This window comes from Coturnix japonica, chromosome 7 (genome assembly GCF_001577835.2).
Source record: "Coturnix japonica isolate 7356 chromosome 7, Coturnix japonica 2.1, whole genome shotgun sequence".
NCBI lineage: Eukaryota > Metazoa > Chordata > Aves > Galliformes > Phasianidae > Coturnix > Coturnix japonica.
In genome coordinates this window covers 25253419-25370015 of record NC_029522.1, presented here as the reverse complement: position 1 = coordinate 25370015, position 116597 = coordinate 25253419, and the positions used below count along the sequence as shown (strand labels likewise).

Here is a 116597-nt window from a genome sequence, read left to right as displayed (position 1 = left end):
ATTCCAATTACACTCAGGTATTATGCTGTAAGACTTTAGGATTTCAGTGAAGTCTCAATTACCGTAGTAACTGGATGAAGTTCCATGACAATTAATCAGAAAAATTAACAAGAAACAAATCTCAACTCTCACGTAATCCATTATGCAACCTTTTCAATGCATTATGCAATATCACAAAACCTCCATAATGCAACCATAACTCCATCTTTTGCATGGTACCATACAGGCCCACTAGCAAGTCCTGATGTGTTTCTCTAGCGTGGATCAATTATTCACCTTGGAAGTGGGAGATACCTCTTCAAGTGCTCTCACAGGTGTTGAAGAGAAACTGCCACTAGATCACTGACACCTTAAAGGTACACTCTGAGGTGAAAAGCAGTTACAATACAGAATGACAGAACTGCAAGGGTTGGAAGGGACCTCAAGAGATCATTGAGTCCAACTCCCCTGCTAAAGCAGATTCCCTTCATAACATTTTTATTGCCTATATTAAAACGTTCCCAAAATAATACATTTTTAAAACATTAGAACAAATAATGGCAGCAATTCCAAGATTGCTCAAGCAATATGATTCCCTTATTTACCATAAAGAATAAGATCTGTGAAATACTCATTATGATTACACAGACTTTTAAGTCTGTCCTATTGATACATTGTGGCTATAGCAATCCATGAGATGCTCCCAAACAAATGGATGCTCCAGAGTGCACCTCTTCATCTAGAAAGTAGTAAATGAGAAAAGAATGGTTTTTGTTGCTGGTGGTTTTTTTTAACATGAAAACCTGTCAGCATAATGCATCCCATTAGATGGATCACAAAGAAAATACAGTTTGAGAACAGAGTCAGTGCTGAAGGGGATGGAAGGTTAAAAGGTGCCTAGAGAAACAAGTATCATTAAGCACTTCACTAACCAAAAGTAAAGCAGACTTTCCCACAAGCATCTTGCCTCTACAAGTTCTTCACTTTTGTACTATGCCCTAAGCAAAGGAGATATAGGTAAGACAAAACAAATACAAATATTATTTAAATGTGTTTGAGCAAAAGTTCAACAGTCAATTTTAACTTTTTTTTGCAGTTAGATTTTTAGATATTTTCCTAAACAGAGATCTATTCTCATAGGTCAGTATAACACCATAAGCATACTGAATTTAACTGTAGCAAGTACCAGATTTTGCACCTGATACAGGGCAACTCTGGATATATGCACAGACTAGAGGAAAAAAGACAGCAGAGAAGCCCTGCAGAAAGGGATCTGGGGGTTCTGGCTGATGATAAGATAAATGTGAGTCAGTTGTGTGTTCTGGCAGCTGGATTCTCAGCTTTGAATGAATCCTGAATTGACCATCAATCAGCTCTATCACACTTAACACATCTCACATCTGCAGTAATACAGTCTTGGTTTAGATAGCTGAAAGTGCACATAGCTGAAGCAGCACAAAACCCAGTGATTAGGATCATGAGTTTCTAAGTTAATTTCAGACTACTGCTGCTGTAGCTGTCAGCTGTCAGGGTTAGAAAACCAATATTGTATAAAACCACATGCACAACTGCACAGTGCTAATCAGCCCCTGATAGTGGGTCATAATGGACAAAGAATGAACCAAAGATGAAAAAAGAAACAAAAATGAAAATCATGATGATGTTAGCATGAGAAAACAGGATGCTATTACACATTTGCATAAGCCATAAAAGTACTACAGAAATACTGATGGATGTGGGAGGAGGTAAGAGATCTCATTTCTTTTAATCTTGGGAAATTTCATTGCTTTCAATCAAGTTACAAGGCACTGTACTTTCCCCCCCCAAAAAAATGGCTTACCAATCAGATATACAAAAACTCTGTGGAAAAATTTATATATCTGAACATTTCATTATTCTAGATCAGATTCAAACCTTGGTTGAATTTTAGATACCCTTCATGATTTTTATGATTTTTTTAAGCATAAACATCTAACCCTAAGGATTAACCCTTAGAATACAACTCAAACTTGGTTTCTCAGCACAATACAATCCAAAACCAATAAATTCCTCAATCCTGATACATAGTATATTTTTAGATTTATTTCTTTGAAATGTTTCAACATAGTATCTAGTCTTACCCAGTCTTACAAGGAAGATGTTTTTAAGTATTTCTTTTCTACATGCATTTGTAGTTTTTATCATAGCTCTTCTGCGTAGTTGTAAATGTCACTTTTAAGTGTTTGCAGTGGTCTAAGTTCAAAACCTGCTTTCATGTCTCTCCTTATTCATCAAAGCATATATGTGATACAATAGATATTGATTCTATGATTCTAATTTTGTGTTCATTTTGTAATGGAGACCAAAAAAAAGCACCACAACTTCAAAAACAACCCATACTGTAACTCCTTGAAGTGCTGCAATATTGTTTTCACATTGCAACAGTCATGTGCCATCATCATCCAGGTAATGAGCTTTCTTTGCTTGCCAAAGCACACAACAAAGATGCAAAGAATGAGCAGAGCAGCAGTAAAGAGACAGACTAGATGTCATTTAGGGCCTGTCAGTTGGGTTAAACATGGCTAGTAGCCAAATGAATCAAGCAAGTAAAATCCAGTGTATTAGTCTGTCATTAATACAATTAAAATGAAAGTACTGGACATCCGTCATCAGCTCCTTCAGTGATTCTCCCTCTCTCAGTGACAGCCTTGTGCCCCTCTTTGAAGTTTATAAATGAATCTGTAAAAGAATGCACAACTACTTGCCCATTGTGAAAACGAAGTACTTTACATGTCCTGCCAAGCTGCATCTTATAAATTGCTTGGCAACACACTTACAGTGAAAAAAAGATCTGTGACCACAGCCAAAGCAATTATATTAACAAAGCTCCAGGGATTCAGCTAAGGAAGGTGTTCTGGGGAAGACAGACATAAGTTCACAAGCCTGTAAAGACATTTAGATGGCTCATTTGCTAGCAAGGAAACATAACTGTATGAATAGAGCAGAATGAAGTTAAATTCCCTTAGTTACTGAATTCAGCAAGAGCGTGGTCAGATAGACCTCTTTGGGCTGATGTTGCCCACTGCTGAAATGGCAAATATTTGATTAGTGCCACACATTTGTTTGGGATCTCTGAATTGCTAATGCCTTTCTCCAGAAATACTCACTTAAATTAAAAATATGTAACTATAACTTAACAGAAAGAAAATAAACTCTTTGCCACAAAATAAATAAATAAAATAAAAATAAATTTTAAAAGGCAGTACATAGGCAACCTCCATTTGTTTTAGATCAACTGCAACCTTAAGTGAGCTCTTCTACAGATGACTAAGTAAACTGCCACTCTGGAGGCCAAAAAGAACTATTATTCTTTCCACAAAAACATCCAAGATATAACCTGTCACTGCCAACCTAACAATACCAAATGCTATTTTATGGGCCCAGGGAAGAAAAGCAAAATCAGAACTGCAGAAATCACAGGTCTTTCTTCTGGTATTCAGTCCCACTTTCTGGTAAGTAGCTGTTTAAAGTTTTCCTAAGCTGATGATTGCATCTGTTGAATTAGGATAATTGAGTTTAATTATCTAATTCCTTTTTAACCTATTTAAACCTATGGCCTTCACGGTATCCTACATGATTTAAAGTCTTGCACTTGAACTCTGCCCACTGTGAGAAAGTGATTCTCTTTCGTTTTTGACTTGCTGATAACTTTATTGAGCATCCCAGATTCTGCTATAATTACATGGTTACAATTCATTTGCTATTCATTTTATTTTTCACATTATCATATTCTGTCTTCTGAATTGCCTGATTTCCAGAATGGCTCTTAATCTACGTAGTTTCAAGAAGCTATTTCAGAAACTATTTCCCCACTAGTAAAGGAATGCTGACATGATTTCAAAGTATGATCCAGACTGTAAACTCCTGAAACTGAAAGCTCAAACAAAACTCAGCCTCAGGATGCCTGCTTTATTTTTATCTTTTAAACAAAAATCTAGAAGGTAGGTGCTTTCTTGGTGTATCTACAAGATAACAAGATTATGACAGAAACATAGAAGTAGGCAATAATGATTTGATACTGAATTTTCTTTTCTCTGTCTTTTTTATTTTTATTTTTAATTTCTTGCTCTCACAAGCAAGAATTTTTTGCTCTCACAATTCACATGCATGTGTTGGATCCCTCATCTTCATATTACACCTGCAAATCTAAGTGTATATCTAGTCCCTTGAAGTCTGGTCATTAGGGAGTGCTATCTCAAAATAAAGCCTGGTTTTAGATAATTCAAAGGAAGTATTACCGATACTAAAACACCAGGCATTACAGGGGACAAAACAAAAACAAATCAAACAAACAAAAAAAAAGGCAAAAAAAAAAAAAAGAAAAAAAAAAAAAAAAAAAGAAAAAAGAAAAGAAAAGAAAAGAAAAAGGCCAGACCCTAATACTTCATTATAATGCTAAAATAAAAGCACACACAATACAAAATATCAATTTTGCTACCCAAAAATGAATTCAAAATACAGGAAATTTCCTCTACATAAACCTTAGAATATGTTTGATACCTTCTATCAACTTTGTCACCAATATGTGGCATCAATATGGAAACCAAAAGTAAATGTATTTAGTCTTAGACACTGAAAACATTCAACTGAATATTTGCCATAAGGCAGTTATTTTTTAAAAGATTCCCACTGAAATTAAATATACTTGTATACTTTTATATTTATGGAAACAAAACCACCATTTCTTATAGCACAAGAAAATTCTGCTGGAAAAAAAAAATACTAAATGTTAGCAGGAAAATAATCAGTTACATTGTGGATCAAATACAAAAATCTCTGAATCACTCCAAATAACTATAAATCAATATTATTTTCTTACATAAAATGTATCCAGCAGAAATAAGCTCAATCTTGCTACTTTGTACATTTCAAGTCATGGGATTTTGACTTGATGCAGAAAACAGTTACATCAGCTCTGCTATATACTCTGATTTGTGCATTCACAGAAGCCCTCTGATCTTTACACAGGATAGACCAACCTTTATCTCAATGGTAGCCTTCAAGCACAGTACTGTTTTCAATGTCATAAAAGGGTGGGCTGGTAAATCTCTTCATAATAAACACATAATAAACATAATAATCACTTGGTTTGTGATTAAAATGTTTTTCCCATCCCTTGCAGTTTACTTCTCTAGAGAATCCATTCCACCTTGCTCAGACTCCTTGAGCTAGTGAGATGCATTACTGAGATTAGCAAGAAAAACGGCTTTACTGATGATGTAAGATATGGCGTGCTAGATTTGTAACAACTGTACTACATCATGTATTCACAGAGGGTTTATACTGGGGCTTTGGACAATGAAGAATATGAAGTGTAAGCCACAAAACCTTCAGAACTCTATCATCACCAAAGCCTAGTACCACAAGCATCAAGAAAGTATTACAAACTCCTTCCACTTCTGAAAGTGAAGCAACTAAAACAGAACAAAGGACTGGTGAGAACAAGTGGCTAAGCTAACTAACCGTTCTGTTTCTAAACACTTCCAGTACGAAGGACAAAGTCTCTACCAAATATACATCTTGGCCACTTGATTGATCTTCTGAGTCTTTCTTCTAGCTTCCTACACTCTTAGGTAAAGTAAACCCAGTAACTCTCTTGACTCACTGCTCTTAACTAAAGCCAGACAGGACGCATGTCCATAAACTCAAGCTTTTAAGTTTAATGTTAGCTGTTTTTCTTCTCAGTAGACAGACTGACTTTATTTGCAAAATGATGTAGCACAGAAGGAGCAAGGAAGACATTTGGATAATGAACAAAATACAAGAACAAAATAATTTAAGCCATTTCTGGTCAGAATGGTTTTTTGCTTACAAGCATCATATGAAGATCATTGCACAGCAGTTACTTTTTCTTCCAACAAAGCCCTGCTGAGCAGCAACTGTTACTAAGGTCATTCATTTGTTTTCACCATGTTATTTTTGTAAGCTTTCCTGAAAAAACTGCAAAGTTCAAGCAGGAATTACCCACGTTAGACATTTGTCTGTTTCTCTGTTGGGAGAATGATCGTTACAAAATACCAACCTCAAAATGTCCACTCTTCTGTGACAAGATACTTAAACAATTTTAAAAGGAAAATGCTCTGTAAACTCTCTTTTTGGAAACTCTTACATATCTATACTTTGGGTATGTGAGGAAAAGAGCTCTTGTGAAGCAAATCCCACATTCATCCACTTTCATCACGTGCATATGTGAACACACATCAAGCAGCAGTCTCAGTCTGCATTTCTTTCAGAGGAAAGCAAACTGGAATAGGCGCTTAAGGAGCACAAGTAATCAGAGCACTGTGACTGCTAATGGGAACACAGTTCTTGGGGGAGAAACTGTCCCTAGGCAAACTTAGGTACATTAGAGATTTGCAGTACTCAAAATCAACCTTTTTTCCTCCACAAACATACTTCCTGTTAATGCACACTCCTTGTCAATGTATGCACAGTCAAGTGCAACTTACAAGGCAGGTACGTTTTCGTTGCTTCTATTATTTTACCCCAGATTTGGCCAATGTGGAAGCACTGGAGTGAAAAGTAAAAAGAATCATAACTCTCAAATGTTCAAATTGTGATTGGGAATTACAAGGTTTTGCACATTTCTTCCTTAAGGTTTACTTCAACAGGTCTTCTCCAACCCAGAGGTTACAGTAAGTTTTAGTTGTTCTGAACAATATTGAATTGCATTTTAAAACCTCTCAGCAACTTTCACTTATGGCTGGGCAAACAAAAAAAGAAATGCATTGTATTCTTTGGCCAAAAGAAATGAGGCACAGTGGATATGAAGTCCAAAGCTTTTAGGCAAGATGAAGTGAAACTAATACAATCAAACTATGCAAACAATAGACAGCTGAAAAATATCACACCTCATCTGAAACAAAATCTGTTTTTTCCTTAAAAGTTAATTTAATAGTCTTTAAACTTTTCTTTCAATGCCTCTTCAGAGCAAAGTCCTGTGAGGTACATGGGGTTTCAGTGAATTAACAGAGAAAGCGAGATGGATGAAAGTAAGAAAAAAATCTCAATTATGTGAAATTGGTGAGGATACACATGAAGATCGTTGTGCAAGTCAGTATTATTTTTGAGAACATGTTAACCTGTTCTGGATTCACCCAAACTCCTCTCAAAATGAGATCTGGAATTCACCTATGACTAGAATTTTCACCGGCAAGGATTCTCAGATGTATCTGAATCTCAGCTTTACAAGTGCCTTTACTATTTGCTGTGTTTAATTTCAAAAGCTAATTATAATATTGTTACAAAAACAAGTGGACACAGCTATGCATTTCACTGTAACATAAACATTAAGAAGAAAAACGGAACTAGGAAGCTTCTTAAAAGAGATGCATAATGTGGTTACAACAAAGATATGAACTGTTTGCACAGAAATCGATTAAGTTCTGAAGATATCTCACAATGTGACAGATTAGGAGAGACTGTATTTGTATTAATGGTGATATTTTTTGGAGTAGTTTGGAGAGTCTCAAAAAGCACATATTAGGCTGCAGGGGCTAGACCAACGTATCTCTTATTCTACAAATTCAGTTAAAACATCAGTCTATAAATTATTCTTTCTCTTTGCTCAATAATGTACTGTTCTAGGACACTGATTCTATTCTGGTACTCCCATAAGTAGGTCACAAAAATGATTAAAAGCTTTTTCAGAAACAATGATATAGGTTATCCCAATTTTCATGAAATCAAAAAGGGAGGAGAACAATCTCCACTCTTCCACAGACACATTGAGATTATCACTTCTCAGTCTTCAGACTACAAAGCATAACAGAGAACATACCTCCTCCTTAGGAATTTTCACAACATGAATTTATAATCTTAACAGTATTGCAACAATATGCTTGAGATACTGTTAGTGAAATCTTACAAAAAATTGCTCTGCATTCTTTGTAGATGATACTAAACTTGTTTGATTCCAGTTTGCACAGAGATAGTGAGAGAAAAAAAAAAAAAAAAAAGGCATTAGTAACAAAACGTGACAAACAAGTCAGTACCAATAAAAAATCCAAAGCAGTTATAATCTGATACACGATCTGTCCACTTTCACCCATTTTTCTTTTTGATTTTTACAACATTATTAAACATACTTAACACCACACAACTACTGCTGAGTTTTCAGTAACTCAGTGGAAGAGGACAGACATGAAATCACATTCTTGCTGATAAATTTCTATATTTCTTAAATAAAACCCTGAAACACTTTCATCTGTTCAAAAAGTTTACATGTAGATAGGATCTTCCTCTCTAGAGCTGACATGGCATTTACTATTGAATTTAATTAAACAGTTTGACTGACTAATTATAGCTTAAGAATCTATTTTCCTTTTTTTGCCAGAATCTGATAGCAGGGTTTGGTTTTTTCCATTTTTACATGAAGTGACTGTGAGTGCCTCATGATAAAAAATAGCACAATTACCAATGACTGATACCTGGAACAATTAGTCAGAATAATTCTTCAGATCACTTCTTAATCTATAGTATTTTGCAGGTTTCCCAGAAAAGTTGAAAAGTAACCCCTTCCTTTTTCCAAAAAGCAAGAAAAATGTACAAGGCTTTCTAGCAACTTTGAGCATAATAGCTACAAGGAGATACCAGCAAAACTAGTCCTGGAAGCTCTTGCAGTCCCACCAATGCAGACAAATTGCCAGGCTCTTTAGAAGGCCAACAGGACTGCATAAAATCTATGTTTATGTTTATTGTTTTGCAAAAAGAAACAAATAAATAATGTAACATTTGCATGATGTAATCACAAAACCACTGACTGTTAGGTAGCCACCTTTTCAATATGCTCTCAATATGTTTATATAAAACATAATTGAAGATTCAGATGGGCTTACCTTATCAACATTTATAGTCTAGATTAACTGCTCCTATCTCCTCAGTTTGCATATAATATAAATCAGTATTTCTAAAAAGACAAGAGTGAACCATTGTCACAGAATGATAGGATTGGTAAAGATCTCACAAGGTCTTCCTGTCCATCACTCAGCCCTAAGGAGGGATAATTGCATGTGCATCTTTCCTGGCTGATATCTGTCTAACTTGTTCTTAGAGCTGAATGACAGAGATTCAGCAAATAATATCAGACAACTTGTAGCTGAAAATTCTACATACAAGAATTGTGTCTTTTTAAATTCTGACTTCATAAAGTCAAATCTTACTTCATATCTTTAGGCTCATCATGGCTCCTGATTTATTCTTCTAACTGCTCTACCATTGCTATTCTTTTCCCAAAGCACTACATGTAGTACTGTAGAAAGCAGTAATAATCTTAGAAGTGCCAAACACTATCTCACACACCTTCTGACTTCATTTCTCCCTAAATATGCTAATATGACTATTTCTTTGCTGCAAGTTCTTGCTGGTTGATTAAAAAGGAGATCTCACAAATCCTGACACATCTTTCATATCTCAGCTGAACTGTAAGATCTACATGTAGTCAGCTTCTCAATGTCCCATAAATAACTACTCATACAAAGTGAAAAGTCTCCAGTGAACAGTCGGGGAAATTATCAGACAGGGAAGAATGAGGATTCACAGACCATTTCCTCACCAACTATATGAAGATATTACCTGATTTTCACAGTGCTGTTCCTCCATTTCCTTTCCTGTGCCATAACAAAATAATTTCCTCTTTATGCAACTTAATTAGCTCCCTCATTTTTTTCATACATCACCTCTCCAATTTTGCACAGATTTCTCCACATTCATTTTTACCCTTCTTTAATGCTCCAGTTCCTCCCACACAAGATACTTCTTCACACCTTTTATAGCAATTGCATCTATTCTCACTTTTATCTTGCCTATCCAAAGCAACAGCTTTGTAGAAGTAGGGTGGACTTCAATCATCTTCAAATATTCTACACTTATGTTTTGTTTCATGAGAATAACTTTTAAACTGAAAATTATGTTCAGTGCATTCAGTCCTCCATTGATTTGCTGGACATAAAAATGGCACCACTAATATAAAGGGACTCCTAATGGCATGATTCAAGTGATTTTCTTGGTTGTTATTTTTGTTGTTGCTGTTCATTTTGTTTTAAATATTGACCTAAAAATGTATGTTGCAGTATGTTACCAAAATGAAAGGAACATCCTGTTTTCTCTTATCACATACATAAGTAATAGTTCAGGACAGTTAACAATGGATTTTGTTTCCTTCACCTGATTAAAACTTCTCATCCACTAAGGTTGTAAACAATACTTAAAAAGCATTAGAAGATGCCAATGGAAGTATTTTGGTTTAGAATTAATTCTGTATTCTTCTAAATGAAAAAGTAGAAAGGGAAGATGTAATTATTAGCAGACAAAATGGAAACGTATATTTAACAAGCAAAAATTGTGTGAATAACTCAAAGCAGGTATAAACACATTAGAGTTATTTCCACAGAGCTTTTCTTTCTTTTGCACAAATGTATATCAGATTGCTAATCATCCTCAGGCAGCAACACAACAGCACATCATATGATTCCAATTTGTTTTTATGATTTTGTTGTGGTTTTTTTTTAAAAAAAAAAAAAAAAAAAAAGAAAAGAAAAAGAAAAAAGAAAAATGAGCACCTCTGATTGACACTTCATTTTCTTCTAGCATCTTCCTGGAGAAAAGATTATTTTTTTCCTTTCCATTCAGAACTTAGAAACAGGCAGTAAGAAAGAAAAATACCCGAAGCCACAGCTCCATCCTAAATTTGTACTTACAATTGGGTTTGGAGGTTCTGTTTTCAAAGGTGACACTATCTCAGTACTCTTGTCATGAAAATGTAACACCATCTCCATTACTTTCCAGAAGAACCACAACATACTATGAACTTGCTTTAACTGTTACTATAATGCTAAATTCTGGGGAAGAGAACTGGGAATTAGTCCTTGGATCAGACTCTGACATCCATTCTTGTAATGAGCAATGCATTTCATCTGCAGCTCTCACAGGAGGTCCCACTCAGCATTAACAAAAGCAGAAGAATTTGGCCTTTTAATGCATGTAGCTTCCCACACTCACCTGCTGCATTAAAAATAGCTGCTACCCAAGATCTTCCTGTACCATTCTCCCACATACGGAGACCTAAGAAGTCATAACTGTGTGTCATTTGCAGCAGTGATAAGAGTAGTGGAAATAAACAACATTTACCTACTACAAGCATAGTACACACACATGTATTATGTGTATCTGTGGACGTATATCAACAATGTCATGCTTTAAGGTCTTAAATCTATCAGATTTAAAATATAAAAAGTAAAATAAAATTTAATTTTAAAAGATTCAAAGAGGAAAATGAGAATATGAACTTAGAAAGGAAAAGAAGGTTTGATTTTAAATACATGGGTATAACTGTTATCACTCTTCAGACAATACAGCAAAGCAACGTGCTATGTATGAACACAATTAACAAAAATCTGCTCACTTCATCTATACATGCTTGTATATGAAAAACAACCAACCTCAGTTGGACAAGAACCTCATTTGAAAAGCCAGTTTCTATTTGCATAGCAAGAGAGACCTGGAAGCAACAGAAACAAACATGCTAAACTCAGCTTTTAAACCGTTTTAAGTGACTATTTGAAAGGCAATTTACATGTGTTGAATTGTACACATATGCAGACAACCAGCAATATCCACTCCTCTGACAAGAAATCATTAACCTTTGAAAAGAAGATCAGCAAATTATTTCTCCCATTCTGTAAACAAATTATGATTTCACTGCAATCTTTCAATTACTCACAACTATTTTAAAGGACTCTGAATAATCACACTGAAAAAGTATGCTTGATGGTTTGTAAAAGTAACATTAGGCATAAAGCATTTTGTTACCAAGCAAACCAAGAAGCCTTACTTCTAACAAAGTTACCACAAACTACTAAGAAAGTGCAGAGGAAAATATATTTCCGCTTTAGTCCTCAAAAGAACAGGGAACAATGTGTCTTATACCTCTACAAATTGTGTTTGTCTGGGTTTTTAATTAGAAGCTTGTATAATAAAATCAGCAACAACATATGACTAACTACAACAAAAATAGTCTCCACTTTGTGCAGACTGTGGGGTTTTGGGTGGGAAATTATATTGATGTTTCACAATTTCTGGGCACTATTAGAAGTTAAAATTAATCGAGGACTGTGTCTTCTACTGTGAAACTACAATAATGGCATCCACTTTACAGCTTCTCTCTCTTGCACACATTGCACAAAATCAGTTAGACTCAGACCTTGAAGGAAACAGAAGTCTTTTAGCTAGGAGTCTCTTTTTCTTCACGCTCTGTGGCCATCAGACTCAGATGAAGCTTGGGAACAGAACTGTAGCTGTTCTGCAGCTGCGTGCCAGTTTCCATTTAATTCCAATCAAGATGAGGTTTGATTCCTAAAACAAAAGCACTCTCAAGGTACTGCTATGTCATATACCGCTATGTCATCCAGGCCAGAAGCACTAAACTAGTACCAGTTCACAAAATCACCAAGGTTGGAAAAGACCTCCAGGACCATCTAGTTCTACTGTCCACCTACTACCACCATTTCCACACTAAAACACATCCCTTAGTACAATATTAAATGTTTCTTGAACATTCCTGCTCCTTAAACTCTGCACTGACCCCAGGCACAAGATTTCTACCATGCAAAGGCCATTCCTGCTTCACCATACACAACGCTAGAGACATCTGCCAGACTGAGGCTGCCAAATCACATTCTGATTCTTCACTGCTTGATGCACAGAAAATATGCCAGCAGGACAGAGCGATCACCAGGACTGAAGGAGTTTTGTCTTTACCATCACTGCTATGAGACAAAAGCAAGGTTGCCATGTTGAACTGCAGAGGCCCTCATGGAAACAGCGAGAGCAAGAGAGAAGGATTGAAAATGAATACATGCAACAACAAATACTATATAAAGTAAAAAAGAGTCCCTTCTCCCATTGACACCTGCACAACAGATGCTGAACTTGCCAGCTGTGCTAAAAGGAGATGGGATCCAGGCCCTAAACCTAACAAGCAGCACTGCCAGGGACCAACAGCTCTGCAGACAGGGAAGGACTCTGCTGCTTAGGACTGCAGATGTAAACAGGGACAATTCTTGCCTAATAGGTACACAACAAATGCTTTCTTCCATGGTCTCCCCAACAACAGCAGCAGCCTTTCTTCCTGTGCTTAGCCATGGAAGAACAAATCTAAAGCCAGACAGCATAAGGTAACCGTGTACACTGCCCCTCCCAAAAGAACTGCCTCTTGTTCCCCAAGCATCTGGTACCACACAAACAGGTGTGATGCACATTCACAAACAGGCTGGCTGCCTAGTAGCACACAGTAAGAGCTTGTCTGCTACCGACTGCAGGCTGTCACGCTGGGGTGAAACACAGAGGGCTAAATCTTCTAGAGTCAGTGATCATGAACACATAGGTGGAAGCTGGACTGTCACTGAATTGCAGCTCAGAGAAAAGGAACTAGACAATTGGCCTGTCAGTGAAAAATACAAGACCTTTTCTTACACCTGTGTCAGAAGCTGCAAGAGCAGCAAATGATGAGAATTAAAGCTATTACTCATTAAAGGTATCCAGAGAGCAAAAAGAAAAGCTTTCCCTGCCACAAGGAAAAAGGAGATGCTGGAGATAAGCTCACACTGTGTAGCAACCTGCCACCTGACTGCAAAATGGACCACATCAACAGATGATGGGAACATACCCTACAAAAATAGGCTTTCCATGAGTGCCTCCTGTCAACCTGCAGCAGCTGAGACTTGGCTCTTTCAAGCTTTGTCAATGCTGTGCAGCTTGTCGTGCTAACACAGAACCATTTTGAGAGCCAGAGAATCCTCCGCAAACCAATGCAGTGTGTTCATGTGGATGTGTACGCATAGGCAGACACTTGTGTATGCACATGAGAGACTTCTCCCTGCCCCAGACAGTCTGATTTCCAGTTTGAGGCAGGAACCTTCATTCACAAACTGAATCTCAGTAAGAGACCAAGACTGACATCCACACTGACACGCTGCGTGCATCTTCAAACCTTATGTTTGGGGGAAGGCAGGCAGTAAAGAGGATCCCCGTTGATTTAACAGGTACCCCGCCAACTGATCCACATCCTACTTGCTGGGAAACAGTGATCCCGTAGTTGTGCAAGCTGTTCTCAGAAGCAAAGGTGCATCGCACACCCCCAGCCAATAACCCCACAGATATGGAACACCAAGAGCACTGAGCAACATCGCAGCACGGATAACAGATCAGGATCCGGTGGGAGACAGACCCTGACGTGCCAGGGCTCGGGTCCGCAGAAACAGCTGCGGTCTGCAAGCGAAGAATGACCAGGGATCTGAAGAGCCAAGGTCCCCGGAGCGCATTGCACAGGTGTTCGCCCCCCAGGGCTGCCGCACAGCCGGGGGAGGACAAGGGAGATTCTCATAAAGATGCTGTCGGAGGCAAGGGGAATCAGAGAGAAAGGGACCCGGGGGAGCTGGTTCGGACACCGCACACGCTCTCTCCATCTCCGACGCGCCGCCGCCGCATCGCTCGGCACAGGAGCGATCCAACCTGCTTCCCCTCGCACAGAGAAGCCCGCTCCGAGCCGCGGCACAATCGGGCAGGAGGTTCCCCCCCCGCCTCGCCCCGCTTCCCAGCTGCCTCCCGCGGGGCGCGCCGCATCTCCCGGAGACCGGGAGCCGCGTTGCGGCAGCCGTACCGTGGGCAGCAGCGGCTCCATCTGCGCCCCCTGGTCCTGGGTCTCCATGCGGCGGCGGCGGGGCCGCGGCAGCGCCCTCCCCGCCGCCCGCCCGCCCGCCGGCCGGCGCGGAGCCGAGCGCTGCGCTCCCCGAGCACCGTGGGAGTCGCCGGACTGCGTTAGGCTCCGCGATCCGCCGCGCTCCGCCGCGGATCAGGTGGCGCGGAGGCAGGAAACGCGGCAGTCACATGGCTCTGCGCCCCGCCGGGCCCTGAGCGGGGGGAGGCAGGAGCCGGATCCACCTGCGGGATGTGGCCGGATCCTGCAGCCGCCCCCCCCCGTTCCCAGCTCTCGCCGACGGCTCCTGGCGGAGTGGTGAGTGCGGGCAAATCGCGCCGCAGCTGCAAAGCGATGCCCGGGCACGGCATCTCTCCTCCTGCTCACCGGTCCCAAGGGGAAATGGAGAGGAGCGGTGGGACCTGACCCCAAGCACAGACCATCGGTAAGCACCGCTGCGAACACTTTGACCCAGTTCGGGAGATCTCTGTTTTACTCTGGACTTCGGCCACAATCCACACAGGACGGTCACTTCAATGCAGAGTGGAGCTTTTGGACCAAAACACATCTGGATGTGACAAGCATCTGAAGAGCACTGAAAACAGTTCTCGGTCCCACCAGGCTCTGACCTTTCACATGGACCTTCAAAATAGGGCTTTGTCCCATTCTTCATTAAAATTGCCCCCACTATCTCCTTTTACCTGAAAGTTATTTAAATGCACCTATTTATCATTCTTCTGCCTACCGTTAACTTAATGGAAGGCTTAAGACCCTTCTTCACCCAATTTTATCATCCAAGCCTGCCACACATCTAGCTGCTCCTGACCCCTGTCTCTGCACCTTAGCACTGATATTTGGCCAGCAAGCACTATAAAAAAAAAAACATTGCAAAGCCTACATCAGGCTTCCCAAGCAAGCCAAAGAACAGATGAGCCCCCCTGTTACAGACACAGGTGCCATATTGCCTACCATGACAGCTGAACCAAACAAGTTCTTGTATTCATTGCTTCACAGCCCATCTATCCCAGAAAACACACCTGTGTGTGAGTCAGGACAAACAGAGACCTGACTAGGAAAAATAAGATAAGAAATAAACCTCTGTCTCCCTGTTAATTTCCTTGCCAAAGCAGCAGGCTGTGCCCTATACTTTGGATATCCTCTGCATTCTAAAAGTAGACTGATGAACAGTTGTGCTAAATCTGATTAAATTTCCTCCACCAAGGGTCATATTCTTCAAGCTTCCTAAAGTTCTTCTTCTGAGTCAGTTTATTCATACGTCAGGTACATATAAAGAATGCAGTGGTCCTCACAAAGAAGGGGGTTGCTTTTCTGAGTGGAAGCCAAGAATTTGGTCTTTGTACAAAGTGACACATACACGTAGCACTGCAGAAAGACAAGAACTACAATCCAGGTTTGGGAAGAGATCTGAGATACATGTTTCCATAACGATTACTGATTTACAGTAATTAACACAGTTGGTCATTCAGGTCACTAGAGGTAAGGCTGTGTCAGCACTTACAAAGTAAAACCCTATTTGCAGGAGCTTATAATTAAGCTATAAACGTCACAATGAAGCTTGAAAAGGAATGTGTTTAAAAGTGATTTTTTTTTCTTTAAACAAAAATAAAATAAAATGAATATACCAATTGTGGTACTGAGAAGGCTAGAAATGAATGTTGGCATAAGCATGCTTAGTCTTCTCTATGTAAATATCTCAAAGGTGTCTCAGAAGATAAAGTACTGCAATCCATCAAGCTCTATGCTATTTCATATGTCCCTGACTTTCCATCAGACTCCCTAAGAATATATTCATTCACCCATAAATATCTAAAAGCAAAGAGCAAGAACAAATCAGATTTCACCATGAGCAGGAGGAGGGGCATCAATTTGCAGCGTACATGATGCTATTCATCCAACACAGTTTTTCACAGTGAGAAACAGTATTGAGACCGTGAGCACCATATACAGTGGCTACAAACAAGTTACTCAATTGGGCAAACAAAAGAGAATAAGGATCATTCAGATCAGTCACATGGTTGATTTTGCAATGGTTCTTTCTCAGGGTGCTTTACAGAGTCAGGTGTTTGCCATTATTAAATGATGGAAATGGAAATATGGAAAAACTGTTAGATAACGAGCCATCTCAAACTGGTCTGTAATGTCTCACTCAAAATCAGAAAAAAAAAAACAACATACAGAAAACTTAAGAGACCTCCGTGTCTATAAAGTTAAAAATTGGGAAAGTCAACATGCAAGCTATTCTTTCAACAGCTACATCAAAGATGTTCTATATGAATGTGCAAAATATTGGATCCTTAAGAAAAGTTACAAAGCCAAAGGCTTTCCAGACTGAGAAACTGAAGAATGTAAAGGACTAGGCTGGAAGCTTTGTTTTCAATCAAACATAACCAAAACACTTTTTGTTTGTTTGCCTTTCCTAAGGAGTCTCAAAATAGCTTATCTCCCCCAAAAATAGAAGCAGGTCTAAGTAGCTGGTTTCTGAACTTTCAGAATACAATCAGGTCGTTTTCATATTTGCAAGCCTTTGTATATGGCAGCTAAGGTAGAAAGTAAGTTCAGGTTCATGAGTCATCAATAATTTGAGAAATTTGACTGGAAGGATGGGAAGTATGAAATCAAAGCATGTAGATAAGCTGAAGTTTTGAAATTTTAATAATACACTGGATATACTAATAAAATAAATACTTCTGTAACATTTCTGTAAGATTAACTGCATCTTTATATACTTTCATAGTGCATTACCTAGATGAGATATGGGCTTCTGTGTTTAAAGCAAACTTCAGTAGGGAAGCAGGAGTTTTTCTTGTGCTGTGAATTTAGGTCAGAAGCTGACCTGAGCCCTGCCTGGTGTCATGTTTCAGAAGAAAATTAAGATGGCAAAAGTTCACTTGTATTCTCTTTCCTAACATTACCTCTCCCCTCTTGGGGCTGCAGTGAGCCAGTTAGTCAAATGCTGTCCTGAATCACTATGCTTTTAAACTCCACTGAATAGAGGTTTTATTCCTTAAAATCATTATCTATATGGGAAAATTGTTCAAAGAGCTCAACTCAACAACTCTTAATATACTTTATAGGTATATGGCATGATTTTGGATGCATATAGCATAGGTACAGCTGCCCATGTTCAACATAGAGATGATCTGGGATGTAAACAATTCCTACTGTCTCTAACAGTCATACACAGCTTTGTACATACAAACATAGATTTGTTTTAAGATACAGCCCCAAAACAAAGACCTAAAAATCACAGGATTTAAGCTCATGAGCTCCTTCTATTGTGTCATTATAAGCTCGGTTTTTTTCAGCCTAAGGTATACTCCTTTATTATCAAGAGTGACTATCTCTCCCAAGAAAGTATTCAGATATAAGTGAGTGATGTTATTTGTGCATTTTAATTTGTTAACATGCATAAGAGCGTTTACAGAAGCCTAGCATCATTTACTGGCCTTGTACCACTCACATTTTTGCTCTCATACCTATCTGTCAATTTTAATTTTATCATCCAGATATAGCTTTTATGTTGTCAAGATACAATTCCTGTTCTAGGAAGATGCCATGGGTATCTTGGCTCTTCTCCCAGTTTAGCCATAAAATATGTCACTCTACTGGAATGAATGAGGGAGAAGCAAATCACTAGTAAGCAAGAGTGAATTCTTTATTTTCATGTAGTTGCAAAATGGAACACTGGAAAGACTTACTTTAAATTGTCCCCACAATAGGTATGTATGAAGTCTACCTAATTCTCTCATTTACACCTATCTGATACTCTCACCATCTTCTTTACTCCAAGAAGAACTTGCACTCTATCAGACCTAATGAGGATGCCAGTAGATTTTAGCAGCATACTGAGCAATTTCATGGAATATTCTAAACCAAAAAGGACCTTCATTAGATTAGTTCACTCTCTTGATTCCCACCTAAGCCCTAGATGCAGTTACACTGGTATAGCAGACACAGAACAGATTAATTTTGAACTCTTGTAATATGTTTATTTATAAATATATTTCTTTAATGAATGGAAACCTTTTTAAAATTGCAGATCATTTTCAGTTTCTTAGAGGTAATTAAATTTCAAGTAAAATAAATTAATTTCTAAGAGTCAGTAACAAAAGCATTACTAAGCAATCAAAATCCCTTTCTTTCTATTTTTGAAATCTGACCCTGCAAGGTAAAAAAAAATGATGGGCAGACCTCTCAAACTACGTTTTGTCCTTAAAAAACTGAACTGTCTTCAGGTAGCAAAAGGAACATCCTATCAATCCATTCTAATACCAGGACATTTTTGTCCTGAAATTTGAGAAACTATTACCTTCTTTAAGAAGGTAACAAAGGGGAGAGAAGGAAAAAAACAAACAAAAAAAAACCTGTCAGTAGTTTTCCCACTCTCTATTATTCCTCTCTATCTGAAAATAAATAACCATCTGCATCATTGTACTGCCTTTGTGACAGGTGGTACTCAGCTATGTTTCTCATTTTACTGGAAAGCAGTAATAGCTCTCTCTTCTGCTAATATACTCTATCTGAAAGAATTTGACTCTAAGTTAATTCATCCAAAATCTGATCCAAAAAGTTTCAGTGTTGATTGGGATGTGTTCTTCGACTGTGACAATTTCTTTCTTCTGTTGGCATCAAAACCAGAAGAAAAAAAAAGTATTCTAATAATTGTCTTACTAATATAACTTCTCACATTCTTGAGCCAAAAAAGTAATGCCAACAAAATATGTCTGTGTCCACAAGCCCAATCACGCAACTCTTGTAAAACAGTGAGACAATCTGTGTTGGTAAAGAGCACCAACTATTTTTCACTTCCATTTTCCCCAGTATGTGTTGTCTATGAAATGTGATGAATTTTAAGGTTTTCAAATTGCAGGATGGGTCTTTGATTTTTACTATTCAGTATCCTAATATTAGAAAATGCTTTTTATAAATGCAAAGTAAAACTAAGAAGCCTGAAGACTTTTTCACTGATAAAGTAGTGTGCAAAATGAATCAATGTATTAGTCGCTGATTATTACAGTAGCTACTATTTCTTAGTGCTATTTTTCAACAAGAACTCTCTCAAGCGAAAGAAATTCCTCAGACATATCATCCATTTAATCCGACTTTCTAAATAAAATATGTTCAACCAGGCCCTGATTAGTCACTGACCTAAATAATCCTTCTGAAGGATTAAGCTAACTTAATTTTGAGCTTGCAACAAAGGGATAACATGCTAGATTTTTGCTCCATTTTTCATATAGCCAACTAGAATTAATGTCATATCTTACAGATGTAACACAACATTTGCTTAGATTGACCTTCTAGCCACTGGATCTTGCTACATGTGTTATTCCTAATCCAAGAGGTCTTGTGCTGCCTTAATTCCCTACCTTTCTAGTGCTTCTAACTCCTTTCTTTAAGTTGGGGCTGTATGCTACTGTCACGTAGCTGCTCCAACCTATTTGAACTCACTCACCAATCTTATTTATTTCAGGAAGACAACAGTATTCCAAAACTTGTCTCAACAAAACAACAGTCAGAAGCCAAATTATAGGCCATTTCCCTGTGGATCATCCTTTTTTCCACATCATGGAGAAGGATAGTTCCATAAACCACTGCAATACATAGGAAAATTCTATCAGAATCTAGTCAGATAACAGTTACTGGGAAAGAAGGATGTGTACAATGTATCATGGAATTGATTGAGCAGGAAGGTGCTTTTAAAGATCATCTAGTCAAACTCCCCAGCAATGAACAGGGATATCCATAGCTAAAGCAAGTCACTCAGAGCCCTGTCCAGCCTGACACTGAATATCTCCAGGGACAGGGAATCCACCACCTCTCTGTTCTGGAATAGTACTTCACCACACATGATAGCAATATTGTGAATGTGTATCTAAGAGACTAAAACTATCTGTGTAAATCTCAGAAACAGAAACACTAAGCCATGAGAACTAGGTTCATCAGCACCCAAACCACATGGGTCTTTAAGGAAGTACAGAATTTACATGCTGTCCTGCCTCAGCTATTGAATTTTAAAAGGAATTTACTCAGATATTTGGCTTTGTCTCGGCCAGATTAAAAGCTAGGGTTGCATATGAAAAGGATACCAAAATGCAATTTGTTTAAGGTGGTAGCATTAACTGATTCTCAGGTACACAACTCTTCACACCCTTGCTACCACATAGCCCTAGGGAAACTTGCTTGCTTTGACTTTGCATGGAAAAATAAAATAACGAAAGAAAATATTTCCAGTTGGCCCAAAGACTAGCAGTCACTGGTTCAAAAATCGCACTGAAACCCATGCCCAGTTGAATTTGGTGCTGATAATACTTAAAGGGTTTAATATTGACAACCCACAAGATAGGACAGAAAAAGTCCTCCTCAGCCTATGGAAAGCACTCCATTGGAACTTGCTGAAATGCTGGCAGATCAACAATTCAAGAATACCTCAATAAAAAGTAGGAGCATGTTGATAGAAATATTACGAAGCTTAACAAAGCGCAAAATCCTTTACCTGAGATGGATCAACCCTATGGACTGAATCAGCAAGATCAGAGCCAGCAGGTACAGAGAATTCATTATTACCCCCTGTTTGGTGTTCATGAGACCACATCTGAAACAATACCTCTAATTTTGGGCCCCTAGTATACAGATAACAATCAGCAAACTGAAGTCCATTCAAATTATACACTTCCATCATTTACCACCCAAACTTCCATGAGTAAATTAGTCTTGTTTTGTATTTTAAAGAGAAGAAGGATTTCTCATCTATAATTCACCTGATCCAAAGGTAAATATTCAAGGTGAATCATGACCTAAGCATGCCTGTTCCTCTCCAATGACTTCAAAGGGATTTCACACAACTGCCAATAGTCACATTTGATTCAACTAACAAACACTATAGGAGAAACCTCCCAAGGTGTCTTGCCTTACACCTGAATAACCTTTTATTCAGAGCATTTACAATCTAAATATCAGTAAAAAACCTGAGCTCCACTTTTGGTTTAATTCTGACTGAGGGTAAACACACCAATGACAGAGCTGAGCTCCAAAGTTTTATCTGGAAACATACTTGAAAATTAAGCCCAAATGCAATTGTACTTTCCTCCTTGAGATGAAAAGACAAAGAATAAAATTCCAAGTATAAGGAGAAAACTGAGAAGTACTAATATACTAATATCAAAAGAATTATTGTTGTTAACATTGCATGTAAAGATATGGGTATTTGTGCAAACTCTTGCCTGAACAGTAGGGAACTCTAGTAAGAGTTCTTGAAAAATCTTACCTGCATGTCTGTGGAATCTCTAAGACAGTAAGTGTGGGGTTTCTGTATCTTATCTATTTATAGGGTCTCTAAGCTCATTAAGAGATTTAAAAAGGGGAAAAAAAAAAGAAAAAGAAAAAAAAAAAAGACAAGCCTTTAGGACATGTAACCTGTTCACCATTTCTACAAATACCACATTATTTCCAGATTTCTAAATGTAAGGACACATGTAAATCCACTCCTGAGCCATTGCACCATCTTCAGCAATGCTGAACATAGTACTCTAGTCTGAGGTATTGCTGTGAGATCCTAAAACAAAAAAATAGCAACATATTCACACTTGCAAAATATGCAACAGGATTCTTCTAGTACTCTTCCTGCACAGATGAAAACTTTAAACTCATTTGAGTAAAAGCATGAGGTTATCAGGATCACCAGAAGCACAAAACACAGCTATCACACTGACTGAATTGCAACTGGAAATGTGCACTGGGACACTGTTGCATACTTGGACCTTAGCATCACATCGTGTATCTTGGTAACTGTGATGGACTGGTTTAAACATTGACCAAAATTGTGTGACGAACTATAAACAGTGCTCAGCATCTTGCACAATTTAGGCTATAGGACACTAATGTCTGAACACTCTAAGCAACTCAGGACTGTTTCTGAGCCCCCACTGTTCTCACTTCAGCATAGTTGGGTTGAAAGGAACCCATTTGTGCCATTCTTCTCCCCCTGTGCTCTGGTTCCCTACAAAAATAAAACAAGGACATGGAGAAGCTGTATGTCACTGCAAGAAAGATAAGTGGGGCACAAGGAATGTAAGGCTCACCCAAACAGACTGGAAGTGCGTAGAGTCCAGGGCCTTCTCATGAGGGCAAATCATTCTGCTTTAATGCAAGAACCAACAATCATCAGGATAAATGACAGCTAAGAATATTTTGTTTTGTGTTTATGTTTTATATTTACCAGTAGAGATACCATGTATTTTATTACATTTCTTGGTGTTGTTTTAGAGAACGTAACTACACTACCATGGTCGCAGCACACGGAGGCATTCCTGCTCTGTCCATAAATAACTCAGCTGTGAATATAGCTGATAGTGGAACTGCAGTAGTGCCAAGAACACTGCAAAGAGGAATCTGCAGTATTTCCATAATGATGATTCTGACAATCTAACAGATACAAGATATACTGAATGTATCAGAAGAGCTTTAAGGACGTTTTATGTTTTAGGATCACTCAAAAGGGGCAAATAAAATTAAGATCACAACAATTAATATTTCTGTAGGCCAACTTCAAAACCTTCAAAAATTTCTGGAAGTGGGTTTAGCAGATTCAGCAAGGAATTTATCCCATTTTCTCATCACAAGAAATATTGTTAGAACATGGCAATATATGACGACTAATGTTGTACTTAATACTAAATTTCAAAAACAAATTTAAACAGAGGTATTCTAATACAGAAAATGGAGGAAGCCTGTATTTCAAAGGGAAGTCTAGGCCAAGATACCCTTGTGAATACTATTGTCATAAGTTCTGTTGTTTCTTTTAGCTCGTGAACAAACCCTCAGGTGAGAGGAGTACGTTTTCACCTTGCCTGATTGCAGCTGTTAGTCCAAATCACAAGGCTACTGTCAGTTAGAAAGAAATGTATTTTCATGCCCAGAGGCAGTAAGAAATAGTTTAATGAAAAGTATTTTTCTCTTTCTTTTGAAGTGTCTGAAATAAATTGCCCATTTTCCAGGCACAACTATTAAGGAATGACAGTGTCTCACAATGCTGGCTTGTATATGAGAAAATCATTCACAGTGAGGAACAGAAAATAACTTTAGAGGGATATTGAATGGTAAAAAAGACTCTCCAGCTCTTAATGAATTTGCAGAACTTGCTGTCAGGAAAGAAAGAACACAGTAAGCAAATACTGAATGTAGAAAGGGCACAAAGAATCTCTGAGGTAGATACTGCCACCATCTATGGTCATTTAAAGCAATCATAATCTACATCACAAATACACCTTGTCCTAACTCACAAAAAATATTTTGCACAATTTCTGCTAACTGTTCAAAGCCATAAGCCTTCATAAAAGAACAGAGTCTTAGAGTCTTAATGAAAGGCAATTCTGCATATCTGGAGTTCAGTATGTTGGTGAATGATCTGAGGCATGACATATACAGCTACAGCTAATACCTCAGTCATGTAACCCTAGACAAAGGCATGACTAGTCCATTACAGCACTGCTAAGGGTCCTTGCAGTAGCTCTCATCTGTTACTGCAAAAGAAGAAATTATGACAAAGTATTCCATATTTTGAACAGGAATCTGATCTCAGTTGTCTTGCAATAAGAATGTATTAATGACTTTCTTCATCACGTACATATGTGATTATATATATATATATATATATACATACATACATACACACACACACATATAATCTGAATATATATAATATATATATATATATATATATGAATGTTATTCAGAAACTTTGTCTAGAAAATGACAGTAGAATACAAATCAGATCTGGCATCCCTTTCAGAGCTAGACTCCCTGTTCAGACATGAACCATGAATTTTATCTTGGCTGTTTGGTCACCTCTCATCCCAGCAAAACACATGTAGTCGGTAGTGTATAATGTGTTTAAATTGCTGTTCTTCCATGGCAATATTATGGGATGTTCTCTACAAAAAAACCCACTGGCTTCTAATACTGCCTAAGATACTTGCTTGTTAGACTTCAGATGTTACAGAATAGATGATTGATTTGCAAAGGCACTTTTTATACTTCTGAACAATGGTCAGATATATAAAATGAGTATAAGTCTTATCAAAGTCCTGAAATATCCCCTTTCCATCTCAGACACAACCAGTGAGAAAGGTAGTGTGTACCAGGGAAATGAAATGCCGTTTGGTAGGTTCAAGTTGATTTGTGCTTTCCTGCTAAAAATCCCACTATAAGGCATAGTAACCTTTTGTAACTACAATTCCACCTTAAACCGTGGTTGGACATGAGGGTATTTTTTCCCCTAGTACAGGCAAGTCATTATGGAAATTGTAGCTTTGCCAGGTGATGCCAGACCTCACACGGCTCTCTCGGTTTCACTTAACTGGAAGAAATTCCTGCCTGTCTCAAAGAAGTGTAAAGAATTGAGACAGTGCCACAGTGTGCAGCTGAAAGGTCACAAAAAGTATTCTGTGCCACTCAGCTCACCTCCACCCACTTTAAAATCCTTCTGTACCTAACAATCACTTTTGTACACCACCTGCTAGCTCTGAAAAAAATAAGGTAGTACTCATATTAGAAATACACATTCTGTTTTGTCCACTCATACTAAGTATGCCATTTGTGTACACATTTCAATGACTGAGGCCAATTTGATTAAAACAGTAAGTGTGCTACCACACATACCTGTATATCCTGTCACACACCAGGAAGCTTCCATGGGAAATTAAGAAACCGATTTAGTGCACAGGGATTAAGTAAGCTTCAATGACTGCGGTGTCACAGGGAAAAGTAGAAAAGGAGAAAAACTGAAGGGATTTTTATAGTTAGCTTCATTCATCTGATGATCTCCCGCATATGTCATACTCTGAAACAGAACCATGGCATTACATCTGAAATTGGTGTTTTTCCCCAGAGTTTCACGCCACAGTTACACTTCCATCATTTCAGGTCAGAGTAGAGAGTGCAGGATTGTCTTCCTTTCAGGGAACAAGGGACATGTGCCAAATCTGGCACAGACTTGAGCTCCTGAAAAAGTGATCTAACACAAAGTGCGGCTATCTAAAGCCAAGTCCTTGGTGATTTGTCCAAGAGAATTCAAAGTATGTTGTGGGCTGGACATGTTTTTTAAGAACAGATCACTTTCAGTATATTGAATCTTCTTGAAACTAAGAATGCAACAGTTTATTAAAAATAAATAAACAAAGAAAGAAAGAAAACAAACAAAAAAGTCGTGATCAGAATTATTCTTGTACAGTAGTATCAGCAGATAAACTTTTCCTCAAAAATAACTGATGTAGCAGCCTCTCAGATACATAACATGTGTTACAAGTTCGCTTATATAAAATCTATTTTCAGCTGTATAAAAAGCCCTCTCACGTGTTGCCTAGTAGTTTATGCTCTTCTGAGCTGCAGACCCTGTTATGGTACCTCATGTTGTCAGTGACATGGGCTTTAGTGCCACTCTGTGTTCAAACGGCACAACTGCAGGGAGCTGCTGCAGCACAGCACTCAGTGTATGCAGTGGAACGGTATCTTAGTAATTCGAGTCAAACGGTAAATTTTAGAAAAGAAGATGATACTGATCCTCCACGCGATCTCATCTTCAGCCCTAGTAATTCTGTTTTGGGAAAGTTATGGAATTCAAAATGGGGTTTTCAAAGAGGACGAGTAGCACAAAATTGCTCATAAACTGGTAAATTGCCACAGATATAGGCAGTAAGGAAGTCTACAGAAGGGGATAGGTTATAACTATCGATTGGCTCATGTAGGAAAAGATACACTGAAATTAAAGATTTAGCCTAAAAGAAGAGAGGTAATCCTATATATTAAGTTCTTCTATTCTCTTTTTCTCCATCCTAATTCTCACTAATTAATTTTTGTTATTTTTCCTGTTTCTTGGTGTTTTAACCTGGAAGCTCTGTCACAGAATATACTTTCTGAAACACCTTGCCAAGAGTTCTGCTGTCTGCTTTGTTTTTGTTGCTGCTGTTCTATTTTTTTTTAATAAATCAAAAATAATGCCTCACAAAGGAAAAATAAATATTAATCTTAATGTATTATTAGTTCTATTGATGGTAATTCACACAAAGAAAAATATCTTCTAAGAGTTTTGCATCATATGAATAGAAGTTACAAGCAAGCCAGACAAGATGCTCTCCCAGGCCAATAACTTTCAGAAAATTAAAAAACAAAAACAGAAAATAAATTGGAGAGGTGGCTTACTCCAAAATAAAAGGTTTTTTCCCCAACCAGGATATGATGAAGTTAAGAAATAAGTATAGTGAGAATCAAGCAGGCCAACAAAATCATAAAATACCAGAGACCATATTTTTTGCAGGATGTCATGCCTGGACACTTCCCCTCCCCTGCCCAGCCACCCTCACCTGACAAACACTACTTCTGTTAAGTCAAGAAACATCAAAGGGCTACATCAGGACAACTGTTATTTAAGATATGTCAAGATATTATCATCACATGCAGTAACTAACACGTAATATTGTAATCAAGACATTTTCTTCAGCAGATAAGACCTCAAAAATTTACCAGTCTCAGAAATACAAAATAGCATTGACAGCCCCCCTAGGCTGGCCTCAGGACAATGCATGTCTAACACAGAAGCTGGGTCACAGAAGCACAGCATCACAAAACAGTGCTGAAGGAACACTGATCGTTTGGGGCATGTATTTTCTTTTCTACTTGAATTTGTGTAAAATTGCTAATGAATAGAAGTTAATTAGCTGCACTTAAAACTGATACTCAACTATAGCCAAAGGGAATAAACAGGTTCACCAGCTGCTGTATTACTCAAGCTACACTGTAATTTGCTGCATGCTATTAACATGCTCTCCTGGCTTCAATAAAGAAAATCTTATTGAAATCAGTAGCACACATTTCCTATTTCAGTGAGACATTGCAAAATTAAAATGATATGTAGTAAAAACAATATGTGTGAGCCACCTGCTTACTGTATGATAGAATAGATTGGCATAGAATGACAGCTGCTGCACAGCCAACATTTCAGATACTGTATTACCTTGCCAACTGGACTTAAATTCACACATGATTTCCTTGACTAGCACTGAATGAATTTTTGCTGCTATAAATATGCATTGGCAATTGTGATGAATCATCCTGGATACTAAGGGTCACTTTATACAAATACATTAAGAGCTGTATCTAGTGCAAAAGCCACCAGAGCAAATACTGGTGAGTCAGCACCATTTTGATGACCTACATGAAAAGGACATGCCTTGGCCCCCAGTAAAGGGTGACAGTAATGAAGATAGCAGCTGTGGAACTTGTTGGATACTCGCAGCACAAAATGCTACATCTTAATACCAGAGAGCTAATTAATGATTGCATGCCATCTCATGCTAGTCTGGAGTCTGGGAGAGTTACCACAGCCAAAATCTTCAAGCATTTTAGGAACCTAGAGCCAAATTCAGATAAATTCCACTTAGTTCTTGCGCTTATCCTAGGATCGTTCTTCACCTGTGTTCACTTTTTAGCAGACAACATGAACCAGATTACTGCTTTGCCCCTTACCTATGCTTTCCAAGTTCCCTCTTCAGGCTCATGCAATACACTGCCCTGCTCAGTTACAGGTTTCAGTGAAATGCCACCTGTGCGACACTGTTTCTAATTCCCTTCAATTTCAGTCAGAGCTATGGATCTAATTATATTTGCAGATCTATTCTTGCTGGTTTTCTACTGAAAGAGGATGCCTAGAAACAGTAAATGTTTTACCTAACTTTCTGTGCTAACAGCTTATGTCTAAAGTCAGTACTGACAGGAGCTCTAACAAGAAATAACTGCTTTGGATTTTCCCAACATTAAAATATTCCTTGCACGTGGAACAACAGATAGTCTAGGTCTTCTACTGGAAATAATTTTTATAAGGATGAGTGATTTACTGCTCTACCACAGGCAACAATACCATAATGTTCATAAGAAGGCAGGTTTGGGGTAAAATCAGTAGTCTATTTTAACCAATTCAAATGCCAATATCCCATCTGCTAAGTCTCTTTATTTTATATCAGTCTGCCATTTTTTCTTAGTGGTAGCATCAATAAACATTGTTGGTAATCATCTGCTTGTGCTCTAATGTGGCATATTCAGTTTCATTGAATAAAGCCAGTCTGAAGATCTTCAAAGAAAACAATAAATATGACTTGTTTAGCTGTGATTCAGACCCATGTCTCTGGTTTAAGAATGACTCAAAGTTGTATCATCACCAAACTTGAACACAAATAGCTTTTTATCATATACAGAGCTAAATGTTAATAGCAGCTATGTTTTATTTATTCCAAAGAAAATTTCAATGTCACTTTTTTTTTTTTTTTTTTTGCTCAGTTTGCCAAGTGTAGTGGAATATCTCAAAAAAAAAGCCATCAAACTGAGGAGTTCACTGAAAACAACATTTGTATCTGCTGATGTGTAATAGAATTTCAGTTGGAGAACACCCCTTGATTTAAGGGAGGATTTGTTTTGCTTTTTCTTCTTTCAGGCAGATTTGAAACATAGACATGAAGGGCTCAGTAATACAGCCTGGACTCAGGCTTCTCTTAATCACCTTTATCAGTATTTGCTGTAAAACTCTCAAGTTCATCTAGCACATCAAGTCTGCCACCAGAGACAACATAGAACACTATGGCAAAGGTAAGATTTGCTTCTGTAACATTCAAAAATTAGAGTTAGAATAACATGCTTGATCTCAGCAAACAAAAGTTAAAACATGACTTGATGAGATAAACTCTGGCTTGACTAGTAATTTCAAAGCCTCACAGTTTTTGTGTTACCTTCAGGTGGCTAGGGCTTCTGAAGGGGACCAAAGCAACATGAAACTCATATCCTTCAGGTATAAGGGTTCTATCAGTGAGACAGGGAATAACTCAAGATCTAAAACTTCCTGGTTGTGAAATCAACCTGATACAGAGATTATCAGAAACACGGAGGCAGATAATACCAAGCTGGCAAAGAACCATCTGGGAACTGGGTATGTTTCTTGGCTTTTCTTGCTTCTTCAATCAAACTAACTCCATTAAAAGTGCATTTTTTCAACAAATCTTCATTTTCTGATGTGAAAACCATTACATTCCATTATAGGTTATAGCTAAGACCTGTCAGGACTGGCAGTCAACCTCATGGGATACTGGCCCCTGAACAGCTCCATGCTTCCAGAGGTTCTCTATGTGGTGCTCAGTATCACTGTGGACCAGGAGTTCCAAGGCCTCAGGAGCGGGCTGTATCCTGCTGACATTGTGATTTAGGCTAATTTGTAACATACTGATTTCCCATACCTGTCAGCATATACTGGACCATGCCCTGGCACTGTAGCAGAAACAGCTGTGTTTTCTTATGTCATGGCCTTTGATGTGAGATACAAAGCCATGCTGGTTTGTTGTTTTAATTTTTGACTTAATGATCTTGTGTTTCAGGAGGAAAGAGTAGCTTCTGCTGACAGATATAGGAAATTTCTTTTGGGAGGTGAAACTTGAAGGTATTCCATTAGAGAAGTTTGGTTTTAATGAAAACTATTATGTTAACAACACTGTTCTCCATAGTGACTAGAGCTCCCTTTCCAAAGAAAAGACTAAAGAAAGGTAAATACATTCATTTACAAATTATATTCTTGTACACTTGAAAAATCTAGGTGGTTACCTACGTACAAAAATATACTGACCACCTAAACAATATACTGCATTTATTCTTTATCATTTTCTATAACGCTTCCATTCAGAAAGAGGCTTATATTTTAGACAATAGCACACATGCAAAAGAAAACAAGTATATTACTGGAAAAAGTAAATCACTGATATTTTGGAGTGGAAACGTTCAAATACAAATGATAAGTAACTGGTTCTATAGGCGTGGCCTGATACTGTTCAGCATAGTACATTTTTTAGAGTAAGGGTTTTGCCAGGACCACTGCATAACCTGGCCTATAGCCGAGGTTACACACTTTGTGCAAGAAATAAATGAATCTCAGATTTACTACTCAGCAACATTGTCTGTGTCGATTTTCACATACAGTAGTGTAGCCCTAACAACATAGCAACAGAAGCAGTGCTTTGGCAGAGAAATTGCTGCAAGCAGCACAGGTCCGCTAGAGGGCTCAGGGCCGTGCCAGGGAGAGCCGCAGGGAGCAGCAGAAGGGAGTTGCAATTAATGCTAGAAAAACAGCAGTAGCAAATTTTACCCATCCCCTCCCTGGTGAAATGAATGTATCATTAGAAGCAAAAAGAAAAAAAAAAAAAAATCTATATTAAGATACTGCTAATGTTCTAACAAAGTGACACAAACAAGTCACACCACTAACAACTCACCTTCTTCCTACTCTAGGTATTTATAGCAGCCTCTAAAATTTTACTGATATGCTATGTCCTATTAATTCTGCAATTCTGCTCCCGCCTCTCTTCCCCCACCAAGAAATAAAAAATAAGGAGGATTAACAAAGGTCAAAGTGAAATCTGTAAAGCAGTCTCCCCACCATTTATGTAAGTTAGAGACTTAGGACTGAGCTGATCAAGGCAATCAGTAGTCATCAGTAGTCATCTCACACACGGCATGGCACCTTGCACTGACTTTCTGCATGTGTTGAATTACAGCGGCTGGTTTTTCAGGAACTGGTGGTACGGTCGCATATTACAGAGCAGGAACAAGATTCTCATTATGAAACTCTTTTAAACAGAAAGGTGTCAATAAACAAGCAATGTTAGAAATCAATTGACCCATTATTAAGTGATGTTAGAATAAAATGTGCCATTGCCTTACTTGAGCAGCACAGCACAAGTAAATATCTCTAGAAGAAAAAGCAAAGTCTTCTGTGACAGAAACCAATTTGATATGGAAATGGGTCAACAGTTGCTTAAGATGTAGCACAGTTTTGATTTGATCTGCTATATTTGGACTCTATATGAGGCGCTTCCAGTAACATTGGTATTGCTTATACATGAGACTTTTGCATAATCACTGTACAAAGCATTAGAATTCTTCAAATCAAGAATGATTTTCAAAGCAACTATACATAACTATGTTAATAATGTGGATACAACAGTATTTGCTGGGGAAAAAGAACAACTGTTTGCTCAATTAGGATTCGTGATAAATTGCTTGGCAGACTATTGTTCAAAAGCCCACACAGTCTTTATCCAAGAGAAGCCCAAATGCATCCATGAGCATCAACTTATGCATAATGCTGAGCTCTGTATTCATACTGATCAAACAAAGAAAAAAATTAAAATAATCAGACATACCAGATAAGTTTATTTTACAAATGAAATCTCGTATCTGTAGCAAACAGGTTGCTTTTCAGAAATGATCACAGTTGGAGTTGTTCTTGCCTTAGGAAAACAACCAGATTCCATTTTAAGATTCTTATTTCAAGGATATGATATAACCATTTACTTCCATATACCCTCTGCTGCTACCCTTCTTGTTCACCTTGCTATTCCTGTGAAGAAAGACCCTAGCAATCTTTTTATCACATTAGAGACTAACCTAATTTCACTCCTGAAAATTATGGAAATAATATCATGAAGCTTACCACCATGTCAGGGAACTTTCTCCAGCCAGTTGTGAAAACTGCTTCCTTTCAGTTGGTTGACCTTTGCTCACGTATGCAATTGATACTATCACACTGTTTTTTCTTTGCATTCGTATTTCATTATCTGACACTGGAAATGAGCACAAGCATGTAATCACTACCTCTAAGTACATGATGACAACAAATATCTGCATTCATACCCTAAAAGCCAAGCACAGACATTAAGGATCAGATACTGACTCCTGCTGTGCAAATATACATGGGAATACAATCTCGCATAAGGCCATGGACAAGGACCTGGTAGCCCTCACTGACTAGAGCCATTATTACCTCCTAAGTATTGTCAACTTTAAAAAATAAAACTGAGTGGTAGCCCATTTTTAATCAGTCTCTGTGTGCTGTCTAGCATTTAGAGGGGACACATTCGAAGCAGAGGTTATAATGCCAACATATAATCTCCACAGTGATATAAGAAATTATTATAGCCATAGGAACCCAGAAGCTTGCTGAGATCTAGTGAAGTGCCAATACTAAATCATCACACAAAAAAGTGAGACAAAAATTCACCAGGTTTGTCAATTACAGATTAATAAGAATGACTCTAAAATCAACATAATTTATGAATACAGAGGCTAATAAGTTTTAGACTCCATGTGAATATCTGTTCTGTTATGCATCCTACACAAAGGTGATATTGTAAGAACAAACATCTCTACAATGCACCCATGTATATCTCTACCAGTGTACAGCCCATTCAATCCAAGCATATTTTAACCTAACAATTGCTATAGCATATTGCAATTATAAGACTAGCTGCTATTAATGAAAACCAAACTACTCAGTCCTATGTCTGGCTCTGTAACAGATGTCATACATAATGTTTAATAAGTAGTTCATGTCTCTTGATACCATTTTACCACTTGTAAAAGAAGAATGCTTTCAGATCACCGAATGGTAGACATTGTAGAAGTAGAAAGCAATGATTATTATTTGTTGTATTATTATTATTTAATGTAACATATGGATGCAAAATTCTGGCTTGTTTGACCAGGAAGACAGCCCTATATGTTTAAAATTAAATTAGCATTAAAAAATTAAGCAAACAGACTATCTCAAATAGGAAATGAAATAAACAGTATGGAGCTCTTTAAATACATAACAAGTAATCAGCAAAAGGGCTGCAAGTGGAACCTGAGTGGGAAGCTTGTGACCAGTGAGGCAGATATTGCTAGAAGCCTGAATGAAAGTTAAAAGGCTCCATGACTAGGCCAGACTATGCAGGCAATTAGAACTGCTGAATGCTGCCAAGGCATCAGGCCAACAAGAATTACAACTCAACAAACTGAATGAAGGAGGAGGGCGGGAGGGGGATGGGGGGATAAAATAAAAAGTAATTCAAAAACATAATAAAATATATTTCTTTAAGAGTCTAATTAAATATTTGAGATCTTGCAAGGGATGGGGAAAGTGCCAGGTAACTGGAAGATGGTTAACTAAATTGAAGGGATCTGTGCTCTCATTAATGCGTGGGGAAATTTACAAGTGTAACTTCTAATATCATTAATCAGAGCTACAATAAAAGAGTGATTCCAATGTACACTGTTGGAGGAAGGCTCCTGTTACCTAGATTGTTCTTACCTGTTAAGGATTTGTTGAAGAGTTACACAGTGATTTTTGGATGTGGATAATAGTGATCATTAAGATGTAACCTCCCAAAATAAGACTTTGTTCTACTTTAAATATGGGGTGATCCCAGAATAAACAGTATTTTCATAAGAACTTAAGAGCATTTTTTTCAGAATTGTGCAAGCATTTACATTTCTCTACCCTGCACCTCATATATCCCAAAATAACCTTGTGGGACATGTGTCAGATTCAGATTGTATGAAGTAGCTGTGCTTCTGCCATTCCGTGTCAGAAGGGTCACCAGCTAAGATAATTTTATTGTGCTTGAGCAGAAATGAGACAGGGAAATGAAGCCAGCAGGTCACTCACCCGCAAAGAAACGGTCAGAGGGAGCAGAACAGAAGTACCTGTGAAAGGACCTAATGTTGGCAAGGGTAGGGGGAGAGCTGCAAGTGTATCATGCCATGGGATCCAATTAGAAACTCTATAGATTTGGTTATGTCACATAAGAATACACATAGCTTTATATAGCTCCAAATTCCACAATTTTGTAACATCTATCACACGTCAAAATTTAAATGCAAGCCAGTTACAATAATAATTTTTCCATCCACTGCTCCTGCATTAACTCAGAAATTTCCTCCAAAACAAAAATGTAAACTTCATCACTCCTGTAGCACTACAATGAATTCAGGGGTCAAAAGATATTTGTATTTTATACTTTCCAGGAGAAAATTTGTGGTATTTAAAATACTCTGTTTTTCTACAATCTATGAATACAAACCTAAAATAACAATGTCAGTACCTCTTTAAGATACATAAAATGAAGAATTTAGGGCCACAAAGATTATGTCAGGGTTCCAAGTGGGAATGAATGCATACCCTGGGATGGGTCACAATAAGGAATCTATTCAAAATTTTAAAAAGAGGAAAAAAATATACCTGAAAAGCTAACAAGCTCGTGAAGAAAAAAATAAAAAGAAAAATGATGTTATGAGGAGTCTAAGACTACATAAAATTGTTTTTAAAATTCAGAATGCTCTTATACACCCCAGAAACTGATCTCTCACATAAGATGTGTCTACATGAGACACAGGTTTTAAAAAGCTGTATTCTCAACCTTTTACTAATTCCTCATCAGAAAGATTATCAGGTGACTACTTCAATGAGTCCAATATATTTGAAACTCATAGATAAGCCTGGACTCTTATTTCATGACAGGAATGTTACTATATACTTTAAAAAGTAAAGGAAAAGATTTCTGACTGAATAAAATTATGACACAACAAATGATATAACCATAAAAATATTTACTGTTCCTGAAGATGCGAATCATTTCATGCTACCACCACAGTATTACCTCATGACAAACAGCAACCAAGAATTATTTTCTTTCTTCTTTTGTCTACTCTCATGAAAATACAGGCACCTGTAAAGGACAGAACAGACTCACATTTGCATTTGCTATGAAAGAAAGCTTTCTTCACAAATACATCCTTGAGGACCATAACAGAATCAAATACAAGACAACAGGCAGTGCAGGTACCATTTTCATATAGAACTCAAATACTGACACAAAAGCAAAAGTCAATTACTACCAACCAAATCTGTTAATTTTCCCAAGATGAAGATGGCAGAAGAAAAAATAATTTTAAAAAAAAAAATTAAAAAAAGAAACTTTTCACATTAAGGTAGTGGCTAAATTGTAGCTTAATATATAATTTCTGTGCATATAAGGCAAGCATAGACAGACCATATGTCTTTTCTTGGCCTTTAAACGCTCCTATTTTCCACTAGACTTGCCTTTTTCTCCATCTATTGGCAGTCATACCATTTGCTGTTCAGGTGATTGGCTGTAATGAGCCAACTCTTGTTTCCGTATGAATAACTGTTTTTTCCCCCAATTACTTAAGCTGCCAGCAAGTTATATTCTTTGATGCAAATCTGACTGTCAGTAAAGGAGAGCATAAAGAGAGTATATGACAATACACTTAGCTTAATATTTTTCTTAAAAGCTTTTCAGTTTAGCTTCCACAAAACATAGGGAAGAAGGCAATGGCCCACAGTAAGAAGCAATAATATCTCTAATTGGCTTTGTGCTCCACATGCCCCCGTAATAAGCTTTTCCATATGGTAGTCTGAAATAAATGTATTAATCTACATTTATGTGTTTATGTCACTTTAAAAGTTCCATTTTAGTTCATATCAAAACCCATAAAAACAAAAAGTCACATTTTATTTTACAATTTTATTTTCAAAATTTGAATATCAAATACATAGTATGATATTTACAGTTTTGGGAAACAAGCGAGCAAACTGAAAAGCGTGGGAGGGGGGGAAGCTTCTGAGGCCTAAGAGCACCAGTTATTAACAATATGAGAACCAAGCATACAATTTTAACTCGCTTTTTTGAAAGGTCATTTTATTAATTAATCTTTCTTAAGTGAGATTGGATAATATTTCACTAAAAAGAAAACATTACTTTAAGCCAGCATACAGCTTATGTTTTTCAAGCCAAAAGAACTATTCTTGGAGTCCACCGTGGTCAGCACAATCATAGACAGGGCAACAGGCAGACTCCTGCCTGGTGTTGGCCACCACCATATATGACAGCAAATGCTTAAAGAACAAAATTATTCTTCACAGAAAATTGCCATATTAAAATTCTAACACAATACAGAAAAAGAAAAGATTTCCAACATTCAAGGCCAAGCCCATGAGTTACATACCTTCAAACCCATGCCATTTCAGGAAACAGCTGTAGCTCACTATCAAGCAGATTTTCCAGGTGTTGCCCATTTCTTCCAGGTGATTCCAATCAGAAGTCACTTTAAACCTTTAAGTGATTCTTAGATGTTTACTTCCACATTAAAAGAGATAGATATCTCTTTAGATAGCTGTTAATGTTAAGAGATCATCCTATCTAAAGAGAAAGGTAATTTCAGTACCTACTAAAAACTGCCATTAGCTTTACAAAACACATATTTGGTTCTGCATACTCCAGTTGTTTTCTGCTAGGATTTTACCTATGAAGTGATTAGACATTGTACAAGGACCTCTTATAACAGCAGGTGTTCTAAACACTACTGCTCTTTTGCTGAAAGGGCTTCTGGGTTGTTTTTTCATTAAAAACAAAATAATAAATTATTGTTTACGTAAGGTTGACAGCACTTTCTCACAGAGCTGAGACAGAACAAGCAGCCAGCAAAGGGAAGACAGGTGAAAAACAAAATTTAACAGCCTGCTAACAATTATATCATCTTTGATTGTACCGATTTACAATCAAAAAAGGTCTTGTCTAATCTTTCTGTAAGGGAAGAGAAAAAAGCTGCTAAACCTGAAATTCATTAGTGAAATGCATTTAATGTCTAAATTAAACAAATCAGTACTGTTAAATTCAGTGTGCTTAATTAGCTTGTGTAGGAATACAAATACAGGTTTTAAGATTATATTTGTGGTTTATTATTATCACTATTTTCTCCCCACATGTTGAAATAGTACATAACTGAAAATAAATATTGTTTTTAAATTCATTAACTTTGATATAGGAGTTAACTAGAGTTTAAACAAATGGTTTTATACGTAGCTTTTTTCACTGATGCATTTTAACAGGTATTTTAAGAGCATTGCCTGTTTGTTTTTCTCCTAGACTCAAAGTCTTGATGTCTGTACTTAAGGAAAACTGGCTTCTACAGACACTGAGGGAGCATTGCTGAGCAGGTTCCCAGTCAAGAAAGGAACAAATAGGTACCTAACTAGGTTTCCAAAAGTTAAAATGCTGCCTAAATGTTTTCAGCTCTCTTCATAAAGACTAATGGATTAATACAAGTCACAAACTAGCTGGAGCCTATATTTGAAATCTGCTCCCAAACCTCATTTGCAGATCGGCCAGATGGTAATTAGTGTGGAGGTGTTCTCCAGACAGAGTTGCTTTCAGGACGGGGTTTTTTAAATTTTACTGGGGTTAGAGAAGGAGAAAAGGAAGTCTTTTGGTTTTTTACTTCCCCCAGCTAAGTTTAGTAACCGCTACGAAAGAGCGAACAAAAGCCAAGCTACAACAGAATCTTCTCTAGTTTGTTACATTTAAGAAAGTGCTTGCAATTTAATCCAAAGAGACCAATAAACAGAAGACTAAAATAAAAAGGCAGAAGGCTGCAGTGTCAAATTGCTGTTAAAGTACACGAGAAAAGCAATCCACTTGGGGTTCATTGTAACACTTCTAATAATGAGCTTCCCATATTTAGACACAAGAGATAGCAAATTCAAACCCCCTGGAAAGGATACAATACAGTTAGACAACAACATAGCAAACTGTATTTGTTTTGTTGTTACTACCTATGCACCCTATGGTTTCTTTAGGGAAGACGATATGATATCTTTATACCACGGTGTGTAAAATAGCCTGAAATCTCTCTTTAACACCACTATCATACCACAATATTTCCCAAATAGTGAGACCTCTGCTTCATGCTAAGCTTGATCTGAAGCATCACGGAAAAATTTATATGTTTTGTTACTGCATTTCTTTCTGAGAGGTTTTCAAAATCCTTCTAGTCAGTACATGAGATAGGATACATATTGTCGGGGATAAGTTGTTAAAGTGAATTTGAAATGTGCTTCTCAAAATATCGTTTACACATTTACCAGATGGTAAAATAAACATGTAAATTGTTATCGAGTATACACCAACTTTATACTACAATTTTACCCACTGTAGAAATGGTGTAAAAATGCTGAATATAGTGTTACTTGTTCATTTAATAGTTTATTAACATTTTAAGTACATTTGGAGAATAGGTTGACTTTCAAAACAAAAAATATATATACTTACAGAAATAGCATTTTAATCCACTGATAAGGTCAAATTAATATCCTTGCTACTAAATTCAACATTCAGCATTTACCCTATCAATAATATGATTAACATAATTATAGTTTGTTTTAAAGTATTTGCCTATGCACAGATGTTACATACATGTGCTTACTGGAAAAAGGTCTTAAAAGACTCATTTAAGTTGTGCTGAGGGCAGAAAAAAAGTAATTTTAATTAGCACAGCTATCAACATCTCAGTGAAAGGTAGCTGCTATTGTACCAACTGGGCACTTAATAACTGAAATTTACCCTTCCATGAGCCACCATACGCATTCAGAAATTTACTAACATGAATAGTAAAATGGAAGAGAGGATGTTTGCTAACAAAACCCCATATCTTAAATAGAGCCTGATGTGCACACCATGTAAAATCACACTGGAATTAAAAACTTCCAGCTCAAAGACTAATGCTTGATCTTCCCTGAAACAAAAGATCTAATTAATGTAACTGGAAGACATCAGATGAAGGACGCTGATGAAAACCTGTTTGCACAGCCTGTTGATTAGCGTGTGCTTTCCTCCAACACAGTTCTACAGTACTACAGGATTTTCTTTACTACCTTTCAGACTATAATAACTTCATTATTTTGAGGTCTTGGGTTTGGGAATTTTCCTTCTCTATGAGGAAATATATTCACTCAGCACAACTTATTTTCAGTCTGTGCATCCAACAGACTCCGAACTGCTCATTAAATATGTTAGCTAGGCTGTGAACTTAGAAATATCTAAGGACATTTTTCATCAGTCCACAGTGGAGTCTTGGATTCCCACCTGAATGTTATTTGAATTATTTTTTAGACTTTTCACAGCATCCAAATTCAATCTTGTCCCAGATATTAAGCTCCTGTTGACTATTACACTGATGCTTGACCTTGGCAACGTGGTGTTATCACACAGATACAAGTAATGACACAGAGTTACATTAAGTGTTTAGTTAATTTTGTTAGTGAGATCTGGAGGAGCTTCTATATCAAATATCCTGTAGTGCCACAATGTAAAACACTGCAAACCAAAACTGACTTTAAAGAATGAGCACTGTACAGAGCACTGTACAGAGAGGTAGAGTAAAGCTATTAGATAAGAAGGTTCTGCAAGCCTGTCCAGTTTCTCTAGCTCCAACAATGGAAACTTATGCTTCATATACTCAGAAGCCCTGCTGAAAAACCAAGTGCATGTTAGCACTCCTAAAACATCATTTGCAATTTGCTGCTTTGGCAACCTACTTTTTTGTTCAGATTCTCTAAATGAGCCATTTTGCATGAAGACACAGGAATATTTGATGGCGTTGAAGAGATTACAATTGTAAGGTTTTTACATGGGAATAACTAACAATGCAATTTAATTAGGTACCCAAATCTCACTAAAGGGCTGGGTTTTTTTTCATTAGGAAGAAGCACAAGTTCAAACTTAAAGAAGTAACCTAAACAGAATAGCAGATGTAGATGGGATGTGTCCAATAGCACACCTGCAATTACCCACATACTTCCACACATGAATCAAAACAGATGTTGGGAATCATAAAAGTCTGACTTCCAAAGAGTATTGGCTTTGGTGTATAAACAAGTGCTACAGACAAAACACTGTACCCAAGAGGAAACTGATAGAAAAGGCACTGCCTTCAGAGTCTGTGCCACGAAGCACCAACCACCTCTGCCAGCTAACTTCTAAGCAGAGCCTGAGCCAACACTTCTACAAAGGCAGGGTGAACACTGCAGCATATGTTGCTATTTACATAACTAATTGTAACATGAACAGATGAAAAACAGCCTCTAGCTTCAGCATGTAGGTGCACAATAAGTGATTGTATTATATATCCAAAACTGGAAACTGTCAGAAACAAAGCCTCTAGTAACAGTGGCTGAAAAAGAATCTAGAGATGCATCTCCCAGATTGCAGAGTCTATTCTTCACACAGCTGTGTGCTTTACAGCTAGAATGCAAATCTAGACAGAACTCAATGAGAGCTGATACCTATGCAAGCTTTCATACAAGTGCACCACACACTCAGATGGTGGAGATGCTCAAGAAAAATTTCCAACCTCTGAGTAGCTGTGGATTGTCACTACAAGCATTGTAATATGACATAAAAATTTGCAAAGGGTACTGTAAGTACAATAACCACGCTGATCTTTCTGCACAGTGCATACACAGCCTTTCACACACACAAAAAAAACCCATCAAAACCAAAAACAAGGAAGAAAAATTCAATGGCTTGGAGTAAAACTCCAACTGACTTGCTCCTAAATAGAAGGATACTCCAATGTGGGAAAATGTGAAATATAAATTAAAGCTGCTTACACAGACTGCTTTTCAGTGAAAAATAGGAAAGAAAAAAAATAGTATAAGATGTATAAAATCCAATATTTCTCAAGCAAAATAGCATGTCTATGTAGCTCTGGGGGGGGAGGGGTTATTATTTGGTTATTATACAAAATAACCAAATTAAAATATATTATTATTAAGGTACCCTCTTAATGACAGTCTTTTAGAAAATGGTGTTAAAAATGCAAAGGTAATAAGTAAGTTCCAAAGAATCAAGCTCAGATCAACTGTGGCCCTATAAATTTTAATGCAACCCCTGTAATACGAAGAGTTAGCCAGTTACTTGCTGCTTAGGAGAAATCTAACAAAGAGACACCCTGTTAACTCAGGTTAAACTCGTATACAGACAGACTCATATAAAAACACACCTTTTATGTAAGTTAAATACTTCACAACCACAAGAAACTTGGTAAATATAAATAAAAGCATTTGGATGCAAAATAAAGCAGCCTTCCACACATCCCTTCCTCTTCACTAATCCTGAGTAAGAAAAGGTCCTTGTTGAAGCATCCCCCACAAAACAAGAGAGCACTCGCCCACATGCTCAAGCTCTGAACAGAACCAGCCATGGAGGAAGCCATCCCCTGTGAGGAAACAGGTGCAGGAGAGCAAGGCAGAGACTGGAGCTCATGGAACCTCTGGAGATCTTCCATGGAAGGAGACCCCAGGCTGCCTGGGAACTACTGGTGTATTTGCATCAGTTCAGGAAGGTCCTATTGCATCAGCCAGGCATTCAACAATGCATGCACTATCCTAAACAACTCTCTGGGGAGAGCTTTACTGCTATGAGTAAACTCATCCCATGCCCACCTGCTTCTGAGGGGGACTGTTGGGTTGCTGCAGCCCTGCGGTCACACTCGCCCACTGGGCTGCCCTTCCCCTGCAGCAGCACCATTCCACACAAGTCATTTCAGAGCACTGAACTGACAGTAAACCCAACGTCAAGGAAAGACTGAGCTACACAGAGCAGATTTAAACTCTCCCGGATCATTATCCAGTGCATCTGTAGGTATCAAAATAATACTGAAACTGAATACACTTGTACCACTTAGCAGGGCACGTATTTAGCACCATCATTGTCCTTGACCATCTATCAGTGGTAAATTTGAACGTGATGATAGAACTGCAGTTTGATTCCTAAGGGGCAAAAATACCCCAGGATCCACAGCAGACAACACTGCCAAAGTAAAACGGACATAGGTGCTCATCCTAAAGACATCTGTGTATGTAACTGCTGAACTTTACACTGTAATAGGACTATCACTTGGGTTGTTTCTCCAGTACAATGTAAAACAAGCTTATTTTCATGCAAAAATGAGCATATGGTGCCAGTGGACCACCGTGGATTTGACCTTTTAAGCTACATCCACCTAACTGGCACATAGTGAAATGAATTCCTGAAGCAATCATACACCCATGTGTCATTGAGGTAAGTTTTTATTGCTACTGTTACACTTTATGTTACTTTAGCTTATGTCTACTTACAAAAATGAATAATAGAAATGCAATTAAAAATTAAAATATTTCAAATAATATCCATTGATATCAATGATCAGACAAAAATTTTAAGTGAACATTGTAGGGAAATACACTGATCGAAACACTGAAGTGCTTAAAACTACAACACAGAAAGTTAACATCGGGGTTTTTCATCCTATTCAGCACAGAAGAAAAAGAGCTACTCTAAATAAGACTCTAAAATGTGTGAAAAGAAAAATGGACATCGCAAAATTTTTGACGTGTGTAAGAGTGAAAATATCTGATTAATTTCTTCCATTTAACTTCTGAACGTTTCTTTAATACTAAAGGGATCCTGTTGGCCTAAATACTGCCCCTAAAAGGGGGATGAATTCTTGCACAGCATACATCAGCCAGACCGGTTTTGATCTAACTATGAAGACAAATAAAGCATTAAAATCAGCTTTGACAATAAGAATAAATGAAGCTTCAGTTATTCCCATAATCTAATCAGATTATTTAAAAAGTAATATATACCAAACATACCAGTCCTCTATTAGTATCTGAAGTAATTGCTCAATAATATGTCCAAGAAGAAGAGCTGTCGAAAGGACGAGCAGGATTTAGAAGCACTTCAAGTTTCTCAGTGAGATTTTCATCATATCTTAACAGAGGCTGCTAAACAATTCAGAACCTTTTGAACAATGCCCCTACCCCTCACGCAGTGTTTTCAATGCCTTGATGCAGGAGCTGTCAATAGAAAGCAAAACCTTCCACCTTTTATTCAGCACCTTACAGCTCATCCAAGCCCTGTGCTCTCTTTTGCTAACACAACAAGCTCAGGGTGCTTTAGAAGTACAGTGACAAAGCAGTGGCAATACTAGGAGGGGGGAAATATTGTAAAGGTTTGATGACAAAGGACATAGTGCAGCAAGCAGTCATTTCTGTGTGATACCGCACTGCAGATTGAATCTAATAAAATGCAGGCACTAATGCCAGAGCAACAGGCAGAAGGGCAGTGAGGTGGGGCTCCCAGAAGATATGGCCACACATGGGCATGAGCCCCGAGGGTCCCAGGCAGACAGCAAGCACAGCCAGCCCTATACTGTGTCAGCACTTCCAACGGGAGAAGCCCACAGGTGCAGATCCCATGGTTGAGCTGTGGTCTATCCCGGATAAATTATATCTGCCCTTACATTAACATTTCCACAAAGGTAAATCGGCTGTAACAAGGTGTTAAGCCATCACCAAAAGCATTCCTTAATTTACATTTGTCATTTCAGTTTAATACTTGGTGGGTGGGTGTCTCCATCTAAACTAGGACATCTTCCTGCAGTCTGAATTTTTCTCTCAGCTGCAGATATTGGTGCTGTACTCTCCCATTCAGCCCCAGACCAATGTTATCAGCTTTGGGATAAACAAAAATGGTCAGTGCTTAACTGAACACGTATCGAGGAAGAAGCCTGCTTACAGAAATCAGTCCTGAAGCATGTACCATGGAAATTAAGATGTGACTTTTAAGAATAAGTTTAAATTCAGTGTCAGTGCCAGGACTAGAAAGTTAAAATTTGTATATATATATGTATGTATGTATATATGTATATAGACCCAAACAAGCCAGAAAATGTATTGCAGATGATTGAAGTGGGAGCTTGTCTGATGTGCTTGGGTAACTCATCAATGCGGTGTTTCTGCTATACTAAAAAAAAATCAGATTATTAAGTGTATTCTAAATTAGCCAGTCACTTCAAGGTACACGAATATCACAATTATCGAAAAAGGCCTTGATCCTGAAAACATTTATGTCTGTGAATTTTTAGACAAGAGAATAGTCTTTGTAGGACTGACCTCTTACTTTACATTATTCACACATATGAACTTGCATGCACGATCAGAGACTAAGGCAGGAATACACATTTACAAGCTATCAACATTTTACCTAAAATGTCTCTTAAAACAGATTCAAAGTCATAACCAGCTGTTTCTTATTTAAAGCTTAAGAAATAAATGCTTCTTAACACAACCTAATAGTGTAGACACTTTTACCCAGAAGGAATGCACCTGACGTTTTTCATTCATTCTGTCTTAAATTTGGGGAGGGAGGGAAAAAAAAAAAAAAAAAAAAAAAAAAAAAAAGAAATTAATTGATCTAAAATAAGTCATATTAAGACCAGGAAGGTCATTCATACTCATATCAGCCCCTTCATGTTAGAAACAGAGCAGCCCTGGGCAACTGCACTGATAGCATGAATAAAACACCACCAATTTTATTGTGCAATATATTTTATCACGCCAAAAGTTGTACCTAATCTGGAGTGGCAGCCTTGGATCTTTGAGAATTAATGGTTATCCTACCTCTATCAGAAGGACAATATTGCCTATGCACGAAACTTCAAGACATACATATATATACATATATACATGTACACATTTCAAAGATACACATTTCAGATGCACAAATCTGAACAAATGGAAAGATTTCGGGTGATGGTGCTCTGAAACAAGCAGTGCTTTACTTGTGCGTTCTCAAATTAATACACGTTCTGATAAGTGCGCAAAATGTTATCATTGAGCTGAGTGGCTCTCTGGACTACTACGAACATATTACATCTATCTAGCTGAGAAGATGGGGCACTGAACGCAAACACTCTGCTGCCTTCCATCTACTTATCACTCTGCTATCTCCATTTTTTACTTTGACTTTGCCCCCCGCTCCCAGCCAGTCACACCTTCCCCAACGGAGACCACATCCATGACAAGTTTTAATACTTAAAATGAAAACTAGGATGCATCTTGCCCAGAAACAGTACCTGGAAAGCATACTTCCATGCAAAATCCCTTTTTTCCCTGCTTTTCCCAGTACAGAGATGTTCTATTTCTGTCTCTCGGTGAATTTAAAATTCTCCTATGCAATTCAAATACGATTTCCAAAGTCAGTAACCTTTCACAGGGACAAACCAGAGCATTTCCAGTTGACAAAGTGATTTGTGGGGGGCACACAAAGCACCTGAAAGCACAGACAGCAAGAAAAACTATCGCAACAGAACTCACTGCATAACATTACAAGGAAAATTTTGCAATTAGGACTCTTATCAGTCTTATAAAGATCCAGATTTATGCCAGCTGGGGGGAAAAAAAATCATTGTTCACCACAGTTCCCTCAAGCACTACCTAGGGGAGGGAAGTGATGACCAGACAGCGAAAATTAAGAAGAACGTGTCCCACCTTACGCCTATTCTGCCAATCTGTCGCGGTTGTTCTTCTAGCTCCATAGGTTTACATGACTTCTTTTTTTTTTTTTTTTTTTTACTTTTTTTTTTTTTTCTTTTTGCTGACAAGTAATACAAGACAGATTCTTGCCTTCTTAGGATCTTGCAATCTAGTTTAGACATAGCACGTCAAGTGGTGATGAAAGAAGGTTAGGGTGGGTTTGAAAAGATGAGGATTCCAACAGTAAACGATGCGGAGACATCAGTTTAGTAATGTACACATGTTTTGCATGATTCATTGGACCAAAATGGCCAAAGGAACTTAAAAAGCTGTCAAAGGCATCTTTACCTCTGACCTACCTAGTCATCCATCTGCTTCCTCATGCTGTCAATCAAAGCCCTCCCATCCTTATCACTATTCTATTACACACATTTTCCACAACCATTTCTCCTCCAGCTCTTAAAAAATATCTTAGCAAACATTTCAATCAGTCATTAAAAACCTTGTTAAAATATGCAATGTGTCATCAAATATGCATAGCGTACTCGTGCAAAATCTGCAGAGCATACATCGCTGTATTGCATTCCACACAGCATTAATGTGAAGCATCGCAGAAAAGTATTAGCAGCAGAACTTCGGATTACTTTCTGTGGATCACCTTGTTTGGAGCTCGACTCGTGTTATTTTCGGATAGCAAAAGAGGGGCATCTGACCAGATTATTTTCCAGAATAATTAATTTCAAAGTCGGCTCGGTGCGGACAGGGTAATATTATACTTCACACGTAATACACGCAATTAGCTGCTGCTCCGACAAATCAGACTCAGGGTTTGCTTCAGCTGCACGGAGCACACCGGGTCAGAGCCGCAGACACCTTCACGTGTCAGCAAACACGGGCGTGGCAGATACACACCCGCACTTACAACGCTAATAATAATCGATTGTAATAATAGCAAGTTGACCTACCGACAGGAAATAGCCCTTCCGCAGCCTTTCTCTCTTCCAGCCTCTCTCAGGGATAGTTACGGGTTTCCAACCTCCTGTCGGAATAGTTACGGAACACCGTTAAGCGCGGAAGCTCGGGGGGGAATTTGGCTCAGATCTATCGCACCCCGAGCGCCCATCCCGGACCCAGCAGGCAGAGCCGCTGCCCGATCCCACCGCCCGTCCTGACGGCGCTGGGGCCGCTTCCCCACAGCGACTCCCGCACTCGACGGCCTCGGGCTCACCTCAGAGGGGCCGCGCGTGGAAGCACCGCGCGTGGCAGGGCCGGGCCTTCGCCCTTTGCGGGGTGGGAGACAGAGCGGGCTGCCGGCATCGGTAACGTCGCGGAGTCCGCCTGCGGGCCGGTGCGGACGGGGGGGAAGGCGCAGAGCGGACTCGGTTCGTGGCGGTACCGCCTCACGGCCCCCACGGGCCTCCGAGCGTCCCCGCGGGCGGTGCCCCACGGCCCCCACGGGGCACGAGCCGCCCTCGCTCGACCTCTCCGGCAGCGCGAGGTTCGGAGCGAGCCCCGAGTGGAGCCGCACGGGCGCGAGGGGCAGCGCCACGAGACGGGGATCCGCGCGGCCGCTCCGCGCTTCCTGGAGAACCCTCGGTCCTCCGGCCGGGCGTCCGCGAGTGGGTCGGCAGCGCGCACGGACCGACGGGCGGCACGGCAACGCCGCGCAACAAAACGTCGTCGGGGTTTTCACGGGATGATGCCCTTCCGCCCCACGACCCGACGGCGCTCCTCCCGCCCGCTCTCGTTCCCGGCCGGCACCGGGATCTCCCGCCGGCCGCTGTCACGGACGGCGCAACGCTGCCCCATAGACGTGAGCGTTTTGCCAGGTTTATTTTACTTGTCATACACAGACGATACAAACGGGCAAAAACCGAAACGTTTCTCAATGGAGCATGTACTGGTATAAAGTATTCAGTTCCACGGACGTAACAGAACGAATATAAAAATCACAACATTCGATTTACAGAAGAGTCAAAAATATACACACGTTTATGACCCTGAATTTCTATTAGGAAACTTCCCCGCCGAGCGTAACCTAGACCGAATACTTAGCCCGATGCATATTTCGGTTTGTAATTGTTTTTTCTCGTATAAAAACGCGTTAATTGCGTGGATTTGCTACTCGAAATCCGAAGGCTTCGCTGCTCTGCTTCGCCGGGAAGAGCCGCGGGTCGGCCCCGCTCCGCCGTGGCAACAGCCCGAGGTGAGCGGCGGAGCAGGCAGAGCTCGGTCAGCTACTGGATGGAAAAGTCAATTCCGAAACTAAATGCAGTAAAATATACAAGTCACAATTCATCTCCACTGGACTACACTACGGTTACCAACAAGTCAGTCGTCTATAGCTTTTTTTTTTTTTTTTTTTTTTTTTTTTTTTTTTTCTCAAGATCATTCATTACAAAGATTTACAGCGATATAAAGAATGAGGGGAAAACTGCAAAGAAATTTGAGAAGAGTTTGTCAGCGTAGTTGGCACCTGCAGGGACCGGTAATGGATTTGGCACTCGGGGGCAAAGGGAGGAGGAATATCACGAAAATAATGATATTGCTGCCGTCGAGCTATTCCTTTTAAAGAAAGATACAGAGGCGGTGAATTTCGCTTTGGGAAGGCGTCATGCTACTTTAATCGACTTTCCTACGAGACGTATTTCTGTTCTGCCGGAGGGAAGCTCGCTTGTGCCCAGCCGTGTCGGCCCGGGGCGGGGCGGGATTCGTTCATGCGAGGAGCTGCGGATAAAGGCGGACAGAGCTTCGCTCGCGGTCACCTGGGGGCGGGCAGGGGAAGGGTGAGGGGGCAGAAGGGGGAAGATTGAAACAGGATCTAAGTGTTACGACTTAACAGTAAGAAACGAAAGAAAAACTCCAACGAATAGGAAACGAAACTAAAGAAAAGTAATAAATTAAGTACTATGTACAGGCATTTCACAGGCTCTTTTTTCCCCCACTAGCACTATCGTCCCCTGGTATCCATCCGTGGTGAGAGGAAGGAAGCGCTGGACGGTTGGAGTCTGAGCATCCTACTGACAGTGGGGTGCGGCGGGGCCGGCCGGGGCCTCGCGGGGGCGGGCGGGGGGGGGGGGGGCGGCGGCTGCTCTTCCTCCCTCCCTGCCGGGCCGGGCCGGGGCGGATGGGGCGGCTGGGGGCGGGGGTCAGTTCGCTAACCGCGGAGAGGTTCTTGTGCAAAACGGCGGCGGGGCCGGGCCGGGCCGAGCCTAGCTGTGCGAATAGAAGCCGTAGTAGCCGATGTCCTTGGCGCAGGTCTTATCGCAGTCCCGCTGGGTGAGAACCTCGCTCTTGAGGGGCGAGGAGCTCTCGGACACCGGGGTGTCCGAGGGGGAGATCCGCCTCCTTTTAGCCTGCTCGTAAATCCCAGAATCGGTGGAATCGATGGACTTTATGGACGACGGCGTCTCGATCCAGCTAGAGTCGGACAAATCTTTGGGCTTGGAGTCCTCGGCGCCCGGCAGAGGGGAGCGCTCGGGAGCCAGGCTCTCCGCCTCTTCCCCCAGGTAGGGGTTGCCGGCCGCCATACGAGCCGCCGCCGCGCTGTTGGGCCAGCAGGAGAGCACGGAGCCCGACTTGCTGCAGTACTGCGGGGGGCTGCGGGCCCCCCAGCCCGACGGGTCGGCGTAGTAGCCCAGCGGCCGCCCCGCGCAGCCGGCCGCCTGCAGAGGCAGCGCCTTGACGCCGGCCGCCGCGTAGGAGAGCAGCGTGGCCGCGTTGCCGGCGAAGTCGGTGGCCGTGTCGTAAGCGGAGGCGGCGAAGTCGAGGCGGTTGTTGGCGGGGGCGACGAACCAGCGTTGCGGCGAGGGGGCCCCCGGGTCCTCGGCTTGCTGTGGGGAGAGCAGCCCGTTGGTGTGGGGCACGCTGCGGTCGGCGCCGGGTCCCGGGCCGGCTCCTGCCCCGGGGTGGAAGCGGGACTTGGCGTAGTTACTCACGAACTGGTCCTGAAGGAAGGAGCCGGCCATGGCGTAGCGGGCCCCGGGAACGATCTGCGAGCGGGGCGAGTCGTTGGGGGAAGGCGTCAACCGGTCCATGTCGCAGCCCGTGTAGATCCTGCGGGAGCGAAGGGGACAGAGCTGGGTGCCCGCCGCCCCGGCCCGGGCACGGACGACCACCTCGAGTCCCCACACCCTCAGTCCCGCTTTGAGCTGGGATTCCCGAACTCTGGGCTCTGCCTCCCAGCCCCGAGAGCCGCTGAGCCGCACAAACGCCGCTCCCGTCGCGAACCCAGCAGGCGGCCCGGCCCGGCCACTGCGGCGAGCAGCCTAAGGGATTGTGGCAGCTGCTTAACACTTATTATTGAGAGTCACAGACGAACCATCAACATTTTACGGAGTTTAAATTAAGCTAATCTTTAAACACCTACTGTAGGAAACGAGGAACCAGACGCATCCCTGCGTGGCCTATATATAATTCTCCCATGCTGGGCTGCAATTTGCGATTATAAAAACTTTAATGGATGAATAACTACTATCTGTATTTAATTCAGGCTAAAACTGTGCTTTAATTAACCCTCCACGCCTCCTGGAATTTCTTATCCAAAATAAAACTTGGCCCTTAAACAAATCCAACGTGCGAGACAACATCGAGCTTCCCCCTCCCCCCGGCTCCTTTGCAGCGACGCCCCGTCAAGTTTTTCCCTACAAAAAAGGGGAAGGCCCTCCCGGTCGAAGGCCACCGGGCCTCTCGGAAGGCCCCGCACGGTGGTCCCGGGGCATCGAGGGGAGAGTGGACTCTCCCACTAACAGCGGGGACGGCGAAGCCCCACGAGTGTCGAACCGAGAGGACGCTCCTGGTTCTCAGCTGCACGAGGAGAACGCGGCCGCCACAACCGCGCCCTCCCCGCTGCGCGCACCGGGAGCCGCGGGCCGCCCCCTCGCCCCCGCCCGCTGCCCCCGAGGCCGCTCAGAGGCGCGGCGCGGCCACTTACGTGTCGTAGTTATCCCGGAAGCCTTTGGCGAAGGGGTTGTGGTCGATTTTCAGCTGCGTGATCTGGGGAAGGGGGAGAAAAGCGAGGGGTGAGAGCGGGAAGGTCCGCCGGATCGCCGCTAGGGCGTGGAGATAACGCGGCGGAGTGGCGTGCCCGCAGACATGGCAAAGGGAACGCTGAGATTTACTTGATTCTAAAAATCACGCTCGATATCCCACTTAACACCGTATTGTCAGAAATATCGTTACTCGATCTGCGTCCCATCATACAACCGGGTGCGGGCAGAGCCGCGAGCTCCAGCCGCGTTGAGCGCACGGAGCCCGGGGCCGAGCGGTCAGGGCAGGGAGCGGGGGGCACCGAGACCGGGGACGGCGCCGCGGAGCGCACATCGCGGCCGCGCTAAAGGAGCCCCTCGGGGCACCGGGAAACGCCGCTCTCGGCCCCGGGAGAAGGCAAAGCGGAGGGCGAGGAGAGGGGGAGAAGCTGCCGCGCCCTGCGGGGAGCGCCTTACATCGGTGTTCTGGTAGGCGGTGACCGCGATGAACTGCGTCTCGGGGAAGGTGAAGGTCTGCACCCTGCCCGGCTGGTTGGTGTCCTCCGTGCCGTCCTCGTTCACCTCCACCACGTGCAGGCGGGGCTGGTACTTGTGCAGGGACTGCAGGACCACCATCTGTCGGGCACAGGGACGGGAGCGGGGAGAAGCGGGGATCAGAACGGGGAGGACGGGGCCGGGAAGGACCCACCGCCGCCCGCCCGGAGCGCCTCTGCCCCGGCAGCCGGCCACGGTAGCGTAAAATCACGACTAAAACACGTCTATACTCGTCCGATCAGGGAGTGCGGGGTTCCGCCCAATACAACAAAAATAAGCGGAGCCGTTCCCCCACTGACCTGCCCGTTGTTGTTCGATGCTCCTTTATTGTTGGTAAGTTTGAGCTTCCCGAAGGAGATCTCCTGGCGCATCCAGTGCGCTCCCGTGTTGGGGGAGTCGGGGTGCATGTACACGCGGTTCCCTGGGCAGAACGACAGAGCGGCATCGCGGCTCGTACCGGGCCCGCACAGCGCGGAGCCCCCGCGAGGGCAGCGCCGATTCCCCCTTTCACCGCTCGCACCGCGTTCCCCCATCGCCCTCCGCTTTCTCCTCCACCCTCTCTTTTCTCAAAGCGCCGCCGACCCTTCCACGCGCTAGTCGGCACACAAAGGCTTTAATTAATCGTTCTCACCTACATATGTGTCGAGAAAAGTGTTAATTGGAGAAACTTGCCTTGTACATTGGTGTCCGCCTTGCCGCAAGGAACCCATTTGCCTCCCTGAAACCTCCAGTGGTTGGGATCCGCCAAAATTACATCCACAAAAATATTGTAGTGAGCCGTGGGGTCGAGACCAGAAATATTAAAACTTAGGAAAGGGAACATGCGCCTATAAAAAAAAAAATAAAAATAAAAATGAAAAAAAAGGCAAAAATAAAAATTTTAAAAAAAAAATAAAGGCAAAAAGAAAGCAAGCGGCGACTCGCGCCCGCGGAGGAGCCGTCCCGCTGTGCCATCCTCGCAGCTCCCGGCGGCGAGAGGGGAATAAAATCCCGGCTCGGGTCCGTGCCCGGGGCGCAGCGCTGCGCGTAGGGACGGGCGCGGGGCTGCCCGGGTCCCGGTGGCTCCCCCGGGGTGGTGGCGGCGGGCGGCTCCCGCGGCGGCTCCGCGCGGCGGCTGCGGCGGCTTACCTGCCCTGCTTGGTGATGATCATCTCCGTCTGGTGCCGGTGGAATTTCAGCCAGAGCGGCCTGTTGCACAGGTAGACCTGAGCCTTGCCCGGCACCAGCCCCGGTTGGGCGGAGGAGAATTGGTAGAACGGGGCGCCCTGGTAGGAATGGCCGTACTGCTGGGGGTAGGGGTAGCCCGGCGCCGGGTAGCCCTGCGGCGAGGAGTTGGACAGGAGGCTGTTATAGGCGCCGTTGGTGATGACGGGGTGGTGAGCCATGTAGCGGCTGGGGCTGGCGATGGAGAAGGCCGGGTGAGCGGGTCCGTGCTGGCCGGGGTAAGGGAACATGGCACTGGGCGCGGAGGCAGCAGACTGGGGCTGGCTGGACTGAGAGAGCAGATAGCGATCTGCGGCAGATCCATCGAAACTGTGACGAAGCTCGGAGACCCCGTCCAAGACGGGAGAGAGTTTATTTCTCTGGACGTCCCCTGGTGTGTCCTTGGAGTCGGGAAAATTGTCTGTATCTGACTGATTCGTCATCCCCCTGGTAATTTTTTTCAAAGGTGAACTTCTCTCCAGGTTGTCAGTGGTCGAGATAATGGGATGATCATGCAAGGCAAGCTCGGATCCGCCTGCGTGTGGGTAACTGCTGCTCACATTGAGAAATTTCTTGGAGAGCATGATAGAGGGAGAAAGACAATGCTCCAGCTGCATCGCTCTGCACCGCAGCAATAACCCTTCCGTCCCTGGAGCTGAGGGCTGCTCGCTACCAGAAGCGAGACATCCTGGGACCCTCGGTAGGCAGAAAGCACTTCATCCACCAAATGCTTCCCAAACGTTTGATTTACTTTTTTTTTTTTTTTTTTTTTTTTTTTTTTTCCTTCCTTCCCTGGGAGAAGAGATTGGCCAATTGACACTATGCAGCAATCAGGAAAGACTCACTTTTGATCTCGCTGCTTGTGGAGAGGATGAAACGGCTCCTGCCATTGGTTAACCGCTGTCAGTAATTTAATTAGATAGACATTAATTAGGATAATCACCTGGCTCCCGGTCGCGACGATCATGGCAAATTGAAGGAGATGATTTTATTGTGAGATAGAAGGAAGGCGAAGGGGGGAAGGGAAGAGCGTGTTTGCTGCTAGAGCTCGTTATTCTGTGACCTTTCCCGCATTTATGTTCTTTTTTCGACCGCGGCTGGAACGCTGCCCCGCGCTGCCCCAACACCGCGTGCCCCCGCCCCGCCTGCGGGGACGGCCGCCGGGCCCCGGGGCTCGGCCCCAAGTTGAGGAATAGCGAGAACCGTGCAGCCCGTCCGCCCCGAGGCGCCCGCCGCGCGTTCCCGGGTTCCGTAGGAAATAAATATCGGGGCGCTGTAACGCCGCGGATTATCAGCCAAACGACGCGGCCATCCGCTCTTGTTCCGGGGCTCGCGCCTCTCGCTGCTGTTTTCCCCCCACCCCCCGGTGTGACTCGGTCCCGCACACGGCTCTGAGATGGGATGGAGAGCTTCGGTAGCGCGTTGCCGGCGCGGTTCGGCACCTCGCGGAGCGCACAGCTTCCTCCCGACGGGCCGCGGCCGCAGCGCGGAGCCGCCTGGGCCCCCGGGGCGGAGAGGCGGGGGAACCTGCGGAAGGCCGCGGTGCTCCCGCTGCCCTCCCTGGGCGAACTGAAAAGCTGTTAAAAGCCCCACTTGCGTCCGTGTGACTATTATTTTTGCTCCGGAGGGGAACACACTTGGTTAATTTTTTTTACTATTTTCCCCTTAGCGCTTTGGACCCCAGGGATGCTCCCCACCACTTCTCTTCCCTGCTGACACCAGCTTCCAATTTCACTCCCGGATAAAGCAACCAGGGCCGCCCCACTGTCGGATGCACAACGGCTGCAACTTCGTGCACTCAGCCCAGGGTGTGCCGGCAGCACCGCGACCCATTACGGGGCAGGTTCAGACTCCCACCTCTTGCAGGCATTTGGGAGTCGCTCAGCAGCTCATCCCAGTGGCTGGTGTGCAAGAGAAGCTATTTTGCACACGCTGAGTGGAAATTGTTGTAAGAAAATCATGCATGAAGCAAAAAGCAGGTGTTTGCTCACAGTCTGGTGGTATGGCATAGGCAACTTTCTGCACTGTGCCTTCCCCAGTTGGTGCTTTATCGCTCTCAGCCTTAATTCTGCTCCTGACCCATCTCACCCATGTGCCTGCCTCTGCATTTCTCTGCTCAACCCCAGTGCAAAGGGAATGGGGTTGGATACACATGCAGGAGCTATGTCGAAACACATCTCGACCCCAGGAAATGCGGCCTCGAATTGTGTCGCTACCCCCATACGCATGCAGAGCTGCAATGAATTCAGTGGTGTACTGCCAATCACATGGAAGTGCTAATGTATGCCAAAAATCCTCAGTGCACAACTCCTAAACTGGTATAATGGGGAGAGATGCAATGGCAGGTGGTGCTCCAGAACCGTCACAGACAGGAGGAGAGGTTCACTGATACAGGTGACGAGGGGTCAGGCTGCTAATGAAGGGCTGTGGCTGCAGGCTCTGAAGGCAGCTGCTCGTAGACCTCTTCCTCTGGGCTGGGGACAGGCAGCTGCCTTTCAGGTTACTGCACGCACACATGCACTCTTCCAAATCCTCTGTGTAGCTTCTAAAGCACTGGACAAAAATGAGGAGAGATGCCCCGAAAAACAGCTTTTTGATTATTCATGAAATATCTCAGTAAATGGAAAATTGTGCCTCTGCAAGCGAAACCGGGGACTGGATGGAAAGAAGGGTATTGCAGCACAGGCTCATGCTACAGGGGATCTGCATCTCCAAGACTCTCTTCAGCCACCCTCTATAAGATGTACATTTGTCAAAATAAATTTAGAATGTGCAAAAATTACAACTTTAGATGCCTGCATGCCCCAGCCTTGCATGCATGTTACATGGAGCACTGCAGGAGCTCTCCTTGTTCTGCAGCACCACATTACTCCAAACCCCCAGTAGCCACAGCCCTCCGAGTGCAGCAGGGGGCACACATGGGACAAGGGCACGGTCCATATAAGCCTTCCCCAAGGGATGGCCAGAAAGCACTTCCACTGATCTTAACCACAGGCAAATGTGGTTTGCTGTCTCCATTTTCTGCTGCCTACTGTGGGGGCAGAGTGAAGGCCATAAGGAGGGCAGCTGCAAAAATCTACATGTTTCCCTCTGAAGTCAACGCATGCTAAATATACTTTGAGAGGGAGCTACTTGAAAATAGTTAAAGGCCTAAATAAGAAAACAGAAGAATGTTTGAACGGTCATGAACAGATAAATAGAAAATTCTTTGTCACCGTGTGGGAAATAAAACATAATTTTAGGGTCCATTTGTTTACCATGCAAACAGTCATATCACTTGAAAATCCTTAAAAACAAAATCGAAAGTTGTATCGAGGAGTTTTAAAAACACTCATCTGCTGTAGTTTAAAAAAAATTCCAGCAGTTGAAACACTGTGAATGAGTGACAGAAAAAGAACAAACACTTCCACCAGACAAAAAGGGCTCAAAGCAGCCTAATCACCTCCAACACCTAAAATCCAACCAAACCACCCCTGAGCTCCTACCCAAACTCAAAAGCACCCCCCTAAGCCGGTACTTGGCTTTGTCTGCCTTCAGCCAAGCAACCAAACCCACCCACCCCACGGGAAGCGTTTCCCTCTCCAGTCTGTGGAAAGGGTTTCAAATGTCGTATTCCAGCTGGGACTCTTTCCTTATATTTATACATACGGGCACCTCATGTACCTCCTCTTTCACAGGAGGAAAGGTTCCTATAACCTTAGAGCAGCCTCTGCCACTTCAGCGTTTATTCTCAGAATACTGCTATTTATGACACCACTGGTGAGCGTTGTGTGAATCAGTTATCAGCAGAACTGAATGCATTTTCTTAAGGTCAGTTGTCTTCTGTGGATATTACAGTTTGAATACTACTGAAAGGCAGTGCTTAGCATAATTTTCAGCATTTTGGTTTTTGTAAAGCCTTGGAATTCAGTGCTAATACCTTTTTTTTTCTATCTCAAAAAGAATATTTGGCAATCAATGGGAGCCAAGTTTCATTGGAGAATCTTCTGCCGTCCTAGCAACTACTATCTCAGTAGTGTGACAGTGGGCAGAAATGTGTTTCACCAGCATGTTTCATACATCATTAATTCCCCTCACTCTTTCACAAAGAAGATCTTCCAGAACTTAAGACAGGCTTGTAAATGTATTTTTATTATGTTGCAACAATCAAAATATATATGTACTACTGATTTTTTCCCCCAAATATTAAATGAAAATTTAATACATTTTTTGCCCACGTTGTGTTCTTAAAATGCTTTGGAATCTGTAAAGACCCTGATGTAAGGAAACCGAAGCAACTGCACAATTAGAGACTGGAGGGTGTTAGAGAACTGCACTTAAACTGCAAATGAAGTCAGATGTCTCTGTTTAACCAAATATAGCCTCAACAGTCTCTCTTTGTGAGTATTAGAAACAATAAACAAATATACACAGAAAGCATCACAAAAAGGAAATGGGTTATTTAAATACAACTGTATCCAACATAGCAGCTAAACATTGGACAATGTTTGAAGTCATCAGCACATCCACATGCTCTTCTAAATGACGTTTTGGGTCCTGAAACACAAAGGATGCAGTAAGAGAAATGAGTAAATCTCTGTGAACACTTTTAATTACATCATTGTAAAACCACTGCAAGTTAAGAGGCTGGTGATGCTCCAGAATGTTGCTTTCTAACTAGACTTATCATATAGGAATTCAGAAATTGCTTAGTCCACACCATCACTCAGAGTAATTGAGGACTGGTTTAGGAACTGCATTCCTATACAGCCTCTGAAGGTTCTCTGTACTCTGAAGGTGTACAACCACAACAGCTGTGAGTTTTAAGGACAAAACACAACATGAGGAATTCACCTCAGCTCTGGTACTCAGCTGTTTGCTTTCAGATACTTGTGCAAAACTGCAGCCTAGTCCTGTAAAGTCTTCAAGTAGTTGTATAGACCATGAGAAAATCAGCACACAAATACCCATAAAAAATAAACAGAGCTGCACAACATGATGTTTAAAGTTCTGAAAAATGCAAAGCTAAACCTGAGCAGCTGCCTGTTTACAAAATGTTCTATATAAAAGTTGCAAAGAAACAAAAACACATGGAAATTACTCAGTAATTTTATCAGGAAAAATGGCTTTTCTTTAAAAAGAACTTATTCAAAACAGATATTTTTCTCCCTCATATGTGTAATGATTTAAATGATGAGAGCTCAAATCATGTTTAAGATGACACCAAAGCTCTTAAAATACAACCTTTGTCACATGTTTTATTATATATACTTACGTTTGTGTAGGTGAGCATAAACTCTATTGTTCTGAATGCTACAGAAATACACGAGTGACTGAACAATAGTGTAGATGTGTTATGACATAGCAGCTAGAAGCTGACACATAAGAGCAATCCAGAATCCTTTAAATTCTTCTGCTATTAGTAATACAATAAATATTGGTTCTTCAAGGATGTACTGTTCAGTTATAAAGCTATTTCTTGTTTCTGTTGCCTTTCTTGAATTTTGAATGCAATCTCTTACCAACTTGTTTTGCTCATTTATCCTCTTTTTCCAGAGCAGCTTTTTCCCTCAGCTTTTAGGTTAAAATCATAAATGTAAGTATTTCTCTGTGAAGTCCTCTATCTCCGGGCATTGTAAAGAGAATGATTTGAATAGATGTTTTCAGTTTCATTTATGGTTCTAAACTGTTTCACTCCAATAACAATATGAAGCTATGCATCTTACTCGCACACGTGCATATTGGAGCTCAGCATTGACTGTGCTTATGAAGGAGGACAGGGTGAGCTGGCTCATTAGCCACGATAAGGTATAAACTACACTCTCATCTTTTTTTCAACATGGCTGTTCTTTAAAAGCCTTCATGGTTTTGACCTTTCTGACAGTACAGACAAGGATATCTTTATGCATCCCCTTGGAAAGGAGAATAAAAAGGAAAAACTACCAAATCTTAACAGCGCTCCTCAGCATCTAATACAAATGCACATGGAATGTGACTTGCTGATATTCTAATGATTACCTAAGGCCAAAAGCCACGCTGCTCCCTACACCCCAACCTTCAGCAAAAATAAATTCACTATTCAGAGCACTGAGAATATCTTGCATGTAGAAATAAAATCACCTACGCACAAGTAAGGAAATTAATATTTAGAATGAAGGAAGCGTATCATTCCACCTCTAATTCATCGCACCTCACCTGCTTGCCAACATTTTTTATTGCCAGCTGTTCAGGTGTCATCTTATCTTCTTCTTCAACAGCCTGTGAACGAAACACAGAAAAGGTCAATGTTTCAGATTTCATTTACTTTTTCCCCACGCCACGAGATTCTCAAATATATTTCTCTTTCACCAAAAAAATAAAAAAATAAAAATCAAACGGCAACACGTTTTAGAAAGTCAAAAAGAAAGTGCTTCAGCTTTTCAGCACACATAGGTTTAATTACCAAGTGTTGGCGCAAAAGATCAAGGCAAATAGTTTTATTGTCAGGTAAGCAAAATGGATTCACAAATCTCTTTTAAGCAAAAATGCTAAGTGAGGGGTATTGATAGTTAAAGATAAAAGTTAAAGTGGTACAGCAAAAAGCATGTTGCCTACATTGTTTCAACTGTTAGAGGTTTGATCACAAGTACATTTTATAAGTGCTTAAAGTCACCAATGCATTTTTATCATATTCTGTTGTCTTCAGACACAGTATCTGTACTATGTAAATCCATTAACTTACCTAGCAAATGTAATACTGAATTTTACTTTCAAGGGCTTTTTAGATTTAAGAAAAAAATTGCCTCTGTCAATAATGACAGACAAGCTTACTACTTCTGGAATGGTTATCTATGTCTAGTATTTTGAAAAGGTCAGTATTAAAACAGTACGGGCAACTGATTCTTCTTCCTTACAACCCCAATAATAATTTCCTTCTCTAAAAAGAACATGAAATTAGGCTCTAGAATCAATTCTGAATATTTACTACCTGCCTATCTACTGTGATGATAACAATAAACAAGCTTTCTTCTGCTATTCTGTAGTCTGGACAAGTAGACCTTAGCTGAAGGAATGAAGAGCACAATTTCATTTTGAACTACAGAAATCCGAGATTCTTTTCACTAAGTACAAAATTAATTTAATTACTCATATTGCAAAGGGAAACATGTGATTAAGCATTTTGCTTATCTGGGGCAAAAACTTTGTGACAAAGCCTGAAGATGTATCATAGCACTTTAATAATCACCAAGGTCCAAAGTGCTCCTCCTGCAACAATTTCTTTTTCTTATGGGCTAAACTCATACAATTCATTTTGAATAGGGCTTATGATAATCACCTTCTTACTTCTGAAATCAAATTACTTCATAAACATTACAATTACATCATTATGGGATATGAATACCTTGTTATAATTCTTAGCTAGTTCTAACATCTCCTTCACTACAGTTTCATTGAGTTTGCAGTGTTCACTGTAGTCCTGAAGTGTCAAACCTTCCATCCAACTCTTCTTATGCAAATTAAGCAACATCTGCAAAATAAAACCTGTTTAGAGCATGCATCATAAACTACATTCAAGTACTATGGCAATGTCTAATTTACAGTACTAAGAGTATAATAAAAATTACTGACCTTGCAGTGTCTAAGGAAATTCAACAATCAAATATTCCACTAAAGCAGACAACAGATTTCCCCTAAGTTTTTAAGGATTAAAAAATTTTGAAGCCTAAATGTAAAAACGAAGCACAGAAACCAGAGTCACATCTACACCAACAGGAACTCTTTTCTTTCGTAATATAGTGGTTTTGCTGGAGGCTGAGTATGCACAAGTGTATTGCTGAAGAGGTAGCAGGTAGGTGAATATTTTAGCAGCCAGATAAAGAAGAGTTGAAGCTTTTGGCCTGTGTTAAATTTGAAAAAATATTTTAATTCTTTGATTAAATGTATTTAGGCTTAACTTATTGTCCTGAACTATACACAAGCAGCTGCTACAGTTGTGAAAAAAATGAACTTCAAAGCAACCAAAACATGACTCCTTTTCATCCTCTTAAAAAGTAAAGGGCCTTAAAAACATGACAAAATGAAGCAGATTTTTCATGGCAATAAAAGCAATGACTATTAGAAATATCTGAAACGTGCCTGGCTCTCTGATAACATTCTGACATTTGTGAAAGAGAAGAAATAGTTACAAAAGCCATTTCCTGATTTTCATCCATAAGGAAAGCCTATTTTGCAGCTCTGCACACTCAAGGACTGTAGGAAGCACTACTTCAGCAAATAGTTTCAGCTTGCCTTTAATTTGCAAGTATTTTTTTCAGAAGATTTTAAGAATCCATAAACCCTGCAGATCCCACCACCTGAATGAAAGAAAGAAGCTACTTCATCTAATGTACTGCTTCCAAAGAAACCTGGCTTTCGAGCATATGAACCAAACTGAAAGCGTCATAATTCTTATTAGCAAGATCTTAGTTACTAACAGAAGGAGTTGTGGGCAAACTGCATATGGACAGTTTAGCTAGGCTATCTGGATTTTAAAGTATGGCTTTGTGCGATGGGCTCCTCGTTTAATAGATGAACCATGTCATTTTCTTTCTACAGATGGAATTAACAGATAACCAGCACCACGAGGGTGTTCTGACATCTAAATCTGCTGTAGGAGAGCAAGGTAGAAATAACTCACTGCCTCACAGACTACACAGACTGAAGTTTCCTTAACTTGGTCATGATTGTTCTCCTACTTGCAATGTGTAATCATTTATATATGTAGACCATTAAACCAAATTAACACTAGGAATTTCAGATAAGAAGTTGTACTTTAATGGCAGCCTCTGGATGCTCTACAGGCATTTCCCAAGGCAACTAGTTCTTTTGAATCAGTGACTCTTCTACATAATAGTGCAGTCTTGCAAGAATATTCCTCCATTATTAAAAATTTTTCTCTTTTTATACTTCTAGCTCTCTAAAAGTAGAAAATATGAAAACTATTCTGACTGTTGCATCATGAAATCCAACTATTCATGGTAACACAGCCATGAACATGCAGTCGTGAGCCTTAGAACCTGGGTTTTCAAGAATTAACTCCTGTAGTTGATGAATAAGATTTCTTTCCTGTTTGTTCTCCTGGCTGAGACTGTCAAGCTAGAGGATTTTACTTGTGATTGGGGAATTTTGATACAAAAGACAACATTTTTCCTAAGTTACTGAATAATGCTTGTTCTGTAAATGTGTGAAAGTAAGAAGGACATCACTACCTTCCTGATACTCAGTGGTATCTTCAGGAGCTCTGTTCATGCCAACTGCATGCACCTTCTGTTGAAGTGATCACAGCCAATAAAAACCTGAGACTCCTTGGTCATACAATTCTATTTTAGAAAATATAGTCTTCCAGCTTCTGTAATTCCAGCCTAAAAAACCTAAAGCAGCTGGTATGTCTTTCAGCCTACATCACTGGTAACTCAACTTTGCACAAACCCGTTACACGTGGAGAACAGCATGAGGACTTTCTGTGAAACGTGGACACAAATGTACTTACATGAATGTTAGGATGCATTTTCAGAAGGTTCCATCAACATTACTACATATCTAGGTGCTTTCTAGAAGATGAGCCCTGAACTGTTAAAGCAACCCCTGAATCAGCAACTAAAATTAGAATTCACAAATCCCATGTAGTTTGTGCAGTGTTCTTTGTTCTTTGAATAAAAGCTAAAATAATTACCTTCTGTTCTAGTTCATTCTTCCTGTAGTTTATAGTGATGGAATAGTAATGTCTGTTCAGTCCATGAATTAGTGCCTGTGAAGTTCAAGGGAAAGTTTGCATAAAAATTACCCGTCATTGAAATGAAGACATATTAGAAGAGTTCATTAAAACACAGCCATCTTCAAACATCACTTCAAGTAAATGTACCTGTTCCTATTTCTCTTTCCAAGTCTGTTAAACTGATATCTATACTTTCTGTTTCCAAAACAGGACTTATTCCATGCAGTAACACCCATCCATTATAAGAAGAAGCGGTAGCTGCCTACAAATGCTTGAGCAATACATACGCGCAGATAATTCCTTCAGATCTTGCCTCACTCAACCAATTTGGGTATAATTTCTACTAAAACACATCTCTTTCTGTTAGAAACTGAAGAATGCTGACTATGCCCATCACGTTCATCCTAGATACTAAAGCTCATTTTTAATTTTTAAATACAAAAATATCCTTTCTCATTATAATTGCACCCTTGCCAAATTTGCCTTCAATCTTCATAATCTGAGTGACTGAGATGAGGTGATACGCCATCTTTAAGCACTTATCTTCCATTTTATTCATGCGGATGACATTATTATTGTTTGTTGTTTTTTTTTTTAATTTGTGACTAAGGAGTGATTTGGATTAGGATTTGGTGCAGTGGGGTTTAAAAAAACCCTGTGATAAATCTTCAGCAAAACTATAATTTGCTATTTTCAATTAAAACTTTACAAACAAAGCACATATTTAGAAAAGCGATAAATCATACTTAAACTGACTGCAGTTTAAGTTTGCATAAATGTTTCTTATGTTTCAATTGTTCCACCTGTCTATGTTTAAATATATTCTTTAGAGCAAACCAGAATGAATGTGCATTTGCATCTTATGCAACTTAATATTTCAGCATTCCAAAATTATCTGGATGAAAGCTGAAAATGTTCTCAGACATGCATTTTTAACACGTTTCTTTTCAAAGATACACAGACTTAAAAAAACCACAACTGATTACTTTTACAGGAACTAATAGCTCAGGATTACTACTCATATTACTGATTATAATTACCAAATAGAGATTTTATCATCAATAAAAAAATGTTATGACAGAAGCTATTAGTATTTCCCGCTGCCATCTCCTTAACCCAAATTGCTGCATAAATATTTGTTTTGTTTTAAAGACAGTTGCAGATACTGTGGGAGTTCTGCAGATCTCCTATAATTCAGAAGATTTGACAAATGCCTTACTTTCTCCAACTTTCCTTCCATACTCCCAAACCATTCCCTTATAGAATGGACAAGTATAAAAGACAACCAACCACTCTACTTTAATACTGAGCAGAAGTTGTGGCAAATGCAACAGCATAAACTGAAGCCCATAAAATACTTGCTTTACATTCTGAAGTGAACCCTGCTCTTAGAGCATCGTTTCAGAGGTGAACTCCCATTCCTACATGCCTTACAAACTGGATGCACCAACAAAGAACAAGTGAAAAAAAAAATCTCATAAAATAAAATTGGGGAAAAAAAACCACCACCAACAAAATAGGGATGAAGACAAGTCAAGTAGTGTACTTATTATAAAAGCAAGGATAAACTGAGTCCTTTCCAGAAGAAAGGCTGTTTTGCATTAAGAACAAACTATGGCTTTTAGCTCAGTGGTGACATTGCAACAGCTCACTGCCAACTCGCAAAAAAAATTACACAAAAAAAAACCCAAAAAAAACTCTAACAAAGGAAACCCAAAACTCCCATGGCCGAGATTTGCCATAGTGTAGTGACAGTGATCTTAAAATAATGAAGCTTAACAATACTTAAGGGGCTTTCAAGGCAGGTCATTACACATGATCCAGAAAAGCTCAGTTAGGATATTAACCTGAAAGATGCAAGCATGGGCTTGCCTATACCCAATCAAGACATCAACTGGTTATTTTCTTCATGTTCACAATTTTTGCAAATTCAAAAATCAAAATAAAACACAACAATCTTGTTTAATTATCTGGTTTTAATTACTTATTTTAATAAGCAAGGGTGTTTCAATGAGTAAGTAATAAAAATGAAATCTTTTGAAAGCTATGAGTATGGTGATCTAGTCTCCCAAGGGTTATTTCTCACAGAAGTTTAGCCCCCCTATTAGTTCTATCATGACTGGTATACTGCCATTTCTCTAGGATGCTTATCTAGCAGATATTACTTTTATTAAGTAAAGGATCAAAAGAGAAAGAACTTAGAAACACAGCTACAAGTACATATGCCTCTTAGAACACACTGTAAGGGGGAAAAGTTTTCTGAAGAGAAAAAGTGAAAGGATATTGAGGCAGAAGAATGACAGATAAAAGCACTGCATTACTCTAGGGAATACTTGCTTCAGATCAGAAGCTGTATCTTAAAATGCTGGTTTGCTTCATTCAAGACAAACACCTTTTTTCTTATCAGTGAAATTGTTAACTACTCTGAATACCGAGTTTCACAAATGGTTCTGAAGACATATAAGACAACATTCTCAAAGGAAATGTTACAGTCGAGACAACCAAATGACCTATTGATCCACTGAATCTCCTATTCTACCTTTTTTCCCCCCCCAGCAAATTACTTCATTGTATCAAAATCAGAGATGAATTTGAAGACAAAATGCAAGGTTCAATCCAGATTGCATGTTATACAACACACATATGCATACGGCAGAAAGGCGATATTATTTTTGAAAATATTTTTTTTCCATAATTTGTTCCAGAATAATTTGAGAAGGCTGAGGAAAGTTAATAAAGAAGTTTTAATTTAAAATTACAATACTGAAAAAGGTTAATGATTTATCTATTTCATGTCACCTGGGATGGTATCAATTGTTTCTTTAAGTACTTTGCTTTTAAAAAACATATATACTTTCACCTTTGCAGTAAATAATTACACAGGAATTCACACCTTGCTAGCTAATTTAGGGCTCAGTTTTGAACTCTTCATATATGTAACTCTGCTGATGATTCACATCACTTTTAAAGGCATGCTGAAGAATGCTATAGAGAGAACAATAAACAACTTGTAGTATAGTGTTTCCAGGCACCTTCCCCCCAAACCACTGAAAAGGTCCTGCAATTTACAGAATTATCAACACTGATTTTACCTGGATAGACGGCTTGTTTAAGTGACCCAGATTTGAAGTTGTTTGTCTTGGTTCATGTCCCAAGACCATCATATTAGCATTGATCAATCTGAAGGCATCAATAACAACCTGTAAAAACAAGATGTCAAGTCAATTCTTTTTAGAAAATGCAACTAATAGTGCCAAGCAACAGTGGACATGGCACAATCAACTCTCATCTGTTTTTGGCCTTTATCCAGAAAATCATTTAATTATAACATTAATAAAAAAGAGCCTCCTGCTGGCTATGCTATCAGCACACTACACTACCTTGTATTGTAAGGTGACACCAATTACTATCTTTTCCATGAAGCTGCAAACTTTATATACGTTATATAATCAAATAACAAATTTTGTGTACATTTACTCTTAATCTTCAAAGGCATGCATATGTTTGTCACCTAAACCTTATCCAATCATAGTGAATGACAGAGAGAGACTAAAACTGAAAGTGAGCACAAGCTAAGGGACCGAGTCTAAAGCCCAGTCCTGTCACATCAATTATACTACCACAATACTTGAAATGACAAGAAAATTATAGCTAGCAAGGAACTTGCCCCATGTATTCCCTTCTAGTCAGATGCTTTTTGCTTCTTGTGACTACGAAAGGGTCTATAAACTGTCTGATGGATTAAAAAGTCCTTGTCAGTGTCATGCTCAGGAGTAAAAAATAGAGTATATGAAAACCAAGGTCATTTATGATTTAAAGATACACAGTAGGTATTATTCAGTGCCATTTCTTTGCAAATAAAGTACATTTTCCTCTGAATTTTGTTCTGTGCAGAATTTGAATTAGAAAATATTTGGAAATAGTATTTAATGGCCCACAGAATAAAATCCAATCACCTATCCAACGTCTACACCAGACGTGATGGAGCTGAGGACATACCAGCAATACACACAAAAAGTTAACTCTCACCAGGCACTCACTATTACAAGCCAACCATGCCTGTTCAGGCCCTGATCTTCTAAATGGGACTGAGGACATACACAGCTTCACAGACCCACACAAATAGCTCTTGCCAGTCTTTGCAGACATCTTTTCTGCATAGCATTGAAGAGTTATTCCAGTTCTTCAATCTAAATAGTTTTAATCTCAGCTGCTTTCACTGCAATCATTTTTATTCTCCCCCATTCTATGAACTGGTCAACAACAGACACATTTATAGGACTAGTCAGATATTTTGAGGAATTAGAACTGAACTAAATCTTTTGTCATGAATCAACAAGACATCAACCACTGTCTCCTACCAAAAGTGCAGAGAAAGTGACATTGGGTTTTCCACACATTTTCCTATTATAATTAAATACATACAAAATTTGTTAGGATTATAATTATTACGGTAATTGATGTTTAAATGAAATTAGTAAGCAAGTATTTATCACAAAATATTTATCAAATTGTAAACTTTAAAAGCCTGATAACTCATCACATTTACTTTTCAGGTCCCACTGTTTCAGCCATGTTGAGTGACAAAGTACCACTCACTATCACTACAGCTTACTGAGTGGATCCTCAGCTGCTTTGCCAGACTACTCTGTATATATCATGGCTTAGAAAGAAGCAGAAAGTGTATGCAACAATGTTATGCTAAAAATATTAGGCTGTGGCCCAATAAACTTCAGTTAACAGTGACAACTCATTTCTGAACAATAATAAAGCCAAATTACATTTAATATGCAGCAAATGCAAGCCATATTATATTAATACTACAATGTTATTTTTAAAAACCCTTCATTCTCAATAGCTTATATACATCTTGTGGATCTAAAATAAACGTTATTTTCCTCTTATTACTATCAGATTTTTCAAGTATCTTAAAATACTCATGACAAGTCATTTTATTTACATCCTGTGTTCCATTTTAACCAGATGCTCCAATTTACAAACACCTGGAAATGCCCAACCATAACAAACAGGCAGTATAAATTAAAAAGTCAAGTGAAGAGAAAAAAAAATGCACACTGCAGGTCTCCTGAGACAAGCTGGCAAAGAGGGGAAAAAAACAAGCAAATAATAACTTGCTCTGAGGAGCAAGCAAGGCAAGCAGGGCAGCGCAGTTCCAGGCCAGGTGGGCCTCATGGCCACTCCAGCCAACACAACCAGAATAACAAAGGTGTGCAAAGAACTGAAATCACAAACTCCACTTTTTGGACAGGGATAAAACCATAATTCCTATAACCTAGAAGGACAGAACAATGTACCCAGATGATATTTCTCATCTTAGTTGCACTATGACGACCAATGGTAATTAAATACTTTAACTACACTAAGATTAAAGGAATTTGCTGCTATCACTATAGCAACCAGCTTAAAGAAACTAACATGCTCAACAACCTGGAGGCTAAATTTAGACCTAATACGCAATAAAAGCATAAACAACAACAAATCCTATATATTGGCTTGCACAAAATGTAATTGCTTTCTTTGTAGTGAGAACGAATCAGTTCCTCTGTTAAAGGATTACATAAAAATAAATACTCATTATTGTCCAGTGTACTAATGAGCAATGGGTGAAGTAGGTGTTAATTACGCCACAATAAGATTAGAGAGAAGAACCCCGGTGGGTGAGCACTTGGAGGTGCGAGGAGCTGAAGTCAGCTTACTACATTTGTGTATCTTGAAGTACAGCATGATGCAATCAGGTGACAGCAACGTGGTCACTCACTATGTTACAATGGAAACTTCAGAGATGGCATTATATTAAAAAAAAAAATAAAAGCACCTCTAAGGTTTAATTAAAAGTAGCATAACCCCCCACTTGGCTACTCAGAATTCCACAAAGAAGTCAGTACGTCGCTTCCAAAATTTTTAAGCTGTCACTGCACTTCAATTATCCAATGCATCTTGCAACGTGTTAGTAAAAACCACAGTTTTCAAGCTTCATGCTAAATTCTCTTTCTGTAAAGACATAAAAAGTTAAAGAAAAGTCTGTGGCACTGGGATACTTTCCAGAAATAAGAAGGTAAGATTTTTTCAAATGCAATTCCACAGCACATCTCTTTCACCACTCTGACCAGTTAATTTCTCCGAGTACAAGTGTCTTCAGACTTTACAGAGGTCATTTCAACAGCAGACAGCTTATAACAAAACCATTAGCAGTTTGGCTAGCTTAAGGAAACCTCTTACTTTCCTTTTTTGTTTATTATCACTGCATGAATCTGCAGCATATGAGAGTTTATAATTTCTCGGGCTTGTTAAATTCATGTTAAAGGTCTGTTTTCTTGTTGAATAAATTTTGTTCATATAATGCTGCCTATTTCATATACTGAGTCTTTAATAGCACCTTTGGTCTATGCGCAACTCACAGATCAAAACAGAGGACTAAAATAGGGGTTGATGATGCTATTTACATGTGTGATTCCTGCTGTCTTCTTGTTAGTAGCTTTAATATAATAGAAGACCTTGTCTGTTTTGTAATTAACACATCTTTACTGGAGAGATATTTGGAAGTGATTGCTGTGAATATACTGGTTAGTAAAATAAACACAATCACACACCACTTTCTGTTATCAGACAAATTTGTGAATTGTACACATTATACTCCAGATCAACAAACTGTGATATAACAGCCAAGTAGAAGACACATTTATATAACCCTTTATTTTTCTGAAAATATGTATTCAATCTGACCTTGCAAATATAATTAGCTTGTGGGATGTGTGGATTTCAGTACCATGGATGCTTTACTAATTGCAGCTCTTGGAAATAGATACTAAATATTTGGAAGCTGCCAATACAAAATAAAAACTGCATCTTTTTGTACATCTGTCTTAGCTTCAAAAAAGCATAATAATCTAGAAAACAATAACTATACAGCATTTTTCAAGCATTTCCCTGGGGTCACTAACCACAATAGAGACAGCATAATGGACTTCCAGAAACAATATTTGTAATTATGCTCAGTGTACTTTATAAATTTGAGGATAGTTATAATTAATGTGATTCATGGCTACTCACAAGTGTTGGATTCCTCAACTGGTAACTAGATAGAAATCTGGCCTTTTCTAATCTGTGCATAGTTATTATAGATAATGGCACTATTAAAAATGTAGGATGCTCAGTAGCCAGATATGTTTTAGCTTCTTCTGAAAGCGCATGCAGGTACACAACCACTTTTTGTGAAGCAGTCTTGGTGCTTGAAAAAAATTACGAGAAATTTGGGAGTACTTCACAAACGTGATTCTATTACATTCCTCCAATATCAAATCTACAAATAAGACTTAAATAACACCTAGGGCAAGGTCCGCCATATTTTAATGCTGAAGCTCCATAAGAAATAAGCCAGTCTTTTTTATTTTAATTACAATCTTTTCTAGCATCAATATTTTTTCCACTGAAGATTCCATCACATATGGTGACTATCTTTAAAAATGTATTGTATCCTTTAAACTCAAATAGCAATGCATTGTTTATGCCATATGTTTGTGAACAAATACGCCAGTGCTTAAAGAAAACTGCGAAAGATATAATGTGGTTATGCCAGGTGTGGAAAAAGAAGTAATGTCCCATCTAAAATATCTTTTATCACCTGCAACTGACCTGTTATCGACTGCTTAGTTTGTTTCTAGATTCTTTAAAAATGAAATGGAACATGTGACCTGAGAAGTGCAGTTATGGTTTATGACCATTTCGTTATTTATGCTGCCATGCACTGTTAGACAACTACAAGTGAAGAACATCTTCTGTCCCCTGCAAGCCCACAACATAAAAAATTAACAGAAATCTTACTTTTTATGCCATTTCCAATGAAAAGCACTAAGAACTGAAACTGACTCATGCCAAATGCATACCACTGAATTGCTGTGATTGTGAGTTTGAAGTTTGCAACATGGAAATTATTTATAAAATGTCAATTTTAGCTCTGGAAAATATATTCCTAGGAGTATGTGCATTTTCCTTCTCTATCCTTAGAGAATTGCTTATTTGTGGTCAAATCTGCTGTACAACTTCAACATCCATACTGGGAGGGGAGAGAACTACAGTATAATACATTTATCTTGACAAGTGAGGGCATGCATCCATAACTCACAAGCAGCAAACCACAAGTTTTAAAGCTATATGACTTAATGAAGATAAATGGACTATTCTACATCCACTATGGCAAAAGGAAATTAAACATTTACTACCTTCCAACAAAAAGTCTTCTTGAAACTTTTTTTTTTGTTTTAGGGAAGGGCATGAACTGAAGTAACCTGTGTAAATGGTTTCATAGGTAAGTATATATCGCTAATTTAAACACAGCAAATCCAAAGGACGTTGTTTTAAAAATTTTGGAACACCAGCATTGATATTAACAGTTTTGGCATCACACTAAAAAAATTTGGGTCTTAAAATATGCAAAACATGTTCTTCTGAATACACGCAATTATAATAAAAATGTTGGCTTTCATACAAAACCATAGCAAATGCATGGCAGAGTGGCGGTGATGAAGCAGTTCAATGCAAATGTAGTTTATGCCTACGTTCAGAAAAATCATACCCTCAACTGAAATGCACATACATGAACACTAAGTGGCCTACTCTGTAGTGCAGATGCAATTCATCTCCTACAAATACGATTCTTCAGGGGAAAAAAAATGCATCAGCCTTTATTGAATCAACAGTAATCAACACCAACACAAACGTTATTTTCTCCCTTACTCTCCAAATCAGGCTGCTATCAAAAATCTAGATCTAATTTGGTTCCTGCCTGGATCCAAGCCAGCTGTTTCAGCCCCAATAAGCATTCTCTGCTATACTAAACGCACTGTCCTGGCAATGGTAAGAAATGTCACAGTTCAACTAGTCAGTTCAACAGTCATTTGGTGGTCACTTAGCTGTTTGTTACATGAAACTCTTGCTGAATATGATTGCTCTCCTTACGCCACAGGCTACTATGGCGGCTGACAATGTCATGTCTTGTTGACACTGACACTCCTGTTGACCAACTTTAGATACAGAAGCAAACAGAGAACTACACAGACACAAAGATGCAACATCACTAAAAAAGCTTTTTCTAAAAAAGAAAGACTTTGTCTTCAGGCTTTGGCAACTAAAAGGCTAAAATCACACTATGAAAATATACTATTTTGTTTCTGTAATCATTTATGACAATAACCTCAACAATGCAAATTGTTAATGACAAAGTATCAAAGCTTCATCTTCTCCGATGTTATTTCTCAGCTGTTGTGGTTCTCTCCTTTAATTTCAAAAACTACAAATTACTAACAATCGATCAGAGAATCACAGAATCCTTAGAGTTGGAAGGGATCTCTGAAGGCCATCTAGTCCAACTCCCCTGCAATGAACAGGGACACCACAGCTACATCAGGTTGCCCAGGGCCTTATCCAGCCTCACCTTGAAAGTCTCCAGGGACAGGGCATCAACCACATCACTGGGCAACCTGTTCCAGTGCCTCACTGTTCAGAAATGTACCAATACTCAAGGCATTTATACAAGTACTCAAGGTTTATACACACTGTAAGATTACTTAATTGCAGTACCAAACATACAGAATGATCTAATATCCTTCTCTGAACAGTTTCAAACAGAATTATGTATTGTAAAATTCCCTTCTATATTTTACAATCTTCCCTTTACATCAGAAAATAACATTAGTAAGTCCAATTCTAAAAACAAAAATTGTTCCAGGTAAAAAAAATGTTCTGATATAAAATCATACATACTACATGTATTAAAAAAATTTCATTGTAAAATATGAAGTGCATAATAAGTCCAAGTCAATAATTGCATCTCAAATCAGTAGTGGACAATACAGTCCATTTAGTGTTTTGTTTAGTTTTTTACTAACACTTGGAAGCTGTACTCTTGTGACTTTATTTTGCCTGTTTCTGGGAATGATTTATTACGAAAATAATTAAGATAAATGCATGAACTGAGGAGGGGAAGCTGTGCGAGTAAAAAAAAAAAAAAAAAAAGAGAAGCCCTGATAGTGAGCTATTATCTACTTCTCAAAGTTCTCATAAATTGAATCCTTAGTGGGCTATTTTCAATTTCAAATTTCATGTGTTACACTAGTCTCTCCACACATCTCATTTTAAGGATTCCTTTTTTTCCTCCTTTAAAAGTAGCCACTACCTCTCAGCAAGCAAGGGAACAGGAGAAGTATGAAGAGAAAAAAACAGTACCCCAATGAAAGAATGGAGGTCTGAAAGTATTTAAGACTTATGAAAATTCTTGAGGATATGTGGCAGTTTTCAGCATTCAAGAAGATGAACATCCACTGTTAGTTTTCTGCCTCCTTTTGGTTTCATTCCTTTAGACTAAAAAAGTTATAAAAGCAAACAACATCACACTTCTTATCTTAATTACTGAACAAAAGAAAAACAAAAAAACCCAGCCTATTAAGCTGCAAAGTTAAAAACTGAAATCAAGTATTGCCAACACCATTTCACTCATATATAACAAATTACACACTGGTTGACATCTATGTCTAGAATTAACACACATACCAATGAGAGGGGAAAAGAAGAGTACTGGGAACAGGTCGTTCAGTAATGAACTCTGATGGTATGCAAGTGTTGTGGTGGTACTTTACTCTCATATCCTATGCCTGTATAAAATTCGCCCATTTCAAAAACAGACACTGCAAGAATAATAAAGCAGTAGAACAGATATCCCAGGAGTCTGCTGCATCTCAAGATTCAAGTGGACAAAATCTTAGAGTGATTTGATCTGAACTCAATACCAAGCCTATGTTGTGCACAAAGCTGGACTAGTTCCCCAAATATCACTTCCCACCTGTATGTCTGCTACTACCTGACTGGTCAAAAGTTAACTTTATTTTTTTCCTCCTCATTTGCTCTGAATGAGGTCTGGGCAATAATAAAATACCATAGCAAAAACCTCTTCTATAAAAGTTGCAGGATATGGTCTGAGCATGGGATTAAGATGCACAACATGTTTATCTGCCAGGAGGTGACAAACATGCAAAGTACAATTTATAAAAAGTTATCACAAAGACAAGTTTTCTTCAGAAAACAACAGATTTTCCTGCCAGTGTTTCTGACAGAGCCTTGCTAGGAAAGATTAGAGAGCAACAGACAGAAAATTCTGCTGCATGAACAAGTGCTTTGTTAGGGACTATACGCAACACCATAAATGGCAGAAGTTCAGATCATTTTGATATTTCGCAAAATTTTATCAGCAATTATTAATTGACAGAAACTAATGAACGACCTCTCAGGAAAGCACACCATTACAGACGGTGACTTCTTCTAAATGAAGATTTCTAACAGTGCTAAATAAGTAAACTAAACAAAGCTTAAAGCTTTAAAGAGTTTTAAAAAGAAAACAATCACCTTTTTTCTAAATATAAATGAGTATTAAGGTGTAGTTAATGCTTGTGGAGTGAAAGACATAACTACATGAAACTTACCGTAATTTAGTATTTTCCTTAAGAGGTGAGGAACAGCTGCTAATTTAAGGTCCAAAAAAACCCAATTTTTAACATTTGGCAAAGGTATATTATTCTCTGTACAGTCATTTCAAAATGTATGTTGGAAAGAAATACAAAATGTCAATATTTAACTTTATTCCAGAGCTTTAATTTAATTACTTCTGTGAAATATTCCAAATATGCATCACAACTCCCATTGCACAGACTGAAAAGCTGGAGGGGTGGTTAAAAAAAATAATGTTTTGTACTAAGTACAAGATCAAGCAGAAGCCAGATTGCCCACCGTCCCTGTTTTACCATGTTCAACTTCATTCACAGAATGGAAATAAGAAATGCCAAAACAAAGCTTCTTCTCTCTGGTTTCTGGTAACACTGACCTCAGTTAAAATTCGCTGATCTGCTGTGAGTTTGTTTTACAGCCAGCAGGAAAATTATCAGCCTCAATATATGTAAAGGTCAGTGTGTAGAGTACTGCCTTTCACATGTCCAACTACATTTACGTGAGAATACCCAACTCCGAGAATGGTCACAGGAGACAGTGTTTAACCCATGGGCCCATATGAGGATTTTTTTTCTTATTTTTTTTTAATGTGAATTTCATATTTTGTTCAAGACCATTAAGAAGACATAATGCATCTGTTTTGAAACTGGTGAGAATCTTACAACTTCTTGTCTTTGAACTGCAGTCACCAATGCCAGTCCCAGCAGATCTTTGGAATCAGAAGATGCATGGCCAGATAAGGACAGCTAACAAGTTAACAAGTTGTATCTTTCCACCAGTGACAAGGCAAACCACTTTTTAATGCTTTGGATAGACAAGACCAATTCCTCACCAGAATTCATTTCAACTTCCTGACGTGTGAAAATTACCTCTGCCCCAACTCCTTCCTCCCCAGCACCAGCTGCCTCGCCGGCTGCAGGCCGCAGCCATTTATCTGGGCATGAACTGCTCTCCGGCAGGTTTAAAATCAGCTACTGTGTTATTTTGGACTTTGTTTTTAAATACTTCTAATCTCAGTCAAAACACACCATATTAAAATCTTCTATGCCACATGTTCACTGTAATTTTTGCCAGATAGTTATGTCGGTAAAAGGTATAATGAGTAATGATCTTGGACTCACATAGCTACACACATCCGCAAAAGCCCCCACACATACACACCCCAGTGTAATGGCTACTAGAGCAAGAAAACAACCTCTGCCAGAATTTCTTCTTCTGCTGGCAATGGGGACACCCAGGCCCTGAGATAGGAACAACACAAATTGCCCAGCATACCAAGATGCACCAGACAGCATTCTAAGGCAGCCATGCACATAATGCAGTCAAACCTGACCTATGAAACCTCCCCAACTCTAATAAATCTGTTCTTCTTGCAGTTCATCTAAAAACCAAATACATTCTAATCTAAGTGAACTTCTCAAACAAAGACCTAAAAGTAATACAGACTCAATAGCCTAATCTCACACCCCAAAACCGAGAGATTAATTAGAAGTAGTAGACATAATTGGGGGGATTCTAATTCTAAGATTTAGGGATACACTTGCCAGAAACATGACAGATGTAATTTATTTTTTCTTCCTTGAGATACAAATGAGAATGTAATTTAAGGTCTGTAGCAGCTAGTCTTGCATGGAAAACAAACACTACAAGACTTCCAGTGATCTTAAGTACCAGCAGCAATGCCATACAAAAGGCTGCAATTGAGAAACATTTAGATGGACAAAAATTCAAAATAAAAATACCAAAGCTTTTTTCATGAGGAGAACAAAGACCTTCACTTAAGATGGCATCTGAGTCAAACAACAGTGGCAAAAGAAAGACCCAAACCAACAGAAAACAACAAGCAACGTGGAAGTAAAAAAAAAATATGCTTAGTGAGCAAATGCAGTACAACAGCAGCATGACTTACTGGGAGGCTTTTCCCCTCAATGAATTGAACAGCTAGTTAGCTCCATGTTACTAGTGTGCACCTCCAAATTATATTTTGACAAAATAATGTTTCAATATTTGTACTGGAAAGAGAAAATTAAAGCAAGCTAAGCAACTCTAAAGAAAAAGTTCTAGGAAAAGATATGTCACTAACTAAATAGCATAATGCAACGATTCTTTCCCCCCAAACTATCAGAATACACCAATTACACTATTCAGAAGGAAGCAGATTTGATTCAGATGTCTGATATCTTCCAAACAACTGAAAGCTATTCATTTTTCAAACGCCTCTGTTTTACAAGAACAACTACAAGATAAAAATCAGAATTTGAATAAAACAAACCAAGAAAACAATCTAAATGCAATGCAACTGTAGCTTCAGAATATTCTATTATGAAATTAAAGGAAAGCTTAGCAGAAGCATTTGATAGTTTCCCTATAGTCCGTCTCACAAGAAATACGGTACTACTTGACAGAAAATGAACACTTTTTAAATATTTATAAAATTACATTAATATAATCCATAGATATATATCATGATGTATTTCAATAATTATTCCACAATACAATGGGAGTGCATGCTCAAACAAAACACCTCAGCAGTATTTTAAAGCAGTAAACCACCTAGCCAATTTCTGTGCGTTCTGTAGTTTTTCTAATCCACTCTCCCTGTGGTTGAGCAAAATCGAATTGCCTCTCACATTTGCAGACAGCTCTGTGAAGGTGATAATAGAGCTGCTCCCTGCTGTCATGAGGCAGGAAATAGGAAAATGGCATATGGGGCTAGAAAGAAATAAAAAGAGAACTAAACAAGAACAAAAGAGATTTCAACAAAGGACAACTATAACCCAATATGCTTTGCAAGTTAATCTCTTTTCATAATCATTCAACATATTTAATCATTTATCTGCACATTTTCTCGAAAACTTGAATGCTTGATACCAAGTCTTCTGCAAAGTTTTATTCCGTAAAACATTTTGGAATAGAAATGCTACTAAGAGCCAACATATGTAACACCTATAAATCAATGCCTTATTAGTACCCACATTAAGGGGCTAAATCTATTCCAATCTGTTAGTAATTCATCGTAGATTTTGTGGCTAAAATGAAATCTCTGAAACAATGTATACTTGGATTATTAGTTTCAAAAACACTGAGAGAGAAGCCTGAAAAACAAAACACAAAGTAAGGGTTGTTACTGGTTTTGTGCACTGACAATATCGAAGACTTCCAGCTTGTTAGAGAACTACTGATGTGAGACATGGAATAAACAGAAAAGGATGTTTTCATTTACAGTAAGATAGTTATTCATATACTTTTAAGGCAGAATGAGCCTCCAAAAATCAAAAAATTGCTCGTACCCACAGTGCCTCCAGACTAATTCTTACTGCAGTACCTTTAAAAAACAAAAGCCTACTATACCTTTCCTTTTACACTCTGAATGGGATCCACCACCACGGCAACAGCTCTTTCTGATAATGCTTCAAAGCTCTGCTGAGTATTGATATCTACACCAGACAACCAACAGCCAAAGCCAGGGTGACTGTGATACCAACCAACAACCATCTCAGGTCTGAAATGAAGAGAACATTGAAGTTCTTGAAAAATAAAAACGTGCAACACAAGAAGAAACAGTTACGTGTCAAGGCAAAAATTGGGGTGACTCGTGAAAAAATACCAGTGGAAATACATTACTAACCATAGTATGGTGAAAGCATGAGCATGAATAAATCTAACAAAAGAGGGTTATCATTAAGGGATGCACATTAGCAAAGGAAGATCATGCTTTCAGTTTTTCATCCTGTTACCACACCTTCCCTGAACCAGTTTTTACCCTTTCAGCACTTGAGTAAATATCTACTCTTTAACTCCTTGGCGTCAAGGGTTGAATTTTCACTGCAGAAAGTCCATTTCAGACATGGACAACGGAAACCAACGGTGGGAAAGGATTAAATATCAATTAAACCAGCAGTAGAACTAGGAACTCAGTCAAAAAGCAATTTGCACTGTTCTGTTCAGCTGCTGAGCCTTTTGCTAACATTAATTTTGAAGTTTTTCCCACAGTAAAAGAATTTGAGCAAGCAGGCGACAACTGTTGAGAGGTAGGAGTGAAATAAAGATTCATTTAAATACTAGGGTATTTTACCCAATTATTTTTCTTCTCATTGAAATTGTACATAAGTAAGCTAAGACAATGCAATTTTGTTTTTGTCTTAATTGAAAAAGAAAATCAATCTTTTACTAAATTGAGCAGCACTCTAATCTTTTCTGTGCAATAATCAAAGATGTAAGTTTAATGTGAGTGACAACCTTCTGACAATGACACGAGGAGAATTACATGCTACACCACTCAGCCATTTTCTGGGCCAATTACTTTTTTCAAAAATTACAAATAGCCCCGTGTTCACTAATTTTGCAGAGAGCCAACTGTTTCTTCTAAGCAGAGTGTATTGGTTATCCCCAGCTCTTCTCAGGGTGACTTACCTCCCTGTCTGTTTCAGCATATCCAACATTTTTGCTTGAAATACAGGATCAACTGCCTCCACACTGACACCCTAACGCAAAGAGAAACAACAATCACAGCAATTGCAAATAAAGTCATACTTCAGATCTTTTAACTTGTTACTTTTCACAAACAAAAATTTAACGAGATCTCACTAGCATATGTTAAAGAAGTGAAACACCATTACTTCAGAATACCTTTAAATGTAAAACACAGTTTTACAATATGAATGTGTTTTAATGGAATTTTTTGAAATGCTAAAAAAGATTCACAATTGCCACTTAGCTAATTTCTTCTATGAGCAAACATGATTAAATGGGCACAAGGATTCATCTTTTCTTCCTCTTTCTTTCCATTCTGCAAACTCTGGCCTGTTGTTTCTCAAGTTCAGCTCTAGAGATTTTTTTCCAGATAAATAACAGCATCTTTTTGATAATTCTATGTAACTGGCTACATACTACTTACTACACACAGTCAGGACAAAATAATTCAAATGCTTCATTTCACAGCTTTGAGCTACAAAGAGATCTGTGAATATTTTAAGAGCAATATCCCAAGTTACACAAGAAAAGCATCAGAAGCTCCAATTACGCCTTTTATACTCTTTAAAATATCTGTCCATTACATTAATACTCTTACTCAAAATTAAAATACATGTTTCTTTCATTTCACAGTAACATTCAAGAGATGTGCCACTGTAAGGTCTATAACAGAGATTAAGTTTGAAGTATATCCAAATTATCCAACACAGTTAAGGGCATGATAAACTTCTAATCAAATCTTTACATTCTTTAATCCCTCCCCTGGCTGCTGGTATGAGTTTTTGAAGTTATCAATTTATATATCTTGTAAGTGATGTTATAACCACATATTTATACATACACAAAGACATGAGTGATCTCCATACTGACACACTCACCCATGTGTATATCAACAAGTCACTGTTTTTTTTTTTTTACTGAAATCCACAAACACAAATGATCAAACACCACCAAAGTATAACAAATTGTCTAAAATGGTGTCAATATGTGAATTACACATGTTCACTCTATACCTAATAGGTAGGCAGAGTATGCTCAAATAAGGCTGCATGAATTTGAAAGGAAGGAAAAGCTTTTACAAACTATTTACTATATGGGAGAAGAAAAAAAAAGTCTAAGTGCAAAGAACTCACCGTTCCAGATTGTGGCATAGCAAAAACATCAATCACTCTCACAGTGTAATCATCAACAAATTCCCCGAGCATCAGCCCCATAACTTCCATAGGGACACCAGCACGACCATGTTTCAACATCTGGAAAGAAGATGAAATAACATTGTGGAATATTATGGAAATTTAAGCAGTAGGAGGCTCAAGTTCAACCTGGGAGAGTTCTTGTAGCTTTTCCTGCTCTACTGATGATTCACAACTGGTAGCACTTTTAGAAACTATAAGGCACTATACAAAGTAGTACAAATTAAGCCATAAAAAAGAGAAACAGTAAGTTTCTTATTCTGAATGTTTCACTCAGTGTTAAATATATTGTAAAAATCTGTCTATGCAGCATTAAGGAGCCCAAGGGCACAGAGCCTGGGGAGGTGCCAGGCGCTCAGCCTGCAGCACCACACGGAGCTGGAGCACAAACACACTTACTTTCAGCAGCGCCAGGGATGAGATATAAACCTGTTCCGCTGTGTCGACCGCAGGAGCATCTGTTGGTGGTCCCTATGAAAAGAATAAATCATCAAGTATTTTCCCCACTGTTGTTATGCTGCCATTTCTAAACCTTTTGTATTCTGCATTAAGAAATTAAAGAAAAACGTATATGATCGGGAACTCGTGTGCAAGATGCAGATCTTACAAACAAACAGCAAAGCACACCCAAGCCCCCACCATGTCCTTACAAAACCTTCTTACACTAAATTACTTTGTAATAAAAGTCACTGAGCCCCCATCCTGCCTCCCTCAGCCCCAGACCAACGCCACCCCGAAGAGCAATCTTATCAGAGACCGTCACATACAAAGCTGGCAAGCACTGCACCGGCACAAACCTGTTACAAGCACCCAGGCTAACAGTCAGATAAGTTTCCATTAGTCAGCCTTGCTGCAATGCTAACCTTCGTCAGCTGTAAAATACGGCCAGTTCTCCAATTAACTATGTGTTTCTTACAGTGGTGTGAATGTAAATGCTGCTGGGCTAGCATGATTAACTGGCACCAACACAAACAGCAATTTCCCTTTGCTTCATCAGCTTTCTGCTAAAGAGGACTTGCAGATAAAGGCTAAGGGAGTACTTTGCAGATACACTGGTAGAGCGAGAGAAAAAACGGACCTCCGATCCCTAGGTGGAAAGCTGTGAACAAAATACTTTGCTCTTTGCCTTATGAGTAGTTATTCAAAAATTAGCACAACTGTCCCAGGTGCGAATGATTGGTTGAAACAGGTTCTCTGTACAGCTGAAAATGAAAAACACAGGAGGCAGCAGTTTAACTGTCCCTTTCTTGAAGAGCAAGAGACATATTGCACTAACATACAGAATTCCGTATCAGCTTGCCTCATTACAGCCAATTAGCAGTACATTCATTACTTTGTTAACAAATTGCACGCATGCAGCAGATTTCCACTGAAAAGACAAAAGGTTACCTCTGCACCAAGTGACGCAGAACAAACTTGTGAAGGCTACAAAGCAACCACGGAGCAAGGGGAAGGTAGATGCCCCCCATTACATTAAGAGAGGAAAAGAAATGTTTTGTAGATTTAGAACTTCGATTCCACGCTTATACGCGATAGAACAGTTACAGTGAAAAAAAATCTACAATCAGAACATGCCATGGGACCAGAGCACCAGAATCACTTGTCCCATAGCTATGACCAAACCACTTGGCAGGCGAGGCTTCAAATACGCCACCATTTTCCAGAACTCTATTTTTCCTCCAAATACATTATCTTACATTCTTAACTGCATCTTTTTTGCTCCATTTAAAACCTCACAGAATTTTTCTTCTTTTCCCTTAGTACTTTGCAAATCACAAAGACTTAGGTTTCCATTTAACCACATCTAAGAAGAAAGCACAGAAGAAAAAAAAAATAAACCAACCACCAAACTTGAGTTTGATAACGCTTCCATATCTACATATAGCATAAAGCCATTCTCTTTCAATTTTCTGTTTGTGACCTGACTAACGAGAGCAGAAGTACAAATGCAGTAACCTTGGCTCTGCCTTCTGAAGATCCATAACACCAATGCTGCGACATCACCATGTACATATCCATTTGTCCCAGATTTACCTCAACATTTCACTGCAAGCAAGCAGCCCATTTTGACACCCATTATTAACCAAAGAACTGGGATTTCCAGAAAACTAATGTTCAGGTTTGACAAAACTTAGGAACTTCAACTGAAGTTTATTCTGCAGGTTATGACATTTAAATTGGCTCTTCTGCACGGACTCTCCATTGCCTGTTAGGGAGGCAGATCACACTGACACCCTTCCAGCAGCTGAAGCATTAATCACAGCTTTGTCCCCCGCACAGACACCTGCATTCACAACTTGTAAGAGTTTAATTATTCTTCATAACTTTTCCCACTTAAAAATCTATTTAAAATCAGTCAGTAGAACCAACACTGACAGAAAAGAGACAAAGACAAATATTATTACATTTTGTTTCTGTAATAAGACAGATAAAATACTGTTAGCTTATGCGAAGGTATGAACTAAACCTGGGCATTAGCCTACTGAGCTCATTCTTAACCTTTTTTTCATTATTTCCCTACTACTTGGAGCTTTCAAATTATCGTAGTGGATTTTTAGGGGTTTTGTTTGTTTTTGTGGTGGTAATATTCCTGAAGTATTTTGTGTCATTCTTGCTGTTGAACCCTTCAGCAACCTGGAAGATAAGTTTTAAAAACAGAAACTACTTTCTGATAAGTTCTCCTGCCCATACCCATAGCCAATGATTCATCTTCAGCACAGGAAGTATTGTTAATGCAAAAGGAAAGGATTTACTCCATTGGTGTAAATCAACTTCCTTGGTTTTTTTCCCCTTATGTCTTTTAAGCCATGGCACTTACTAAGAATGACTTTGTAAAGATTAGCTAATATGTAAAAGGTCCACACAAAGGGTTAGCACACAGCAACCACAAATTCACTGTTTCACTTTAAGCAAAGATCAGCTCCAACTCTTCTCATACTTAGTTTGCTTGAACTCTTAAAAATTAGCTAACGGTAATATTCAATGCACATGTGCTGTAGTTTTATCAATAACCAATCTTCCTACATAATATAGTACATATCAACTAAATATTTCCTTGGTCATAGCTGTTTGTTTGGGAAGATCTAACATTTCCCTTTTACTGCACTTTCCCCATAGATTACTATTACCATCTAAATATGAGGAAAAGAGACAACTTGTTGTAGTGCGTAAATTATTATATGTATGAACCTTCAATCTATAATCAAAGCAAAGACTGGAACACCAGCATAAAATAAATTGCTCTAAGTTTTAAATTGATTCCTACATACTGATTTGGGAATTTTGAGGAAGAAGTGGATTAAATCTTGTCCATAATTACCTCTGCAACCAATTTAATTCCTCTTCATTTTCTACCATAGGCAAAATGGATTAAAAAACAGCACAGGTACATAATCGCCCATCAACAGAAAAATATAAAATATATTAAAGATTCTTATCATAAAGCTTTTAAGGATTGGACAGACAAAACCATCAGAATAAATCTGGGATCAAGTAGTTTACTCGGCTTTAAATAACATCAATTGAAAGAAACAGGCATTTGGAAACAGGAACCAGCTGACTTCCAGCTCCGACCATTTCCTTTTCCCAACGGATGACACTCCATTGAGGACAGTGCCAGGCTGGCAGTCAAAGCCGGACACCAGTCACACAGCAAGTGGGAGCCACATGTGCATTACACATTTAAGAGACTCCTTTTGCTGGCTCTGCTCATCTTCCACAGAATGTTATGCACTTTTTTTTTTTCATGAAAGAAGGGAACAAATAAGAAGACTTTATTAGCTGAACTCCACATGGAGGCAAAGTATTGTACACTGACCTCCACAACACGTGCTGTTCTTTTATCGCTGTTCATAAACTTTCCTGCCTGCCAACTTTGCTTCACGAGGATGGTGCCCCTTTGTTAGAGTACCAAATTAATTTAACTGGTGTCAGCAACCCAAACAAGAAAGCTTTGCATCTGTAGCACAGAAAATCTGATGATATTTTTTGTTTCACTGCTGTATTCAAAGGTCAGTTTTCCCATTACACAGACCTTCAGACTGTCCATCCTGCTGCAAAACAGCAAACCAGCCCCTTTCTACAGGCACTCAACTTTATTGAGTAATTTATTACAGAATTGGAACTCGGGGAATTGCAGGAGAATGTTATTTAGAAATGTCAGGGAATATTCAGCATTCTTGATCATTCCTGTATAAGCCAAATTCTTACAATTCAAAAATTGTGTCAAAAAGAAAAAAATGAAAAATTATTATGTTACCTATTGAAAAATGATGTTTCTTCTGAACCACCTATGTATGGTATGAGTCAGAGAAACACCTGCCTAAAGGTCAGTCACACTGATCCAATCGAACTCTGGCTTTTCTTAGAATGGCAGAACCCCAATTGATAACACTATGTATAATTAAAACGCTATTTATTTTTGGTGTTTCTAATGTGACTTATAATTCAGAAGGAATCACATTCAAATTACGAGCAGATGATTACACTGAAGTATTACAATTATGCACGATACGCATAATTTTATTTCAAACAGTGAAAGGGGTGATCCAATATGAGAAGCAGCCCTTTACTTGGGCAGCCCTTGTTGAAGAAGTGTTAAAGGCATTTGCCATTCTAACAGGATAAAAACAAACGCCTCCAAGTGTTACCGACTCAGGACTTTTAGCAAATTTGTTAACACGTTCAGGTATATTACTCCACCTTTCTCTTAGTGTGAACTGGTATCAATTATTTAGCCAATTTTATTATGTTATTAAAATACCTGCTGATTAAATGCGAACTAAAGTGTCATTTTAGAGCACTGCTCCTTATTTGTACTATTTTACATTTTTCCAGATAGGTACAAAAAGTGGACTCGATTAATTATACTACCAACTGAGAAATATTCTGCAAATGGAGACAGCTCCTATTGTCTAAATAAATCTTAAATACTGTTCCAGTGTCACACTAATAGAACAAAAGAGGATTTTGAAATACAGCACAGCAGTTCCAACAAAGAAACTCAGTTTTACAGGGGCAGCTGTAATAAAAAAGGCAGCAAAGTGAAGTGCTGTAGAGCAAATCTTATCCTTACTGAGTCAAACAACATTGCTGTGTAAAATATAAGAACCACCATAATCATTCCTTTTTTTTTTTCCCCCTCTCAATTGGAACAATTTAAATGTGAACATAAGACACACAAGCGAACACTGACCACTGTAGTGTTTATTCCTTCCCTAGTAAGGCAAGAAAGAACCTTTTAATAGTTTAATTTTGTGAGTATTAAACAACTAGTGTGAAAAACAAGCTGCATGTAAACTATTTCTACTGCCTCTGCTTCAATGACTAGCTGAGGCAACCTGTCATAGGAGGTGTTAATTGGCAATAGGAGTACAAGTCAGAAGCATGTTCCCCATCGTCCTAACCCAGCAAGGCTAGGTCATTAAAGTGGAAATGAATTCTTTCATGCCGACTTAACCCTTTCAGTACATATTTGCAGCTGTTATAACTGAAGACAATTGAGAAAGACAAAGTAAAACTAGCACTACTTTGGAATGTAAGTATTCACTAACCCTTATCCTTTACTTCTCTACTTCCTTCAAAGTAGTCATTCCAGACAATCACATTTGTTTTGAAGGTGGGAAAAAGGGGCATTGGGGTATAAACACAATGACAGCCATGGTAAAATAACGATTTAGCATATTAAAAGATACATGTAAAGATCAGGCACTCAAAGTGAGCTTAGAGCTACTGTTTTCACTGAGGTAAATCCAGTAGTGAATGTATAGATCAGAATGGGAGGAAAAGCACTATAGAATACATGCTAAAAGGACACAAAAACCTGAGAATTGAGAAGAGAGAGTGAGGTAGGGGTGATAATAAAGACTCAAAAGTCACTTAAGCAATTCTGCTCTTCTCTACTTAGCCTATGTAGAGAAGAGGCGTAACCTGCTATGTTGAGATATACCCTAAGAAAACCATACCTCTTTTTACACATTGGTAAACCTAAAAATCTTATCTAAATGATGACTGCGGAGCAGTCCCGTCTGTACTGAGACAATGCACTTCAAAACAAGCAACAGCAGTTCAATCAGGGGAAGCAACAAAGTGAATAATCTCAATGTTTTAACAACATGGTCATGACAAACACCAGAAGCAACGCATTTCATTTCCCATAGCACAGGACAATCAGTCATGGCACAGCAAATTATCTTATTCATAAAAATAAAATAAAATCCTATAGAGTTCATAGGAAGGGGGAAATATACTGATTTGCACTGTAAATCACACACTAATTAGAAGGAATTTAAAATTTTATTGCAGTTTTCCAGCTAGTACACACACAATTTTACAGTTAGTTCCACATCAACAGGATTATATTTTGAAGCGAGCATTATGTCTAAACAGTTTGTATGTTTAGGCCCATTTTTATACCAATTATAATCAAGCATACATAACAGACCACAAAATACCATAAGCCTCAACAAACAGCCTAGATTTCTGAAAGGATCACATTGTCTTGTTACACCATATGTCAGATGAAATAAAAATTACAGTAATATGTTTAGTTTCAGTCTTGTAGACTCCAAAATGGAGTAGGGATGCTAGGGAAATATTATGGCATCAATCGTTGCTTTAAATTAAAAATATCTTTGTGAAAAACTTTAACAGGCTGGATTAAAGAAAAAACTGCCTCAGTATGTTTAACAAAATCCTGTCTCCTACAAAAAAAAAAATCCATCCAGGTTCACATTTACAGCACAACTCAACAACAACAATATAGATGGATTTGAAACATTCAACATTTCCCACCTTCCTCCTCTTCAAAACCCAAAGTTACAGAACACAGAACTTTGTATAGCTCTGAGCAGTTGGCTCAATGGGTTGGGATCACCAGTTTGCAAACACCTCCTCAGCAGAGCCAAAATTTTACTACCTCTTTGTTTGTTTTAAATTAAACAGAACTGACAGAGAACATGGCCAAAATTCTAGTTTTGTGTATATGCAGGAACCATCCAACAAAATTTAGCTTATGTTTCTAGCCTGCCCATTCAAAAGTTCTTTAGTAGAAAAAAAGAAAGAACCCTCAGTGATATCCCTTCCATAGCTAACAACTGCACAGAAGTACAGCAATCCACCTACAAGGGCAATGGCAAGATTTTCCACATATAGTCACAATGCCTAAAATCATCAAAATTATTTTATAACGTCTTCTACCAACAACAGTGTTCCTGTTTCTGAGGTTCCCATAGAAAATACCATTTGAGGTGAAGGCTTACAGCTTAGTAAGAGAATATATATATTTAGCAGGATTTGGCACTGGTATGCAGCCAGTTTAGTTTATTTTGAGATAAGGTAAGCTTAGTTTTGCTACACTATACTTTGTATACAGAGACTTGTACTGATTAGTCATTCTGGTTAGTCTAATGTTTTAATAAATACATATTATCCAATGTTCAAATGTATTAGAAATATATTGATATTTACATATTTGATGCAAATTGCAATATTCTGATTTTTGTATTACCAATGCAGCTGTAGCATGAAGTGGCCTCTTACATTTAAGTATTTAAAATTTGCTGAGACACACAAAAAAGCAAGGGAAGGTAAGTTACATCACTGTGCTAAGCACAGATAGCAGAAATCCATATGAATAGCGTGACAAAGCAAATACTGTTTTGCGCGTGCATATGTTTTTGAGAAGAACTACTGCTCTTCACAGCTTGAAACTATAGAGAAACGAAAGAAAAATTCAGAAAAGTTCAGAAAAATTGTTATCTATTCCTGTCAACACATAATCTACTGAGGTTTAGAAATGAGATACTGAAGGAATCAGGATTTGTGAATTTTTCTCTTCCTCCAGAAAGCTGTGCTCAAAGTTCTGTTTGATGCTGTCATATTCTAAACAACTGTGTCAAGCAGTCCAGGTAGCCCTCTGTGCACCCTGCCTGAGGTCACCCTAAAGCACACCAAAACCTACCAATATTAATGCACAAAGAACACCTCTAATGTATGGCCCTAGTGGCACTGCAACTTATTATTCAATAGTATTTCAGATATATTCAATAGTATTATTATTATTCAATAGTATTTCAATAGTATTTCAGATGAGGAAACAACTTTGATCACTATATGGGCGCTGTTTTCTGCTTACAGAACAGAATGTTACAAGAGAATAGGCACAATGAAAGAGGCATAAACATGACTGCTCTTGTTTAGTCTTTTTTCCTATTCTCTCATTACAACTACTCTCATTTCCTTGCCCAAGTTTCCTTTGTCTCTTCTATGGAAAGTCAGCTGGACTATGCTGGCAATTAAGTTGAGAAGAGAGAAGCTAATTGCCTAATTATTAGAAATAAAGAAGTTTAAAATCTGAGGCCAAGAGTAGACAGCTAAAAATGGTCTCCAAAGCTTACAGGAAAACAGTACATCATAGGAAGCTGATAATGCTCAGGGACAACCCACTAGCTTTGTAGCTTTTAGTAAAGCATGACTCCAGAGTGGCACTTTAATGCATCTTTTACCCCATGAAGAAAGTACATGCTGTGGGCAAATACTCATCTGCTTAGACAATTGTATGACAGTCCTTAAAGTGACTTCAGAATGCCCCTGTACCCCTGCCCCTGTTAACACTGTTGGATATAAATAATGTTACAATTACTCAACTATATTTCCAATGTACGCAAACTATATCAACTTTTAGCAATCCCCAACAGTCTTCAAGTAAGCCTATGCTATCCGTGAGGCTGGCAAATTCTGAGCGTAAGCAGATCTGGACCACATTGCTGCCTTAAATATGATACACAACTTTTGCTGCTTTAATAAAGGACTATTCAACCAACCAACGTAATAAGGTACTCAGCTCAGTCAATGCAAGTAAAATAGCATGGTTTACTCTACCATGGGTGCTTTTCTCCCTTCCTGAAAACGATCATGTATATAAAACATATAACAAGCACACATACCTGCTGGAGCAGGGAGGGACCAGCTGACATTCAGAGATCTCTTCCAATCTTAATCATGCTGTGATTTTAGATATGAAAGCTGAGACTTTCTGTAGGAGATACTGCAGGCCATTATGTTCTTCAAAATTTTTATAGGAATTGATGTTGGATGGTTTTCAGTGGATGACTACTGTTTGTGACTGAGAAAATTTTAAAGCTTGCTACTCTTTAAATGGGTTGATACCCTCTTGGGAACGAATCAAAATTGGAAAAAGTCACACAAGCTGTATTCTAGCTTTTTTTTCTTCCCCCCTCTCCCCCCATCAGTTGGGATGTATATTGACTATTTTAGCAATAAAAACATTCTGAGTACTTGGAAACATTGGTGGAAAATGTCTCACAAACAGTGGCACAGTAATGATGCATAACTTCCAGAGCTGTAAATTCACACTTATTCCTCTTGCAGAGTATTCTCAGAAGGAATATCAGAAGTTTGAAATGCATGGGAAGCAGAGAATTGTGTACCGTCACAATTCAGGCCACAAGGTTTATATACGCAGGGGACACAGGAACGAGAAAGTCACTGAGGTGTAATAGATACCAAAAACTATAAGAAATGCTCCATGCCATTTGAAGAAAAAACAGCTAAACAAAACTACCCAGTTCCTTACGTTAAAGGCAACAGCATTCAACAGACACACTTGTATCCTCCAAAGTAAGAACAAGCTGTTTCAAAAAGCAATTAACTACAATAATGTTCAGTAAGTTGCCTTATTACACAAGGGGATATTAGCATGCAGATTAGCCAGCTAGAACATGCCATTTACTTCAAGACACATCAGTTTATTCCAATGAAGTAACTCAAGGAAACCTGCATTTAATTGATAATTGGAAATCAGCTACTGTGAGCGTGACCCTCCTTTGTCTGCCAGCTCACCAACTCTTATTCTGAAGCCTTGCAGAAAACCAAACCAGTAGTGCTCTATTCTAATAACCATCCTGGCTAGATCAGCAGATGAAACAGAACTTTGTATCAGTGGCAGGTCTCCCAAGTTCCCACGGTGCCACAGATTTACTCAATGGGACCACTATGTTCTGAAAACCCATGATAACATGAGGGAAAAGGTTCCACGGAATCAAACACTACAATGCTTTAAGCCTCATAATCAAAGTGACAGTTTTCGAGTGCCATTTACAATGCCCTAATCTGGAAACATCCCAGCTAACCCATCTGATCAACTATTTCACAGATGGAAGCACTTGATGGCTAATTGGCAAGTCCATTATTCAAATAAAATAGCTATCTGCACTTCTATTTTCTATATTCCAAGTCAAGGGGTAAACATTCCTTGTAAGACACAGGTCACTCCTCTCTGCCTTCCAGCCCATTTTTATACTGTCCCCTCCCCCCACCATCAAATATGTTAATTCAGAAATACAGAAATAATTTTATTTTCCATGTAATGCACTAGAACATTTGTACGCACCAACACAACGATGGAAACCACTATTTTCAAAGATACATTAAGAAATGAAAAATTATTTTTTAAAATATCACTTATTTCTCTGCTTCCTACCACACCTAGACAGAAACAGACCAGCTTTGCTCATGTGGACAAGAACTTGTATAGCTTGGGTTACTCTTCTGGTAGTCATGGGCAAACAGCTCTTCTCTCTTCATTTACTCACACTCTGAATCAATATCCACCAGGACTGCCTAATAGAGACATATGTGGAACTCATTTCACTAGCAAACAATAGCTCAGCGTACAAAATGAAGAGGAGTGTTGCTCCAAATTCCTGCCTGCTGCTTAAGAAGAATGCTTTACATACCCCACAAAGCCTGTTGATTTGTCTGCAGCAAATGTACAATGCAGAACCAAGTAGAAAATCACCAGTGAAATTTAGTGGTGGGCAGTATTTCAGGGGATACAACAGGGAGATGGAAAACAATGAAACAGAAAAGGAGAGAAAAAAAAATGGCAAAGCAAAGACGCAGGAAGAGAACGTGCAAGAAAAGGACAGTAAAGGTATTTCCAAAATCTGAACTCCCATGATCAACAGAAGAGAAATAAAAGGATTAATAAGCATCATATCCCTTTCTAAGTGTTTCCCAACATCTTTTTAAAAACCCCTCAATCCCTCACTCTTCTCAATGCATATCACACAAGCAGAAATTCAAATGCTGACACTACCAGGCAGCTGGGAATCAAATTATGTACAAAGAAGGTCTTATTTATCGTGCCAAGGTCAAAACTAACATAGGTATATCTCATACAAGGAACACAAAGTTAATGACTAAGTTTACTACCAGACAGAAAACACCATGGATTGCTAATGTGATGCCAATGCATCTTCATTCCTATTTTCTTCTCTCTAGGAAGGCAGTCCTTGTCAATCTATGACTAATAAAGAAACTGTTCATAAAATTCCTAAACAGTAAGTCATTGGATGGAAAACACAGTTAAAATATGCATGTGGTTATTCTTACAGTGATATTGCCTTTCTCAGATATTTAGCAGACACACATGCAGATGTATGTGGTCATTGGTATTTAGCACAGACCACCTCTGGATAACTCAACATTGAAACCAAATAATTTGCCTTCAAATAACACCTCAATAATATGTTGATAAAGCAAGCAATAAATGGAGAAAAAAAAAATGGATTTGCTAGAAGTAGCTCCCAAGTAGAATACAAGACACCTAAAGACTTCTGAAAAGAAAGATGTAAAAACAAACCCAGGAACAGCATATGGGAGTTTAAAAGTAATAGGGAAAGCAAATAATATAATACAGGTGGTATTAGAAAGGTGAAAGAGACAGGTGCTGTTGAAGAAACTAAGACAAGTCAATGAAAAAGAATTCCATGATAGCGATCAAACAGTAACAGTGCTTACCAGGCATTTGCTGATAGTCAAATATTTGTTAAAAAGCAAATCAAATCAACTGTTAACTGATCTTATTTGATACTCAGTCTTCCTGCTAAGAAATCAAAACCTCCACTAAAAGATTAGTTAGATTGTGTTCCTTTGAAAGTGCTTCCTTTTCCATAAGTCTCTAAACACATATGATTCTTGCATAACTCCAACAGGTAGTTTTACTATGTTCAACCTTAAAAGCAAAGCCTTCAAAGAAAAACAGTTTTATACAATTGTTTAATACACTGCAGGGCAACCCACTGGTAGTAGCTCTGTCTACCCCACAGCAGGACAATAAATACTCAGTTTCTTCCTTCCACCTCAAAGTCCTCTGATTCACTCTTAATTATGTCTCAGTCAACACTCAGAACAGAAGTGATCTTTGAATGTCCATCAAAACACTATATTCTAAGGACACAAGATTATTCTGTTTAAATATACTTTCCACTGCTTCAGTAAACCAAAGACTACAAGAGTAGCCCAGATATGCACTGCAAGCAGCAACTTGCATAAAGAGCAATTCAGTTTTCCACTTTCTTTTCAGTCCAACACATTCTCATCAATTCATTTAAGATACAATTCCATATTTAAACAAACAGAGCAGCTTTGCAGGCCAAAGCTGCCAGAGGAGTTCATCAAGCTTCCTTTGACTGTTATATTCTATTGTCTGCTGCAGTTTCCTATCAAGCCTTAAATTAAAGCTGAGAAATTCAGAAGACACCCGAGGAATTTAACTGTAAATTTAAAAAACAGCTTTGATATGCATCAAGTTCAGAGAGGACCAAGAAGTGAAAGCTTGAGTGATTAGACTGCACAGATGTTAAAAAACTGAAGAGTCATGAAGCAGGCTGGCAGCTCTGGGGAACAAGAGAAATAGCTGCTTAAGAAAGTGAAACTAAAAATAACTGAGGACTGATTGAAGATTCACTAAAGGAGCGTGAATAGAATTTTAGATATAAAGAGGGGAAAAAAAAAATTCATAAAAAGTTGCAGCTAATTTAGCCAAACACCTAGAGGCTGTAATCACTTTGGAATATGCACCAAATTCAGTACTATACCACCGGACACAGAGATGTCACACATGACCAAAAGAATCCATAGGTTTCACAATCTTAGTCATTCCAGAGGCAAAACACACACATCACAAATGCTAAGACAAACAGAACTGATTCCTCCCAAAGCACAACAGCCTGGTGTAGAATAGGAACCCTCCCTGAGGCAGATGAGGAGTGAAGGAAAAGGCCTTCTACTGCATACAGCTGGAACCAATGGGACCGTGAAGTTCCATCCCGTACGTAAGGAAAGGATTCCTCCTAGAAGACTCAGGCAAAGAAGTTCTTTTCCTCTTTTTCTCCTCTATCAACAGTAGCCAGGAAAAAGCCTGGCAGCCTGATGCAATGAGCTTGGTTTTATTTTTGAAGACATCAACTGGTCAACAGAATAAAAAGCACCTGAGACTTACACTAAGGAGGTAAGAGAGACCACACACATGGGCTTCATGCTGGAAAAGGATGACTGCTAGAGGGGTCTTTCTGCTGTGAGCAGAGCTACAGGAGCAAGGACAATAGCCAGCGACATAAGAGAGTACAACACGTGCAGGTGGCTACAGCTACCTTCAAGTGATGAAATACATAAATACCTCAGTCATAATGCCTACCACAACCTCATTTAAGAACTGAATTACTTATTTTACAAAGAACCAAATGGGTACGTTCAATCACTTAGAGCAATAATAATGTTCTGAAAACCCCTAGTACTGGAAATCCATTTTGAATTTTGTTTTCTGTTTTCATGGCTTTTGAATTCAAACTAGAACCACTCAGATACCACGTTAAAGGTTAATAAACATTCTATAAACCCACAGTGCCAACACAAGCGTTCACACCAACAAAAGCAGTCAGACTGTAGCAAGCAATGATTTGCATACACATATAGCATCTATGAAGTCAGATATGATTACCGTGAATTCTGTTTTTGGGGGGGAGGGTGTTGTTTGAAAAAATAATTAAAGGCATTTCCAGTAACTGATTTAATATAAAAAAGAGAAGATGTTGACAAGCTGTATACTAACCTGTCCCAGGCCAGGCATACCTCCTCCAAGTCGCAGAAGTCTATCCATATTTCTAGAGAAAGAGAAACAAAGGGAAAAAAATGTTCCCAGGCTCTGAAGTGTTTACTAAATTGCTATCTATATAATTCACCTTCAGTCACTCAGTATGTCAAAAATATTGGTGGTAATTACAACACAACATCAGACTTCCTGTTAATTAACACCACATATTAATTCAAGAAGCTGTCTTCCATGCTAATTAACAGACCTTGTTTTATTGCTTTGGTTTTGGGTTATCCCCATTTCTGAAGATGACTACTCTTGACAAACTTCTCTAAACTTTTCTATCGTTCAATTAACTGCAGGAGTTTTGTTGCTTAAGAACAGCACCTACATCCAGGAAGTTCCTGAAACTTAAGACATACATGCAAGCTTACTCTAATTTGTTCAAAAAGCATCAATACAAATGTGAAAGTAAGGATTTTAGCATCCTCATTAGTAAGTTCTGCGCTAATTAACTTACAGCTTGTCAGTTACTATCAAAACTACATGTGAAAGACACTGAGCAGATTATGGATCTCTGAATTAGCATCAAAAGCTTTTTTTTAATGAACTCATTACACTAAAAGAAATACTGTAAAGTAAACATTTAGTGTGTATATAGTTAGAACATTAGTGACAGTGCAGTCATTTAATACATTTCCAGCGTTGTATGTGGCATTGCTTCCGTGCAAGACTATTCCAATCAACGCAACCAACTCGTTACCGTCTTGGAAAGAATAAAAGTCATTTTCATGCTGCAGATTTTCAAGGATTGACCTCTAGGAATGAGAAATGCTGAGGTGCCCAACTAAAGAATTAAACAGATGCTTATTGCTCTGCAGTTTATTCATTTAATATTGTTGAAAAGCAATTTAATCTTTCATCCTTGTCAACTAAGTAAGGATTCTGTTCCAGGTGTAACAGTACTTTAACCTGCTCACACCTCATACCTAAGACACGGATCAACAACACAAGCTATTTGATAATCTCATTCTAGTTCAATGCTTTGTAGGACACATTACTAAGGCAAGCAAACCTCACAACTGCATCCTCAGCCACCAGAAAGTGCTTCCTTAAAACCACCTTGGCACTACATGAACTAAAAAGGAATTTATTGAAAGGTTATAGCTGTCTCTTCAGATATGCAATGAAAGCAGTTTCCTTATTACAGGCAAAAGCTAAACACAGCATATACACCCCGTCATCCCAGTCTACAACAAACTACAAATCAAGAATTTTCATTGAAAGGTAAAGTTCACGTTCAAAGCTATTATGTGAGTAAATCAGAAATGGCTTCTATGAAACACCCATGAGTACGAATTAAAGCCAAATAAGTTTCATTTTCTAGGGTAGACAAGCATCCACTGAAACCCAAAGGCAATTATTTATCTTTATGACACTGACAATGGCTGAAGAGTGGCAGAAAAGTAGAGTTTAGCTATTAAAAATGGAGTTTTAATCAGTCACGATTGTGTGCTTATTTTGAGAAATCTGACACTACAACAGGTAGAGACAATGAAATAGAAGAGCGGACGCTTCTCCTGTAAGCTGTAGAGGTGTTTTACCCACCCGTATTTAAGAAATAATATTGGATAACAAATTTCATACCTCATTACCTTTCGCTTTAGCAAGTGGCATACAAAAGCTATAACCAGCTCATTAATATTTTATTTATAGCATTTATTCTAGTTCCTAAACCAACAGAATATCTTAAATGTTAATGTAGAAATTATGCAAGTATGTTGTTTAATACAACAAAATGTGCTTGTATACAGTGAGATTAGAACAACTACTTATACAAACTGTTTATCAGCATAACATTCACAGGTTTTGGAGCATCAAAAACCCCATTTTTTTAAATGGAACTGTAGGGATATAACACCCTATAGCTACCACTAAACTGAAAACATTCAGATTCTCGAAGCAGCAGCACACACAGAATCTCCAAGAACTAATTCTAGATGCTACATAAATCATTTCACTATTTCCATAGACTGATTCTGCTTAGAGCCTTTGCAACTAATATTTTCCTAATTTTCAAGTGAAGATGCTTTAGTAGGTTAGAACATATTTAGTCATTCATAAATATAAACATCTGAACAATTTATGTATACAATCCAAATTAAAAGAAAAATTGTTAATCCTTTGTGCCCAAATATTATTTCAGCAATAGTTTCAGTGTGAGTGATGATGCTTTTCAAAACTTAAGTAGCATTTTAGACCCTAAATAAGATTACTTTAGGTTTGCAAACAGAACAAATCTGCATTTCTAACCTGGTGCTCAACGAGAGGTGATCGCAGAATAAACTCAGCAGAAGCTCCCACTTTTTGACTACGAAGATGTCAGCCTTTCCTACAAAGCAAAAAAGGAAGGAGGAGGAGAGAAAAAAACAGTAAAATTAGAAACATAGTAGCATTAGAAACATTAGTAGCATAATGTAACAAGAAATGTTGCACTGACGATCTCTGAAAGGATAAAGCATCATTTCAGAATATCCCAAATAACTCTTTTTTGGTTTATTTCAATAACATGTCTGAAGGATTATATGTGCCACGTGTAGCCCAAACTTCTGTAACACAGGAAGAAGTTTATGAATAATAATGTTAAACCTATATCTTTTCAATAGCTACAACGAGAAGCCATGTTGTATTTTAGCTGATGAAATATGACTTCCAATTTCACATTTATACCACCTTAACAACTACACAAATCCTACCAAGTCTGTGCCAACAGTTCAAAGCTAACAAATCATTTCTGGTGCAGTTAGAATAAAGTACAGTCTCTTGTTACTATTTTAGAAGAACTGTACTATACAGAGCCTTTGGTGTAACTAAAGTAGTGAGGGAGGCCTCCACATTCACCTGATCTCCAGTTTAGGAAGGCTGCTTTACACCCAGTGTAGGAGTTCATAGCTGTGTTATCTTTCTCCCAGAGAACACTGCCCACTAATTGCATCCACTCAGTCTCTCACAGCGCAGTGTTTTAAAACAGATCTGTGGCCATGATTTGATAGATATTTTTTTGCATTGTCAGTGTTACCATAAGGAGCACTGGGAAAGCTGCTGCTGCTTAACAACTTGATGCCGCTTTTCTCAGTGCTGCCAGAGCAGCCGTTTATGCAGCCCTGCAACAAACTGATAAGCTAAGAACAATGTTGGTTTTAACCCCATTTGCTTCTATGATAGGAATCATGCTGCATCCCAGAAGCAGTAGTCCTAGAACAACAGCAAATGAGGAATTGGAAGTGCCAGATGCTCTAAAGCAAATCTAAATTCCAGAAGAAATTTACATCAAGCTAAAGTTGCCCAAAGAATGTCTCCACCTGTCTTTTTTGGTTGTAGGTACACTTGGTAGTTTTACACAAGTCACAGAATCACAGAATGACCCGGGTTGGAAGGGACCTCAAGGATCATGTAGTTCCAACCCCCCTGCCTGGCAGGGCCACCAAACATACACCTTTACTAGATCAGGTTGCCCAGGGCCCCGTCCAACCTGGTCTTGAACACCTCCAAGGACGGGGCATCCACAACCATCCAGGAAGGATCAGATGAGGCAGGACCACAGCAGAAAACAGCTGCACCAGCACAGGCTGCAGACTACAATCAGTTCAGAAGCCTGCCCCACTTGTACCCAGCAGCCCTGCACTCCCTTCTCCAATCCCTTCCTGGGATATAAGAAACAGTTCACTGGGTGCTTGGATTAGTGTTAGGTCATGAAGTGCAGCCAAATAGCAACTGTTATCAAACTCCACCTGGATCAGTCTGGGGCACAAAGTGGATAACAAAGATGCAGTTGCACCAAGGTGACCATAGGAAAGAGAGTGACACAGAACAGCAGCTTGGCTTCAAAGCCTTCAGCCATTGGACACAGCTACTGAAGACAAAAAAGAACCTATATTCTTAAATTCATCACCTCTTCACACACACACACTTCCACTCCAAGCCATTCTAAGACAACTTGAAGTCAGTATTCAGACAAAAAACTCCTGCGTGTAACAAATTGAGAAAATGTGCAGGGTAGGAAATACTAATGATATTCTACTCTTTCCAAAAGAAACTGGGATTCATAGTGCAAAAAGTCTATCATTAATGAGCAGTGTTAATGCTGCTTTAAGGGCAGCTCTCTGTCACAGAACACTACTGTAAAATACAGACAATTCAGACATCAAGAAGTACAGATATCAGTTTCAAAAGCATATTTTAACTAGATCTTCCACTTCAAACACAATCTAATGTCTAATTTAAGAGAAAACCAGCTTAGCAGCACCAGAATGTAGCTTATGCTTCTGTCCTGATACCAACTGCCTGCTCTGTCCTCTTGGTTTTCTCCTAGTAAATGCATACAGTTAAGTAACACAGAGTTGAAAGTTTTCCCATATCTGCTGACAAATGCAAAAGGCTGGTGTTGATTACACACCTACCTGCATTTATTTCATATTTTATACACATAAAATAAGTATATAGATAAAAACAGAGAAAAGTAAAGAGACAATTCACAGAATCTCTCGTTCCCTTCCTTTACAAAGACAGAAAAAAGTACATCGATAATCACATAATCATGAAGACTGGAAAAGATCTCTAAGAACAACCAGTCCAATTGTCCACCTACCACCAATACTGCCCACTAAGCCACAGTCCCTTAGTATCAAATCTACACTTTTTTTTAACACCTCTAGTGATGGTGATTCCACCACCTCCCTGGGCAGCCTGTTCCAGTATTTGATCACTCTCTTGGAGAAGAGTTTTTTTCCAAATATCCAATCTGAACCTCACCTGTGCAACCTGAGGCCATTAGCCTTAGTCCTATCGTTGTTACCTAGGAGAAGAGGCCAACCTCCCCCTTGCCACAATCTCCTTTCAAAGTGTTGTATAGAGCATAAATGTCTCCACTGATCCTCCCCTTTTCCAGACTGAACAATCCCAGTTCCCTCAGCTGCTTCTCATAAGGCCTGTGCTCCAGACCTCTCACCAGTTTTGCTGCCCTTCTCTGGACACGCTCCAGGGCCTCAGTGTCTTTCCTGTAGTGAGGGGCGCAAAACTGAACACTGCACTCAAGACAAAGCCTCACCACAGTTGAGTACAGAGGGATGATCTCTTTCCTGCTCCTGCTGGCTGCAATATTTCTTATTCAAGCCAGAATGCCATTGGCCTCCTTGGCCACCTGGGCACACTCAACCAACACCCCCACGTCCATTTTCTCTACACAGTCTTCCAGCCACTCTGCCCCACATCTGTAGCATTGTCTGCAGTTGTTGCAACTGAAGTGCAGAACTTGGCACTTGGTCTTGTTGAGCTTCATCCCATCAGCCTCAGCCCAGCTATCCAGCCTGTACACCTCCTTCTGTAGTGCCTTCCTACCCTCAGGCAGATCAACACTTTCTCCAAACTTGGTGTCATCTGCAAACTTACCGAGGATGCACTCAATCCCCTCATCAGTAAAGAAGATGAACATGATTTAGCATATTTCAGCACACATTCTGAATCAACTTGGAAGAATTAAGATGTGTCCCCCAGGACACAACTGGGACCCCCATTGACCACCAACAGCCAATCAGGGACACCATAGAGGTCAACCCCATTCCTCTCCCTGACCCCATAGCCAACCTAAATGACCCCATAGCCACCTCAATGACCCCATAGCCACCCTACAGCACCGCATAGCCACCTTAAAGAAGCCCATAGCCACCTTAAAGGACCTCAATTGCTGAATCTCTATGCATGAGTCCAATACCACAGTGAATTCTTTCATATTTGGTATTAATAATCCATGGTGGAGGCCCTCAGTGAAAGAGAATTCTACTGGATTGAAAACTCCAGAGTGGGCAAAACAAACCAAAAGGCCACCAAAGAGCCCTAACAGCAGCAAGAACACCAGAATAGGCTCAGTTAAAAGAACTTAATCCAGTCTGAAATTGCTACACTGAGTAATTTCATGCTACACTGTGTAACTTCAATTTCCCCTCTGGAAACTGTTTCTCCACCTGCCCTAGGAGGACTACAAGGCTGAGTTTTGGATAAGTGCAGCCAATTCTCAGTTATTTGTTCTTTGAAGAATAATGGACCAGAAGCAGAATAAAACAGGCAGGTTGGGTCCCCTGATTTTGCTTGTGAATTCCTGAAGTACAGCAAACACGTCTAATCCTACTACACTGCTGCTGAGCTGCAGTTACAGAGTCAATCCAGACTGAAGGTGAATGGCCTGTAGTGCTGAGAACACCAAGTTACAAGTTTAAAGTACATCAAGTACAAGTTAGCAGTGAAGGGAACAGTCATTAATGAATCGCATCACTCTAAAATGAACTTTTTAACTTTAAGCTATACATAGGTAACAAACTCCTCTAAACTGTGCAGTAGGGAGAGCAAACATACAGCTGTTCAGGAACAGTTCTTCCCTACCAAGCAGTCATCATGCAGTTTCCTGCTGTTCAAGACAGCCAAACTACCTGTCCCTCTCAATTATGCCAGCTGATGGGGTATAAACATAGCCTGCTTCAATCCTTTCCTTGCTTCCACAACAGAAGCTCTCAGCCAGTGCCCTTCACAGCAGAAGCCTCATCCAACCGCACACCCTATATGGGAGACACACCTTGGACACACGCTGGAAGGACTAAGCTTTTAAGCCTCACGCAAACCTGGAGGGCTGTTCAGATTGCCTGGCACCCTTTTGGCTATTTGTAGCTTTCAAATACGTTTTATAAAGCTCAAAAAAATAAAGAAAAAAAAAAAAGAAAGAAAAAAAGAAAAAGAAAAAGAAACGACAACCCCCCCCAGTCCTTGCTGTCCTGTGGGACTTGCTCGTCTTAGCGAAAACAAATACCTCTGTAAGTGATGACCTCAGCGCGCACTCAGCTCTGTCAGCTGTTTACAAGTGCCCAGCTACGTCACTTCAGTTCTACGAACAAGACTGAGCTGTGCTGTATACAAGGCACAGCGCTGCTGCTCGTCATGGTGCCTCAGTTCCTACGCAATCCCGTTTCCCCCAGCCCGGCGCGGACAACCCTTCTCCCCACCTTCAGCCCTTCGGCCCACGAGGTCCCTGACAGAGCCGCCTCTGCCCCTACAAGCTCCGCGCCGACACAGCGGCCGGGAGCGCAGAATGGGCGCTGTGTAAGGGGAAGGGCCGGAGGGGCCACGCTGCCCGGGCCCCGCACGGACCGAGGCCCGGCTCGGCCCCTCCAACGCGGCTCCTTCGGGCGCCTCCCGCCAGGGCCCGGCCGCAGCCTCGCGTAAAGAAGGCCCTCGGCGTCCCGCCCGCCGCTCGAACCCGCTCCCGACGCCAAGCAGAGGTCGCCCCGCAGCCAGGCGAGGCCCCAGACGCCTCTCCGAGACCAGCGGGCCGTCCCACCCGGCCCTCACCTCCGAACGGAGCCCACTCCCAGCACGCCGCCTCGGCACGGGCCGCCGTGAATCAGCCGGATCTCATTCAAAGCCGGTCCGCCCAGGGCCCTGCGTGCGCTTCCCGGTTCAGAGGGCGCGCGGCGGAGACTTCCGGCCCCGGAGTCGGCTTGGGGGGGGGAAGGCAGCCATGGCAACGCGGGGTGCTGAGAGCGTTATTCCTGCTATTGTCAGCCCTTTAGAAGAGCCAATAGCAGGACTAGGGGAAATGGTTTTAAGTTAAAGGAGGGAAGATTTAGGTTGGATGTTAGGGGGAAGTTCTTCACTAGGAGAGTGGTTAGGCCCTGGAACAGGCTGCCCAGGGAGGTTGTGGATGCCCCGTCCTTGGAGGTGTTCAAGACAAGGTTGGACGGGGCCCTGGGCAACCTGATCTAGTAAATGTGTATGTTTGGTGGCCCTGCCAGGCAGGGGGTTGGAACTACATGATCCTTGAGGTCCCTTCCAACCCGGGTCATTTTGTGATTCTGTGACCGTTAAACCGCCTCTTCTGTGGTGTGAGGCGCTGAGGCGAGACGCGAGCGGGAGCTGTGGGCCTGAGGGCACTGAGAGAAATCTGGGAGGCTCCTCGGGTATCATGGTTACACTCGTGTTGGCTCTTATTCTGCCCACCTACAAATCCACCGCTGTCACAAAGTTACCTGCAGCTCTTGGAGCAGAAACGTTCAGAAGGTCCCTGAGGTGACACTGAGGTGCTGAATGAAGCGCTCAGGCAGCTTCGCACTGAAGTACTGATCACAGAATGACCCGGGTTGGAAGGGACCTCCAGGATCATGTAGTTCCAACCCCCCTGCCTGGCAGGGCCACCAAATATACACATTTACTAGATCAGGTTGCCCAGCACCCCGTCCAACCTGGTCTTGAACACCTCCAAGGACGGGGCATCCACAACCTCCCTGGGCAGCCTGTTCCAGGGTCTAACCACTCTCCTAGTGAAGAACTTCCCCCTAACATTCAACCTAAATCTTCCCTCTTTTAACTTAAAACCATTTTCCCGTGTCCTGCTATTGTCAGCCCTTTCCAAGAGTTTACTCCCCTCCTGGGAGTAAGTTCCCTTCAGGTATTGAAAGGCTGCAATGAGGAACGTTAAGCTTGTCTCAAGCTCAGAGCCCAGCTGCGTCCAACTGGCACCCGAGCACAGATAACCAGCAGATAGGATGGCTATGTGTTCTAAAAATGCATCATCAGATCAAAAAGAGAAGGATGAATAGGAACATTGCATGCAAACATTTGGAAAGAGGTGTCGTGAGAACTGAGAGGATTCAGAGCAAAGTAATAAAGTGGTCATATGTATGAAAAATCACATGTGCAGACATGGAAAAGAGTGGAATGGTAACAACTTTTTCCATATGAAGACGAGAAATTTGAGATAAGATAGAAGCATGTGCACTAATGAATGTTGTGGAGGAAACAAACTGGATTTTTCGATTACCTTTATGGTACATGAGAGAAAAACAAACAACAGCAAAAAGATTGGCAAATGGAAAGAGGAAAATGCAAAGCTGAGGAAATAATTCTTCTCATAATATGTGACTGTGCCAGATCTAAATGTCTCAGGAACTTACTCTGAAGAGAACAATACTTTTTTTAAAGTGCATATTTATATATGGTTAATAGTTGAGCAACTGAAGAACATAAAAGGCAATTTCTTGTGTTTCCACAATGAATGACCAAGAACAGCATTACGGCTTGGTTCTGAAGCTCCTTTAAGGATTGAGAATGTGAAATCAGAAGATGGTCAGCACTTTACACTCACAGATGGTTGCGGGGAAGCAAGTGCAAAGGTACTGTGTTATAAATTACACTTCAGCCAGATACAGTTACCCCTTCCATGGCACATTTGCCTCTTTGAAAATCTTAGGTTTTTATACTGCAGTGTGTAAAGTGATTGAAAAGAGATAAAAACTCCATTAAAATCATACCTACTATTCTGCTCTGTAAGAGGGCAATCTTTCTGAAAAGCAATATTCTTATCATAGTCTCTTTTATCTCTTTTCAGATCTTTGCTAGGCTGAGAGAATTGCTAGAGTTAAAATTCCCCAAATATCCTTAGAAAGATAAAGAATTGAAATGTAGCTTATACCACAAATCTGTCATCTCTTGTACATACTATTAAGGCAAAACCTGTCAGTGCATTTTGTCATTGCAATCACAGCCGGGTTATTCAGGGGAAAAACAAAAAACAAAACAAAACCAGAGTATGTGTGTGTGTGTGTGTGTGTGTGTGTGTGTGTGTGTGTCTCACACAGAAGAAGATATAGAATCATAGAATTTCTGAGGTTGAAAAAGACCTTAAAGATCATCATGTCCAACTGCAACTGAACTGTACTTCCCTAACTCATTTCAGCCCTCCACTAAATCCTGTTCTTGAGCACCACATCCAAATGGTTTTTAAACTCATTCAGGGATGGTTTTACATCTTTTATTATTTTACTTGGAAAATCCAAGCTGCTCCAGCCTTGTCCTTAATGCTCTGAGACTTTGGAGTATTTAAATGTCTTTGAAAGTCATAACAATCAAAAACTTTTATTTTAGATTACATTGATGAGGTAAGTATTGAAATACATTTTATATTTTCCTAATTTGCACGGCATTTTCATCATTTTATTCTTGCAGTTAACTGAAATTCTGTCACCTTAGTAAGAGACACTGATTGCATTTTATTTTTTGCTCCACATACGTGTGTCTTTATGGAACGTTGCAGTTCCAGAAGAAAAAATATCTACAAAATTCTTTAGAAGTGGGAGCATCCCACTGGTTTAACACACTTAGCAAGGAAAAGCAACGTAGTCAGGTCTTTGTACTTCACCTGTACCCACTGATTTGAATGAGTTCTGTCAGTTCAAACCATCTGAAGATTTGGGCCTTCTTTGAAATATAAAGTGGAACAGACTTTCATTGTTATTCTTAATTACATTTCACGTCACAGTATTGACTCTCATAAAACATACATTTATTGAAATTTTATAAATAATATACTTAGAGAAGAAGAAAAAAAGGAGAAAATAGAAGAAATATTTACATTAAAAAGTATAGTGAATTAATTGGATATATAGAGCCAGTATCATCTTTGGTACTTACAACAGATGGTATTTTATATTTTGATATAAAAAAGATATATTCTTAATCATATATGTCAAAGAAAAGAGACCATATGTTGTTAAACACTTCCAAATTGTCATTTAATCTGAAGGGCACTCTCTTGCATGATACTAAATCCCTCATTGTTTTTGTCTAACCAGTGCTAATCTACAGAACATTTATATCTATTATTTTGCTGTAATGAAGTGCTGGATTAGAACACTCAGGCTTTGTTCTTTTCATTTTTATTACTTGGATGGAGGTCACTAGTCCAGTTTTCCTCATACCTTCCTGTCCTTACTATACTACTAAAGCGACCAACAATGATCAGACTTGCTAAGAGATCACACACCATTATTGCCCAGTTTCCGGTTTATGTGGAATGTGGTTTTCCACCAGGTCTGTGATTTAGTTAAAGCAGCAGTAGTTGATTTAGTTAAAGCAGTAATCCTGCTGCTCTGTAATTAATGGCTTTAATTTTACAGAGCTGAGTGACAAAATTGTGGTGTTATCTATAGGACGTGAGAGGGTACACTGGGAGATTGGTCACAGTTTTTGTGCTAGAATTTGAAGTTTGTTAGAATAATTGTATATTGTATATATATATAATGTCTGGAATTAGAATACAATGTATACTGTAGAACTGGATGAGACATTGGAGTTTTGAACGAGTACGCTGCTATTTAAGAATATAAAATAGAGCACAGGAAATACATGTGTACTGCAGAGTAAGAGACCTGACTTCAACCTCGTGAGGAAATAAGTTAGAAGAAACACACTTGCTTTTTCTCTGTTGGTTTGTTTAGCTACAAACCATGTTTGGTAGTCAAACACTGAATAAATAAGAATAGAGGAATTGGAGGTTTTTAAACTGCAGGTTTTTACCCTGGACTGGAGCTCTGTACATGAGGATTTGGCAAATCTGTATGTGGGGAAATTATTTCTTCTGTCATACTTGGCGAGCACTCAAAATGGTTAGAAGTGCTTATGATGACCTCTGTGACATCCACAACAGCTTGTGAAATGCCTGAACAACTCTTTGATGCATGCAGACTAATAAGAGGTCTTGTCACAGACAATGAATTAAATTTTACTAGAATATAGGTTAAAGACAGTAAACAAAAGTGAGAACGCTTTTTACAGTCATCTCAACATTCTACAGTCAGCTACAGAATGCTGATAGAGGTTTGAAAAAGCTCCATTAATCGTAAAGCATATGATTAATTGAAACCAGAAAAACAAAATAATAACAACAAAAAAACACCCACTATTTTCATCTTTTCAACAATACAGGCTTGCCCATTAAATTATGACAAGAATAAACCCAGCATAATTTTGAGTGAGAAGAATGGTAGCAATGTATTTGGATATCACCCATTTCGATTTAGAAGGTAAAGAATACTAAGAATGCAAGGATTCACTGCTGTATGCAATATAACTCCCCCAAAATGTCAGAGCCAAAAGATACTGTTTATATTGAAAGTTTCTGTATTCAGGAGTCAATACAGATCTCATATACTGTTCTACAGTAAACTGGACTTTTGTCTTTTTATGTCTATTTAAAGTGGCTGAGTTGTGAGAACTATCTACAAACCATCTGGAGAAGATAAGGCCAAGAAAAAATCAGTCTTGCTGGAAATGCTCGTGTTGGGGGTGTCTATGGAAAATTTTCATGAGACAACAGAGGAGTGGGTTTGTGTCCCTGGCAATTGCAAAGGTGCTACTCTGTGAGAGACAGATTATTTAAATAACTGCGTAGAAGACTGTAAATTGAAGACTGCAAATTAAGAGAAAGGTGGCGTGTAAAGTGGACATACTGTGGTTTTTTTCTGGATTACTGTGGGATGGAGCAATGTTCAACTTTTTCTTTTTTTTTCCTTTTTATTCAGTGGGAGTTTTTCCCCTTATTTGCAACACAATAAAAATAAATTTTACACTTCCTTTAGCGCTTAAGATGTTCTTGTAGTTGAACTGAAACATTCCCTTACAAAATGCTCTGTAGCTGGTACAATGCTTTGTGTCAGTGTCAGGAAGCAAGAGCTAAGAAATTGACTATTTCAGTCATTTCAGTGGCTCTGCATCAGGAAGTAGTACAGAGTAGTACGAATAAATTGGTAGGTCTCAACAGGCAACACAATATTTTTGTCAGCCTTTTTTTTTTTTCCCTTGGATATCTCTAGATTCAACCCATGAAGTGAATGAGCATTTGCAACTCAAGTATGTTAGGCATGTTCCTGGTCCGCAGTTATTCATGTGAAAGAATCCAGTTTTAGTGCTCCCAAGAGAGATAAGGACAGCAAATCAAAGCATCCAAGTAGAGACAATCGAGGCTTTAAAGGCTCCTGATCCAAACTTAAACATGCATCGTGTAGATGCTCAGTATATGCCTTTATTTTTCCTTCCAAAAAGTATCCCGCGGTATGAAAACATGTCAGAAAGCTGGAGAAGAGTGAAATAAGATTGAAGAAGGTGAGGTCCTCTACATTACTACACATGGCATGCCCAAAGCACTGGGTATATACAATATGTTCTATGGAGAGCCTGAGGGACCTGTAAACTGCTAGATAAGCCCCATTCAGTGAATATTTTGATCCTCACAAGAATGTCGCTTGGGAAAGGCACATTTTTTACAAGAAACCAGCTGCCAGATGAGACCATTGACCATTGTTAAGATCTTTAAAATAAAGCCAAGTAATGTGAATTGGAGCAGTTAACAGATGGATGAATTACTTGTGATATAAGTGATAACCAAGTCAAAGCAAGGTGAGAAAAGGACTTGACTTTGCAAAGAACATTGGATATTTGCAGGGCTAGTAAAGACTGCTTCCCAAATAAAAGTGTTAGCTAGTGGGGAAGGAACTGGAGTCTATCTAATTAAAAATGCATACCAAGGCATAAAGAGAGAATACAAGGGTAAACAAATGGCAGAGACCAGACTTGTTTTCAATAAATGTAAAATCAATCACAACATGGTGAAAAGGTCCCACACAAGAGGTTCAGTGTCCTGTATACAATGAAAGCAGCCATTTTGCAGAAAATAGATTGCTCTCAACTCAACTTGTAGAGATAAGCTAAAGAAAAGTGATCTGTATTTGTACTATTGGGAAACATAACAGTGGTGAAAACACTGAAAGTCACTATAATGGTATTTTTAAAGGGATGATCAGGATGGTATTGTTAAATAAAAATAAAAATAAAAATAAAAATAAAAATAAAAATAAAAATAAAAATAAAAATAAAAATAAAAATAAAAATAAAAATAAAAATAAAACTTTTCTGCTGGGCCCAAACCTTTTCATTTGAAACTGTATCACAAGCAGAGGGGCAATTTGTGGATTTTGGAAATTCTCTAATGACACAAAAGTAATAAAGAATTGCTACATATTCATCGCTCCACGTAAGTTATATCTGTGGAGACTGCATTAATAATTGCAGTGATGTAGCAGAGAATAAAGTAGCTTTGGAGTCTTGGTGCCTGTACAAAACATGGTTCTGTCCATTCTTTTTTATTAACACTGTTAGGAAGTGAATGAATTTGTCCTTTCTATTTAAATAGAAACAGGATAACATTAATGTATCTAACATATAAACTAAATTTGTCAATTTCTAGTAGTCTTCATCTTCAGAGTCATGGAAGGTATTACTATAATTATTCTGATCTTTTCTCATTAGGGTTTTTTCAGTCCTTGGAGCACATTCAGATACATCCAGTGGCATTTTCCCCCATTATTGCTTTGCCTGTTTCTTCCTTGTCCTCCTTGATAGAATTCTCTGCTATGCTTTTATGACTTTATGGGTCCTCTTCATTGTGGTTGCAAATTTTTCTGAGATAATGCAAATTATTAATATCTAACTAGCTAAAGATAGATATTTCTCCTTCTCATTTCATTTAGAAAATAGTTACTTTATTGACTAAACATACACATCACACATCAGTCACTTCAGCTTTTTATGGTATGAGTCACTGGTGGAAGGAAAAGTTGAAAAGCAGAATTGCTTCTTGACTACACACAATTTGTAAAGTTGTCATCATATCTTGTTCTATGTGTTGACCACAATAATGGAAGTGTACAGAAAGGGATCTTTCTCATTGCTTCTTGTCATATCTAAATTGGTTAAAATAATATTTTTTATGTTTGTATTCTGCCAACTAGGCAGGTAATTTGGATAGACAAAGTATTTGCATCTGACAATAAACTACTCAGGTAATGCAAGATGTCTATTTTAGTTACATTGGCTGTCTGCCATAAATAAATACAGTAGCAATTTATCTCATCTCACTAGCTATCTTGATTCAATTGATTAGAGGCTATAAATTAACTTTAATTACAAGTTGTAGCAGTTGGTATTTGGAGACCTACGTGTTTGAGACCATGTGGTGGCAATTTTATTCTCCACTGCAGAAATAAACCAAGGAAACTCCCTTACTAATGCCGAAATTTCTAATTTCATCCTTTTTTCTTTTAAATTTATTTGCCTCCAGGTTTGTTTGCTTGTTTTTATCCTGCATTTAGAGTAGTGTTGAGTGTTCTATTTTTTTAGCTTGAATTACTAAAAAAAATTATTTTAATATCTTTTTTTAGGTCCTGAGTGCATTCCAGGCACCAGCTGAACCTAAAGCCTTTCCTCTGCAAAGGTAGGATGTGAACATTTTCATCCTTGTCTGATTTTTATTGGTAATATAAACAAACTTGAATATCTTTTTATGCAAATATTGCATGTGTACATAGGACTTGTTGTGAAAAGATTTGCATGTTTGTCTTTCTGGTTCCTAAGGATTGATGGCATCAGTCTCAGTACCAGATATTTTAGGCATCATTGATCTGTTCCTTGAATTGTTTATGCTAAAGGAAAGTTAATTTAAATTAAATTTTACTTTATTTTAATTCAGATTTATTTGTTCTGATAAAAAGAGTGAACGGGAGTTCCTTGTTTGTCCTTGTTACTGAAGTGCTAACTGTGACTGCACTCAGTGTTGTTTAACTGGTAACAATGAGGCTAAATCCAGATAGGTAAAATATCATGGAGATGAGCAGAGTGTTCAAGGTGAAAGTAAATACAAAAGCTTTGTTGTAATTAAAGATATGGAAATAGATAATTAAAAGTTAATATTTTTGAAGTTTTAAAAAGTTATTGTATTGCTGGACTTACGTGGCTGTAAAAATGGAATTCAATACAAAACACGATGTGAACTGTAATGAAGACAGTTCGCATACTTGTATGTTATATATGTTTGAGCTTTTTAACTATAATGTATTTGAAGTAACACGGCATGGAAACATCTTGTGTTGAGACTACAGGCTTGTCTTGTTCCATTGGTTAATCCACCACACTAATCTATCCTTCATAGCCTACAGAATGTCATAATTCGCTATTAATGACTAGTTTTCAAAGTCCAAGAAGAGACTTCAGTATCTGCTGTCTGATTGTCTTTTTAATTGTCTGTTTTGATACTCAGTGAAACCTTCAAATTTCTTTTTTGCTCTTGTTTTAGTTCAGCAAACTCTGTCTATCAGTTCCAGGCAGTACTTTTAATCTCTTTTAGCTAGTGGAGTCTTGAACAAAATCCAGTGGAATTGTTTAAGTATGTCATACATGTTGATTGATTTATTGATACTAATGTTGAGACCTCACTATTCTTAATTGCCATTTACAAATTCCTTTAGAAGTCCTGTGCAACGATTAAGAATTAGTCCAGATACTTCGCAGATCACAGCTGTGACATCGGTGCTTCTAAAGTTCTTTGGAGTCTTTGAGTAATTCTCATGTATAGGGCACAATGTTACAGTGTTTAAGTACCTGAGATATGGTATGGTAATCCATTTAGAGTGTGTGCAACTTGAAATTTTGGTGGAATAAATGCAGTTGATAGTCTAAAAAAAACCTTTTTCATACAGTAATTATGCTCCCAGAAAACTGCTTTATGGCAGCCTTACAGTAGTATTTCTGTGTCTTTTAGGAGCTTTGGAATTTCATCTAGTGTTTGTCTACTTAAAATTCCCACAGCTTTAGCTTTTCTTCAGTACCCCTTTCAGCATTTGTCCAGTAAACTAATATAGTTATTTGCTCCTTTCATTTCAGTTTTATATTCAGTAATGAGAGGACACTTCCTTTCTCCACAAAAACTGAATTTAGGAATTAATTAAGTGATAGATTTCCAGGCTACTTGAAAAATAAACTCAACCAAGAGCAATGATCTCATCTATCTAACAGTTATCTTTTGTGTTCACTGCTCTTCTCTCATTCTTTCAGCAACTGTGAATTGCCTTTAAATAATCATGAATCCATTGTTGTATATATATCTTTATCAGCACAGATGCTTAAGACTTCTATTGCCCGGCTGTAAATAACATCACTTTTAATTAGAAATGCACTGATATAAATCCAACTGCTCATCCTTAACTTCATCTTTCAGGTAACTGGAGCTGCTAATTACTTTTAAAAATGCAGGTCAAATGCTCAGTATCTGAATTCATTAACTCAGTGGAATATGGCTAACTCTGTGAAAAATAGGATAACTTTACAAATGTTTTTAGAGGTCAAATTTTGTGCCGTACATTATCTTCTGACTTTATTTGTTCCTACTGATGGATCTAAGATTTTGTAGTAGTAGCAATACACAGCCACTCCTTAAATGAATGGTTGTTAAGCTAGCTCCATTCTTTTTTAATAGAAAGTAGCACAGTGTATTCTTAATGGTATATATGTAAGCAGTGACATTAGAGATCTTCATCCCACTGGAGAAATATCAAAGCCAGCTCATTCAGCTTTTCTCCATACATTCTTTTGGTTTTGTTTCACAAGCAAGTAAGAGAAAAATGACTTTCAGTTCCAGTCATCACATGTGACTACCAAACACTAAAATAGTCAATTCTGAATGTACAGCCCTGGTCTTTTAAACCGCATCTCCTGACCCTCTGCAGAGCACACGTTTTTAAGGAAATGTGTTCTACTTTCAATATTTGAGAAAACTATTTGAAGCTACCATAGATTTGCATCTGGCTGACAGCGTGCCAGTTGTCCAATCCAGTTCCTTATATTTCTGTAAAAAAACATTTTTATATACACAAACACTTAAATAACCAAGAATTTTATAAATGCAAACCTTCCTTACTGTCCTAAAAGCATAAGGATAATAAGGATAAGCATAGACTGCCTGCTGTGTGAAAATAATCATGTTTCCTGTTATTTGAAAGTACTCTTAATATTGCAGTTAGTTTTCAAACAGCTGTTAGATTTATAGTTGGTGGGCTATTTACAGTAGTAGTATGGTTTAGGCCTTTTAATTTATATAGCACTTCTTTCAGGTCTTCCTGAATTCTTCCAGTTCTTCCTTTCATTTCCCAAACATATGTTAAATTTTATTCATTTCCTACCAGTAAAATTCTAGCTAGTCTTCTTACATCCCTTGTAATTTAAAATTGGCTTCAGATAGATTTGAATGATGTGGATTATATTCATGTAACAAATGACTTAAAATAAGATTATTTTATTTTAATGAAATGTTGTAGTATAGGTAAGTTTTGTTTCTTGTTGATTCTTGAATTATGTTTCACTATATAAATTGAGAAAAATACAGCAATACCAAGTATTCCTTATCACAGAGGAAGGAGCTATCTCACATATTTTAAATGAAGTGGTATTTTTAAGGAGGAAGAGTCTCCTCTGCCTAAATTTGGGCATACAGTCTCTATTGCCTTTTGAGGTCTTTGTCATCTTGCCAGTTAAATAAGCAGGGTGGGCATTATTTTTTTCTTTTTTTGTAGAAGCAAGGAATGCTAAATGCCATTTCATAAAGCTTACTAAGGAATGCTAGCTTTATTTAATTTTACAGTGACTGATATCCGTAGGAGGCGAAGGCACGTAATATTATGTAGTGTTGCACACATTTATTTCATGCTTGCATGGAGTATATATTTATATTTCTTTAGAAAAAGATAGGCCTTCAAGCATTGGGAAATGCTGTGTATATTTCGACATTCTTTCATGAGAGTTACAAACATTCTATGTGATTCAAGCCAATCGTTCATAAATTCTTCTTAAATGTCCAAGGGATGAGACCAGCATTTGGTCTTATTCGTTGTATTTGATCTCTTTTGATCTTTAAAGGTCCGAACTTCCAGAGTGGTGTTATCAGCTCAACTGACAGTCCTCTTATTTCAAACCAGAACTGCTACTATGTGTCAGAAGAGCATATAACAGAGGTCCTGACTATAAACGGTCATCAAAATTTGACAGTTTTCTGTGTAATAGCTGGATGCTAAATTCTCCTTTAGTTAATTCTTTATCTAATTTGTGATACTGAATTCTATAGGTATCCTAATAGTATTATCAACTGATAGCAAGGTCTTTTTACATACAATATTTTACTTTTTGGATATTAAACTATTGCAAGTAATGGCTACTAAACAGCTGTATATCAGACAGAAGAAACACATAGTGTAACATGTAAAAAAAAAGTGATTAACTTTACAGCTCATTCTGATAAAAAATAACGTAGATTACAGGTTCATTATTGTTTATTACCATATATATTATGTATCTATGTAAGCTGCACGCATTTATTCTGCAAATGGTGATGGAAAATAAGGCCATGCATATTCCTACAACAAAGCTGTTCATTGTATAATTTAGTTTTCAGCTGAGTCTGAACTTACTGCAGGTGAAAATAAGATGATCCAGATCTGTCAGCACTGATATACATGTAGGTGGTTCCATTATTATAATTTGTGAAATGCTCACAAGCTGTCTTTGTGAGGGTGCTTATATAGAGTAATGTATTAAAAAGAAGCAAGATGTTCTACCTTATGATGGCATTGCAGTTGTGCAGTTTGTGTAAAGCAAACGAATGTTTCTAACATAGACACAGAAGAATTTTTGAGCTGAAAAAATCAGTGTTATTATTTTGTGATTTTGGATGTAAGGTAATATCACAGAATTTATGAAAGAATTTCCTGCTTTTTATGTGATAGATATGCTTATAGCATATGGGACTGATAAGTATTTATAAACCAGATGCTCTTTTCTTGAGCTCTGAGTTTGTTTAAGAATAATACTGGTATTCTTGCATAGAATACTAGTGTAGCAGATCTGTCCCTCTTCCTTGGATCTAGAGTTGTAGTGCTAATACCAGTGGGTCTTCTGGACTTTTTCCCACTATTTCAAGAAGACTGCTCTTCTTCCATTCTTTTCTTAAATTGTACTTTTAGCTGTTATTTAAATCAAATACTCAGGGATGAGTATGAACAGTAAGTTCAATTGGTGCTAGAAAGTGTATGCAATTGTGATTAAATAAATGATCAGACAAAATTCCTACTTCAAAACTCTACTTGTAATAAGCTTATTTAAAATTTAAAGATGTTTTAAGTGTGACATGATAATATAACCAAATATAATCTAGTACCTCATATGTACAATTTCACTTTTCCCTTCCCCTTCCCCTCCACCTCAGAGTTCAGAAATGTAGTAAAACAATGTGTGCATGAAGAGGTCATTCATTTTCTCAAGACTGACAGATATACCCAGAAAATAGAGGATGGGGTTTTAGACTCGTAGTCTTTTCATCAAGTCAGTCTTTTTCATTTGCTTCATTCTTCATTATATGTAATTGAGGCCAAAGTATGTATTACCTGTCCCTCTAAACAGAATTCCTGTACTGAAGTGTAGTTGATGATTTGAAAAATAAGTGTTGAAAATCATCTTCAAATTCTACTGCCCTTTTTTACCTACCTGAAATATGAATACTGGGACCATCAAAGTTTCAGACAAACAACAGTTCTGCTTTTCTTTTTAGTTCTGGCCAGTGTGCCATTTTTGAAATATTCAAACAAAGAAACCACAAACCGCTAGTCACACCACAATACCAGCTTGTGTTTACATTTTCAGCTCTCCAGATCATGATCCTATTGAGTGCGCATAGAGCGAGTGCGTGTACACGCGCCCATCCACCATCAGGAGAAATGAAACTGTAAACACAAGCTGGTATTTTGGTGGGGGCACACTAATATGGCGGTTGGTAGGGTCGGAAGGTGGAGGGTGAATTATGGATCCAGAATTTCCTTGTATTTTTCTTTTTAAGTGAGGCTGCTTGTACAGTAACTGCTATTCAAACCTAAATGTTCAGTCTTAGAGCAGTAGAACCCGGTCTCATTGATTTTAATCTGTGTATTCGGACTTGAACAAAGATGAATGAAAGTGCTTCTTGGCATACTTAAACTAGGCAATGAAATACAAACTATTTTATGGAGAGTTTTTGTATGAGAGTGTAAAAATGATCTCACAGTCTTTATCGTTCATGGTAAATCATCTTGTTTAGTATTAGGCAAACACTAACAAAATCATTCATAGTATTTACATGGTGAGACTCTCTTTAATCTTGAAGAATCTAAGATTTATATTCAGAAGTAAACTGTTCAATTAGGAAACACACGATGCAGACTGAGGCATCTCTAAGATCTCCTCTATATCATCTACTACTCAATTTAAATATATTTGCAAGTTCCTAGTCCTTCTCTATTACTGAATTAAAGTTACAGTGCTCGAACAAAGCTTTTATCTGGAGAAAACTTGTGCTTACTCTTTACAGAACAGATGTCATGAATCTTTAAGGAAATCTCATCATGAAAAATTAAGATCCTTTTGTCTGAAGTTGATAAAGTTTTCATATTAACCATTTGTAGCTATTTTACTCTGCTTTCTCCAAAAAGGAGAAGAAAGAAAAATATTGCTGAAAGAATATTGTCATTTTGAGAGAACATAACGCTTAAGTACATGATGAGGTCCTGGCTTTAAGAAACAATACAGATGCAAGTAACAAATGAAAGGCTGTTATCTTCATAAAAAAAAATACAGTTTCCCTTTTCTGATAGCTCCTCCTAGGATGACAGCAGTATGTCTTAATTTTCAGTCCTGCTATCGTGTTAATATGTGTCAACATCAGCGTTTCTGAGCTTACTCTTTCATAAGGTATATGCTGTTCTTTGTGCCACAGTAGAAGTTTTAAAGCCTTGTGAAAGAAATCAGACTACAGACTAAAACAACTAAATTAATTAGAAAATAAATAATCTTAAAAATAGTAAAATGCTAACAATCTTTTTCTTTCAAAAACTGTAAATGTGTTTTATTAGTGACATAATTAGCACATAGTGTCTGTATTTATGCGATCTTTAAAAATTTTTTATGTTAAAGGAACACGAGACTTAATAAACACAATCATATTCTCCATTGCAAGCTCTCCACACTTCATGGAAATAACACAACATCATAGTTCCTAGTATGTCTGGTTAAATATAGTGCAAAAGGCTAATTACATACTCTTAAAGGACTTGTGAAATTTGATGTGTATATAAGATAAGATAATTAGGTTAGTCTAACCCCAAGATATTTTCTTCTGCACTTTTATGGACTCGATTTATTACCAGAGATATTACAGTGAGTGACCAAAAGAGATATGTTTTCATTCCTAATACTCTCAGGTTTTTGCAACAAAGTCATCACTATTTTTTTAAAGGTAAGCTTTAAGTTGTTTGTGTGAAAACCATGTTCTGGTTTGATTTAATGGAAGCTGAGGTTCTCAGTATAACCCATCACAAATCCTGGGAGTTAGCAAACTACTGGAATCTTTATAGACTAGAATAGGAGGAGTTGGTAGATAACTTCATTATTAGTAAGTTTCTGGTTAGTTTTTGGTTGGTTTGTTTTGATTTTTATATTTAGATCTTTCACTGTTAGTCAACATGATGTACCTTTTTTAGGAGTGACTTCAGCATTCTATCCATCCAGACTTGCTACTTATTTCTGTGAATCTTTCATTCTGATCTCTCTATTTGTGGTCAAGGAAACCACAGAACAGCAGCAAGGAGCTTATCTTTTTAAGACCCAGCCTAAAGATAGAAAATGTCTGTTCTGGTAGGGCAGAGCAATAGTAATTCATTTAGCAACCCATCAGTAATACAGAAAGATGTTGGTGTAAGATCTGCTTTGGTGCTTTTCCCAGACCTTAGGAAAAGAGTAGCTGGCAAGAACTGATGACTATAAATCCTGCTAAGGTTGTTCCTGTATCCATGTTTTCTACTGCTAGCTTGAAAATATATTTTTTTTATGAGATCTGATCCATCCAATCCTTAATCTCATTTACAGCATCATATTTTTTCCTGAAGTTATTACAAATGAGCATTAAACTAACTACAATAAAATACTTTAGCTACAATAATAGCTACAGCAGCATAGATATTAGTCATATAAAACCACTCTCTTGTTTTTTATATAAATTCTTTCTTTTATACAAAGTGGAACAAAATAAAATGGGGAACATCATATCTTTGCATGCTATGGCAGATAGAATTGGCAGAGATTAGTCAGTCTTTAACTCCAGGTAGGAAATTCACTGAAGATTAAAAACAAAACATACAAACAAAAGAAACTAATTTGAATAATAAGAAGAAAATTCCCAGATCTGATACACAATTGAATGACTGGAGTGAAGAGGAAAGACGTAGCCAAATCCCACCTGCATAAACTTTTAATTTCTGCCAAAATACTGCTATGATAATTTTGATTTATTTATTAGTAGAAATAAATTTTATAATAACACGTAACTGTGAAATTCTGTGTACTGTCTCTTTTATATTTACTAGACATATATTGCATATGTTTGTATGCAGTACATAAAAAAACACTGTTTTGAAGTCATCATGTCTTTAGATAATTTCAGATTTTATATTAAGATGTAGAAGTAGTAGTAAAAACATTCAGAGTGTACAGTGTAAATAGTCTCATAATCTGAAGACTGCGGTGCTTAACATACAGCAGAAAGGCAAAAGAGGATTACAA

The 116597-nt window shown here is 39.0% G+C and overlaps 3 protein-coding genes and 1 long non-coding RNA gene across 6 annotated transcripts in view; 1 reads left to right on the top strand and 3 right to left on the bottom strand.

Annotated features, from left to right (window-relative positions):
• SLC4A10 (solute carrier family 4 member 10) overlaps positions 1 to 14776 on the bottom strand; it is a 136882-nt gene extending 122106 nt beyond the window's left edge. Inside the window, exon 1 of the mRNA XM_015869083.2 lies at positions 14675 to 14776. Coding sequence (XP_015724569.1) covers positions 14675 to 14722 — 48 coding nt within the window. The 5' untranslated portion in view covers positions 14723 to 14776. The remainder of the gene's footprint in view (positions 1 to 14674) is intronic.
• Positions 14777 to 48839: 34063 nt separating this feature from the next.
• On the bottom strand, positions 48840 to 53224 carry TBR1 (T-box brain transcription factor 1). Of its 2 annotated transcripts, XM_015869243.2 has the most exons (7): positions 52391 to 53224; positions 51935 to 52089; positions 51562 to 51683; positions 51185 to 51343; positions 50674 to 50735; positions 49679 to 49796; positions 48841 to 49573 (listed from the first exon to the last, which is right to left on the bottom strand). In XM_015869243.2, exons 1-7 carry the CDS (start codon positions 53080 to 53082, stop codon positions 48953 to 48955), a joined length of 1929 nt encoding a protein of 642 aa, XP_015724729.1. In that variant the 5' UTR covers positions 53083 to 53224; the 3' UTR covers positions 48841 to 48952. The 2 variants fall into 2 exon arrangements, with proteins under 2 accessions (XP_015724728.1, XP_015724729.1); XM_015869242.2 differs by having other exon boundaries at positions 48840 to 49796.
• Positions 53225 to 56574: 3350 nt separating this feature from the next.
• On the bottom strand, positions 56575 to 100781 carry PSMD14 (proteasome 26S subunit, non-ATPase 14). Its single transcript, XM_015869143.2, has 12 exons — positions 100650 to 100781; positions 95568 to 95646; positions 93273 to 93324; positions 79757 to 79828; positions 79298 to 79417; positions 78105 to 78175; positions 77043 to 77193; positions 65270 to 65377; positions 62136 to 62210; positions 59826 to 59951; positions 58640 to 58702; positions 56575 to 57001 (listed from the first exon to the last, which is right to left on the bottom strand). The coding sequence occupies exons 3-12, from the start codon at positions 93318 to 93320 to the stop codon at positions 56903 to 56905; spliced, it is 933 nt and encodes a 310-aa protein (XP_015724629.1). The 5' UTR covers positions 93321 to 93324; positions 95568 to 95646; positions 100650 to 100781; the 3' UTR covers positions 56575 to 56902.
• On the top strand, positions 92402 to 94148 carry LOC107316985. Of its 2 annotated transcripts, none has more exons than XR_004307921.1 (3): positions 92402 to 92492; positions 92568 to 92672; positions 93958 to 94148. It is a non-coding gene; the product is annotated as an uncharacterized LOC107316985 (long non-coding RNA). The 2 variants fall into 2 exon arrangements; XR_004307922.1 differs by having other exon boundaries at positions 92404 to 92492; positions 92623 to 92672.
• Positions 100782 to 116597: the final 15816 nt, after the last annotated feature.

Bases quoted from the DNA above. Each gene is read 5' to 3' on its own strand.
- PSMD14 (XM_015869143.2), bottom strand. From the start codon at position 93,320: ATGGATAGACTTCTGCGACTTGGAGGAGGTATGCCTGGCCTGGGACAG. The intron at 65,378-77,042 runs GTATAGTAGGCT...TTGTTTTTACAG, and splicing joins TTCAGAGTGTAAAAGGAAAG to GTTGTTATTGATGCCTTCAG. The intron at 59,952-62,135 runs GTAATTATTTTA...TTTATTTTGCAG, and splicing joins AGAATGAACTAGAACAGAAG to ATGTTGCTTAATTTGCATAA.
- TBR1 (XM_015869242.2), bottom strand. From the start codon at position 53,082: ATGCAGCTGGAGCATTGTCTTTCTCCCTCTATCATGCTCTCCAAGAAA. The intron at 52,090-52,390 runs GTAAGCCGCCGC...TTTTTTTTATAG, and splicing joins ATCATCACCAAGCAGGGCAG to GCGCATGTTCCCTTTCCTAA. The intron at 51,344-51,561 runs GTCAGTGGGGGA...TGTGCCCGACAG, and splicing joins CATCGAACAACAACGGGCAG to ATGGTGGTCCTGCAGTCCCT.